This window comes from Ursus arctos, unplaced genomic scaffold, assembly GCF_023065955.2.
Source record: "Ursus arctos isolate Adak ecotype North America unplaced genomic scaffold, UrsArc2.0 scaffold_30, whole genome shotgun sequence".
NCBI lineage: Eukaryota > Metazoa > Chordata > Mammalia > Carnivora > Ursidae > Ursus > Ursus arctos.
Genome location: NW_026622986.1, coordinates 4,499,765 through 4,643,943, shown reverse-complemented (window position 1 = coordinate 4,643,943; position 144,179 = coordinate 4,499,765). Strand labels below are relative to the sequence as shown.

General features: G+C 36.7%; 1 protein-coding gene across 6 annotated transcripts; it reads right to left on the bottom strand.

The window, feature by feature from the left end:
• Positions 1–40,603: 40,603 nt before the first annotated feature.
• On the bottom strand, positions 40,604–137,278 carry CUL2 (cullin 2). Of its 6 annotated transcripts, none has more exons than XM_044378568.3 (22): positions 136,828–137,022; positions 118,623–118,690; positions 114,462–114,602; positions 104,963–105,065; positions 101,617–101,711; positions 96,234–96,339; positions 91,000–91,082; positions 67,941–68,037; positions 67,741–67,851; positions 64,722–64,884; positions 61,751–61,875; positions 60,230–60,337; positions 59,470–59,529; positions 58,642–58,770; positions 58,446–58,532; positions 57,275–57,427; positions 56,907–56,984; positions 52,311–52,377; positions 45,873–46,075; positions 43,657–43,758; positions 42,372–42,488; positions 40,604–41,177 (listed from the first exon to the last, which is right to left on the bottom strand). In XM_044378568.3, exons 3-22 carry the CDS (start codon positions 114,578–114,580, stop codon positions 41,046–41,048), a joined length of 2,238 nt encoding a protein of 745 aa, XP_044234503.1. In that variant the 5' UTR covers positions 114,581–114,602; positions 118,623–118,690; positions 136,828–137,022; the 3' UTR covers positions 40,604–41,045. The 6 variants fall into 6 exon arrangements, with proteins under 6 accessions (XP_044234503.1, XP_044234504.1, XP_026339229.1 ...); XM_044378569.3 differs by lacking the exons at positions 118,623–118,690; positions 136,828–137,022 and adding exons at positions 115,772–115,814; positions 117,189–117,389; XM_026483444.4 differs by lacking the exons at positions 118,623–118,690; positions 136,828–137,022 and adding an exon at positions 137,075–137,278.
• Between the last annotated feature and the right edge of the window lie 6,901 nt (positions 137,279–144,179).

Sequence of the window (144,179 nt, the reverse complement as noted above, 5' to 3'; positions counted from 1 at the left end):
TAGAACTGTGAGACAATAAATTTGTGGTACTTTGTTACAAACCAACATAGATTCTGGTATTTTGTGTCCTCTGAGGAACAACGTTAGATAGACATCACTAAGACCCAGGGGGCATCTTGCACACCATGTTGGTGACCACCAGCTGGTAGGATGGGCCTAGTCACATGGCCTCTTATTGAAAGGGAGGGAGTACTGGGCCATGTCAAAGCAAATTGCTTTCTAAGTTGGATCCAGGCAGATTCATCTTCAAAGGACAGGACAAATCTGGTCAGAGCCCGAGTCAAAGGGCCCGGAGCCAGAGTGGGTTCTCAGGGCTGCCCTGAATCAGGCCGGACTACTCCTCAGTGTGGACACAGAAGACATTCGTGGGGAAATGTGGATCTGTTGCTGCAGAGGGAGTAAGGCCACCCAGAGGAGTTGTATGGGATGGTGACAAGGTCCAGGCAGAGAAGGAGCCTACAGGAGAATGGGGGCTAAGGCAGGAACCAGGAGAGCAGATAGTATCTGAAAATGGGATGCAGGATGGGGCGCTCAAGAGAGAAGGTGTGCTGGGTTCTTGTCCCTTTTGGGTTCTGATCTTGTGGCCCGGGGTGGAGGGCTGGTGTAAAGAATGAGGACCAGGCCAGACGGCAAGAGAAACGGGCCTCTTGTCTCCTCTGTAGAGCTAAAGAGGATTCTCCCTGTGTCCTTCACAGGCAAGGATGCCAGATAAAATACAAAACACTCAGTTAAAGCTGAACTTTAGATCCACGCTGAATGATTTTCAGTGTAAGTATGCAAATATTGCATAGGATATACTTAGGCTAATAATGTATTCATTGTTTATCTGGAATTTTGATTTAACTGGTGTCTTGTATTTTTATTTGCCAAGTCTGGTAACCCTATCCCAGGAAACAAAGAAAAGTACTTCCTGTGGCATCACGCGTCTCATCAATACTCAATAAATACCCACATCCAGGAGAAAAAAATCCACAGGGCTGCAGAGAAAAGCAGGGCTATTTGAACAGGCAGAAACATGGTAAATTAAGCTCCTCTTCCTGCCTCCAATAGCTTGAAGGTCATGGTGATGACAGCCCTTTAGAAACTCAACCCAAACAGTCCTTCTTTTTTCCAGACCAATTCCTAGTAAGTTGCAGGAGATTTCAACGTCTTTTATGATTACTCACCGAAGACACCATCTTGAACGTAGCTTGCAATGCCAGGAACGTGGTTTGGGTCCCGGCCCAGTGCAGTTTTTCCCAGAGCTATTATAAGGAAGTAGTCATGAAACAAAATGAATCTATGGTTGAAAACTGCAGTGCTGACCCAAAATATTTCTAATGTGTGGAACTAGCTGGCAGGCTGAAAGCCTGAGAAAACAAAAAGAGCTGTTGGCTGCTTTGAAATGCCCAGATCCTCAGAGTGTGGCTTTGCCTTCATGCTATTAGCTGGGTTCCAACGGGCAGAGGGCCAAGTTAGGCACTTCCAGCGGGGGATGTGTTGGCAGACACAGGGCTTGGCCTTGACAGCTTCATCTGGAGGACGAGAAGGGGTGAGCTGGCAGAAGGACGCGCGGAATGAGAAGGCCACAGCCTGTCCTTGCCTGGGTGTGGCACCTCGCAGCTTCACCGCCTCGTCCACACTCCTCGTCTTCCACCCCTTGCAGCAACCCTGTGAGGCTGCCATGTTTTCTCCATTTTCCAGATGGGGAAAATGAGGTTTCCTAAGGTATCTGGAGGGGTAGAAGTTAAGCTCAGCTGCTTTCAATTTACACTTCATTTCCTTCTTTGCATAGATAACACATTCACGGGTTCAAAATCCAAAATGTGCTTAGGGATGGAGTGAAAATCTGTCTCTCCAGGTCCCAGGCTCCCAGCTCCCCTCCAAGGAGGTGACTGGTACTGTCTATTTCTTATATGGCCTCTTCTTAGAGAGCTTTTATAAATATGCCTCTTGCTTTTCTTTTTTTAGACAGATGGTAGTTTACTATATACACTATTTTGCTATTCTGACTGAAACCAAGCTCTTTCAGTCCCCATGTAGTGATCTTTCTTGCTTAAAAAAAATCCCATTATAAAATATACTAAATTTAATAAACTAAAGATAAATGGAAAGAATACAATAGCAACTCTTGTCCTACTTCCCAGGGGCCACTGCTGCTCATGGTTTGGTACCTTACCCCGGGCTTGCACATAGCTGTTGGACCACAGCAGTCACACTTTGGACAGAATTAGGGACAGGAAGACAATGGGAAGAAGAGAAGAAGAAACAGGAGCACGTAACTCATCGAGGTGTATGGGGGCCGTGGGGGCCAGAAGAATTCAGTCCAGAGAGGAAGTGAACATTTATTCATCCCTTTGAGGAAACTTTTTCCTTTTCGAGTTCCAGGTACGTGCTCTGTGGGAACACAGATCCTATAATAAAACAGAGAGTGAGGGGAAAACAAATCAACAGACCATTTCAACACCGTGTGATAAGTGTTAGAACAACAGGAAGCCTGGGGAGCTGAAGAAGCCAGAGGATAGGATGGGTGTTAGAGCTGGCTCCCCGGGAGGGTGACACCTGAGCTGGACCTTGACCCACCCCTGTAGGGTCAGACCAGGTGACGAGCGAAGGAGGCATTCTCACGGAGAAAGGGGTTGCAGAATTAGAGATTGCAACAGGAACGGCAAGAGACAGGAAGGACAGGTGTGGAATATGAAAGGAATTTTGGCTTCGCCTTGAGGGTAACATGAAGCTCTCGAAAGTCTCAAAGCAGGAAACTGACAAAATTGGATTTGCACTCTGACAGAGGCGAAGTCTGGCTGCTGGTGTGGAATCCATCAGCGGCAGCCGTGGCAGCGGGGAGTCTGGGGACTGGAAAACTAGGGCACCGCAGCACACACCCAGGTGAGGGAAGATGGTGCCAAGAACAAAGACTGTGGTGACCCCAAGGATGGAGAGACTCGGGTGGATTCTAAAGAGGTTATGGACGTAGATTTGGTGACTGGGGATTAAATGGCTCCCAGACTGAGACTTGGGTCTTTTTTTTCTTTCTTTCTTTTTTCTTTTTCTTTCTTTCTTTCTTTCTTTCTTTCTTTCTTTCTTTCTTTCTTTCTTTCTTTCTTTCAGATTTTATTTATTTATTTGAGAGAGAAAGAGAGCGAGAGATAGAGGGAGGACCAGTGGGGGAAGGGAGAGGAAGAAGCAGACTCCACAGCTGAGCAGAGAGCCGGATGTGGGGCCCAATCCCAGGACAGGGATCATGATCTGAGCTGAAGGCAGATGCCTAACTGACTGAGCCACCCGGGTGCCCGAGACTTGGGCATTTCTTGGCTCAAAATTCTGCTCTGGCTCAACAGTTTTCTACAAAAATATTAGGCTTCTAGGCTTGGCATCCAGACCCTCAATGACATCGTTTCAACCTTCCTTTGTAATTCTCTCTCTGTCGCTCTCTCAACTTGTACTTGAGCCATAGTGGAGTGCTGTTTATCCCCCCAGCATGCCCTCCCTTTGCCGAACAGGTGGGTCCTTCTCTACCCATCTGGACTTACTGAAACCCATCTCATCCTTCAAGCCCAGCTCAATGCCACCTCCTCCAAAAACCCTTCCTAGGCCTGCCCTTCCCTTCTTCCCTCTACTCCTTTGGAACTAATCTAGGCTCCAGTGGCACTTTGCTTCTCCATCTGCTGAAACACCACATTCTACATTTCAGTTTTTGCAGAAGTATCTTCTTTGCACTGCAAAATTAAAGCCCTCTTCTTTTTTTTATTTAAAGATTTTATTTATTTGAGAGAGAGAGCACAAGCAGTGGAGGGGCAGAGAGAGATGGAGAAGCAGGCTCCCCACTGAGCAGACAGCTGGACACAGAGCCCGATCCCAGAACCCTGAAATCATGACCTGAGCTGAAGGCAGACACTTAACTGACTGAGCCACCCAAACGCGCCCAAAGTTAAAAGCTTCTTGAAGTCAGGGACCACAACCCTCTTGGAAGCTCAAGGAATGTGTGTTCAATTGAAATGAACACTCACTGGGAAAGTTCAGAGTCAAGACTTGTGAAGCAAAGGAGAATCAGTCAGGCACAGGGGATCCATTTGGATAAATAGAGTCGAACCTATAAGAAGGCCCCAGACACAGGTAGGATAGGCAAGAGCATAGCTTATGTGAAGGCCTTGATCTCGGGGCCAGAACAGAGGCTGATGCCCTGGTTTTAGGTTCCCGCTTCCATCAAGAAGCAGAGACTCACAAACATTACTAGACCCTGAATAGAGCAGGACCAGGGGACAAGGTCTTTGGGAGGTGCTTGGAGTCAGACCCGGCCCCATGTTTCCATGAAATGCTCTGTGTTCATTCAATACCCTGCCAGCCCTATCCTTATAAATGTTCTTTATATCTTTATATCTTTATAAGATATCTATAAAATATCTTATAAAATAAGAACATGCTTTCTCTTACTCTCCTTGAAACCTTACTGTTAACTTCTATGACTTATAGGAGCCTGCAGTGACCACAGTCCAGCCCCATGGCCAGGGGCTCCCGTAACTCAGCCTCAAAGCAACTCTTTCTAGTTCATCATTTCTTTTTGAAAATCAGGTTGGAGGGTGGGGGAGAGGAAGTGTCTTGAGGACATTCCTGGCTTGAGCAAGGTGCAATGCTTTGGATGCCACCTATGTGCAGGTCCTCAGAGACCAAGGTATATTGCACCTTCTGATTGAAACAATGAAGGACCAAACAGGAGAAAAAAGAAGTTCCACAAGATTGTCTCAAGACAAGAGGAGAAGGCAGGTTTGGAAGCCCCATTCTTAACAGTAAATGCGTTCTAGAAAAGAAGTCTCAACCAGTTCCAGGAACTCCACCTCTGGAGGTCTAAGGAACTATAGACCAGCTGGAGAATTTTGGAAATTTCCATGCATATTACTTGGTCATCTCTAGAGTATCCCTGGCTGGAGCCCCTCACTCTGTGTGTGGTGTGCTGGGCTGTGAGAAGAATAGGAGAAGAAAGGAGGGGAGTGATTAGTAGAAAACTTGAGAGAAAGAAGCAAAGTGCAAGAAGGAGCTTCAATGTAGTTTAAAGTTGCTCAGTAGTGGAGGAGGAAGAAAGAACGACCAATTCTTTAGTCTTTCATTTACTCACCCTCTCAAGCGCTTAGTGAGGGACAGGTATCAGAGGTGACATAGACAACACCTTCAAGGAGTTTCCTGTCAGCTGTGTGGGAAAGGAGAAACCCACAGAGCTGTAATACAAACGCCATAAGAAAGGTGGGAAAGACCATTGCAGGATTTCCAGTCAAGAGCTTCTAACTCGGGTAGAAGAGATCAGAGAAAATGGCATCGTGGTTGAGGTTTAAAGAATGAACTTTTGATGTGAAGAGGCTGGGAGGAGAGTATGAAGAGATCAGAAGGAAGGAGACTGTTAAGGAGGCCATAGCAATTATCTGTGAAGGAGGTTACAGCATTAACCCAGACTAGAAACGAGGGGACAGAGACCTTGTTTGGGAAAACTTCAGCCTTTTCTAAACCAAAACATCTGAGCAAGAGTCAAGAGATGGATGCTGTCTAAGGTAGAACTTGAGGAGATGGTGGAAATGGGCCCCAAGCATCAGAGGAGGGGGATTTTGTAGTGTCCGATACACTGTAGGGGTGTCCTGTAAGCAGCAAATCACACCTGTCCAGTGGAGGTGGCCCAAGTTGGGAAACTCCACCTCAGACCCCTGGACTCTCTTCTTCACTCCTGGAGTTTTCAGTGCAGGTGAGGTGGGTCCTCCCTCATAAACTAGCTGCTTCTGAGGCATCCAATGTTCTGATCCCTCTCAGACTCCGAGACAGGACAGGGCAGAGACTGAAACACACCTGAACCCCCAGCCCTGTGAAACCTGCCCCTGGGCTTAGTCTGCAGCCCCACCTCCCCCACACTGTGTTAATACCAGCCAGGTTGGCCCAGAGATTTTAGGTTAGCTGCTCAAGGCCTCACAGCTTGTAGGAAGTAGCAGTTAGTTTCAAACTCAGGCTAGAGTCTGATGACGTTGTTGATAGGGTTTCCACATATCCTGCACCTTTTGACCAGAGCAGGGGAGGCAAACGGGAGCGGAAGGGCAGCAACACTGCAGCCGGTCAGTTCTCAGGTCTGCCACACGCCCCGGTGACCTTGTGCAAATGACTCACTTGTCCTAAACCCCAGTTCAAGCACTTGCGAAAAAGGGATAATGACAACCACTTCAAAAGGTTGTTTTGAGATTTACATTATTTTTTAAGTCCAGAGAAAAAACACAGGTAGCCTACCACAGATCCTGGCACGTGGTAGACACCCAGTTAAATTTAGCTTACTCCCTCTTGCTTTTCTGCTTCAGATATTCTCAGGACCTCCTTTGAGAAAGAGCGTGGAGGAAGAAGGATAGGAAGAAAATCCGTGCCTTAGCATTCTGGGTAGTATGCACAGGGGCCAGTCCCAGAGACCAGAGAATCCTGGAATTCCGGGAGAGAGCTCCATCACAGGTGAAGAGATGGGAACCCGGGAAAGAGTAAGATTGTTGCTAAGTGCCACATTCCCAGTCGAGGCAGAGTGGGACCATGCATCACTCAAATGACTGCGGTCACCGAGCCTCTTCCATGTGCCGAGACCCTCTGAAACCCTGGCCATATAGGATGGTCCCGACAGATGGGGTATCAGCCCTGAAGGAGCCAACGCTTTGGCAGGGAGACTAACTGCAAACAAATAACTGCTGAGATAGGGACCCTGGGAGAGAAGGGGGCTCCCATCAAGAAGGTGGGTTGACTCCAAAATGAGAAGGGATCCAGAGCATAGGACAGATGAGAAAAGGAACACTCTCTTCACTGCAAGAAAGAGAAGCAGTAGCAGACGTGGCAGCACCTAGGACTGCAGGTTTGGGGCCCGGGGACTGAGGGCGCCTCCATCTGACAGCTTCTCTGTGTGCAGTGGTCACTTTTCTCTAGCTCAAGGGAAGTTCGTCTTTGTTCATTTGGTTGCTGCTTGAGCCCATTCATCCATGTTGCCACACACGACTGTAGTTGAGCATTGATTGCTTTCAATGAACACAACTTTCGCTGCATTTCTTCCATGAATATACTACTCACCCATTCTGTTGTCGATGGACATTTGGGTTCTTTCTAGTCTTGGGCAATTTCAAATAATGCCATGTACATTCACATATATCTTTTTTATTTCTATGAGCATTTTTCAGGGCAGGGTATATATCTGGGAGTAGAATTGCGGAGTCACAGGGTATGAGGATTTTCAATTTTAGGAGACTGTACCACAGTTTCCCAAAGTGCTCGTTGCAATTTATTCCCACCCAGTGCTATCCCACTGGAATAGCAGTTTCGTCCTGGAATGTCAGTTTCTAAAATTTTAGCCATTCTGGTGAGTATATCATTGTGATTTTAGTTTTTATTTTCCTATTTACTAATGAGGTTGAGCATCATCTCAAATGTTTATTGACCATCTGGATTTCTGCTTTTGTAAAGTTCAGTCTCTTGCCAATTTTTCTGTTGGGCTATCTGTCCTTTTCTTATTGATTCACAGTACTTCTTTCAATGCTCTAGATTTGAGCTCCTTTGTCAGATGCAAGGGTAGTTCTCCTGGTCTGTGGCTAGCCTTTTGTACTCTCCTTATAGTGTCTTTTTATGAACAGAGGTTCTGCGTTTTAAGGTACACAGATGTATCGATGTTTTAAAAGAATTTTAGTGTTAATGCAAGGTCATGAAGATATTCTGCTATGTTTTATTCTAAAAGTTTCATTGCTATGCCTTTCACATTTAGTTGACAACCTGAATGGGATTGATTTTTATGTACAGTATGAGGTAAGAGTTGAGTTCTATTTTTTCTTTATGGATGACCAGTTGTTCTGGGATCATTGATTTATAAGTGAATCTTTTCCCACTGCTTTGCAGTGACACTTTTGTCAAAACCTGTGTTTGTGTATATTCCAGGATCTGTTTCTGGGATCTCTAGTCTATTCTACTACTAAAAACCTATACAACACTGACTTAATGTATAGTTTTATAATAAGCCTTAATACTTGGAAGGGCAAACCTTCCCATCATGCTTTTCTTCAAGGTAGAGTGTTGATTATTGCTGGTCCTTTGTATTTCCATTTCAATTTTAAGACCTGACTGTCAAAAACGTATCTTGAGAGGGAATCACACTGAATCTACACATCAGTTTAGGGAGATGTGATAGCTTTATGGTAACTGCGTTTTCTGATTCATTAACATGGCATATCTCCCCATTTATTTAGCTCTTTTTACTTTCTTGTAATGCAATTTTATAGTTTCCATATACAGATCTTACATATCTTTTGTAAGATTTGTTTTTAGGTAGTTTATCTTTTTTATGTCATAAGTGGTACCCTTTAAATTTTATTTTTCAATTTTTGAACACTGACTTTACATTCACCAACTTACCAATTCTAATAAATTCTCTTTGATTTTCTAAGTACATAATAATGTGGCCTTCAAAAGTGACAACTTGGCCTTCTTTCTAGTTCTTATAGTTCTGATTTCCTCTTTCTGATTTACTGCTCTAGCCAAGAAATGTCACATAGAAGTGTTAAGAACAGTCATCCTTGTCTTGTTCCTAACATCAAAGGGAAAGCTTTCAACTCTTCACCATTAAGTCTTTGGTTTTCCTAAAGATTTTCTGGGTCTGAGTAAGGGGTTTCTTTTTTACTTATTCTGTTTATAATTTGTTTTTTTGTTTTGTTTTGTTTTTTAATGATTTTTTATTATGTTAGTCACCATACAGTACATCCTCGGTTTCCGATGTAAGGCTCGATGATTCATTAGTTGCGTATAACACCCAGTGCACCATGCAATACGTGCCCTCCTTACTACCCATCACCGGTCGTGACCATTCCCCCACCCTCTGTTTATAATTTGTTGGCCTTCTAAAACCTGTGGCTTGATGTCTTTCATTAGTTTTGGAAATTATTCAGCCAACCCTCCTCAAATATTGTTTCTGCTCCATTTTTCTCCTGTATGAGATTCCAATTAAGCCAATATTTAATCTAGCACTAATAAAACCTGCTGCAATAATGGAACTTTTCTGTATCTGTGCTGGAGCTAGTGGGCATTTGAAATGTAGCTAGTGTGATAGAGGAACCGAATTTTAGATTTTCATTTACTTGTAATCCATTTAAATTTAAACAGCCATGTTTGTCTAGTGGCTGTCACATTGGACAGCATATATTTAGAACCCTTCAATTCTATCATAAATATCTCTTACCCTCTGTATATTCCATCCTTCTGATCTGTCTTCCAGTTCCCTAATTCTGTCTTCAGTTGTGCTTAATGCACTATTACACACATCTATTTTCTCAACTTTGGATACTTTTTCAGTTATAAAATTTCTTCTTGTTTCTTGCTTTGGTTATTGATTTATTATTGCTCAACTCCAAATTTACCCTTTTGGACTGCTCTGTGAAAATAGATCTTGTCCTTTTAAGTATTTTTTTCTCATGCCAATTGGCACTGAGGCTTTCTTAGTAGAGTGCTGGAGAGACACTGCAGGGAAAGGGTTTTGCTTCCTGGCTCCAGAGTACTAGGCTAATAAGCAGGCTCTGGGAGAGCACATGGCTTTTCCAGTGCTAGGATTCTGCTGTGACTGTAGCTTCCCTAGCACTTGGCTCCAGCAGTGTGTCCAGTTCTCCCCATCCTGGCAGTTTTGTAGTAGAGCATCTGTAGTGGGACCCTTCCCTGCGGACAGCTTTCCCCAGCACCCTAAAGGGCAGATTTCTGGCAAGTTTCAGAGGGCATAATTCCAACAAGTTCCACCAGTGCAGCACCCCAGGGATTTCTGCTATCCACTGAGACACAGTTAGCCATGGCCTCTCACAAGGTCAGAATCTCAGCCCTGGAAGTGGGAGAAAACTCTTCCTTGGGTGCTCAATCTCAGCCTTAGTGTTAGTGATCACTCCTTCCATCTGCTATTTCAATATTATTAGAGTTCTTATTATTTATTAGCTAATCTCTCATTACTCTGATCCTTTGTTATAGTACATAATTCTTCATATTGACCTCTTCCCTGATTAAATTATCATGTGGTTTCTTTCTCCTATTTGGATCCTGACAGATACAATTATTTTTCAAACATGCAATGTCACTTTTTATAGTTATAGTTTCTTGTTGAAGTTTTTTTTCCCTTGCTGAAAATTTTAAGTTTGCCCTTTATCTCCATGAACATAACAGTCATGGGTATTTCACAGTTTGCATCTAATAACCACCTCTGGAGTATCTGTGAGTCTATTCCTAGCGTCTGTTGTTTGTGCTGAGTCTTGTTTATTTGCTTCATCCCCTCGTTATACTTGATTTTGTGTTGACAATTAAATTTTACAACTATTTATAGAAATAAGTTGTGACAAAGCATAGAGGCTACTTTCCTCCAAACATGTTTTACTTAAGTTTCTGCCAGGGTCTTAAACATAAAACAGTACTAAATTACCTCAATATAGTATCAATTGACATTTTCTAGACAATCCAGAGGACTTAAGAGCAGGCTGCAGGTAGTATCATGGTTACTATAGATTTTCCTTTACTCTCAAAATGCAGCCCTTGAAGGCCCAGTACTAAGCACAGGGAGTTACGTGAAGTCTTCACTGTTGACTATCCCTTAAGTCCAGTGTTTGTCCTTCTAGCCCTGAAAGGCTGTTGAAATGCTGTTCAGCTACCCAGCCACCTCTTCCGGGCCAGCAAATGTCTTCTCAGCAAAAACAGTCCCAAATGCTAGACTTAATTCTCTGGATCCTATCTCATCTCAGATCTTATCCTTGTAACTCTCCACTATCTTTTTAGATCCTTGATGTTTTTAGAAAGATTTTTTTGGGCACCTGGGTGGCTCAGTCAGTTAAGCATCTGTCTTCAGCTCAGGTCATGATCCCAGGGTCCTGGGATGCAGCCCCATGTTGAACTCCCTGCTCAGTGGAGAGTCTACTCCTCCCTTTTCCTCTGTGTGCTCTCTCTTTCTCTCTCTCTCAAATAAAGAAATAAATAAAATCTTAAAATTTTTTTTTTTTAAATATGTTGTCTAACTGTTTTGCCGGCTTCAACAAGAATGGGGTATTAGGTATCAGCTCAGATCTAGTAGTAGAAGAGAGCCATTATTTGTTCTTTACTGAAAACGAATTCTTGGACCATGAACCATCTATAGGCTTAGTTCATACTCCAAAGCATCATTTTCCCCAGGAAGCTGACTTTGAACACCCACCTTCACCTTCCATAATAACCTGTGCATTTTTAATTATCTATTTAATCCTATCAGACTATGAGTTACTTGAAGGCAAGAATGTTTTCATATTTATTCTTCATACCCTTGGTGTCTACCATGGTGCCTTGCACATGGGAGGTGCTCAATAACTGTTACAGGAGTGAAGGAATGATTAACAATGGCTTTGTTCTGATTTCTTCAATTTTTGACATTTCCTCCAAAATGCTGATCTTATCCTTGGGAGCAAGAGTTCAATCTGTTCTTCAACAACTGAATATTAAAGAACAGCTAAGAAACTTGCTCAGGCTTGCTATAGACTTCTGTCTTTCTTCCTCTTTCTCATAGAGCTAATCTCTGCTCCACTGAGAGCTTTTCTTTCCAGGTAGTCATGTTTCAGCAAGTCAGAAGGCAAATGATTAGACATTAACTTGGCATCAAAAAGAAAGCAGCCTGGGATCACAAAGTGGATTTTTAAAAAATCCACATACAGAGAATTAATTTACTTTAAAATGCTATAATTTTCTTTAAAGTATTTTGGCAAGGACAATATGTAAATGTGTGAGTGTGTGTGTTGGGGGGTGTTTAAGATGCACTGAAGCAGAAGTCAGTTTCTTTAATCAGGAAACTTGCTCTTCAAAAGTGGTCAGCTAACATTTAACCTCCTAACCACACAGCAGAGTCAACTACTACAAAAACTTCACTACACATATATGCTTTTTTCCCCTGGATTGTTTTTTATCTCTGTCTCTCTGTGTGTAGATAGATAGACAGATAGATAGATAGATAGATATCTCAATAGGAGAGTCTTTTTTTACTAGAAAAATTAATGTCATAAATAGGTTTTCATTTGTAAAATTAGTGGCTCTAAACAGTTTGATGGGGGTGCCTGGCTGGCTCAGTCAGTAGACCATGTGACTTGATCTTGGGGTCATGAGTTCAAGCCTCATGTTGGCGTAGAGCTTACTTAAAAAAATAATAATAAATAAAATAAAATTAACAGTAAGATGCATGTCAGAAGTGGGCTCTTTCCCCACAAAGAAAACTTCAAGCCCAGTTTGTTTTACAGTCAAGTCTACCTATTAGAAGAATAGATCATTCTAATTTATAAAGACTTTTTTAGAGAACGAAGAAGAAAGATTACTCTTTAACTCATTTCATGAGACAAGTATAGCTTTGAAATTAAAAAAAAAAAAATAGTAGGAATAGTATCTTTAAGTCAGAAAGGAGACAAAGATGCCCACGATCACCAGGTCCATTCAACATGCCCCAGCCAGCACAATAAAGAAATTCAAGTCATAAGCACTAAAAGGGAGGAAAGAAAATTAGAATATCTTACGATGATAGAGTATTGTCTTCATAGAAAAGCGAAAGGAATTAACAAATTACTAGATATAAACAGAAGAAATTTTGGCAAGCTGATAGATATCAGCATATAAACAGTAGATCCATTTTATTCACTGGCAACGATCAATTAGAAAATTGCACTTTCAAGAAAACATCATTTCAGAGGCGTCTGGGTAGCTCAGATGGTTAATCATCTGCCTTCAGCTCAGGTCATGATCTCCAGGTCTTGGGATCAAGCCCCATGTTGGTCTCCCAGCTCAGCAGGGAGTCTACTTCTCCTTCTCCCTCTGCCTCTCCCCCTGCTTGTGCTCTCTCTGGCTCTCTCTCTCAAATAAATAAATAAAATCTTTAAAAAAAGAGAGAGAAAACACTGTTTCATAGTAACAAAAACATAGAAATAAATCTAATGAAAGATATGCAAACCCTGTACAAAGTAAATTGTACAACTTTATTGAAAAACTTTCAAAAAGATCCAAATAAAGAGAATGATAGTATGTTTATGGGCAGGAAAGTTTATCCTGAAAGAGTCATAATTCACACATTGATCTATGGATTTAATACAACTCCCATCAAAATCCACAGTAGAGTTTACTTTTTTTTTTTTTTTGTAAAACATGACAAATGTGTGAGGAAGAGCAAACATATATTCCAAAATGTATACAGAAGAGCACAGAATATCTACTACACTTCTGAAAAGAAGAGGAAGGAGAAGAGCTTAGCTCTGCCAAATATAAAGACTTATGAGAAAGCTACAGTAATTAAGACCTGGATGTCATTGGCACACAGACAAAGTGACCAACAGAATGAAATAGAGAGCCCAGAAACAGATCTGTACATATGAAGGACATTAATATATGATCAGGGGGTCATGGCAAATCCTCAGGAGAAAGGAAAGTACTCAATGACAGAAAACAGGTTATCCATCTGGAAAAAAAAGGAACATGGATCCCTACCATAAAAATAAATCCTGAATAGATTAAGAACTTGAAAATCAATAGAAAAAAAAATGCAACGTTTAGAAGAAGCCATCAGTGACTTCTTCTAACCTCAGAGGAAAGGATAATTTTAAAGTAAGCCCCACTCTACAAAATACTTGACCAGTACTCCTCACAACTGTCAGGGTTCGAAAAGTAAAGAAAGACTGAAAAAACTGTCCTGTATCAGAGACGAGGGAGACATAACAACTAAATGCATTGTGGTTTCCTGTATAAGATCCTGGAAGAGGAAAAGGGCATTAATGGGAAAACTGGAAAAATCTATGTAAAGTCTGGAGCTTAGTTAATAGTAGGAACATTCCAGTGTTGGTTTCTCCATGTTAACATGGTATTGTGATAACGTATGGTAACGATAGGGAAAATGGCCACTGGTGAGGGGTATACAGGAAATCGCTACTCATCATCCCTGAAACTCCTCTGTAAATCTAAAATTATCCCAAAAGAAAAATTCTATTTTAAAAATAAATAAGACCAAAGTATCTCTAATGATAAAACAAAATATTGACAAACTTGACATCAATAAACTTAACTTTTTTTATCCAAAATACTTCAAATCACTCATTGATAACTATTAACAAGTGGTGTATTATTAAACACTGGGTATCTGGGGATTCATTATATTATACTTTAGACTTTCATGTGTTTAAAATTTTCCATAATAAAAGATAAAAACACACAATTTAAAAAAACAAACAAAAAAGATCTCCTAAAGAAAGTGAAAAGACAAATTACTAACTGGAGGAAGGTATTTGCAGTACACACCACTGACAAAAGATTACTACCAAATATACATAAAGATCTCTTAAAAATCAATGAGTAAGAAAACACTACCCAATAGAAAATAGGCAAAGGGTAAGAACAGGCATTCCAGAGAGAAGGAAACACATGGGTGCCAGTTATGAACGAGGAACTGCCATTCCTAGTGCAGGTCCGGGAAAACATTCTAAACTCTCAGGAGGAAGAGCTTCCTTGTCAAAACGAATTCCCTAGCCCCAATTTCTAAAGCAGATCTCTGAACTAGAACATTTCCCAGCCATATTAAAATAGAAAAATCTGTTTGAGATGGGAAGTTTGAGTATAGCTTCCAGGGCCAGGCTTTCTGGAAGGGGGTGGATCTGTCAGCAGAGGCTGTGCTCTCACAGGAATCACTGACCTATGACCAAGGAGACAGTCCTGAGGGCAGCAACTTCTGCTGAGCTAGTCTTCGTTCCTGTGGCTTCCAGGATGCTGCAGCTTGATGCCTGAGAGTGCTCTGGGACAGTGTCTGCTACTGTCCCCTGCCCAGAAGCCTGTCTCCTTGGGGCCAGATTATACCAGATTTCTCAATAGAAGGATGGTCCAAGGATGACCAAACTGACTCTAAGGTCCCTCTAGCCCACAATTTGGGCCCAGGAGAGTTCTTAGATCACAGTTAAGGGAGGTATATTCAACTGGTCATTGAAAAGCCACCCCAAGCCAAATTATTTTCTAAATTTAAATCAAAGCATCCTAAATCTGCCAGCTTGTATATTCCACACATTAGGAAGGTGCCTGCATGATAATTCTGAGTCATTTATGGATCTGTTGACTCAGTTCTTTCTCTACAGCTGTGTCTAACAGTAACTCCATTTGGGCATATCAGACTTGGCTTTACCCTTGACTTTCTCTTTGTTCTTTTCAAATATAATTGGAAACCTCTAAGCCAACATGAGAATTTGAGTCCCAGTGCAATGATTAGGAAAAAAAGGTCAGATCTTCTCTCTGTATAAGTGGCTGGTCTTAGGGTTGAACTCAGAAAGTACATATGAGATTGAAACATCTTTTTGTCCCAGAGAATAAAGAAGTGCTCTAAAAACAATGGGAACATGTCAAAAAGACAGAGAGACCAGTTTGGAGGAATTCACCCTGGCCAAATCTGGAAAAATCTGAGCATCCAAATAAATGCTAATAATGAGTTATAATCCTTTGAATAGAGTAGGGAACCACAAGTCCATGCTGATATAAGTAAGGGAATAAATAAAAGTTTGGTGAGAAACAGGATATTTACATAGCTTCAAAATACCTCCCCATAGCATGCTTTTTAATTCCAAAGGGAAAGGAGTCACCTTACAGTCTGGGAGGTACCACCTGCCTCTGTCAGCTCAGGCTGCTACAACAACACAACCATAAGGTGTTTAGGTGGCTTATAAACAACAGAAATTCGTTTGTTACAGTTCGTAGGCTGGAGGCCCAAGATGGAGATGCCCACGCAGTCAGGTTCCGATGAGAACCCTCTTCTGGGTTGCAGACTGTCGACTTCTCATTGTATCCTCACCTAGTGGAGAGCAAAGAGATGAAGTCAAGTCTCTTGTGACTCTCATGAAGGCACCAATCCCATTCATGAGGGCTCCACCCTCATGACCTCATTTAACCCTAATTACCTCCCAAAGGCCCCAACTCCTAATATTATCACATTGGAGGCGGGGTTCAACATAAACCTGGAGAGCAGGGGGCAGGGGGAACACAAACATTCAATCCATAACACCCTATTAACATAGTGATTAAAAGCAACATCACCCGTTAAGGGACAAATCAGAATCTCGGGCCACCTGATGGGATGCCATGAAGAAAACATGGCATCGCTTGTGCAGTATTCCTGCCAAAGGTCCATAGTAACCAAAGATACATCATATGAGAAGGAAACATCAGGCACACCCAGACTGAAGAACATTCGGTAACTGAATAACTGGCCTAATAATCTTCAAAAGTGTCAAGGTCTTAAAAGTCAAGGAAAAACTGAGAAACTATTTCAAATTGAAAGAGACTATAAAGACATGGCAACTAAATGCCCCAGGTGATCCTGACCTGGATCTTTTTGTTCTAAAGGACATAAGTGGAACAATGGGTCATTCTTATGGAGTTTGAGGATTGGGTGGCAGTAACATGTAATGTTAATTTCCTAATTTCCAGGGGTTTATTGAGGTTGTATAGGGAAATATCCTCATTCATAGGAAATACTTGCTAACGTATTTAGAGGTAACAGAGCATCAGGTCAGCAACACACTTTCAAGTTATTGAGGGAAAAAAAAAGGTTTTTGTACTGTATTTAGCTTTCCTGTAAATTTGAGATTGCTTCAAACAAATGAAAAAGAAAAAAAGAAAGGAAGGAAGAAAGCAAGCAGATCACCATGCTCCACCACTGTGAAGGGAACAAGGGACAAAAAGGAAACAAATGTCCACATGTCATGCATGCTTAGCATATAATTTGTATTCACCAAGTTTTGCCTCACATTTTAAGCCAAGTTGTGTCATTAACTAAAGGGATCATTGAGGGCCATTCCCCTATTTATCCTGTTCACCTTCCAGTAGTTACCACAGGAGTAAAAGCAAAGTTAATAGCTCCAGAGGACTGACAGATGAGAATGGAGGAAGAAAAATTCCTAATTCCTGGGACTTCACCTGGGAAGTGATGGGACTTACAGCAAGGAGTGACAAGTCCTCCCAGTGGCAGCGTCAGGAGTCCTTGGGCTTGGACTAAGGCAGCTGGGGGTGAGGGAGGGTTCCTAAGCCTGCACTGGTGGGGGCTGCTGGCTCTGCCCAGGCCCAGCTGTCCCCTGGAATGGCTCTTCCCTGCACATTCCAGCGGTTCCTGGCTGTCGGCTTTGCGGGGGGCCTAGCAGTTCCTGACTAGCAGGAAAGAGGGGGAACAAAAGAATCGCCAGCTGAGATCTGCACCATCACCCCTCTTTCATTAGCTGCCTTTGCAAACAAGGGCTGGAGGGCTGAGTGAAGCAACAGGCTGACCAGCCCTGATGCTGGGCCTGGGGAGCCCTCTGCTTCGGTCCCCCGCCAAGTGATATCCCATCCTGGTGAAAATAATTTCTTGAAACTTCCCCTTACTCAGGGTGGGGCACTGGGTGGTTCTCAGTGCCCAGCTGTCTAGGAACTTTACCTGGCCAGTGCTCACTGTTTTCTTCCCCCTCCATAGGGAAGAAGATTCGAGAATTGGCGTTTTCAGACTCTCGAGTCCCTGAAAACACAGACTACACCAAATATTGTTTTTAAGGTCAGTTTCATCCTGATTGGAAACTGCACAAACAAGTCTGGTGTTACGGGGCCTAAGACCACAGTCCCTTTCAGAAGTCAGGCCTTAACACCTTTTCGTGAATCCAAAATTTGAATCAATCACAGCATTGGGGACAGCATTATTGCTGCAACAGTGAAACTGAGCAGATAGGCTATGCATTAGGCGGAGTCTGCATCCAGAGTCATTATTGCAAGGAATCAAGCCTTCCCCTGGATGACAGTTTAATGAGTAACAGGGTATTTGACACAGTCTTAGAGTATATCCCCACAAATTGCTTCTTAATTACAAGGGGAAAAATAATGACTACAGTGGAGAAGCCTGGCAGACCCCACCTTAACCTGAATCTAATGGTGAGGAAACATCAGACAAGCCCCAGCTGAGGGGGTCAATGCCCTGCGTCAAAGACTGACAGGAGCACGTCTGTGATTGAATGAGCTGGCTTGCGTCGCGGTCTGGGTGAGGGAGAGCGCACACCCTATGATGTGGGGATCTCAGTCAGAGGGGTGTTAGAGAGGACTTCCCGGATTTGGAGGAGGGCTTGAGGAAGCAGGGCTTTGCTTTGGATGGGAGGCTGTCGAGAAGCAGCAGTGAGCTACGGCTGGGCGTCGTCCTCATCTTCTCTATCAGGAGGGCAGGCTAGAGCTGTGGTTGGTAAGGCAGCAGTCATTCCTACTGGCCGAGGGGGAGGTACCGGGTGTTTGGTGGTTTTGGCAATGGTCATGTTTTGTCTGTGTTCAGACATGATTATAGGCTGGTTTTGTTTTTGTCATAATCCAGCACAGTCACAAAGTGGCCTTGGTGCTGTGGGGGTTCCGTGAGGTTGTTGGCGTTCAACAGGACACCGAGACCTTTTTGTGACTGCCCGGCCGGCTCAGGACAACACTGTGGCCCAACTGATAGTCGCCAGCCAGCACCTGGTTATCAGGGGCTCCTTTTCTCCTTCTCAGAAACACCCACCAAACTGCCTCCTACTCTTCAAGAATCTGGTCAAGAAAGACAAAGAACTATTGAGACATGTTTCCAGATGAAAACAGACTAAACAGACATGATAGTATATGATCTGGACTTTGATTCTGGATGAGAAGAGTATGAAATCTGAGTATGGAGTTATTAGACTTAGCAGTATGTAAATGTTAAATTTCCATCTTCTGATTGTTGTTCCACGAGAGAGAATACACTGAAATATGTAGGGAGGGGGGATAATGTCGGCAACTTGTTCTCAATCTGTTCAGGAGGAAAATGTTTACACAGAGTAAATAATAAAGTAAATTGGGCTAAATGTAAATAATTGCTGTACCTGAGAGAGGGGAATCACAGGGTTCCCTGTACTATGCTCACAACATGTTTGAAATTATAAGAAAATGAAAATTCACCAAAAAAAGGTAAACCTTGAACAAATGATCATTTTTCTTATTTCTTCCCTCAAAGGGAGCTAGATCACAACAAAAATATAACTCAGCAGTTAAGAGCCCCAGAGTCTTTTCTTCCCTGGAATGTGGAGGATTCAGGGTGATGGTTTCTCTACTGGGTTCAGGGAAGAGAACAGAGCTGGAATTTTGGACCAAGTTTCTGTGTTTCTCTGCTGCTTGCCAGCTTGGTAATTCAACCAGAAGTGGGACTTTAATCACTATGTGTGTCTGCAGGGATCACATAGACCACGTTCTTTTTTTTTTTTTTTTTTACAAACATGAAAAATGAGAAGCAACATAGATGAAGTTTGTTCTTTAACTGACTTCACAGAGATGTGAGAACAGAGATGCTGTTTCTGAAAGAGTTTTGAAAAGACTGTAGAACCATGAAAGTATAAGATATCAATAATAGACACAGACTTTTTTGTTAGTTTTTGTTTCGATTTTTGTTTTTAGCTCAGATAAATTTGGTATAATTACATTCAAGTACAGTTTTCTTTCATTCTATTCCTATTTTATTTAGAGTTTTTAAAACAGTAAATACTGATTATTACCAAATGACTTTCAGCAACTATTGACATGATTATAGAGATTTTTATTCTTTACTTGTGATTGGATTATATCAATAGATTTCCTGATATTGAATGAACCTTGCATTACTAGTCAGAATTTATTATTTTTGTTACGCTTTTTGATTGAATTTGCTAATATTTTTATTCAGTAGTTTTTGCATCTGTATCATAAAGGAGACTGATCTGTAATTTCGTTGTCTATCAGACTTTGATGTAAATTATGCAAGATTCATAAATGAATGAATGAATTCGTTTTTATGGCCTGGAATAGTTTAAATAACATTGGAATGAACTCTAAAGATCAGATAGACCTCAACTGTGAAATCATGTGTGACTGGCAGATTGTCAACTGACTCTCCAATTTTTTGTATAGTAATTGTTCCATTATTCTTGTATCAATTTTGACAATTGTATTTTTCCTAAGAAAACATCCATTACCTCTAAGTTTTCAGTTCTTGTCAAAGAATTGCAAGCAATAGTCTCTTCAAATTATTTTAATATCTGTGTATATGTGGTTATGTCTTTTTCCTTTCTCAACTTTCAAATAGCACTAGGATTTATTTGTCCTTGTAAAAAAAAATGGTTTTCTATTTTATTGATTTCAGCTTTAATGTTTTTAATTACTTTTTTGCACATTCTTTTAATTTTATTGTTCTTATTTAACTTATAAGAATGAGTGCTGTTATTTTTTGTTTTTATTTTTTATTCTTCAATAATTGAAGGCATTTAAAGTTATAATTTTTCTTTGGGATATAGTTTTAACTGTGTCCTATATATTTTGGCACAAAGTGTTCTAGAATCTGTAATTTCGATTATTACTTTTTTGATCCAACTGTTATTTTGGAGGATGTTTCCTTTTATTTTTTAATTTACCTAGTAAAATTCACTCTTTTTCATATACAACTCTTTTTCTACGCATTTTGACAAATGTCATCTAACAACCACCACAATGGAGATACAGAACAATTCATCACACTACCCCCTCGCCCCAGGTAATTCTTTTGTGCTACCACTTTGTAGTCAACTCCCCCCACCGAGACTTAAACCCTAGTAATCACTGATCTGTTCTCCATCCCCGTAGTTTTGCCGTTTCCAGAATGTCATTTAAATGGGATCATATGGTATGTGGCCTTTGAGTCTGGCTTCTTTCACTTACCATAATACATTCAAGATTCATGCACGTCATTGCTTGTATCAATAGTTCATTTATTTTTATTGCCAGGTGGTATTCCGTTGCATAGACGTACCACAGTTTGTTTATCCACTCAGCAGTTAATGGACATTTGGGTTGTTTCCAGGTTTTGGCAATTACTTTTTTTTCAGGTTTTGGCAATTATTAATAAAGCAGCTAGCAATAATCCCATAGAGGTTTCTATGTGAACACAGGTTTTCATTTCACTTAGGTAAATACCCAGGAGTGGGTTATATGGTAAGTGTGTGTTCAACTTTACAAGAAAGTGCCAAAAGGTTTTCCATAATATCGGTAGTCGATATTCCCAACAGCAATGTATGAGCGTTCCAGTAGCTCTGCATCCTCACCAGCATTTAGTGTTATTAGATCACTGTGCTGGAAAGTGCTCCTTAATTTCCACGTTTTTAAGATGACTTTAGACATCTTTGTATTATCTATTTTTATTATCTAATTGAATTGCTATGGTTAGATAACATAGCCAGTACACTTTCCATTAAAAAATTATTTTATTTGAATATAGTTCACACACTATGTTACATTAGTTTCAGATGTACAACGTAATGATTCGACAAGGTTATGTTATGCTATGCTCATGGCAAGTGCAGCTATGATCTGTCACCATACAATGCTATTAAATGTTCCATAGTTATAAGCTTTTCTCTATTATTGATCTTTCTCATATATATATATATATTTAACTTCTTATTGAGATATATTTCAAATACCATAAAATTATTGGAATATATTTCACATACCATAAAGTATATAATTAAATGGTTTTTAATATATTCACAATGTTGTGCAACTATCACCCTTACCTATGAAGATTCTTTATCTCTCAAAAAAAATACCTCCAAACCCATTAGCAGTTGCCCCACGTTCCCCCTTCACCTAGCCCATGATAACTACTAATCTACTTTTTGTCACAATGCATGTGCTTATTCTGGACATTTCACATAAACAGAATCATGACGTGTTTTTTTGGTAACTGTCTTCTTTCCCTTAGCATAATGTTTTCAAGGTTTATCCATGTGGTAGCATATGTTAGAGTTTCATTCCTTTGTGTGGCTGAATAATATTCTATTGTATGGATAGACTACATTTTATTTATCCGTTTTTCAGTTATTGCCCCTCTTTTTTGCAGTATTAATTCATAATACTGTTGCTGTGAACATTTGTGTACAAGTTATTGTATGAATATAAGTTTTCAGTTCTCTTGGGTATATGCCCAGGAGGGAATTGCTGGATCACATGGTAATTCAATCTTTAAATTGCTGTGGAACCAATGAATTTTCCAGAGCAGCTGCACCATTTTACATTTCTACAAGCAAAGGGTTCCTCTCTCTCCACATCTTCACTAACTTTCGTTATCATAGTCATCCTAGTGGGTAGAGGTGGTGTCTCATCTCCCTGATTTGCCGTTACCTACTAATGATATTGAGCATCTTTTCATGTACTTATTGGCCATTGTATATTTTCTTTGGAGAAATGTCTGTTCAGATATAATGCCCTTTTAAAATTGGGCTAGTAGTCTTTTTATTATTGAATCATAAGAGTTCTTTATATATATATACTATATATCTTTTTTTAATAATAGGCCCTTATCTGATATATGAGTCACAAGTATTTTCTCTATTTCTGTGATGTAACCCTACACTTTTAAATTCAGTTTTTTAATTTTAATTCCAATGTTGTTAACATACAGTGTTATAGTAATATCAGGTGTACAAGGTAGTGATTCAACAATTCTATACGTTACTCAGTGTTCATCACAGTAAGTGTACTCTTAATCTCCTTCATGCATTTCACCCATATCCCCACCCAGCTCCCCTCGGAAACCATCAGTTTGTTCTCTATATTTAAGAGTCTGTTTCTTGGTTTGTCTCTCTCGTTTTCCTTTGCTCATTTGTTTTGTTTCTTAAATTCCATGTATGAGTGAAATCATACGGTAGTTGTCTTTCTCTGACTTATTTTGATTACCATTATACTCTTTAGTTCCATTCCTGTTGTTGCAAATGGCAAGATTTTATTCTTTTTTATGACTGAATAACATTTTGTGTGTGTGTGTGTATATATCTATATATCTATATATCTATATATGTATATATCTTCTTTTTTTATACACCACTGCTTTATCTATTCATCTATCCATGGACACTCTGGCTGCTTCCATAATTTGGCTATTGTAAATAATGCTACAATGAACGTAGGGGTTCATGTACCCATTTGAATTAATGTTTTTGTATTTTGGGGGTGAATACCCAGTAGTGCAATTACTGGATCATATGGTAGCTCTATTTTTAACTTTTTGAGGAACCTCCATACTGTTTTCCACAGAGGCTACACCAGTTTGCATTCCCACCAACCATGCATGAAGGTTCCCATTTTCTCCACATCTTTGCCAACACTTGTTATGTTTTTTTTAATTTTATTTTAGCCATTCTGACAGGTGTGAGGTAATATCTCATTATAGTTTTGATTTGCATTTCTGTGATGATGAATGTTGTGTCTGTTTCATGTGTCTGTTGGCCATCTGAATGTCTTCTTTGGAGAAATGTCTTGCATGTCTTCTACCCATTTTTAATTATATTAATTGTTTTTTGGGTGTTGTGCAAGTTCTTTATATATTTTGGATACTAACTCTTTATTGGATGTGTCATTTGTAAATATCATTTCCCGTTCAGTAGGCTGCCTTTTAATTTTGTTGATTGTTTCCATCACTGTGCAGAAACTTTTTATTTTGATGTAGTCCCAATAGTTTATTTTTGCTTTTATTTCCCTTGCCTCAGGAAACATATCTAGAAAAATGTTGCTACGGCCAATGTCAGAGAAATTATTGCCTGTGCTGTCTTCTAGGATTTTTATGGTTTTCAGAACTTACATTTAGGTCTTTAATCCATTTTGAATATATTTTTGGGTATGGTGGAAGAAAGTGGTTCAGTTTCATTCTTTTACATGTAGCTGTCCAGTTTTCCCAACACCAATTGTTGAAGAGACTTTTTCCCATTGTATATTCCTTCCACTTTTGTTGAAGATTAATTGACCATATAATTGTGAGTTTATTTCTGGAGTTTCTATTCTGTTCAATTGATCTATGTGTCTGTTTTTAATGCCAGTACCATATCGTTTTGATTACTACTACAGCTTTGTGATATGACTTAAGTCTGGAACTGTGATAACTCCAATTTTGTTCTTGCTTTTCAAGGTTGCTTTGGTTATTTGGGGTCTTGTCTGGTTCCAAACAAATTTTAGGATTGTTTGTTCTAGTTCTGTGAAAAATGCTATTGGTATTTTGATAGGGATTGCATTAAATCTGTAGATAGCTTTGTGAGATACAGACTTTTAAAATATATTTGTTCTTCCAATCCATGAGCATGGAATGTCTTTCTATTTCTTGGTGTCATCTTCAATTTCTTTCATCAGTGCTTTATAGTGTTCAGAGTACAGGTCTTTCACCTCTTTGGTTAAGTTTATTCCTAGTTGGTTTTTTTTTTTTTGGTGCGATTGTAAATGGGATTGTTTTCTTAACTTCACTTTCTGCTGCTTCATTATTTGTGTATAGGAATGCAACAGATTTCTGTACATTGAATTTGTATCCTGTGACTTTACTGAATTGATTTATCAGTTCTAGTAGTTTTTGGTGGAGTGTTCAGGGTTTTCTATGTAAAATATCATGTTATCTGCGAACAGTGAAAATTTTACTTCTTCCTTACCAATTTGGATGCCTTTTATTTCTTTTCGTTGTCTAATTGCTGTGGCTAGGACTTCCAGTATTATGTTGAATAAAAGTAGTGAGAGTGGACATCCTTATCTTGTTCCTGACCTTAGGGGAAAACTCTCCGTTTTCCCCATTGAGTATGATGTTCACTTTGGGTTTTTCATATAAGGCCTTTATTTGTGTTGAGGTACATTCCCTCTAACACTACTTTGTCGAGGGTTTTTATCATGAATAGATGTACTTTGTGAAATGCTTTTTCTGCATCCATTGAAATGATCATATGGTTTTATCTTTTCTCTTCTTAATGAGATGTATCATGTTGATTGATTTGTGAATGATGATTTATTTCTGCATCCCAGAAATAAATCTCAGTTCATTGTGGTCGACGATTTTTCAATGTATTTTTTTTTATTCAATTTGCCAGTATTTTGTTGAGGATTTTTGCATCCATATTCAGCAGAGCTACTGTCCTGTAGTTCTCTTTTTTTGTGTGTCTTTTCTGGTTTTGGTGTCAGGGTGATACTGGCTTCATAGAATGAATTTGGAATTTTTCTTTCTCTTCTATTTTTTTTTTGAATACTTTGAAAAGAATGGGTATTAATGCTTCTTTAAATGTTTGGTAGAATTCACCTGTGAATCCATCTGGTCCTGGACTTTTGTTTTTTGGGAGTTTTTTGATTACTGATTCAATTTCTTTGCTGGTTATTGGTCCGTTCAAATTTTCTATTTCTTCCTGCTTCAGTTTTGGTAGTTCATATGTTTCTAGGAATGTATCCATTTCTTCTAGGTTGTCCAACTTGTTGGCATATAATTTTTCATTATAGTTTCTTACAATTGTTTATATTTCTGTGATGTTGGTTGTTAGTTCTCCTCTTTCATTAGTGATTTTGTTTATTTGGGTTCTCTTTTTTTCATGAGTCTGGCTAGAAGTTGATCTTTTGAAAGAAACAGCTCCTGGTTTCATTGATTTGTTCTATTGTTTTTTCAGTTTTTGTATTATTTACTTCTGTTCTAATCTATTATTTCCTTCCTTCTGCTGATTTAGGGATTTGTTTGTTGTTTTTTTCTACTTCCTTTAGGTGTAAGTTTCAGTTGTTTATTGGAGAGTTTTCTTGCTTCTTGAGGTAGGCCTGTATTGCTATAAAATTCCCCCTTAACCATTTCTGTTGCATCTCTGAGATCTTGGGCCATTGTGTTTTTATTTTCATTTGTCTCCATGTAATTTTTTATTTCTTCTTTGATTTCTTGGTTGACCCATTCATTGCTTAGTAGCATGTTATTTAAGCTCCACGTATTTGTGCTCTTTCCTGATTTTTTTCTTGCAGTTGATTTCTAGTTTCATACTGGTCAGAAAAGATGCATGGTAAGACTTCAATCTTCTTGAATTTGTTGAGGCTTGTTTTGTGGCCTAATATGTGATCTATTCAAGAATGTTCTATATGCATTGAAAAGAATGTGTATTCTGCTGTTTTGGGATGAAATGTTCTTATTTTATTTATTTTATTTTATTAAGTAATCTCTAAACCCAACATGGGGTTCAAACTCACAACTCCAAGATCAAGAGTTGCTCGCTCCACCGACTGAGCCAGCCGGGTGCCCCCTAGGATGGAATGTTCTGAATATATCTGTTAAATCCACCTGAGCCCATGTGTCATTCAAAGCCACTGTTTCCTTGTTGATTTTCTGTTCGGATCATCTGTCCATTGATGTAAGTGGGGTGTTAAAGTCCCCTACTGTAATCATATTATTATCAATTAGTTCCTTTATGTTTGTTATTAACTGTTTTATGTATTTGGGTGCTCCCATGTTGGGTGCATAAATATTTACCATTGTTATATCTTTTTGTTGGATCATCCCTTGTTATCATTATATAGTGTCCTTCTTTGTCTCTTACATAGTCTTTGTTTTAAAGTTTATTTTGTCTGATAGGGCGCCTGGATGACTCAGTCAGTTAAGCGCCCAACTCTTGATTTTGGCTCAGGTCATAAACTCAGGGTTGTGAGATTGAGCCTGGAGTTGGGCTCCATGATATGTGCTGGGTGTGGAGTCTGCTTAAGATTCTCTCTCTCCCTGTCCCTCTGCCCCTACCTCCTCCCTCTCTAAAAAATTAAAATAAATAAAGTCTATTTTGTCCAATGTTAAGTATTGCTACTCTGGCTTTCTTTTGATATCCATTTGCATGGATATCAAGAAATATTAAAGACATGGAGAAAGAAACATGTAGTTTCTCCATCCCCTCACTTTCAATCTGCAGGTGTCTTCAGGTCTGAAATGAGTCTCTTGTAGGCAGCATATAGATGGGTCTTGTTTTTGTATCTGTCACCTTATGTACTTTGGGATTTTTTTGTTTGTTTTTTAAGATTTTATTTATTTATTTATTTGTCAGAGAGCGCACACAAGTAGGGAGAGCAGCAGGCAGAGGGAGAAGCAGGCTCCCTTCTGAGCAAGAAGCCCAATGTGGGACTTGATCCCAGGCCCTTGGGATCATGACCTGAGCTGAAGGCAAACACTTAACCCACTGAGCCACCCAGGCATCTCCTTTATGTCTTTTGATTGAAACGTTTAGTCCATTTACATTCAAAGTAATTATTGATATATATTTATTGACATTTTGTTACTTGGTTTGTGGTTGTTTTCATAGTTTTTCTCTGATCCTTTCTTCTCGCTCTCTTTCATGGTTTGCCAGCTTTTTTAGTGATATGCTTGGATTCCTTTCTCTTTATCCTTTATGTATCTATTACTGGTTTTTGATTTGTGGTTACCATTCAGTTTGTATATAATGTCTTCTGCATAGAGCAGTCCATATTAAGCTAATGGTCACTTAAGTTTGAACCCATTCTTTACTCCCCACCCCAATGTTTTAGGTATATGGTGTCATATTTTACATCTTTTATTTTATTTATCCCTTGACTTTTTTTAAACAGAAATACTATTACTGCTTTTGTGTTTTTTACTTTTCATACTCTCACTTATGGTCTTTCCTTTCCATTCAGAGTCCCCTTTAATATTTCTTAAAGGATGATTTAGTGATCATGAACTCCTTTAGCTTTTGTTTGGGAAACTCTTTATCTTTCCCTCTATTCTGAATGATAGCCTTGCTGGATAGCTTTTTTTTGGCTGCAGATTTTTCTCTTTCAGCACTTTGAATATACCATGCCACTCTCTTCTGGCCCGCAAAGTTTCTGCTGAAAAATTGCTGATAGGCTTATGGAATTTCCCTTGTATGTAACTATCTTCTTTTGCTGCTATTATTTTTTTCTTTATCACTGCTTTTTGCCATTTTAATTAATATGTGTTTTGGTGTGGACTCCCTTGGGTTGATTTTTTGGGGGATCTCTGTGCCTCCTAGATCTGGATATCTGTTTCCTTCTCCAGATTAGGAAAATTTTCAACTATTAATTCTTCAAATAATTTTTCTCCTCCCTTTTCTCTTCTTATTCTGAGCTCTCTACCATGCAAATGATTTTATGCTTGATGGAGTCACTGAGTTCCCTAAACCTATTCTTATTTTCCATAATTCTTTCTCCCATTAGCTCAGCTTGATTAATTTCCATTACTCTGTCTTCCAGGTTATTAATTCATTCCTTACTTCCTCTAGCCTGCTATTTATTCCTTCAAGTGTATTTTTAATTTCATTTGTGTTCTTAATTTCTAATTGGTTTCTTTTTATCTCTTTGTTAAGGATCTCACTGAGGCCCTCTACTCTTTTCTCAAGTCCAATGTCTTTATGATCGTTACTTTGAATTTCTATCATGTGTATTACTTATATTCATTTCACTTAGATCTCTTGCTGTGGTGTGGTCCTGTTCTTTCATTTGGAACATATTCCTCTGTCTCCTCATTTTGTCTAACTCTCTGTGTCCATTCCTGTGTGTTAGAAATGTCAGCTAAGTCTCCTACTCTTGAGTATCCTTATGAAGATGTCCTGTAGTGAGTGCCTTGCAGTGCGGTGTCCCATTCCCTAGGACCTGGCACTTCAGGAAGTGTCTCCTATGTGTGTTGTATGTGCCCTGCTATTGAGTCCTGGCTGATTTTTCCTTCAGTCCATTTATCCGAAGAGGCTCTTTTTGTCTGTTTTGGGTAGTGTTTGGTACCCGGCTGGGTGGGACAAATTTTAACAAGGTGTGCACTGGTCTGTTTGCTAAATGAGACTTGGTGCCACCATCACTGGAACAGAGGCCCCACAAAAATCATGGGCCAGGAAACCCATTGCTGGTGAAGTTTGCACCAGTCTTCTATGAGAGGGGCCCCACAGTGCTGGGACAGAGGCGAGCCCATGTGACCCAGACATTTCTCAAACTGCTGCTTCTAGACTGTGTCTCTGCTGACTCTGTATCATGCTGTCTCTTTAAGGGCAGGACTCCACTTTTTAATGTCCTCTGGACTCTCCTAGATTGAACACACCAATTTTTTAAAATTCCAGGCTTTAAGTCCTACTGGTTGTAAGAACTCACAAAATTCAGCCTTTCTCACTATCAAAGCCAAATGTTATGGGGATTCATCTTCCCCATGTGGGCTTCCCAGTGTGACAGTCTGTTTCTCGGCCTTTACTGTGACCCTAGTTCCCTCCGGCCACAGATGGCCATGACTCATTTTGCTCCCATACAGCATCTCTGCCCTTCCTACCTTCTTCTATGTGGCCTCTTCCTACCTCTAGTTCTGGAGATTGTTCTGCCAGTCTTTAAGTCAGTTTGGGGGTTATTTGCACTGATGTGAGTGCTATCTAGTTGTACCCATGGGACAAGGAAAGCTTAGGGTCCTCCTACTCCACCATTTCCCTTAATTACATCTTTTATCAACTCTATACTTTTTTAAAAAAAGATTTTATTTATTTGAGAGAGAGAATGAGAGAGAAAGTATGAGCAGGGGGGAGGGGCAGAGGGAGAAATAGACTCCCCACTGAGCAGAGACCCTGATGCAGGACTTGATTTGACCTGAGCAGAGGGCAGATGCTTAACCGACGGAGCCACCCACTTTCTTGATAGTGTTGTTTGACAGAGAAAAGTTTTAAATTTTGATGAAATCCAAATTATTTTTGTTTGTTGCTTATGCTTTTGGTGTCCTATCTAAAAAAAAACCCTGTTGCTTAATCCAAGGTCATAAAGATTTACCCAGATTTTTTTTTCTAAGAGTTTTATACTTTAAGTTCATACATTTACATCTTTGATCCATTTGGAGTTAATTTTCTATATGATACGAGGTAGGGGTCCAAATTCATTCATTTGCATATGGATATCCAGTTCTCCTAACACCATTTGCTTGGAAGACTATTATTTCCCCATTGAATAATCTTGGTATCCTTGTCGAAAGTCAATTGACCATAAAATGTAAGAGCTTCTCTCTGGACTGTCAAGTCTATTCTATTAATCTGTATGTCAGCAACACACTGTCTTAATTACTGTAACTTTGTAATAAGGTTTAAATTTGGGAAATATGAGTTCCTCAACTTTGTTCTTTTAAAAGATTGTTTTGATTATTCTGGATCCATATGAATTTGGGTTGGCTTATCCATTTCTGAAAAAAAAAAAGGCTGTTGAAATCTTGATAGAGATTGTGTTAACTCTGCATATTACTTTGGGGAGTACTGCCATCTTAAAAATACTGTCTTCCAATCCATGAACATAGGATGCTTTTCCACTTATTTAGGTCTTTTTTACTTTTTTTTCAGCAATGTTTTGTAGTTTCCAGTGTTCATGTCTTTCACCTCCTTGATTAAATTTATTCCTAAGTATTTTATTATTTTTGATGCTATTGTAAATTGAATTATTTTCTTAATTTCATTTTGTAATTGATCTTTGTTAAACTACAGGCATACTCTTATCCCAAAACACACACACAATTTGTTGAATGCAAAGTTCTCCGTATATGAAACTGCATATCTATTAAACTGTATTAATTATCTTGTTCAATTTCTCTGTTTTTACTTGCCATTTTATCTAACAGGCCATTCTGAGAAAGATACATTAAAATCTCTTATAATTTAATAATCTTTGAAGCTGAGTGATGAACCAGCTTCCAGAACTATGATGACAACATAGTCATTACAGTGGTCTTTCCTCTTTTATATATGTTTAGAAATTTCCATACAGAGTTTGTTCCTTAGATTTCCAATACAATCACATTTTTACTTCATTCTCTCTGTATTTCAAATTATTTTTTGGCTCTATACATTTAACTACTGTTGTTTGGTGGATACAGGTTTATAACAGTTATATCTTTTACATAAAGTCTGTCTTTATTATAAGGCCACTTTCTATTTTATTTTGTATTTTTAACCTTAAATACTACTTTGTCTAAGGTTAAGTGGCAACTTTGCACAAGCCCTCCTGCATTTGCCAGGATCATTTTGCTTATTCCTTTATTTTCATCTTATATTGACTACTTTAAGTGTGTGTGTGTGTGTGTGTGTGTGTGTGTGTGTTGTGTGTGTGTGTGTTTTAGGAGAATGCACATTTTTTTATTTTTATTTTTTTAAAGATTTACTTATTTGAGGGTGGGACAGAAGAAGAGAATCTTCAAATAGACTCCCTGTTGAGCATGGAGCCTAATGTGGGGCTCAATCTCACCACCCACAAGTTCATGACCTAACCCAAAACCAAGAGCCAGATGCTTAAGTGACTGAGCCACCCAGGTGCCCCTTAAGTGTGTTTCTTATAAACAACATAAGTTATAATGTCTGTCTTCTAATATAATAAGGAATTCAATCTTTTCACATTTAGTGTAACGAAGATTATAGAGTACTTGATTTTAATCCATTCATACTGCTTTGTTTACTATTTATTTTATATTTTTGTTTCCTTTCCTTGAATTTGGTGATGTGATCACATTCTCCTTTCTCATCTCCCTTTTTCTTCTTGCTAATTTGGAGATTTGCAGGCAAGTTGTTTTCCAGCTGGAAAGAATGCTGGGGGTGGGGGGCTATTGGGGATACCTGGGCACGGACTCTGATCCCAAGGCAAGGCTTTTGGCTCTGAATTTGGTTCAAAAACCAGTAGAACTTCACTTGTATTCATTCATGAAATGGAAGTATTAGGGTTACTTGTATAAATTATTCCTGAACAGGATTTCGAGTCCTAAAAATAAAGGTGTAAGGCATCATAGAATTGAGCCTCTCAGATAAGCAAGATTTTAGCTGCACTGAAATGCATAACTTCTCTGGTTCTGTGAGGTCTCTTCACTATGTTAAGTTTCTGTATTCTTGGTCAAGGAAATGGAGAGCTTCCAGTGTGTGAATATGGCACTTAGTCAGACACAGGTGTGTCTTTCTAACATTCCTTAGCTACCTGAGAGATGCCAAGTTTTACTTTAATGTTCCATTCCACTAGGGTAACCATCTACACTTGGTACACATAAACAAATATTTACTATTATATGTAAAACAAAAAACAAAAAAAACAAAAACACAGTACAAACTATTTCCCTACACCAAGGTACTCCTTTCCCTCACTAATAAGATGAAATCTTGAGAATACTATAAGTACACTATTGCCCCTGTGACCCAAATGGGACACATAGGTGGGCCATGGCTCTAATCAGATAGTTTAGTACTTCAAGTTTCCAGCTATTATTGGGGTTTTGCTTATAGAATCATTCTGTTTCAAGATCCTTATTTAGCACTCTGTGCCCCATTCCTAGTCACTCTATCATCATACCATCTATTACACCACACACTCACACACACATCAGTTGCCATGAAAACATGACAAAATGCTGCCACTCTAGTTGGAGGGACAAAACTTCATGTCCAAAAATAGTAAAAACTCATCCCAGTAACTGAATGTCTAAGTTTCTTACAACGAATGCCTCTATTTGCCAGAACTCAAACCACCAAAGGGAGATAAAGATCTCCAGCAGAGACCCATGGGAAACATTTGTTTCCTAACTCCTGCTTCCTCCCAATGTCCCTGCCTTTTTCTGACAGTCTCTTGGGCTGATCCTCCCACCTCCAGAGCTCTTCAGATGGTCTCCTTCCAACCAGAGCTCGAGATTTGTGACCAGACTCCTTTAGGCAGACAGAAATGTAGCTTGCTAGGTTTATCTGGTGGAAAAGTAGGGGCATTCTGAAACACATGAGCCCTTCCAGAAAACCAATTCGCAAAATAACCAGGAATTTTGACTCAACTCCAAAGGAATCTTGAATAGAGAAATTTTAGACACTGAGGTGAGGGTGATGTTTGGAAGGTGTTTTTGGTCAGAGATTTTTCCAGACCCTTCAATTCAGTGGCATAGAAACTTGTTAACACTTCTTCAATTCTAGAAAAGCAGATTTTTGGTTGTCCAAGCAATTTCAGCCTGGTGTCAAGAAAAGGATGCCCTCAGTCTTTTTCCTTCTAGAAAAACAAACAAACAAACAAACCAGGCAGCATTTGGTGTCTCTCATTACCAATTATTCTAGAGATTCTGGAGTTTCCTTTCATTTGGCTCACAAAGGGAACATCTAGAATGTTTACACTCTAACCTGGAGAACTAGAGGCATCTCCTTGGGTATTTTTGCTGCACATGAAAGACAAAGCTATTTCATTTAAGCCAAAAACATATGGAAGGGGATTTTTCAGTATGAGGTTTAGCTATTTGACTGTTAAGGCCAATCTACTCTGCATTAATCCTATTGGGACCCATAAGATACAAGCCTGGGAACTACCATTTCTAGGTCCTCAGTACATACACTCAACTGTCTATCCTTCTTGTTTGGAATCAGAGTATATCAGAAACAAATTTCCTTGGTAATCTTATTAGAATGTGGTAGGGCAGTTTTACTATCACCCCAGTATCTCACAGTCTCTCCAAGTGGGGCCTCTTGACCTCCTTTGCAGGTGTAGCCCCATTCCACCCTCCAGACCAAATCCCTGCCGTAGAAGAGATACATAGTCCAGCACTGCTAGTTCAGGCTTGTCTGGTGTCCATTTCTGTTGAGTGAACTTCTTCCTATTTCTAAGACCTTCAGGCTGGCTCCACTTGGGTTAATTGAGGTTTTGTCTTGCTTCTTGTACATGATCTCTGTTATAAAAATGCTGGGCTTTGGCTTGCACATTCCAGACTCCATAGCTGGGCCCTGATATCTGCTGACCACTTTGCTGATGCAGGTTCTGCTTGTCCATACTGCTGACTGTCCCTTGCCTCCAGTCATGCTGATATGCTTATCTGCAGCCTACTCCTTGATGCATACACTTGCTGCTCTGCCAGAATACTGTCATTGTTTCTGGTGCAACCCATCTGCCAGACTCTGAATATGCTCTGAACATAGAGCCAACAAATGGATGTAAGAGAAAGAGTAAAGAAAACTCCAAGGTTTGGCCTGGGAAACTAGAAGGAAGGAGTTGCCATCAATGGAGATGGGAAAGGCTATAAGTAGAACACGTATGGGGTTGCAGGAAGAAGACCAGAAGTTTAGTTTTGGATATGCTAACATAGAGATGTTCATTTAGTCATCCAACTATGGAGACTGAGTTGGTCATTAGACACACACTCCTGGAATGTGGGAGAGAGGCCTCAACTGGAGGTTATTATTTTGGATGTTACTAGTATGTAGAGAGCATTTACGCCATTGTACTGAGATCACCAAAAAAGTTTAATGTAGATAGAAAAAGTCCAAGGACTGAACCAAGAGACACTCCTACATTAGAGATTGAGAAGAAGAGGAAGAATCAACAAAGACTGCTTCATGGAAAACTGGTTGCCCTTTTTCAACAAATAATTAGTACTTTTTTATTAGTATTAGTTTTTCCTCTGTTTCTTCACAGTATGTGCCTCACTTTACACGCAAATAGGATGCTATATACCATTGGCTGAGGCCTTTTTAATATAATTCTTACCATGGACTTGGGTTTGCTCCAAGTCTTCCTCATTTTCTCCTGGTACGTGTGGGATCAGTCATATGATTTCCATGAAGATGCAGCAGAGGCAGAAGTGAAGACTCTGTCCAGAGAGCAGTACAGTTTACAGGCTCACATCAGATTGAATACAAGGTTTAAGAACAACCTTCTACCCAAACATGCTAACCAATCATACCTGCAGGTGAGCACTTGGCTTTTTGTGTATATATTCGTCAGCTGGTAAATGGTGATTCTTTGGGAACTATTTTCTCTATGTCTTTTTAAGGAAAAACTGGAAAATTTTGTGTTTAGTTGGCTTTTATAAGAAAGTGTAATCTCCTAGCTAGAATGTAAACTATTTAAAATATTAAAAGGCCAGAAAAAAATTTTAAACAAACCCATTTAAAAAATATATAAAGGGAACTGTTTTAGTTTTCTAGGGCTGCCATAGAAAAGCACCATAAACTTGGTGGCTTAAAACAGCAAAATTTATTCACTCACAATTCTGGAGGCTAGATGTCCAAAACCAAGGTGTTGGTGCTGTCTTCCTTGTCTCTTCTTTTTCTGGTGGTTCCCAGCAATCCCTGGTGTTCTTGGTTTGTTGCTTCACATTCCAATCTCTGCCCCTGTCTTCATATGGCCTTCTTTCCTGTGTGTCTGTGTCCAAATTTCCATTTACTTAGAAGGACACTAGTTAAACAATTAGGCCCACACTAATCCAGGATGGCCTCATCTTGATTACGACCGCCAAGACTCTATAGCCAAACAAGGCCCATTCAGAGATTCTGGAGGGATATGAATTTGGGGGGCGAGTAGGGGGACACTATCCAACCCAGTAGAGTAAAAGTGAACTTACTCAATATGTAGCTAAATATATTATATCATTCTTATAAAAATGAACATACACACTCACAGCAAAACAGTTAACAAAGTAAACGCTTTGAGAAGAGGACTTACCTTAATTTCCAGTTCATATCACGCTTCACTGTATTTCTCTAGAGTATTTTCAGAAACCATAGCACTCTACTACTGTGCTCCACTGTGTTCCATGAGATTCCTTAGTTAGCCACTTGCTTGCCCTATTATGAGTCATCCCTGATGGTCTGATAGTCTATACTAGGGACAAAAAGGAATCGGGTCGCTCTCTGGTTCTTACTTTCTCTCTGCTTCACAGAGAATCCCAGATTAGTTGCCTCAAGCTCTTCCCCCTGGTCTCCAGACTTTTGGATCTAATCAGATTGGATCTAAATTACTGGGCCAGCAGTGAGCCTAACTTCTTCAGAGCTAGGGTTGGCCTCCTAAAGGGCCAATCTCCTATGGAATGCAAACTGCCTCCCTCCCTTCAGACATGGGGCAATGCAAGTGAAAGCACAAAAGAGAAAGCACAAAGAAGTTGGGGTGTTAGGCTATGGACACCTCTTCCTTACTCTGAGTGTCACTCTTCCCTGTTTCGTGGAGCAGTGGACAGGGTGGCCCCAACAAGGATCAAGCACATAGTTTACAAGTGGGGAGAGCATGCACCTTTCTGATTTCTTCTTATATCATACATTTCCAATTTACCAAGTGGCTGGAGATCTTCATCTTGGCTGTCAACATATAGAGATGGTTATTTTAAAATATACAATCTAAACAAGGAATCTCAGATATTTACCTCATAGCAGATTTAAATTTTGTTGCTTCAGCACTATATAAACTAAAACACTAAAACAGCCTTTTTTTTCTATTCAGCATTCAACTTTTCCTTTAATGTCAGAATATTTCTGCTGCATCAGTGGCCTCCTTGAGCCAAATATTAGGTACAATTTATGCTAAGCCAGTTTATTTCTACTAAAAGTAGATCTTTGCTTATCATGCCTGTCCTTTCTTCCCTAAGAGACAAACTAATAGGTAAAACCCACCCACTTTAAGAAGTTGAGGCTCTCAGCGGATGATTGAGTGCAGTGCTAGGGGCAGTCTCATGAGCTAGTTGATTACACCAGAAATTTTTCATCTTTTCCCTACACCACCAAAGTTCTTCCAAGAAAAATATCTGGTCAACCCACTAACTTTACCTGCTCCCAGGACTGCTAACTTCAACACAAGCTGTAATTCTTCAACTACTGTAACTATAAATAGTAAGCTACTAACAATGGAGAAAAAGAAAATAATAAACAAAAATGGAAAAACCCTTCCTTTCATGCTCAAGTTCTTTTCCACAAGTTGGTTCCCAAAGGTTCCTTCTTTTTGCTGAAAAATGGTATCGTTAAGCTTGTCAGGAGAATGCAAAACATGGATATATTTCTCCCTCAAGGGCAGTGTGTAACCAGTAGCTGACAAAGATTTGTGAATATAAGAAGTAATCATACGGCAGATTAACTTTTGGCTCAATTACCCCACTTCCATAAATGTGTCCTTGCTTCAAAGTGGGGTAACAAAGACCACCCACCGAAGTACAGAAAGACAAATCCTAGAACGGGTATAAACTACTAAATATTCTCATCCCTTTTCATTCTTGTTTTTATGATTCAAAATGTATGTAATACATTTGTGTGGTAATAAATGTTTATCACATTTAACCTGGCCATTGTTAATTTATGGCAAAAGAGTCAAGGAGATGAGAATGGATCAAAAAGCCTCCAGGGAATGGTTTCTAAGATTCAGGGCAGGAGCCTCTACGAAGCTGTTTCAGACTGTATGACCAACTGCCTGTTCCATTTGGTTATCTCAAAAGCACATCGGATGCAAGGTGTTATAACTGAGCTCAGCTCCTCCTCCACCCTCGTCCTGTTCCAGGCTTCCTCCAACACACTAAACGGCATTAGTTGTGAAAGCCAAAAATCTACAAGGCATCTTCGACTCATCCCTTCCCTCATTCACCCTAGCCCAACCCATTATTAAGTCATGTCAGCTTTATCTACTTTATCACTCTGGAGATGGCCACTAACACCACCACCTTAACTGCTCACCTCACCACCATTTCCTAAGTATTAACACTATCACTACCCATCATCAGCCCTGTAGAGTCTGTTCTTCACCGTAGTGCACGTTATCCATTTTCCACTGAAATTTGCGAACAGTACTTTGAAATAGTTTGCAAACACCAAAGAAAAAATATAAATATGTACACTCTAAAGCATAGTAAAATACTTTTTTTCCTTTGGCAAATATAACTCCCCTGCATAAAATCCACATAATTCAGCCGTAGAGGTATTTTGGTTCTCAGGCTCTGGCTCCCGCTCCTTACATACACCTCAGGATCTTTGCTGTTATTATTTAGAATATGCTCTCCTGCTTTCATTTTCTGCCCTTCTAACCTCTTATGCAACTCTCTTCAAGGTACCCAGGGTTTTCCTTCATAAGCACTTACATTAGAAATAGCATATTTATGACTGATTGTTACGAGTCTAAAAGCTCCATGTTGGCAGAGACCATATCTTTTGCTTGTCATTACAACGGGAATGGTACCCATGTAATACCCTGGCCCCAATACATGTTTGTTAGATGATAAAAGGTGAATTGGCTGAACTATGGATGGAGAGCAGGGGAAGGACAACTCCTTAGAATTTCCTGAGTAGTACAGTCTCTACATATGAAAGGGGCTTCTCCCCATCAATGAATCCTACCTTTAATGAATTCTAGCCCATGGGGTAGTAGGTCTCACATAAGAATTGCCTAATTTAATTGCTTCAGCTTTGGACATGCTTCATGAACTTTAACCAGTGGGCCTCTCCATATTATTTCTACTCATTTAGCTACAGTCTATGTACAATTGCCCTTAGGACTAGTACTTTAAAAGTTCACATCTTTACTTTGACCTTGCTCAACCAAGAATGTGTACTGGGAACCAAAATGAAGAGCTCAATAAATTATCTACTGCTACTATAGAGCTGGAGAAATTTTAACTGAACACAGGTTTGCATTAAGTATATATACTTGAAATAAATGTTCTATAGCTGTACATGTGAATGTAAAGTATTAAATTTACAAGTACCCTTTGCCAAGAACTAGCTATAAGCCAAGTTGTTTAACAGTGTATATATACTTCTTAAATAAGTATCTTAAGAAACAAAAATATGAAGCATTGATTCTCACAAATCGCCTAGAAACAAATTTTTATTCTTTAAAGTCAGGAAAAACTATTCTTTATGTAAAAACTGAAGTTATTTCTATCTTATAGGCTATTATATATATATATAGAGAGAGAGACTGTATTAAGTCCACAATTTTGACTGGGATTTAAATTCAGGTTCGGCAGCTTCTGCCAATGACTCCTGGAAAATGCCTCACTTAGTTTCCTCATCTAGGAGAGAGAAGCACTGCCTGGTAAACAGGATTATCTGAGGTTCGAACAAAATAACCATATGAGGAAGCACCAGTCATAGTCTGTACTCAGTAAAGGTTAAAAAAATTAACAGAAACTTTATAGCATTGTAGCATATACACAGGTTATAAAATCCTGTAAAGGTAGTAAGTTATAAATAAAGCAAAACACAAACCCCAGAGTATCTCCTTTTGTTTACATTAAAGCAAACTGTCATAAAATCTTGGACTAAACCCCTAGAATAAACCCAAAGCAGCAATTAAAATAATCCAGTTTCAAAGAGGATAGAGTGTGAACAAAAGCTGCATGCTGTCTGGCTGAAAAAGGTTATCACTGACTCACACGTGTTAACTATCTCAGTATTAATAATAATTTCTTAAAAGCTCCCGAAAGTTTCACTCACATTATTTTTGTTTTCCAAGATCAAGCACAGAGAACCCTTTCCTCTCCTTCCTCCTCTTCCCCTTCTGTAGCTCCGACCCCCTCTGCCCATAGAGCACTGGGTACTGTACACAGGGCCTGCCAGGTTAGTGCTCTGGGCTGTACGCTAGGATCTTCTGCAGTCAGGACTTCAAATGCTTGACCTAACTTGACCAGACTGCAACCTTCCCTTCATTCTCCTCAGCGGAAGGTGTGTGCCAGAATTCATTTGAACTTGGTCAAATGTGTCTGGCCTCTTCATCCTCACGCGCAAGCATATCTTTAATGTTTCTTTTCAGGTAAAATGAGACAAAGGTGTGAAGAAAACTGTTGTCAGTCATTTCTCTAGACCTCAGTACAAGTATTTTGTCCATTTTTCAATATAATGTATTTTCTTGACAATTTAGATACCAAGATTAAGACTTAATTTAACATTTATAAATATTTAAGAAAAAAAGGAATCAATTTGGAAACTTTATCAAGTTATCAAAACAAAGGTTTGTTTTTTGACAGTGAATGTACAATATTATATGGTTTGCCATTACTTCCTCTCTAGGAAGAAAGGTAAAATGAGAAATACAGTATATAAGTAAGTCATTGGAAGTAGATTTTTTTCAACATTTAAAGAGACATGAGTCAGAAAAAGTGCAATCAAACAAACCAACTGTAGAAGCATTTTGCAATAAATTTGAATATGGACAACCTATTAGATGATATTAAGTAATTATTGTTTGTTAGGTGTAATAATGCCATTATAGTTGTGTTTTTGTTGTTTTAAAAAAGATCTTATTGGTCAGAAGTATTGTAAGTAAAATGATTCACGTGGGGTATGTAGTAAAATATTCCAGCTTAAAAAAATTACATTATGTGTGTCATAGTGGTAGTGGGGTCGATAGATAATAAATACAATAACCAGAGTATTCTAATACTGCTGTTAATATATATATAATAAACAAAATAGCGGAATTTCATGTCTTTATATAAGTGGCACCTGGTGTAATGCACCATACAGACAAAAAAAAAAAAAAAAAAGAAGGTGCTTAGGATATGTTGCTAAGCACACCTGTGACTTATGAGAGTGAATCTAGTGTCAAAATGTTAGGGGGTGGAAGGGTAATATGTAGGTAGGAGAATGGAAAGAATACAGTGGTATCACAGGATCGTCTATAACTCAGAGAAAGGCAGAGAGGAGGTAAGAGAGCTGGGGTATTTGTCTACATTAGAATTAATGTATTATGAAAACCGAAGACAACTTTTGAATGAGAAACTCTTTCTATGCCAGACTTGAGGCCACCACATACTCTTCTCATCCTTTATTTCTGTGGTGTAAGCACATCACCAGAAACTCTTGATAGAATTAAATCTTCAACATTCAAAACGCTCATATCCAACGCAGTTCCAATCCATAAAAATAAAACATTCTTTATGTTGATGCATTTTTATGCATTCAAGAACAATAATCTAGACATTTTTCATGTAGGACTTAAGTAGGAGTAAAAGTGAATTAAACCACTCGGATAAAAATGCAACTAAAGCTGCATTAGCTGCTCTGATGACTCATGAACATTTATATATATACTATTACGTGTGATACTCCATCCACATAAAAAAGGCATTCTATTTCTTTATTTTTTTTTATTTGACAAGCAGCAATATCATGTTTGTCATTTTAATGTAGATACAATTATTAGGTTATCTGTCATATTACAATATTTAAGTTTTTTATTTTATGTCCTTTAAGATACATTAAAAAAAAAACACATCAACTGCAAACGTGAAGGGGAGAAAAAGCATGGTACCCAACCAAATTTCCATATTTCAGCAATACTTCACTCATTCTTTTAATAAAGTTTTAAGAAATGTCATACTGACATGAGCTTGAAATATCTCTAGGCATCTTCTCTGACGCTCATGACGTGGCACTGGTGATGTTGTAAACAGCAGAAAAACAGGGGCTGCCAAATGACCAAATTATGGAGGCACAGGCCTGCTTTTTCCCACAGGAACACACCAAATGGTGACGGCAATGATCTTCTCACACCCACACTAGAGGAGAGCGACATCACGCTACGTAACTGTATTCATCTGCTGACGCCTGGCTGCGTTCGATGTACTGTTTGTCTATCAGAACTTCAATACACTTCTTAATCATGCTGATACTAGGATTAAACCTAGCTCTTGACTGGCTAATCACCTGTGTGAGAGAGACACGGATGTCAAACTACTGCTAATTAGTCAGCTCTAAATAACTTCTTTTAACCAATCAGCTGTGAAGTGCCTCAAATGCACCGAGGTTCCATGAAACAGACCTAATCCATACGGGAAAAATATACTTAAAGTAGTTATTAAATCATATTAGCTAAAATGAATAAAATCAACCAAAGGGATGGATGTGATACATCAGGCAAGTGAATGCCATGAACAGTATTACATTTTTTAGGCTCAGACAGCAGTGCACAAGGAACGATGAAACAAGTAGATCACCGTTGATGACAAAGAAAAATTTAATGCAAAATAAGGAAAAAGCCTAATGTTTCTGTTGTGAAGGAATTACAAAGCAGAACACAGATAGAGCCAAATCCAATAATACGCATACATAACTAAATTCCACTATAAACGAATCCATCTATCTAAATACGCAGCCACGCGCTCCAGCTTCTATCTAACCTTCACTCACCCTCCAGCTCTTAGCTGAACTAACTTTCTCAAGAAAGCTTTTCCCCAACATCCCCTAAGTCAGTACTTTCGTGTACATTCTCATACCACTGTAGCTCTTTTTCAGTGCGTGTTAATGTAATTCTATTTTGCTCGAATACTATTTCAATAATGTATTTCTTCCCTATTAGAAGGTGAACCCCAAAAGGGCAGGAACCACATCACATGCAGACACTCATATATTTATGAATAAATATTTGAAATTGGCTATTTCCTTCAGTAACTGGACAGAAGGTTCAAAATACTGGTGAACTTTAGACCTCTAAATCTAAGTCAAAGCAAACCTGAATTTAATACTGAAATTATAAGTGAGTACTGTTTTCATTAAGTAATGAGGCATTTCTTTATGCTATTTGGGAGTCCTATTATTTATGTATCATTTTGACAAAGAAACATTCCTAAACCATTCATTGATAATACCCATTACCCCAAAAAGCCTTGAGGGGGGTGCCTGGTGGCTCAGTCGTTAAGCGTCTGCCTTTGGCTCAGGGCGTGATCCCAGCGTTCTGGGATCGAGTCCCACATCAGGCTCCTCCGCTGGGAGCCTGCTTCTTCCTCTCCCACTCCCCCTGCTTATGTTCCCTCTCTCGCTGGCTGTCTCTCTCTGTCAAATTAATAAATAAAATCTTTAGGAAAAAAAAAAAAAAGCCTTCAGGGTTTCCCCCCCTTTTACCTCTTGAATAAGGGCATTATGCCGAAGCACTTTTCGTGCTTTCATGATACGAACTATAGCAGCCTGGAGATACATTTTCCGGTCCTCATCTACAGCACTTCTAGTCTGCTCCATTTCCTGTTTCACGGGGGGGGGGGGGGGGTGTGGAAGCAAATGAGATATTAAGTCACTGAACCTTTCATAATCCATTTTATCAGTGAGTTTACATAAATTTCCAATCAATACCAAGCATCAAAATTATACAGTTATCATGTGCCCATTATCATATAACCATTACCAAACAAATACCTATAGTGAGTTATTTATAATTTCTTGGGTTAAAATTGGAAGGTTATTAAAAAAAATAAACACTATTGTAAAATGTATTTAATGTAAACAGGCAATAAAATAGAACTTAAAGGACACAGAATAATTTTCAAGATTTCTGTTTGAGATTCTCTCTCGCTCTCCCTCTGCCCCTCTCCCCTCAAATAAACAAATAAAATCTTTTTAAAAATAAAAGATAAAATACAATCCCCATATTACAAATTATTCATTAGTCTAGAGAAAAATGGGATTGCAAACATTTTAGGGTTCAAATTCAATTAACAGTTAACTAACATTGGTCTCCCCAAGGGGGAGTAAGTTCCTGGAGAGGGCCTGACAGCTTATATAACTTTACACCCTGCCCCATGCGCAAGGATGGTGAGGAACACAGAAGGCAATCAAGGAACTTAGGTGACATTACCGAGCTACCCCATAACAAAGCAATATACGTTGCTGAGTTAAAAGAATCAACAGCAGATGTTCACCTTGCAAACCGGCTCATCGGTAGTCTGAACACTCCTGGACCTACTAGGTCACACTTTGAGTATCAACAAGATCCCAAGTGGTTCATTTGCACATGAAATTTTGAGAAACATTTCCAACAACTTTTCTTTGAAAGAAATGTTACAAACAAACCTTTCCCTTATTTTACAAATGAAAAATATGAGAGATTATATTACTATTCAAGGTAGGAATTTTTGTGAAGAATGCAAGTAACGCTCCACATTTTAATACAGTCTAAAAACAAGTATGACTATACTGCAACACCTTTTTCCTTAGATACCCATTATATTACTATTTTTATAATATAAAATACTGGCAGTGGTTTTGTTTGCAAGATTAGTAAATTCAGAGAATAAACCAGAAAAAAATGCATCACATTAATTCAGATGTGCAAAGTTTTGCATTATCTCAGTTACCACTTGTGAAGTCCAAGGCTTAAATATTTCCGAAAGAAATGAGACTAAGAATCACTTACCTGTGGTGTGTCTTTCTGCATTGATGTAGTGATTTTAAATTTTGTTCTTTTACTGCTAAAATTCATATTTAATGAAAATGAAGATTCTGCATCAATGTCTTCCTATAATTAAAAATAATTCATTTATATTTATAAAAATTAAAATCATTAAATAAGAGTTGCTGCAAGTAATATGCCATAAAATTAAATGACCAAAGACGACTAAACTCTCATTTTACATTATAAAGATTATTTAAGAGAGAAGTAAAGTCTTCCGTCAAAGAAAGAAGCAAAAAACAATTCTTTTCTAATTTTACACTTGAATTTTAATCTGTTTAAGATTTAGAAATAAGCTATTTCCTGGCCCAACTATTATATATATAACCACTGGCTAAACAGTCAAAGCTCACTGGCTTAAACAGAATTTAACATTTTAATTCTTATGGACTACTAGGTTCATAGTTTTTCTATCATCCCATTTTGAAAAAGTGAACAACCAAATGTCTTTTAAAGTGCTGCCATAACAAAATATAGATTGTACGTACTGGACAACAGAGCAGGTAGTTTCCAGCGGCACACATGACCCTGGTGCTGTTCTCATGGTTTACCCATGAACTCATGTTTTCTTAAGTGGCCTTTTCTCAAGCGAAAGTTGTTAAGCCAATTTTTATAATCACAACTTCTCTATCAGGCTTAAAAAAGCCACTCTGATCATACAGTGAGTTTTCTCATCAGCAGGATCAAGAAGCACTTGGCAAATAACTCATTCTCAATAATAAGCTAAGAAGTTCTGCTAAGGAATGGCAGATTCATAATTAAAATTTAATGTACAAACAAGCAATCTGTATTTTGTACATTCCTGGGCAGCAAAAGTAATATATTTTAGAAAACTATACAACTTCTTAAGCACTTAATTTAGCTTACAAATTTAAACTTAAACTTTAGGTTTTAAAAAATTCATGCTTAACTTATAATTAATTAATTGACTTAATTAAAATCTTAATATTAAGAATTTAATATTTTGTTAGGATTCTGAAGTCAGAAAAATTAATCATTTCTCAGTATTAAGAAAAGCTTGATTTGAATTTCAGAATATATGCCATTTTGGGGCGCCTGGGTGGCACAGTTGTTAGGCGTCTGCCGTCAGCTCAGGGCGTGATCCTGGTGTTCTGGGATCGAGCCCTACATCAGGCTCTTCCGCTGGGAGCCTGTTTTTTTCTCTCCCACTCCCCCTGCCTGTGGTCCCTCTCTCGCTGGCTGTCTCTCTCTCTGTCAAATAAATAAAATCTTTAAAAAAATAAATAAAGCTGTTCAATTATAGGCTACAAAATATCATCAATTAGGGGCGCAACGATGGCACAGTTAAGCGTCTGACTCTTGGTTTCAGCTCAGCTCATGTGAGATCCAGCCATGTTGGGCTCTGCACCCAGTGAGGAGTCCGCTTAGGCTTCTCTTCTTCCTCTGCCCCTCCCACCCCCCCAAATAAATAAATACATCTTAAAAAAATATATCAATTAAATGAATTGATGACAGAAACAGGAGGCTACTAACTTCACCAAAATAAAAATAACACCTCATTTATAAGAATTTTTTTCTTACAGGCACAATTTGAATTAGGAGATTTAACTCACATCTGTTGCTTTTGAACCACTTAAATATCCACGATATACTATAACAATAACAAAAGCTTGTTACTAGGAAAAAAAGCTAAAAAGAAAAGAAGTATATTATTGGCTTGCTATTCTTGTGACAGATAGTACAAATATACGGTGGTTATTAGTTGAATCCTGGAATGAAGGGACAGGAGAGTGAGAGAATTTAGGACGGTCACACAAGCTAAATACACATACAAATAATATCAATAGGTGGTCATTTCCTATTACAGAACCATGTAATTAAATAAATAGCAATTAAACACATGAAAAAAAATGATACGCTACAGTTTCTAACCTCAATTAACCAGAATCCACCTGATGGCAATTCTTTCACAATTTTCAGTGCACTGTCACAGTACAGGACAAATTAAATCAAACTATAAAGGGCATACAGACACCAACTTCTCTGTGATTCCAGAAGCTCATAGCTGTAAGGAGCCAGCAGTACTGTTCGCTGACTCAAGTGCTTTCCAAAGTACAAACGGCATTACCAATTATAACCTTACTTTAAAAACTGCAGACATCTCTTGAAAAAGATAAAATGTTCATAATGCTTAAATTCCTTGAAATACTAGCCCATACCTTTTCTGAATCATGGTTAATCATTTTCACATCAAGTAATGATTTGATTGTTTTTGTCAGTTCCTTTTCATTCATCTGAGTGCTGTCCTGAAGCTCTTTATAGCTGACAGTTTCACTGTTGTTAAAGGCAAGAAGAACTGCCATTTGGTATGTGGTAACCATGGCTACATACGGTTTGCCCAAATAGTTCATTTTAACTTCACCTACAATTAAAACAAAATTGTGACAATAAACTGATCATTCAAAGAAACATTTCAAAATGACTTGAGTAATAGCTGTTTATTTCAGGTTCGTTCTCCTGAAAGAATGAACCAAGGACTTATTAAATTGTTATGAAGCCATTCTTGCTAGCAGTGTAATCAGTTTGTTTGTCTGGGGGGTTGGAGAGAAGGCTATTAGTTTTGAGTATGCAGTATAAATCACAATTAAGCTATCTACCTCTACCAGTAGGTAACAATGTTTTTAAATACAACTAGAAAAGCTATGACTTGGGCAAGAAAATGCAGTTAAGAGGAGGTGATGGTAGGAGGAGAAATGGACAGATAGACAATGGATGAGAATAACAGCTTGCAACCAATAACCGCCTCATGTGCTGTCTCTATCTGGCAAGGTTCAAGCACTCAGGGAGGTCTACAAGCATACAGGAGATGCTTCTCCAATGGCGCCGTCTAACCCACAGTTTCTGCTAAAATTTAACAATGCTATTTTGTCTCATAAACAAACATTACTCTCCCCAGTAACTTCCTAGAGGCAAACAAATGGAAGGAGAAACAAAAAAGATAGACCCATTATTTTGTTCAAATAGTTGATAGAATAAAAAAGTTCTAGCTTCTACACTACCCTGAAAGCTAGAAAGGATACAGCAGGTTTAGGCACACTATGGTTCTGCAACATCTCAGGGAGATAGCACACTGAAAAGTTTATAACAAACAGTATGACCAACATGTATGTACTATGTAACATGTAAAATAAAAAGCTCAATGAACTGTTTCCTAAAGCATAAAGCTGTGGTTTAGTGATGGTACTTATCTGTGTGTCTCTCTCTCTCATACACACACAGCCTGCATTATTCGATTGTTAATGGATTATAAAATAAACCACCACAAGATCTAGCTTTAGAGCTCTACATCTCAAGGAAGCTGTATTTCACATGAACTTACCGTAGAGGCTATGCATTCTCCCTGTTAGTGGTAATTAGTAACTCTGATGAAGATTTTGTGCTTTTTAAATTTATATATATATAATTAAAATTTTTTAAAGGATATTAAGTCAATTCTCCAACTTATAATCACAGAGATGCCTATTCTAACTGTCATCATGCCCCAACCTATTTCAGAAACAACAGTTATTCAGATAATTATTTGGAAACACCTAAAGAAAAAATTCCTTGTCTCTGAATTTTGATGAAAGGAGGTTTAATACATTAATTAGAATAATCAATTCACACACCGAGCTTAAGTAAAAAGTTAACACTAGGAGTATCCTGACAATAGTACAAAGAATACTTTAAGGACTCTCATCTCAACATGTAAGTTTGGGAAATGTGGTGAAAGCAAAAATACCACATAAACTGGACCATTTGTACAAGGACTGCTTAATCACATGTCAGAAACAAGTATGAAACAACGCATCAAGCGCCTAGACGATGAAGCAGACCATCAGGCCACACATCACTGATGCTATGATATACTGTAATGGGTTGGGACCCAGAACGAGCTCCTTGCCACACCAAACAGTCTTTTATCACCAACAGAACCCAAGGAGCATTAGGAGACAATGCAAGTAAAGGGTCAAAGTATCATTTACTTATTATTAAGTTCATTCTGCAACACTAGGAAAACTAGTTAGTATTGTATTAAGGCTCTTTTTTTTTCCTATTTTTTAATTGTTGGCATTAGGGGTACATGGGCCTCTTGCTCCCCTTTTCAGCACCATTCTATTAGCTCACAGTTGAACAGACTGGTAAAAGAGTAGAGGGCACATGTGGGGCAGGGAAGGACATCCCTAATTTGATGATTCATTTAATTACTGCCATGTAAGCAGAAAAGGAAAATGATAATACAGGTCATTTAACCCACAGAATAGGTTGGCAAACTTGATGTAACTCCAAACTAGAATAAGGCATTCTGATACACACATACTTTTAAAAATACACCAAACATAACTAAAGAGGTATTTACAACTACAGGAAGTAACAAGTGGGCAGAACTCACAACAGTTTCACCCAAGTTACTCTCTTATTACCAACAGCTCTTCATTCTCTAAGGCAAAGCCTTTCTTTACAGAAGAATGTCAGTTACTAAATGCTGAATGAGTGACAGAGTATCGCAAATTTGCAGCCAGTAGTGGAATAACTGATTCAAGCCATGATCATCAGTGGGTGCCAAAGCCATCAGGTAAGGTTGTTCCTGAAAAAGGGTATTCACATGGGACCTACGTATCACCCCTCGGATCCCCTGTTCATTGAAAAGGGAAGAGTATCTTTACAATGAAGAGATCTGGTGGTCACCACCTTAACCAAGTGACTAACTTTAGTGTCTCTAATAGTGGGACGATTTGACATTACATGCCTCCGGATGTATGCACTACGAAGTATACAGGACTGCTTAAAAAGTATTCTTGCTGAGGGGCACCTGGGTGGCACAGCGGTTAAGCGTCTGCCTTTGGCTCAGGGCGTGATCCCGGCGTTATGGGATCGAGCCCCACATCAGGCTCCTCCCCTGGGAGCCTGCTTCTTCCTCTCCCACTGCCCCTACTTGTGCTCCCTCTCTCACTGGCTGTCTCTATCTCTGTCAAATAAATAAATAAAATCTTAAAAAAAAAAAAGTATTCTTGCTGACAATATGTAATTTGAATAGAACCAAACTTTTGGACCTAATTTAGAAATACTAATTTAGAGAAGGATAAGGAATAGAAAATAAATAAAATACATCACAAGTAAATAATGTGACAAATCCAAAACACTGTCTCATCTTTTCAAAAAAGTATGTCAAGAGGGCTAAAGGGGGTTAGGGAAGAAGTGGTGGGGGAAAGGAAGTGGGAAAGCACTATAACCAAATGCAATTAGGGATCTCAGATTACATTAAAACAGGCAATAAAGTCTCTCTGGGGACAGTCAGGGAAATCTACATATGGACTGGACATTACATAATGTTAAAATCCTTCATAATTTTAGCTGTTAAAGTACTTGAAATCAATAATGACAAGAATTCAGTCAAGGAAAGAATCACTACCTTTTAAGCTACGTGCAACAATATGGTGTGACTTTCATTTTGGCAAATAACCAACACTTATAGGACACACAGTTCACTAATTGCTACTGTGATCTAATTATATGTATTATTTATATATTATCTACATATTTATGTATTAACCAAGGAAGTGTTATCTTCCTTGAACTCACTTCTCAACTTATCTCTCAGCAGCTGACTCGGGATTCCTACAAAATCTTGATGTGCCATAAATAAAACTTATTTATATCCAGACAGTATAAGTTTCTGGGTTCCGTATTTGTTATTTCTTCATCCAGTTGTTCTCTCAGAATAATTCTATCCCATATCCTAGTCATAAATCCAATGGAGTTTTCATCGTTCTCTCATTCAGTAGCTCTGTCACATCTCATAGCATAGTTGCTTACTACTAAAAATTCTTACCTCTGTTGGTAATATGCTCTCAACACTCTTCTTTGCCTATCTTAGCTAAGTCCTATTCACCCTTGAAAACCAAGTTTAGATGTTATTTACTCAGAAGCTTTCCTTTACCAGTGGCTGTATGCTATCACCAATCTATGGGAAACTAATACCCTGGGCTTGCCTCTCTATTATAACATTCAAAACATTTACCATAATTATTTACTTGTCTGTCCTCCCATTAGATGTGAGCTTTTTGAGGGCTGTACTTTATCTGTACTTGGCATACAGAAGTACTAGGAACAAAGAAGATGATTCTCTGAATTGATAAATGAATTTTACAAAGAGAAAGATGAAGAAATAGGCTCAGAGAAGTTAAGTAATTTGTTCAAGGTTACAGACTTAATAGGCTAATAACCCTATATCTTCTGGTTCTAACTTCCTCCAAATACCACTCGATACACCATCTCCAATCAATTGTAAAGACTCTTGGATTACAATACAAAAAATACCAGGAAATGTGGAAATGAACTAGGAAAGAGTAATTTTGATTATATGTGTAAGTATGAATGATAGGGGTTCTCAAGAAACAGAACTCTGAGTGATCAGTCCAGAATCAGAGCCAATGTTTTAAAGGAGCCCTGGAGCCTTATGACAACTGTGGGGACATGAGAACACGCATCTTAAAGGTGGATGGTGTTTGAGAACCTTTTGTTAATGAGTAAATGAATAAATGAGAAATAAAACCAAAATAAAACCTTAGCCAATGGCTTCACTGATAGATCACAGGTATTTTCATTGCTTTCAAAACAAGAAATGAATTTACAAGGCTAACATCTTTTTTCCAAAGGAATAAACTATTTGGCTTTAATTAAGACACATATACACAACACTAAAGTAAGACCAAAAAAAAAAAAGAAAAAAAACTGGTTATTATGGACCAGCTTGGGAATTTAGTATAGTTCAAAAACAGGAAAAGAACGTTGTTCTTTTTCCTATTTAGGTGTTATTGGTAACACTTTTCAGGTCAAATTCCAATCGCGAAAACTATATACATAGTTTTTTCTTTATTTCTATATACAATTAGTTGCTGAACACCAAAAAAGTGAGACCCTCATTAAAATACTTTAGGAGACAGGCTGATTATTGCTGAGGTAATCAGAAAAACAAAGAGAGTTTAAACTCCGCAAGACATTCAGGGAAAGTAAAAATAAATTAAATTCAAGTACATTAAGATATATTAGAAATTCTTTTAGTTATCTAAAACACTGGTTGAATGGGGCACCTGGGTGGTGCAGTCAGTGAAGCATTCAAATCTTGGTTTCGGCTCAGATCATGACCTCAGGGTTGTGAGATTGAGCCCCATGTCAGGATCCCTACTTAGCGGGGAGTCTGCTTGAGATTCTCTCTCCCTCTGCCCCTCCTACTTGTGTACACTCTCTCTCCTCTAAAATAAATAAATAAATAATTAAAAAAATAAACAAATAAAACACTGGTTGAGCAATGTTTTTCTTAAAACCAATTATATTTACTAAATAAGAATAGAAAAAATTCATAACAGATGTACAATTAAAGGTCAAGTACAAACTGACCACTTATTAAAAATATCATATCTCTTTATTTTCACAAACTGCTGAAAAGATGTAAATGCCCAACTTGTTTAATAAAGATGAACTTGTATAAGTATTACCATGTACTAATTATGTACTAATATGTATTGCTAACATAATGAGATATATTACAAATATAAATTAGTCAAATAAATGGCACTTAAAAGAAATTACTTAGATGAAGTTTCTCTTAATGAAATTTCTCTCATGTGAGTGAACAGAAATTTCCTAATAAGTGTTATGGCACCTGATTGATCAAATTTTCTTACACCATTTCTAAGAGATACATACCCTTTCCTTATACAAAGGGAAAGTTGATTCAATGTACTTCAAAGCATAGCTTTAACGGAAGTAGAGAGAATTTGTTTACTTTGGCTAACATCTTCACGCAACTCAGAGCAACTGTACACAGTCTTCAATCGTTCAGGTATTAATCCTACTATCAAACAAATGGACCCCACTGTTCCAAAAAGAAGAAAGGACTGGATTCTGACTAAAATTTTCTAAAAATAGAAACCACTTGGAAAAAGCATTTACTATTGCAGTTCACTATAGCACCACAAATAAAAATCAAATGGTTAGATCACCCTATGATGCTATAATGGTTGAAGAAATTTCTGAGGATTTCGGACATACTTAGAGAAAACAGTTTTTTTAAGAGTATCTGACTCAAGTCTTGGTTTCTAGGTAACATTTCTAATGTCTAGTAAACTGGTGTATTACAGAAATGTAATAAACTATTATAAAATTCAGAAACTTTTTTAATATGCAGTAATAATATAAGCATAATTTTATAAAGCACTATTAAAAAGTGCTGTACTTGGGGCGCCTAGGTGGCTCAGTCAGTTAAACGTCTGCCTTTGGCTTGGGTCATGATCCCAGGGTCCTGGGATTGAGCCCCGCAGCAGGCTCCCCACTCTGTGGGGAGTCTGCGTCTCCCTCTCCCTCTCCCCCTCCCCCTGCTTGTGCTCTCTCTCAAATAAATAAAAAATCTTAAAAAAAAACAAGAAGTGCTGTACTTAAACTTCATCAATAGTTGCTTTAATGATAACCAGCAGGGTAGATAAAGGAAAAGATGTTAAAAGCCATCATTATGAAAAAAAAACTATCATTAGGATATAAGAAATCTTTTCTTAAATTATGAACATACTCGTATCAGGTAAATTTCACTACACTAGATAAAATTAAATGCATTTTACCTGTACAGAGATAATGTAACCATGTAAGTTTCCTTCCACTGAAATGCTGGCTGTAAAATAATTCAAACTGTAAAAAAAAAAAATTAATTAGTGTCAGCTACTATAACATAACTTACTTAACTATTACTACACACAAAAAGTTGATGTTAGGAAAGACATTATAACTCATCTGGTATACTTACTCATTTTATATGTGAGAAAACATATCCATACAAGTCTCTGACCAAGATCATACAAATATTAGCGCAGCTCTTTTCACTTACAACTTTGTCTACGGTTCTCTTCACTAAGCCCAGCACATTTGGCTTTTTGTATAAATTCAGAAATGACATAGTCAATGATTAATTATCAGTTCTGAATGATAGCAATTTGGACTTTATAAATACTAATTACTGACCAAAAACAATATCATATAAATTTCAAAATGAAAATGTAAATCATGACCTTCATTTCTATTTTCCTATTTGCCAACATATGCCCTTGCTGAAGTGACAGGTTAATATTTTTGTGATTACCTATAACGTGATATCTACAATCCAGCCAAACACCAGTACAAACAAAGCTTCAAAGTACTCATCTTTTATCTTCTTTTGTTGATATTATAAAAAATTTAACATTCTATTAATGTTGCTTTAAAATTAAAAAACCTTCCTTGAACTGAATTTGTAATTGTACGACATCAATCCAAAAAATGTCTTTTAAAGAGTCAGCATCTAATATATAGTGAGAAAATGACAATGAAATGTAAAAAAAAAAACCCAACACAACAACCAAAAAAACCGCCCCCAAAACCCAAAAACCGAAATACTCAATTTCATTACAAAACTGAAAAATGAGCAAACACATCACATCACAATTCAGAATTGTGGACATACTTTCAGCATGATGTGCCACATGTAATATTACACCTAAAGCTTTTAACTGTATATCATACCTTCTGTACCCCCAAAACAAAGTTTCAGTAAAGCTATCAGCAATGTTTGACCTTCCAGCCAAGAGAATTAGTGAATTCTTTCAGCAGTTCACTCCAAGTCTGCCTAGTCCCGGGAAGCTGAAACTTATTGAGCACGCTTTCCCTTCAATGGTGCAAATTCACCAACCCCCTGGCATGAAAAATAGGAAATGACACCTGGAATACTTAAGATTTTCTGCCTGGTTCTAATCTAGACAAATGAAAGTCAAAATAATGTCATAAAAGGATCCTAGAAGTAGGCTTTGACTAATTAATAACCTCTAAGGTTGTCAATAAAATTCAATTACTATTATATAACTCCTAATTATGAAACATTTATAATGACTTTATGGACAAAAGCAAATAAAACATTTTGAAATTGAGAAAACCAAACTTTAAAATGTTCTTTTTAAATTAAGTGCAAGGATTTATATTCCAGGGATCGAGCCCTGCATCAGGTTGTATATTCCAAGCTCCAAAGGCACATGTTTTGCCTCTTTCTACTCCTAGCAACTAGTACTATCAAGAAAGTTTTATTGATAATGATATAGATGCCAGCAGAAAACATTCCTTTATCCTTAAAATTAAAATCTGATTATAAAGATTTTCATATTTGTAACAAGAACAAAAAGACTGAGTACAAAATGGAAACATAATAAATTCATCTGATATTCAAAGACAAAAGCTATAAAGCCTTGCTTCATTATGTTATTAAACAATTATGTTACCAAAGTTTACTAGTAAAAAAATATATCTTGCCTAAACTTCTCATTTTAAAATAAAGAATCTTCAGGCTTGGACACCATCCTTTAAATACCATTTGAGGTATTAATTAGAACTCAAAGGGTCTTAAAAATAAACAATTCATATTCACTTCTAAAGACAGCTGCATTAATACACACTACTTTGTATTTCTTCGGTATTATTAGATTTGTAGACCAGGTACAAAAGAAATACAACAACGAAGATTTACTAGTCTAATGTATAAAATAAGTTACTTTTAATTTCCATAGTTTTAAGATTCATATGTGTAAAATGAAAGTAATTTTTGACCAACAGCTATATTTAAGATTAAGATGTAAAATATATAAAAATGATCACTAAGGCAAGATGAATTAATTTACAAGCGAAAATATACACCGTTAGGTACACATATGGATTTTGAGTCCTATGTAACTGAACACTTGGATTTACTAAGAAAAAAACAGAAGGACAAACTCCCTCTACTGGTAATTAGAGAAAATCCAAATGGAGAAGACAATACTCCTGGAATCATAATTTTATAGTCCGAAAAGAACCCACTTTCTGTGTGCAAATGAGGAAACTGAAACCTGATGAAGGTTATACATTAATAGAAGTTGAAGGGGTTAAAAAACTGTTACTGGAAAATTATTTCAAGGGGAGCGAGAACAACAACATAATGTTAGAAGGAAACTATTTCTGGCAGCCCCTATTCTCTGCCTTAATTGCAACTCAAAAACTCAGGCTCTTAAGAACTAAGTCTTAGTACTGTCAAAGGTGAGTACATCAAAACGCCTTACGTGGCTATCCCATCTCCAATCCCTAGCTTGCGCTTATTCTTTTTGCAAAATCCATAATAACCTGCCCACCCAAAGGAATGCTTTTCTTCATATAGTTTTTAAGACAGTTGTGCTATCATGCCTTTCTAAAGAAGATGCAGGAAGTCCTTAAGGTGGACTCCTAGTCGGAAAGTCTACCTTATGCTTGGTATCTTGAAATCTACCTGGTTGTTTATACTTCTCTACTCTGCTACTACCAGTACTGCCATAACTATTACTTCTTCTGTATCAGCTACCATTTATTGAGTACTTACTATATGCCATGCTAAGTGCTTTACATTATTTCATTTTATCTTCATATCAACACTCTTAGTCCTATCATCAGAAATATCAGAAAGTTATTTGCCCAAAGTCACAGAGCATATTAAATGGCAGAACAGACATATGAAACCAGAAATTATGATTCCAGAACCTACACTATTATTTTCTTTATAATCCTTGTTTTGAAAGAAACAAAAAACACACTTTTAAAAATGACTCAAATTACCCATTGCAAACATCTCTAGGGAATAGTGTAATGAAATACTATTTTCATTTTAAACGTCATAATGTATGCATAACTCACTGTTCTACAACCTCAACTAACTGCCCAAATATGATAATGAAGATTTCTATAGAAAAATGCTACCCAAACTTCCATCCAGTCAAGAAATAAGAAACCCCTTTTGATGAGTTAGGAAATCAAGAGAAATGAAAACATGTCCACTCAAAAACGTGTACATGAATGTTCACAGTAGCATTACTCATATACCAAAAAAGAGGAAACAACCCAAATGTCCATCAACTGATGAATGGACAAATAAAATGTGGTACATCCATACAAAGGAATAGTATTTGGCAATAAAAAGGAATTAATTAACTACTGATACATGCTACAACATGGGATGGACACTGACATTATGCTAAGTGAATGCAGTCAGTCACAAATGATATGACTCTATGTGAGATGTCCAGAGTACGCAAATCTATAGAGAAAGAAAGCAGATTGCCTAGGGCTGGCAGGAGTGGAGAAGGGAGTTGGGGGAAAATGGGGAATGACTATTAATGAGTAGAGGGTTTTGGAGGGGCAATTCTGGGGCAATAAGAATGTTCTGAAATTGTGTGGTGGTTGCACAACTGTGAATATAATAAAAACCACTGAAATTCTGTATTTTAAATGAATGAATTATATAGTGCAATGGTTTGAACATTTGTGTCCCTTCCAAATTCATATGCTAAAATCCTAATGCCCAATATGATAGTATTAGGAGATAAGGCCTTTGGGAGGTGCTCAGATGATGAGTGTTGAGCCCTCATGAATGGAATTAGTGCTTACTACAAAAGAGACTCCACAGCCCCTTCTACCATGCGAGGACACAAGAAGTCTGTGACCTGAAGAGGGCCCTCACCTGACCACGCTGGCACCCTGATCTCAGGCTTCCAGCCTCCGGAACTGTGAGAAATACATTTCTGTTGTTTATAAGCTGCCCAGTCTGTGGTATTTTGTTAGAGTAACCTGAACAGGCTAGGACATATGGTATATTAATTATATCCCAATAAAGCTGTGAAGATACAGTCTCTTTAAGAGCTTTTGGTAAGCATTGTAAGCTTTATATTCACTCACACTTTAAGGCATTTTTCTAGATTATTTCACATTCCAAATTTATTTACCTAAATTCAGCCCAGAAATAAAAATAACTATTATAAGGGATAAATGTGGAGGCATAAAAATAGCTCCAAATTCAAATGAAAAATTAGAAAATGACTGTTTTAAGTACTGGGTTCTAAACTTTCTTCTAACATAAAAATTTCTGTAATTTATAACTGCTTAAGAGCAGATAACAGATTTAATAAAAATAAGAGACACACTTTGACAAAGAATTATATGACACCCTTAGCATTTTAGTTTTAATATCAGGAACTACAATAACTTACATTCTTCCTACAGGAAGACAAATATCATTTGTGCATATACTTTTGTATCATATGAGCTCTTAAGACTTTGGAAAAATATTTAAAGTAACATAACATGAGGACAATTATTAAAGTTTCTTTGGTCTTCTAACGTATTTCCTGCAAACTTACCATCTGTACACTTTTTTCCAATTCCTGGGGAATTGCAAATGTAGATGAAGGAGCCTGAGTAAGAGGCCATGCACCAGCCTAGAAGGAAAAAAGTTGAGCAGATAAATATCTAACTTAAAAGTAAAAATTTGTAAAAATGATTTAAGTGACTAAAGCACCTTTTTTTTTTTTACCTTCCTCAAAATGTTGATAAAACCCATCAACGTTTCTATCATGACACATTTCATTCCAATTCAATATAACACGTAACTTTAGAAGCTACCATCCACTGATTGAAAAAAATGTAATCAGGCATCCACTCATTAATCCTTTGCATCAGAGTATTTGAAAAGGTTAGTAAATGCCCACAATGGAACACATACTCATACCTGTAGAACATATATTTGAAAACTAATTCCCAAATCTATTACTGTGTCTTGATTTTTGATAAAATTGTTGAACTTATTGTTGAGATCAGCACTGACACTCATATCTGTATACATCCGATGTAGCTTGCTGGTAAACTCATAACCACAGGCTTGCTGTAAAAGAAAGGTTTTAAAAATATGATTTAAAAAGAAAAATAAAAAACCATATTGATTATTAAGAATGTGTTTCTACTGATAGGTCTATGGTCAAAGGTCCTGCTTATATATTCACTCCAAAGGCCTATATCATTCATAATCCAAAGCAGCTATTCAAAACAAAACCTTTCAAACATTTTTAATTTTTCATTGCAGAATAAATGAAAACACAGATTTATGAAACAATAAATTTCCCTTTAAAACAAAAACTTCTTTACAAATCCATGTATCTTATTTCGACACTACAAAATGCTCCATTACTAGATGTAAGATACCTTATAAAGTTTACATACAGTATCAAACACACATGAAAGATGAGTAAACATATTTGAGCCAGTAGTCCGTTTAAAAAGGAGGGTACTTAGGCATATTTTTAATACCATCTACTGAATAATGAAGAAATCCACTTCCTTTAAATTATTCAAAACTCTCATCAACAGGTCAGAAAATTTCGATCTCTAATCCTGGCATATAAAGTGCTTTATGTTTACATCATTTTTTAAAATCAAAAGATGACTATTGATTGGTATATTTAAAAAGGACCACATAGTATATTCAATGTCTACTATACAGGAATTATCAACTACTAAGTAACTCAGGAAAAATATGACTCAGCTACTATTTATCTCATCAGTGTGTATGCTAAAACGATGTAAAAATGACCTGAAATTCAACTGCACTCCAAAACTTGTACTTCAAGGAATAATTTAGGTGTACTGATTAATAAGTAATACAAGTCTTTTGTAAAGTTAACACTGTTTATATCCTGTGGATGACTCTAAATCAATATATAAAGAGAGATTTTGTCTTCTCAATATAGTATTTGCATATCCCACCACACGAATATACATTCTCTATTTTTAACCAGTCACCTATTGATAAAGTATTTTGTGACTACATACGATGCTGCGATGAACATCTTTATGTGCTAATGAAATAATTTCTAGGACATTATCAGATCAAAGGCTTAAATTACCTTTAATTTATTGATCATGGCTTCTTCAGAATCCATAGACATAGATAACCCGTGAATTAAACGTTTTGCCAGCATTCTTGCGTAGAACTATATTAAAAACATTTTTTAAAGATTACTTTCTTTCTGAGAATTTACAGATCAAAACTAAATCAAAGCTGACGAAAACACAAATAAAGCTTCTCTGTTAACAACTTACCTTTTGAAAAACATCCTTATCATCGATATACTTGAAAACAGTAATGAAGCTCGTGAGTTTGTCCTCTACTTCATTTTCGGTCATCCCCTTCGCTGACTTCTTTAATAAGTTGTCACAGTACTTAGCAAGCTCAAGTAGAAATTGACAGTAAATCTTAGAAAGGGCCCTTCTATATATATCATGCCTCAAAGGAGGTGAAGTGGCAACAATACAAAGTAAGATCAATGGATTGGGTCTTTGCCATCCTGAAGATTATGTTTTGAAAATTATGAACATGCCCCAAAGAACTTAAAATATATGTCCTAAAAAAAACTAGAAATAAGTTAAAAAATCTAATCAACATGTGGAGCCCAATAAAGCACTGATATAAGTAATAAAAGTTTCAAAAGAACACCTAGATGAGTTTTGAGAGGCTCTGATATTTTTTACATTAAACAAGTACTTTTTAAAATTCTTACAACTTCGTAAGTTTCCTGTAGAGACTATCAAAAATTTACCATACGATTTCCTTTAGATTTCAGATGAAATAAAATCCCTGTGAGAAGTAATGCAAATTATTCCAAAGCACACGTACTTTAAACGCCAAATGTGAAATGGGAGTATTTTCCCTGTCACTTATCCCTTTAAAAAAGGCTTTAAGTACATGACCGACTGCATTCCTTAAATGCCAAATTATACATAATGTACATAATCGTTTTTATTTTTAATAATTTAATTTCCTCTATTTTTCTAAAGGATACTACAAAACCAAATTAATTTGACACTCTCCTCAGTTTTCTTTTTCTTGATTTTTCGTAAGTTTACTTTTAAGCAACCATCAAAACTTACCAGTTCAGGTGCTTTGCAAACAGACTTGGGTTCTCTGTAATTTACAACTGATGTAAGGGCCTAAATAAGAAAACAGACCAGTAATTAGCCCCCACTAATGGGGTAAAAGTGTAGCTGGTTCAATATAGTATGCTATAATCTGTACATCCAAGAATTACTGCCTCACACAAAACAAGGCAATCTGATGGTAGTGTGTTCCTGTTTTCATATTTAACTCAGGGTAAATTTCTAACTGTGTTCCTCATGATAATTATATTAAAATTATATATACTGTTCCTATTAAAAGATATTCTCATAATTCATTACTGGTATTTGAACATAGATAAAATAAGACTACAGTTTTAAAAATCTTACAATAACCATGTAAACAAATTTCCTTTAAAGTATACCAAAATCCAAAAGTTTGTAAAACATATTTATTTTTATTTCAAATATTATTCAGTATAGTACCTTAGTATTATATTTAAAGGAAAAGTCAGCACTAAAGAATATTAAAATTACACATGCTTTTAGAATATACTAGTTTATTAGCAATTCCCCCCTATATAGCATACTCATGGGAAATTCAATTCCCATATAATTCAAGCATTCAATTTAACCACTCAGTTATGAATCTAAAAGTTATATTTCTATTTTGACTTTGTCTAGATTAGAAATCATATACATAATCAATTAGGAGCCCTAATTCTGAAACTGCCTAAAGAATAGTCATTAAATAAGTAGAATTATATATACATATATACATGTATTAAAAAGTTACCTTATCCAATGCACTCATAAAGTGCTGATCACCATTTAAAACAGTATTGATAAGTTGAACAAATTTACCATGCACTTCCAAAACTGACTCCACAAATAGTGTTGGCATCTAAAAATATGAAATACAAAGTACAAAATCACATTTTAATAAGTTCAAGGATAAAATAAGGCTTCCTAAAAAATTGTTTAATTACAGGTAAAGTTTTCCCCAAAAATTAATGTTACACACACACACACACACACACACACACACCCTCAAAAATGTTTTTAGCTCAGATGGCCTTAAAAATCTACAACTTTAATATTGAAATTAGCTTGTTGTTCAACACTAGAAATGCAGGACTGGAGTTCTGCCAGAAGAACCCACTAAAAACACTCCTCTCTGTGTTGGAATACAGAATCTTCAGGGTAACAAGATACAGCTCTGAACTACCAAGCCTATCACTTTCATAGAGAATTATATAAACAAAAACTGCCTTCAAAGCTACTGAAGGCTAAGAGAGAAAGAAGAGTTAAAAAGCCAGAGTCTGTGAAAGCAGACTGCTGAACCAAGCAGTCCAACTCCCCCATATTTCAGAGGGAAGAAGTATCTAGCAGTGCGAAAGGGAGTTTTTGAACTTAATGGAGGGAACTAAGGCCAGATAAAATTATTCGGGTCTACCACAGATTTATACTCTTACACTTCCACCCCCTTGTCCTTGACACCACACCCTATGCGTCTTGCCCAGTATCATTCAACACCCTGAAGCTAAAAGACTAATAATATAAACTAACGGTTTTACTCAGGCATTACTGTGGCAGAACATAAAATCACTGAAGTGATCAGCATTTAATAAATGCTCCTGAATGATGATTTCCATACAGAAATTATTGCAAATGAAGAGCCAAAGCTCTACTTCAGGAAGAGAAGTAACATTTCACGTCATGTCTATCTTATTGGTTAAGCCATCACTAGTAATAACAAAGAATGTGATCCAAAAAGATTGACACATTTTGAGAGGAAAGACACCTTGCTGTAAATAGTCGTTCGATTAGAAGGGAACTCCTTAGAAAGATACGTATTAGGGACATGAGGATCACTGCTGAATATTTTGGTAGCAAGCATATATTTAGGGAAGATTGTTTTAATTTAAATTTGCTTCCAAATTCAGAGCATATATAAAGAAAGCAAATTGTAACTTGCCTACATTACCACTGATTAATACCATTACCACTACAACTATTAATGACAATTACATAGAAACACAATCATTTAGAAACAAACATATTTTTCTATGAGAATTAACAATTGCTAAATGAACACATAATACAACTAAGAAGAAGCCTATTTCATTCAATGATTTTCTAATATGATAATTCCAGAATGAGGCCAAAAAACTACAGGTTTAAAACACTTTAATAAAGTGTTTCATATGTTATCGTGGTAGAACTTTTCCATCATTGTTTAAAACAGTAAAATCATAAGAAAAACTCCATAATAATCTGATTAAGAGAATAATATCCAGTTCCTTATATAACTCACATTTTCCTGAGTAAGATTACTGGTTGCTCTAAGGCCCTCATCATGGATATGATTTTGCAGCTCCTGAATCATATGAGGTAAACCAGTGGACACAGCACGAAGTAAGACATACATATTTGCCATGTCTGAAGAGGCAAAGAAATTTGATTATTAAATTTCCAAAGAGTTCAAAAAATATTTCAATGTATTTGGCTATGTATGGTTCAAAATGCAGAATTACAAGAGAATGCAAAGAAAGTCCCCTACACCCCTCTCCCAACCATCCACAGGAAAGCAATATTGTAGTTAGTAACATTTCAAAGATGTTTCATGCACATTCAAACAAATACATATAGTCTTCCTGCTGCCTCTTTTTACACAAATAGTGTAGCATATTTTATGTATTATTTGCAACTGCAGAACACAACAATTTAACTTAGAGATCTTTTTTTGTATCATTACACAAAGGTTACTTTACAACTACATAGCACCCCCATTATATGGCTATAATTTCTTAAAAATTGATGAAAATTTGGTTGTTTCCAATCTCTTGATATTATAATATTACAATTAATAATCCTGTATATGGGCAAGAATATCTGTAGTATAAACCCTAGAAGGGGGGCTACTGTGTCAAAGTTTCATCTTATAGACAGATCCTTATAACACAGCACCCAATAGCAGAAAGTTCCCTTGCCAACAAAGTGTTATCAAATTTTTGATCCTTCCTATTGAGAACTGAAAATGATATCTCAGTGCAGTGCTTTTTATTTTAAACTTTTTATTGAAATATACCACATATACAAAAAGTGTACAAACCATAAATATACATCTTAATGAATTAACACAAGAGAACACATACATACCCATGTACATACACCCTCCAGAGTAAGAAACAGACATTCCCTACACCTAGAAGTTCCCTTCATACCTTCTCCCAATCACTATTCCTCTTGGTCTTCTGCAAAGGTAATCACTGTCATGACTACCAACCCACAGATCAGTTTTACCTGTATTGAACTATTTATAAAAATGAAATCATACAATTCCTTCATGTTTGGTTTCTTTTGTTCAACATGTTTATAAGGCTCATCCACATTTTGTATGTAGCGTAACTGTTCATTTTCACTTCTCTAATAATATTCCATTGTAGGAGTATACTGCACTTTATACCACTGTTATTGGACATTTGAGTTGTTTCTGGTTTATATTAACAAATAATACTGCTATAAACATTCTTGTACCTTTCTGTATATATTTGCATGCAGTTTGGGCAGGGGATTATATATTTGGGATTGGAATGGCTGGATCAGAAGATATGCACACATTCAGCCTTAAGAGTCAATGCCAGTTTTTCAAGGTAGTTACATCAATTTATACCCCGAGCCCAATGTATATAACAAGTGCTTGCTACTCTACGCACTTCCCAACACTTACTATATTGGGGGTCTTTTAAATTTTATATCAAAATGTGAGTACTGATATCTTAGCATGGCTTTTAATTTGCATTCCCCTATTTTAATAAGATTAAGGGCCTCTGTATATATTTACTGGCCACTTGGATATCCTCTACTCTGCAGTACCTATTCAAATTTCTTCACCATTTTGTATTTTGGACATAAACCTTTTTCAGTGATTGCAAATACATTACCCTATGATTGTCTTTTGATGCTTTTAATGGTCTTTTAATGATTCCAAGTTTTGTGGGTTTTTTTTTTTTTAAATGCAGTCCACTTGAGCAATCTTTCCTTTGTGGTTAAGTATTTTGTGTGTCTCATTTAAAATATCTTTCTCTACTTCAAGGTCATGAAGTTATTCTCCTATATTATTTTCTCAAAGTGTTACTGTTTTACATGTAGGTCAAAAGCCTATAATGTATTGATTCTGCATATGGTGTCTGAGGTAGAGATCAAATTTTACTTCTTCCCAAGTGAATATCCAATGGACCCAGCACTATGTGTTAAAAAGACTATCTTTCACCCACTGCTCTACAGTGGCCTTAAATCAAGTATCTATATGTGCATGGGTTATTTCTAACCTATTTTATTCCATTGGTCTATTTGTTTACCCTCACACCAAAGTCTCATTGTCCTACTGTGGTTTTTATCATAAGTCATGCTATCCTGCAAAGTCTTTCCATGATGGTCGGTCTTCAAGACTGTCTTGACTTAGTCTAAGAGTTTAACTTTCAGAATTAAAACAAACAAAGAAACAAAAACAAACCAAAAAACCACTTCAGTTTTGAGTAGATTCTCCTGGATCTATGTTGCTTTCAACAATGTTTCATTTTCTATGTAGGTCTGGCACATATCTTACTACGTTTATTCTCTGTTATTTGAAAATTTTTAGTGCTATTTTCTCCTTTTAAAAAAATTCCAATTTGGGACGCCTGGGTGGCTCAGCGGGTTAAGCATCTGCCTTTGACTCAGGTCATCATCCCAGGGTGCTGGGATAGAGCCCTGCATCAGGCTCCTTGCTCAGTGGGGAGCCTGCTTCTCCCTCTGCCTGGTACCCCCCTGCTTGTGCTCTCTCTCTCTCTGACAAATAAATAAAATCTTCTTAAAAAATTCCACTTTTTACTGCTTATTACTAGTATTTCTTTATATCCTTTTGTATTTTCTTCTATTTTGAACGAAACTGAGCATCTGCATATATTTAAAATCTATTTATATTTCCTTCATCTTTGCTTTTTTTCCTGTTTATTAGAAACTCTTAATGTATTAAGGAAATCAGCCCTTGTGATATGTAATAATGTGCAAACACTTTTTCCTAGTTTTTCTTTTGGCTTTGGAATACACTTTGAAAACATACCTTTCCAAAACAGTCTTTTAAAATAGATTATTAAAAATTGGTAAAAAAGGAGTATTGGTAAAAAATTGAGTATTTTAGACTATTACCAAAAATGTTTGAAATCTAAAGAAGCTTGGAGATGATGTAGAAAGTGGGTTTATAATTTAATTTCTATTCACATTTACTGTTTCATATCACTTACCATTTTTTTTCTCTTGTCGGATGATATTATGACATTCTGCATGTAAGAACTGTAAGTGGTCTGCTACCATTCGCTGCTGACATTCATGAATCACTTTAGTATATGAACTTGGATGCAAGTATTTTCGACATCGAATTTCTTCATCTTTTAATCTACCTAGAACCTTTAGAAATACATTCTTATAGTCATGACCTACTATGAGGAAAAATCTGTAATATCAGTAAGTAACTTAGGTAGCCTAATTTTAATGGCTCAATTAAAGATGGCCAGGTAACAAATAAGGATTATATAACCCGTTTAATCCCACATTCCATAAATCATTTCAAATTTTTATTTAGGCTACTATCACCTACATTTTACCAAAATCTTATGAAAACGGACTACAGTTAAGTGGTCTGCATTGTCTTCATGTACTGACCCTGAGCATCCTATTACACAGGCAACCTAACGTGCAACAGGAAAAGTGGGTAAAAATTACTAAAACCAGAACAGATGGTCACTTTCTGAATATTTAACTATCAAACTAAAAATAGTTTACATCAACTGGATCAAGTAGATTATTTTATGTTGGTCCCTCGTCTTATAAAATGTAAATGTAAACAGTATGTACATGATAATCATCAAATTAAACATTTCATTAAAATTTTAGAAGTCAATTATTATTTAATCATAGTTAAATATGTCAATCAAGAGCTTTAGTAAAGCTTATCCTATATAAGAAACACTGGGCTACAAACAATACACTGATTAATATTAACAAGAACCAGCTAATAAAGATAAAAACTAGAGAATCTGGCTAATTTCTACCTCAAAACAAAACTACATTCACAGTAAAAATCATGCTAGCATAGCACATACACATACAAATGTTTAGACTTCGAAAATGTCCTGCAATGTGAAGCTATGTAACTAGAGTTTCTGAACTTAACTGGACCCACGGAACTACGTACAGTTAAGCCTTCGGAGAATACTGCTGAGTTTGCCTGGGCATAAGAAGGTAATACTGGAAGGAAACTGATGTTGAGTGGGGAAATAACACATCATTCCTGGATACCTCTCAGATATCTTTTGATGAAAATGAGGCAAAGACTGAAAAGAGACTCATGGTTCTATCTTTCCTACTATGCTCTCCCATGGAGCCAGAAGTCTAGAGCAAAGTCACAGAAACCAAAGGTAGGCAAAAAGGTATCTGGACCAAAAGATGTTCAGTGCATATTTAATCAACTAAGAAAGTCATTTTTGTCAAAAAGTTTTTCTTTTAAAAGAAAAATATCCCTTAAAAGGATTATGCCTATTAGTCACTATAGTGTACTATAACTTTAATGTTTATGGCTTAACTAAATGCCACGGGAATTAGAGTCAGGAGGTGAGGGATGATGAGAAAAGGAAAAAAAAATTAATGATAATGGCAGGAAAGGGGTGCATATCAAAAGAAAGGCAGACAAGAGTGGAATGTCTCAATGTGGGGCTTCAAAGAGCTATAAAACCACTTACAGCTGGGGAGAAAAGGCCAAAACTACAGGTAAAAGAGAGAAAGAGAAGCAGGAAGGCTATGTTAGTCTGTTAATTAAATGAACTACTCTTGTGAATGCTACTTCCCAAACATAATTTCCAATGGCCCTCATTTTAACAGTTTGAGATATAATTTACTTATCGTATGACTTACCCACTTAAAAATATAATTCAATGCTTTGGGCTATATTACATTATTAGTGTTTTCAAAATTGTGGTAAAATACGTGTAACATAAAATATGTCATTGTAACCATTTTTGAGTGTGCGATCCAGTGGCATTAATTACACTCACAATGTTGCGCAACTGTCTGTTTCTGAAACTTACTCATCACACCCAACAAAAACTCTGTAACCATTACACAATAACTCACTCTCTCCTCCCGATAACTTCTCATCTACTTTCTGTCTCTATGAATTTACCTATTCTAGACAGTGTATGGTTCTATGTAAGTGGAACATACAATATTTTTGTCACAGACCTCTTTTTGATAGCCAAATATAACAAAGGGTGTATGTATTACTGATAATCCGTGTGCACTTTTCAGGATTGGATCTAGAACCTTTAACGACAGTCTAGGAAGCAAAAAGGGCTTAAAACTAAGAACCACCGACTTGGTGTAACCTGCAGTTAATAGATGGAGAAAGATGTCCTAGAAGACTAACTTGAGGTTCTAGAGCTAATCAGTGATGATAGCAGGAAGAGAATTAAACAACTCAGACTTCTAGACCTGGGGTTTGTGAAATATATAACAATATATCAGTAAGTACTGATATTTCTTGACCTGTGCTCTATGGAGGCCACTCTATAGCTATTCCACTTGCAACAAATTATCTTCTTGGCTAAACAAACTAACAAAAATCATGGTATAATAAAATGCTTGGAATTCAATACTACAAATGAAAAAACCCGGCTAAAAATTTAACATCTTATATGATGACTGACTTTATAACACGACTATTCCTTTACTAAAAAAAGTATACATGGAATTTTAATACTAATCCATATGTGTTAGTTTAAGGATTAATTAAAATTTCTTGTGGAGGTTTTTCTCAGTCTTCCAAAACCTGAACAGACCAAAAGAGTAACCTATCCAAGTATTTAGAATTATTATATTTTTCCTTCCATTTTGAAGAAGGAAAGATAAAAACCCAAACACCTACCTTCTATGCTTATCCTATTCTTTAAACATCTACTAAACACAAATATAATTTATCTTTTGCCAAGAATGTGAATACTAATTTTAAAGACAAGCAAATCAAGCAATGCGGATTTATCAAGAAGCATCAACCATGATGAAAATTGGATAGAACTTTTTCTCATGGAGAATGCCACAGTAAGAACAATGATTTATTAATAGGTATTATATATTAACTACAATTCAGAGTAATGATAAAAAAAAAAACACCTTTTTCCACCAAAAAAATATATTAACTAAGAAAACAAATTTAAATAAACCATGCCCAATAAAGAGGTGATGCATTTAACATAATATGTTCTTTCCTACCTTTTCCATATACTGTGAGCAGTTTGATTCTTGTAATAAATTTGAAGCTTCTTGTTTGTAATACTCTCCTGTTTCAGTCAGAAAGGGAGACTCAAAGATTTCCTGATAAAACTAAATAAATAAAAACCATATTTAAAAAATTAGAACAAGTAGTTTAAGAAATTAAAGGTCTGATTATGTTTTTAAAGGATGCTTTTTACCTTTAAGGGGAATTTTTTCTTATACTGTTCAACATGAACAAAGGAGTTAATAACCCCATGGATTACTTTCTGGTTTGGGTCTTCTCCACCACGATCACTAAAAACAAGATATAACAAAAAAATATTGAGAATACAAATTATCTATGGAAAAATACCAAAGTATGCCAAAATATGGCTGCTTGGTCTACTGGTCTAATCAAATTATAAAGTATTTTAAAGGTCAATGCATGCTTGATGCTTAAAAATAATTTTTTTCATATCACAGATGAATTAATATTTATGATAGTTAATAGTACTCATTGGATGTCATTTCAATAAATAAGAGAAAAGCTTTGATTGTGACATTGATACATTTGATTACACTGACACTGAAATGACACTTCTTTCATTTTAGAGCAGACATGAGCCCATTAAGACTTTAATACTGCTGGTAAAGAATATTTGAATTCACTTACCACAAACTCTCCTATCAAGATGATTTGGTCTCAAACTCAGTCTGAGCCATTACAGCTATGGTGACAGTAGTCTCACAGTCACATTCCTCAAAGGTACATTTTATATGTTATCACTCACTGAAGGGACTAACAGCTGTTGTTCTTTAAGAGATCTGCTGGAGCCACTGAGTTGCTTTCCATTCAAACACAAAGGTATTTTTCTTTTTAGAAATTTAGTGAGATATGTTTTTATATTTTTACATTCCTTCACAGTTGCAAAGGAATCTAAACTCATCTCAACTATTCACGTGACATTTGGTAAGCTCCTACTTAGCCAATGCACTACGTGTAATGCAAGTTTTAACCACGATAAGAAATGTACCTGAGTATCAGCCTTTGTAATCACAGAAAGAGGAAAATGAAACTGAAAAGAATAGTTTGCCTAAAGCCACAAACAGTCTGGCACCAAGTTGGAAATTTCTGACTCCAGTACTAATGTTCTCATCAAACCATTATGCAGTCGAACATTTACCTTCCTACTGGCAATCTTTCACCTCACTTTAAAATGTTTTTTTCTCTGAACCAATGATTATTTTACAAAGAGAGCAACAGGAAGTATATTCTATCATAAAAGCTTCTTGTTCTTTATAGTAGGATATAGACCTGACATTGTCCCTCCCTGCCTCTGTATCATCCTTCTAATCCCTCTTTCATTCTTCACTTATCTGGATAGTCTGGGAAAAGTTTTTTGTACATGAATTAATATGAGTACAGTAATTCTGTCAGTCAAAGAATCTCAGATACAAAGTCTACATTTTGATATTACTAATAAAAACAATGAGTTTCTCTAAGATCACATAGAGTGAGCTCATTTCCTCTACTCACATTCCATTAGTTCCTTCCTAAACCCAAATTAAATCTGGTGAAATAATAATCTACCTGATCTCATCTATTTGAAACACATTTTTTTCCTTTTAATTTTGCCTCGGATCAAATAAAAATCAGTCAAGAATGAGAAACACCTGAATATCTGGAAAATCAGGTCACCTAGAACTGTTTTCATGACCAAAACCTATTCTCCTTGCTCAGCACCAGGAAAACTTCTACTCCTGATATTCTCAACACTCCTGCCATTTGTTTCTGATCCCAAAAGGCCCAGATAAGCTGGAATCAGGCAACATACTGTCTAGAAGAAACACTGATATTCCCAGTGCTTAATAACTAAGTTGTCCTCCCTAAAAAAGTAACGACCGAACGCAGAAATTCTGAGGCATAATTATTCAATCTTTAAGATCACCACATATTTTTATAACTGCACAAGAACATTATAAATATACAGCATTTCGATTAGGCTGACAAATAAAGGAAATAAACTGTGAAATGATGCTGTCAGGAATATACAAAAGCACTGACTAAATTGGTCATATGAATAAAACTCTAGTTTCATCTAATAACAGTGGTTCCCAAGAGATAACCTTGAGAAAAGAATATGAAGAATTTTTAGAAATGTGGCTTATTATTTGATCTTAACAGGACTGTGTGGAAAATATCTACAGCAATCATAATGAAACTGCCAATATAATGAAACCACTCAGATGGGATGATGGGGACTAATAGAACATTTAGCATAGACCTTAAGGCCAGGATTTTGGAGTCAGACTGCCTGAGTTTGAGTTCTGGCTGCATTAATATGTCGCCTTGGGCAAGCATTTCTTAAGCTCTTAGTATCCAGATTTCCTCTTCTGTAAAGTGGGGATAATAAAAGGACTTCATGGAGATGCAAGGATGTGGTAAAGATTAAGCAAATTCAAGAAAGCATGTAACACAGTACCTGGTACCTGAGAAACAATAAACATCACCTATTATTTTAAGTACTGATAGGAGCAAAATAGAACCATTTTTAATAGGGAGGAGAATAAAGCAGGAGACCAAAGAAGCCCTGATTGTGCTTTTAAAATCAAGGCTTTTAAAGAAAACTCTTTATGAGCTTTTAACTCTAAACTCTAAATGAGCTTTTAACTCAAATAGCAGACCAGATTTGTGTCATCAAAAGTTAGGCAGGAACTCTGAAAAGTCCTGATGCTGATATATGACAATGGGCAACTTCATCTGTTAGTGAAATCTTCCTTTACCCTTATGTTTAAAATGAGATTAGGGTTCCAGCAAACTAAATGCAGTCTCCTGCTCCCACTCTAAATCTGAGAAATGACAGGAAGGATACTTTTTAACACCCCATTGTTGGCAGTAGTCCTTGGACTTACAGAAATTGAAAAAAGACGGAGAGAAGACTGAGTAACGTAGGAAAATAAAACTACATACCAAAATGCACAAGAGAATGCTACAAAGAGAGGAGGGAAGAGAGTGGAGGAAGACAGGCAGAGACAGGGGACAGCCTGAAAGCTGGATGGCTCACAAAGGATGATAAAACCAGCTCGGTTATCAGGAGCATCAGCCAGGCTGTGAAGCGAGGCACCGAGCAGCAGCTGTGTCTGCGTCCCCGCTGGAGAAGTAAGTGGTGCGTGAGAGGCAGTGGAGCCCAAAAGAAGGGAAACCTCTGCAACCAGACCACTTGCTGCAGCCCTCACCAGAGAACACCTCCTACTCTCCCTGTTTCCACCTCAGGAAGGCACTGGGAAATCAAGGGAATGTTTTTCCTTCAGACTGGCAAGATTTCAAAAGAGCAAGACTGCTGAGTGGTAAAGAAACAGGCATTCTCAGACTCCGCTTGTGGAAGAACAAGCACTTCAGAGGGCAAACTGGCAAAATTCTAAATGCACATATGCTATGACTCCAACAAACACCTGCACTTTTGTGCACAGAAAAAGCAAGAGTTCTATTAGTGGAAAAACTGGAAACCTAATACACTCATGAGACGAGTTTAATAATATCAAATATTAAGTAGCAGTTAAAAAAAATGTACTACGTACTAACAGAAAAACTATCAAGATATATAATTGACAAAAAAAAGAAGCTAGTAAGTATAAGTATCATTTATGATTGTCAAAAGTTAGGGGAAAAATCACATAAAAAAAGAAAACAATCTCTGTATTGTACTTATGTAAACATAAAAATTCACAGAAAAGGGTTTGTAAAGACAGTTAACACAATAGTAAGAGGGATTACCTCTGGGTAGAAGAAGACTGAGTGAGAAAGAATCTGGTTCATTCACAGTTTTTCAAGAATGCATTTATGTGTCACTTGTGTATTTAAAACTAAGTTTTTCATTGAGTAGCTACTTACAAGGTCCGGGGAAGAAAATTTACAAGATAGGACTGGAACATCCTGACACACTAGATAGCAAGGAAGATATAGCAAGGATGACCAGGGTCATATCAAAAAAGACCACGGCACAAACTAACCAAAGAGAGGCAATTTAAACTTTAATAAGACAGACAATGAATAGAAATGAATCAAATGTTTTTAGGTCTATAAGTTCATCACAATATAATGAAAAAAAAAAAGCTAACTGGTCACTTTCTGAGGATAACAGCAAACCAACTCATTACCTTAACAAATGAGTAAAGGAAAGAAGCAAGCAGTTATTTTATCCTTCCTATATGACCTTTACCATTGGGTAACCAAGAGGGAAGCATGTCTTTATAAGATTATTCCAGGTAAAAATGAAAACAAAATGATAGAATTAAAGTGACAGTTTTACAAACCTCAATAAACAAAAAGATGTTGGTATTCAACATCGGTGGCTGCTTACATCCAAAAAAGTGAAAAAACAGACAACTATGGAAGAATAACTATAGTTTTGCCAGAGGGAACCAGTGAGTAAGCCTCTGGTCTGCCAATCTGGAGGAAATACAGAAGACAAAAGAACATATTTAAATGTCCCTCATGCAATCAGCAAAATCCAGACAATGGGAAAGTCTAAAAGATCAAACAGTCAGGGTTCATCAACAAAGTACAACAGGGAAAAAGGGTGAAAAGCAACCTGTTGATTAAAAGACTTAAAAGACATGTAAAATTCTTTTGGATGGACAAGACTAAACTCTTACAGAGTCTGGCAATATACACGTGGGTGATAAAACCATAAGAAAAAGAAGAAAGGAATTACCTTAAAAGTCAGGATAGTGGTAAACTTTTGGAGAAAGGGAAGGGATACGACACATGCAAAGGCTTCAGGGGTGGCTGGCATGGTTCTATTACTTGACGTGGGTGATAGTAACAAGAATATTCATCTTATAATAATTCATTAGGCTGTAAAAGTGTGTTGTAAAATTATGTTGCATACTTTTCTGTATCACTAAAAAAGTTAACACACACACATACACACACACCAAAATCCCCAAAAGTACAAAGAAAACTGATGTAACAATATTAATATGTGCCACAATGAAGAAAAAGAGTACAAGATGCACAAAAATACTACATAACAATAAAAATAACTATGAAGATGACAATCCTGATACTTACTCAAGAACAGAGGTATGAAACAAAAACCAACAACTGCAAGGAAAAAAGTTAATAAATCTAAAAATGAGCTGGGAAGTTTTAAAACATCTCTCAGGAATTGAGATATACAAAAGAATAAAGACTACTAAGTTAGATTTTATCTTAGTATCTAAGACTGTATTCTCCTCAATGAAATCTCCAACCTCTACACAATTTAGAAATAGAATAACAAACACATGGATATATCAGAGAAAACACAAATAAGCCATAGCAGCCTATGTTACAGAGTGTTTCAAATTCAAAGTGAAGAAAGAATTTCATTTTAATTTTTACTTTTGTTCAGAGTACTCAACACTAGAAAGTTAACTACAGAATTACTGGAGAAAAGAAATGCAATTTTGAATCCCTTTAACATTAAAAACTCAGTGTTTTCAATAATATCCTTAAGAATCTAAGGAATTCCTTTTACCAGCATTTAAAAATATATCTATTTTGTCCGTTTTTATAATTTCATACCCAGTTTTAATTTTAAAGATTTATTTATTATTTGAGAGAGGGAGGGGGAGCATGTGCGGGGGAGGGTGGGGACAGGGGGAGAGACTCTCAAGCAGACTTCATGCTGAGCATGGAGCCCCACACAAGGTTCGATGCCGCAACCCTGAGATCATAACCTGAGCCGAAATCAAGGGCTGGAAGCTTAACAGAGTCTCCCAGGCACCCTTCCAATTTTAATTTTAAAGTAAAACTAAAGTTCTTGCAGAAAATTTATACCACAATATTTATGTTTCCAATTATTTGGTTATGCGTGCCTTTTTATATATCACTGAAAATATTCAAATCTTACACTGAAATTTAAACATATGAAGTTACAATTTTTATTTATTAAAGTTATAAAGAACTTTAGATTGTTACTGCACTGAAAGTCCCAGTGGGCAATTCTACTATATTAATATAAAAGATAAGTTAACATATGAATAAAATTACTTTTATCTTTCCAAGTGAAGTAAACACTGAAAAATAAGCAGATATACAATCTATGGTTACATCAGATGTTTTCTTCCTTACGCAAGAGGAACACATTTACTTAAGGATTTTCAATTACATTTTGTGTGTACAGATTTAATGTTACCATGAAAAAATTTTTTAACCATTGAATCTCTTAACAACAACAACAACAACAAAAAATTACAACCTACATTTCACTTGCAAATCTAGTATTTCTCTAAAACACTTTTTTTCAAAATGCATGAAACTGGGATTACTCCTATAGTGTTTACATATCTCAAGAGAAGCAATCTTTTACAAGAACACAATTAAGCAAAAAGAGACCAGTCCTAGTTTTTTTCTTAAAAGCAGATGATGGGGCGCCTGGGTGGCACAGCGGTTAAAGCGTCTGCCTTCGGCTCAGGGCGTGATCCCGGCGTTACGGGATCGAGCCCCACGTCAGGCTCCTCCGCTATGAGCCTGCTTCTTCCTCTCCCACTCCCCCTGCTTGTGTTCCCTCTCTCGCTGGCTGTCTCTATCTCTGTCGAATAAAATAAATAAAATCTTAAAAAAAAAAAAAAAAAAAAAAAAAGCAGATGATGCATGATCTTTAAGCCATGAGCTCCTCCTTTCCTCCCTTTACATCATTATACATTGCTGTCTTTTCTGTCTGTGTTCTTTTAGACCTTCTTCTTGTCTTTCCTGCAGAAATACCACTGCACCTGATTACAACTTTTCTCCAAAGTCATGAAATCCTAACTACAGTTTATACTGTATACAGTTTATACTAAGTTTTTCAGCATTCATTCTCCATAAGAATTTTCACTTAGTGGAAGATACTGATTTCACAAGGAAAAATCCACCATTAGCTTGACAGATAACTTTACCTCTTTAAAGGCTGAAATAGCCCTCAATTTTCTGAAATCTTCCAACAAGGTACCTTGGGATTGGGGAATCTTTATGATCTATATATTTCTCTTATAATAAGGAAATGTAAGATAGTTCTGTGTAGATCATATACAAAAATTCCTAGAGCTATGGGAGGTGGTAGAGTATAAAATACACCTAACACACCTTCACATAACCAAACTTACATTAGGAAGTAATCTTTTTTTTTTTTTTTTTTAAAGATTTTATTTATTCGACAGAGATAGAGACAGCCAGCGAGAGAGGGAACACAAGCAGGGGGAGTGGGAGAGGAAGAAGCAGGCTCATAGCAGAGGAGCCTGATGTGGGGCTCGATCCCATAACGCCGGGATCACGCCCTGAGCCGAAGGCAGACGCTCAACCGCTGTGCCACCCAGGCGCCCCAGGAAGTAATCTTTTTTTTAATGGTACCAACCAAATTAATTCATCTACTGATGAGCTTAAGACTACACAACTGAGAGAGAAAGTACATTACTTGGGTTACAAAAAATTATAATCATTATAAAATTAACTGAGGTATCGATTATCTAACCCCATTTGTAGGAAAAGAGCTATCCCATTAGTATCAGCTAACTACCTATGCGGTAGAAGTAATAAGCATTTTAGCAAAAGGACAGTGCTTACGAATCATAGGGCTAAAATGAAATGTAGACAGCTGCTGGAGCACAGTTTTAAAGTACCAGTTACTTAATAAATGTTGAATATCTAAGTGCAAACAATATGCTAATTACTTAAGAATTAAGAAAGCCACATGTTCTTTTCTTTTAGCAACTCTTGGCCATTTTGATAAAAACAACCTTTCAGACTACATTAAATAATTTTAGCACTAAGTGAGAGCCATCTAAGCAGGAAGAAAACCAGTTCTATCAGTCAAGGATTGCTTGCTCGTTATTACTCTCTACTCTGAAGTCTTTTCACTGTATAATCTTCTCTTCAATTCCACTCATTTCTTTCAAACTATGTTTCCTTGCTCTTGGCAATTTACCAGTCTCATGTCACAGAATATTTATTATCACACTTTCTCATCATCCTATTTATGACAGTTGAAACCTAATTAGACCTCATATAAAACCATATATTGGAAAACAGAAAGGGGCCTCCAAAGTCAGCTGATCCAATCTTCCCTATTTTATAAGTAAGGAATCCAATGAAGTAATTTACTCAGGAAACAGAGTATGTGAAGGAAATTAGAATGCCCTGATTACCGATCTGTCTGTTGTTCATACAAATGATTCAGAGAGGGATGCTTAAAATTTAAAAGAAGGTTGGGGCGGGGGGGCAAAAAATCAAGAAAGAGCAAGACCACGAAGGTTGAGAATCATTTTTCTGAATACATCAATGAATACTTTGTAGAGAATTTAGGAAGTAAAACAGCATAACCCCCAAGGGTGAGGAAAAAAATTGATCCAAAAGGCATTTCAACCTGATAATTACATTACAGATTTGGGTGGCTCATTCGGTTAACATCTGCCTTCAGCTCAGGTCATGATCCCAGGTTCCTGGGAATGAGCTCTGCATCAGGCTCCCTGCTCAGCGGGGAGTCTGCTTCTCCCTCTTCCTCTGCTGCTCCCCCTGCTTGTGCTCTCTTGCCACCACGCACCCCCCAACTCTATCAAATAAATAAAATATTAAAAAATGTTACAGATTTGAAGAATAACAGACATAAGTTATCTGCATCCATTACCAAGTATTAAAAGGTTAAACTGTCTTGACAAGCTTTACATAAGAACCTGTTTAAAGACGAATACCTACACAAGTTGGATTGCTTTAGGGAGTTATTATAAAAAGTTGTCACTTGGACACTAATATTACTGACACTTTTGTATCTTATGTCTCAGGCACTGTACTAAATACTTCATACAACGCATCTCATTTCATCTTAACAACAGCAATATAAAATGGGTACTGTTAACACTCTCTTTTAGTAACTTGATTTAAACAAAATTCTTTTGGCATCAAAGGAAAAATAGTTGGCAGCTAAAATGCAGCGAAATCACAGAAGTGTATAAAGATATCCCCTGGGGAATAAATTACTCCACTCTGGTATTGGGTAAACGTGTAATTTTCAATCAATTTTCCCTTTATTTCTTACTCCTAATTGCTCTTTTTAAAAAATAAATTTCATTACTTGCAGTAGGAAATATGGGCAGTTATTAAATTAATATTTCTTACTGTTATTCTTAAATATTTTTAAAAATTATTAACAGAGCTCTAAGTAACTACAATAAACTACAACAAACTAAACTATTAATGTCTTCATTTCCTTTAACTGAGATTACCACATAAAAAACAATTTTTAATATCAGGAATTCTACATATTGTCTCACATTAGGAACCCTTCCTCAAGCTCCACACTATATATTCGTATCTCAACTGAACGAATACCACAGATTACAGTAAAAAGATACTTTGGATAAAGATTTTGAACTCTCCCCCTCACCAAAGATTCTATGTCCACTTCAGCTAATCTAAAAACATTTTTGTCGCCCAGAAGAAGGAAAGAAAAGAAAAAGAAGAATGGAATAATAAAAGAGAAAGAAAGATACAATAGGGAAGATCAATAAGACACAATTGATTCTCTGAAAAAAATTGCAACAAAATATAAAAACCTCTCACAAAAGTCATTAAGAAAAGATGCACATAAGCAACAGTATGAAAAAAAATATTCCACATGGGGATTAGAAAGAAAATAATACATTAACCATGTGATCAAAGTTTATCACAAGTAAAAAAAAGTACTGTTGAAATTCTTTACTCTTTGATATTATATGGTGAGAAGGGTGTCAATATCACCATGTGCAATTCCTCCCCCAAACTCATAATCTCAGTCTAATCATGACAAAATACCAAAGAAATCAAAGTTGACAGAAATACTACAAAATACCTGACCACTAATTTTTTTTTAAAAAGTGTCAACTCGTGAGAGACAATGAAAGACTAAAAAATTCTCCACCAGAAGAGACAAGGGAGCTAAATGCAATACTGTGGTTTAGACTGGATCTTGGGACAGTATGAACACATCAGTGAAAAAACTGGGGAAATGCAAATACAATCTGTAGTTTAGTTAACAGTTTTGTACTAATGTTCATAAATACACCATGGGTTGTGAGATGATAATATAAGGAAAACAGGAGTATACAGGAACTTTCTGCACTAGCTTTGCAACTCTTCCGTAAATTTAAAGTTCTTTCAAATAAAAAGTTTTTTAAACAAAATACTGTCAACAGCTACTTCCAATAATTCTGAAAAAATAATTCACAACTGATGTAGAAGAAATAAATATCATACTGAAAAAACTAACTATAGGCAGTGTAAAAATCTTATTTCAAAAAGTCCGAGACAACTGCTTTGGAATACAGCACTCTAAGATTCGGCAAAACGCTAGAGACTGGAAAGATGGCAGAGCAGCAGGGTCATGAGCTCACCTCGTCCCATGGAGAGACACACCAAGGCAACAACTACATCTACACAGCTAACTCTGAAAATAATCTGAACACTGGCAGAGCAAATCTTCCACAGCTAGTTGTAGGAAGCCACATCAAAAAGGGTGGGAGGGGCGGAGATGCAATCTGGAACCAAACCCAAGCAACTAAACTACAACGTGGGAGGGACATGGCAAGTGAGGAGGAGTGAGGGGATCAGACCCTCCCTACAGAGGGCACTCCCAGCCCCGGGGATCCACCCTAATGAGTCCCCATAATGTATGGCTTCAAAAATTATCCAGCTTAACTTCAGGAGCATTAAAAATCGGCAGAGCTCTTAACCCCTGGAGAGCTGGAGGGCAACAGGAAACTGAGTCCCTGCCTTTAAAGAACCAGCACACTAAATAACTTGGCAGAGACATAGCAGAGAAGCAGGAGTTTGAAAAGTGCTTTGGGTGTATGTGAAGATTTACTGACTGATCTTAGAACGTGTGCTGGAGCGGCAGGGCTCTGCAGAAGATTTCTCAAGGAACTACGCTGATGGTGGGCACCATTTCTCTTCTACTCCCTGGTCTAGATAACCGGACACAATTCTAACATTCTCCCATCTACACTGCTACCACAGTAGGTCCTCCCCGCCCCAGTGTTCCCCTACAGACCTGCTCCACCCAATAAATGCACCTCAGCAGACATCCCTCCAGAGTGGCTCTTGCCCCTGCCAAGACCGGTGCCACTCCAAAGTGACTCCTGCCCTGACAAGCTGGGGAGACACCCACCATAACCAGCCCACCCACGGTTCCTACAGCCAGGCCTCTTAGCTGGCTGTACATGGAGTAAGCCCTTGCCCTTCAGTACACTTGCAGTGGTGGCAGAGACTAACTGTAGACAACTAGGCTGAGTGCTAGCCCCAACCACCACTTGCAGCTGCGCCTCTCACCAGTGTGGGGAGCAAATTCTGCCCACTGTCCCAACAGCAGGCAAAGTGGGTTATTGCAGCCAGTTGGGCTGAAGGCCAGCTTCACCCACCAGCATGCCCATAGCAACTGTGGCTCAGCCACAATAGGAAGGCACATGCAGCTCACACAGGGAACACCAACAGAGCACCAAGACTGGGGGTGGGGACTGTGCTACAGGGCAACACAGGACTTCTTCTACACAAGGCTACTACTTTCAAGACCACAACACAGCTAACCTAATACACAGAAACAAACAGAGAGAGTTAAACAAAATGAGAAGGAAGAGGAATACATCCCAAATGAAAGAACAAGATAAAGTAACAGAAAAAGAGCCAAGTAAAAATGGAGATCAACAATATTTCTCATAAAGAGCTCAAAGTAATGGTCATAAAGATACTCACCTGACTTGAGAGAAGAGTGGATGAACTCAGTGAAAACTTCAACAAAGAGATACAAAATATTAAAAAAAGAGTTGAAGAACACAGTAACTGAAATGAAAAATATACTAGAGGGAATCAACAGCAGATTAGAAAATGGAGAAAAATGGATCAGTGATCTGGAAGACAGGGTAATGGAAAGCAACCAAGCTGAAAAGCAACAACAACAACAAAAGAACAAAAAGAAAAATAAAAAATAATAGGTTAAGAGAACTCTGCAACAGCATCAATAGTAATAACATTCATATGCTAGGGAGCCCTGAAAAAGGAGAGAAAGGGCTGGAAAATTTATTTGAAGAAACAATTGGAAAACAGCTGAAAAAAGGTATCTGAGAAAGCAAGCAGACATCCAGGTCCAAGAAGCATAGACAACCCTTAACAAGACGAACCTAAGGAGGCCCACACCGAGACCCATAATTAAAATGGCAAAAGTAATAATAAAGAGAGAATTTTAAAAGCAGCAAGAGTAAGGGCACCTGGGTGGCTCAGTCGGTTAAGTGTTCAACTCTTGGTTTCGGCTCAGGTCATGATCTCATCAGTCATGAGATCAAGTCCTGGGTTAGGCTCTGCACTCAGCGGAGAGTCTGCTTAAATATTCTCTCCCTCTGCCCCTCCCCCCAACTCGCATGCTCTCTAATAAAAAAATCTTAAAAAATAAATAAATAAGCGGCAAGAGAAAATACTTACGTACAAGGGAAATACTTTAAGACTATCAGCTGATTTTTCAGCAGAAACTTTGCAAGCCAGAAGAAAGTGGCATGATATGTTTGAAGTACTGACAGGAAAAAACTACAACCAAGAATACCCTACCTGACAAGGTTATCATTCAGAATTGAAGGAGAGATAAAGAGACTCCTAGACAAACAAAAGTTAAAGGAGTTTATCACCACTAATCCAGCCTTATAAGAAACGTTAAAGGGAATTCATTAAGTGGAAAGAAAGGGCATAACTAGAAGAAAATAATAAAACGTATTTAATTAGACAAATTAAAACAAACATATAGTAAATATAGATTAATTACTTATAAAACCACTATGGAGGTTAAAACACAAAAGTAATAAAATCAATTACATCTACCAAAATCAGTCAAGAGATAAACAAATTAAAAAGACGTAACATATGACATCATATACATAAAACATGGAGGGAGGGAGTAGAAATTTAATGCTTTCAGAACGTATTCGAATTTGAGCAACCATCGACTTAACATACCCTGCTATACATACAGGATGCTATATAAGAACCCAATGGTAACCACAAATCAAACACCTATACCAGATACACCAAATATAAAGAGAAAAGAATCTAAGCATAACACACTAAAGAAAGCCGTCAAACCACAAGGGAAGAGAACAAAGAAGAACAGAACTACAAAACAACCAGAAAACAATGAACAAAATAATAAGCAGGAAGTACGTACTTATCAGTAATTACTTTAAATATTCAAGGATTAGATGCTCCAATCAAAAGACAGAGGGTGATGTGGATAAAAAACAACAAGACCCATCCATATGTTGCTTACAAGAGACTCATTTCAGACCTAAAGACAGACACAAACTAGAAGTGAAGGGATGGAAAAAAATATTCCATGCAAATGGGAGTGAAAATAAAAGGTGGAGTAGAAACACATACATCAGACAAAACAGACCAAGAGACAAAAATCATCACATAAAGGGATCAATCCAAAAGGAGAATAGAACAATTTTAAGTGTCTATGTACCCAACACAGGAGCACCTAAATATATAAAGCAAAAAATAATAGACATAAAGGGAGATATTGACAGTAATACATTAGTAGTAAGGAATTTTAACACCCCACTTGTATTAGTGGATAGACAGATCATCCAAAGGAAACAACAGCTTTGAAAAACATATTAGACCAGATGACTCTAACAGATATATCAGATCATTCCATCCACAAATAGTAGAACACATTCTTTTCACGTGCACATGGAACATTTTCTCAAACAAATCACATGTTAGGCTGCAAAACAAGTCTCAATAAATTTAAGAAGATTGAAATCATATCAAGCATCTTTTCTAATCTCAATAGTAATAAACCAGAACAGAAAAAAAAAATAGAAAAAAACACAGACACATGGAGGCTAAAAAACATGCTACTAAACAACCGATGCATGAACAAAGAAATCAAAGAGGAACTCAAAAAATAAATGGAGACAAATGAAAATGAAAATATAATAGTTCAAAATCTTTAGGACACAGAAAAGCAGTTCGAAGAGAGAAGTATACATTGATACAGACCATCTCAAAAAACAAGAAAAATCGCAAATAATCAAACCCTACACTGAAAGGAACTACAAAATTATGAAGCCTAGTATTAGCAGAAGGAAGAAAACATAAAGATTACAGCAGAAACAAATGAATTAGAGACTAAAATTTTTTAAAAAGGAAGAAAACACCAATGAAACCAAGAGCTGGTTCTTTGTAAGATAAAATTGATAAACATTTAGACAGACTCTACCAAAACAAAAAAAGAGACTCAAATAAATAAAATCAGAAATGAAGGAGGAGAAGTAACAAACCACATCACAGAAACACAAAGAATAAGAAACTACTACTAATAATTATATGCCAACGAATTGGACAACCTAGAAGAAATGAATAATTTCCAGAAACATATATTCTTCTAAAATTGAATCAGGAAGAAATAGAAAATTTGCACAGATCAATTACTAGTAATGAAAATGAACTCGTAATCAAAAAACTCCCAATAAAAAAAAGTCCAGGACCGGATGGCTTCCCAGGTGAATTCTATCAAACATTTAAAGACTTAATACTGACCCTTCTCTCTTTTTTTTTTTAATTTTTTTTAAGATTTTATTTATTTATTTAACAGAGAGAGAGACAGCCACAGAGAGAGGGAACACAGGCAGGGGGAGTGGGAGAGGAAGAAGCAGGCTCCCAGTGGAGGAGCCTGATGTGGGGCTCGATCCCAGGACCCCGGGATCACGCCCTGAGCCGAAGGCAGACGTTGCTTAATGACTGAGCCACCCAGGCGCCCCTATACTGACCTTTCTCAAACTATTCCAAGAAACTCAGAAGAGGAGGGAAAACTTCCACATTCATTCTACAAAGCCAGCATTACTCTGATATCAAACCAAGACAAAGACACACACACACAAAAGAAAAAACAAACAAAACTACAGGCCAATATCCCTGATGAACACAGATGCAAATTTCCTCAACAAAAATATTAGCAAGCCACATTCAACAATGCATTAAAAGGATCATTCACCATGATCACCATAATCACCACAATCAAGTGGGATTTACTCCAGGGATGCAAGAGCAGTTCAATATTCACATACCAATGTAATACCTTGCATTAACAACAGAAAGGACAAGGATCATCTCAATAGATGCAGAAAAAGCATCTGACAAAATACAACTATTCTTGATAAAAATTCCCAACAAACTGGATTTAGAGAAACATACCTCAGTATAATAAAAGCCATATATGAAAACCCAACAGCTAACATCATATTCAGGGATGAAAAACTGAAAGCTTTTCCTCTAAGATCAGGAACAAGACAAAAATGTCCACTCTCACAGCTTTCATTCAACATAGTACTAGAAGTCCTAGCTGCAGCAATCAAATACAAAAAAGAAAGAAAAGGCATGCAAATTGGTAAGAAAGAAGTAAAACTATCACTATTTGCAGATGACATGATACTATATATAGAAAACCCTAAAGATTCCACCAAAAAACTATTAGAATATATGAATTCAGTAAGCTTTCTGGATACAAAATTAATATACAGAAATGTTGTGTTTCTATACAGTAATCATAAAGGAGCAGAAAGAGAAATTTTTAAAAATCGCACTTACAACTGCACCAAAAATAATAAAATGCCTAGGAATAAATTAACCAAGGAGGTGAAAGATCTACACTCTGAAAGCTATAAAATATTGATGAAAGGAACTGCAAATGACACAAACAATGCTTGTGGATTGGAAAAAGCACTACCGTTAAAATGCCCACACTACCCATAGGAATCTACCACTTCAATGCAATCACTACCAAAATACCAATAGCATTTTTGTCACAAAACTAGAACAAATAATCCTAAAATTTGTATGGAACCACAAAGACCTTGAACAGCCAAAGCAATTGTGAGAAAGAACAAAGCTGAAGGTATCACAATCCCAGATTTCAAGATATACTACAAAGCTGTCGTAATCAGGGTGCCTGGGAGGCTCCGTCAGTTAAGCATCCAACTCTTCATTTCAGCTCAGGTCATGATCTCAGGGTCCTGGGATTGAGACCCACATCAGGCTCCCCACTCAGCAGGGAGTCTGCTTATCTCCCTTTCCCTCTACCCTTTCCCCACTTGTGCTCTCTCTCTAAAATAAATAAATAAATCTTAAAAAAAAAAAAAGGCAGCAGAAATCAAAACAGTATGGTACTGGCACAAAAACAGACACATAGATCTACAGAACACAATAGAGAGCCCACACTGCTATGGTCAATTAATCTATGTCAAAGGAAGTTACAATATACAATGGGGAAAAGACAGCGTTGGGAAAACTTGACAGCTCTATGCACATTAATGAAACTGGGCCAATTTCTTACACCATACACACAAATAAACTCAGAATGGATTAAAGATCTAAATGTGAGACCTGAAACCATAAAATGCCTAAAGGAAAACATAATAGTATCAGCCTTAGCAACAGATTTATGGATATGTCCTCAGGCAAGGGAAACAAAAGCAATAATAAACTATTGGGACTACACTAAAATAAAAAGCTTTTGCACAGCAAAGGAGACCATTAATAAAACAAAAAGGCAACCCAGTGAATGAAAGAAGTATTGCAAAAGATATATCCAATAAGGGGTTAATGCCCAGAATACATAAAAAACTTACACAATCAACATCATAAAAACCAAACAATTCAATTAAGAAATCAGCCAAGGACCTGAACAGACATTTTTCCAAAGAGATACAAATGGCCAAAGGACACATGAAGAGATGCTCAAATCATTAATCATCAGGGAAATGCAAATCAAAACCACGATGAGATATCACCTCACATTAGTCAGAATGGCTAGTATCAAAAAGACAAGAAATAGCAAGTGTTGGTGAGGATGTGGAAGGAAACCACCATGCGCTGTTGGTGGGAATGTACATTGATGGAGCCACCACGGAAAACAGAACAGATGTTCCTCAAAAAATGAAAAATAGAAATATCCTCTAATTCAGTAATTCCGCTACTGGGTACTTTTCCAGAGAAAATGAAAACACGAATTCACAAAGATACATGCACCCCTGCATTTATGGTAGCATTATTTACTACAGCCAAAAGAGGGAAGCAACCAAAGTATCTACTGATAAAATGAATCGATAAAGACGCAGTACACATATACAATGGACTATTACTCAGACATAAGAAATGAGATCTTGCCATCTGCAACGACATGGATGGACCTAGAGGGTATTATGCTAAGTGAAATAAGTCAGACAGAAAAAGACAAACACCACATGACTTCACTTACATGTACAATCTATAAAACAAAGCAAATAACAACAACAAAAAACCAGACTCTTAAATACAGAACAGACTGGTGGCTGCTGGAGGGGATGTGGGCAGGGGGGATAGGCAAAATAGGTGAAGGGGATTAAGAGGTATAAACTTCCAGTTGTAAAGTAAGTCAGTCATAGAGATGAAAAGTACAGCAGGGGAAATATAGTCAATAATATTAATAATCTATGGTTACAGATGGTGACTACACTTAATTGTGGTGAGCACTGAGCAATGTATAAAATTGTCAAATCACTATGTTGTATACCAGAAACTAATATAACACAGTATGTCAGCTATACTTCAAAAATAGAAAATAAAGGCAAAGGTTAATTTGTAAATGTGAAAAAAAAATTCTTCTTACAAAGAAACCCTACACCCAGATGGTTCTGCAGGGAGTTTTACTAAACACTCCAAAAAATGATCACCCCATGGACATTAAAGAGGGCACATGACGTAATGAGCACTGGGTGTTATATGAGACTGATGAATCCCTGAACTCTACCTCTGAAACTGATAATACACTATAGGTTAATTAACTGAGTTTACATAAATTAAAAAAAAAATGATCATCCCAGGTTTATACACTCTTTTACTCAAAAGAAAAAGAGGGAATAGCCTCTAATCCATCCTACAAGAATGAATCTGATACCAAACCCAAGACATTATGAGAAAAAATAATTATAGGCCCATTCCATTCATGGATATAGATTCAAAATTCTAAATAAAATATTATGTAGCAAATCAAATGCAAAAATGTTATAGAAATTATTATAAACAACCAACCTGGGTTTTTTTCTAGTTATACAAGGATAGTTTAATATTAAAAAATCTATAAATGTAACCTACTACACTAATAGACTAATAGAAAAAAACCATGATCACTCAATCCAAATACAAGTCATTTTATAAAATTCAATACCAAATTCAAATTAATTTCATCATTCCGAGAAAGAGTATCTAATAAAAAAAAAACTGGAGGAAGCATCATTTTAAAAGAAGAAATGTTACATGTGTAACCTTTACAACTAGGAATGAGACCAAGATGCTCACTACCCATCACTCCTCTTCAACACTGCTGTGGAGGTCCTGATCACTGAGGTGTGTGTGGGCACGGCAAGTGTGTGTGCATGCACACACACACACAAAGGAAACATAACTATCTTTTACAGATTATGATACCTTACATAGAAAGCACACACACAAGAAGCACAAATTATTAGAAATAACACTTTTTTTCCCTTGGAGAAGCAGCTAGAAATGATGGAATTTAACAAGGTAGCTGAATATAAGATTTACATATTAAGAGTATTGTATTTCAATTCACTAGCAGAAAACAAATAGAATGGATAATTATACAATTTTTTGGTAACAGTATCAGCAAATATGAAGTATCTTTTTTTTTTCCTTTTTAAGATTTTATTTATTTATCTGACAGAGATAGAGACAGCCAGTGAGAGAGGGAACACAAGCAGGGGGAGTGGGAGAGGGAGAAGCAGGCTTCCAGCGGAGGAGCCTGATGTGGGGCTCGATCCCACAATGCCAGGATCACGCCCTGAGCCAAAGGCAGATGCTTAACCACTGTGCCACCCAGGCGCCCCGAATATGAAGTATCTTGAAATAAAACGAATGAAGAACCTTTACAAATAAATTTATAAAAACATATTAGGAGATATTAAAGAAGGCATTAAAAACAGCAGATATGTTTACAGAAGATTTAATGAAGATATAAATTCCCTCCAAACTAACTTATATATTCGACTCAATTTCAATCCCACAGAAAATTTTTTCTATGGAACTTATAATCACCTTTAAAAAAAAGATCATTATGACCTGTATATGAAAGAGTAAAGGGCCAAATAACAGCAAGAACACTTCTGGCTTATGGAAGGCAAATCTGTCTTACCAGATAACAAGACTGATTATGCTATAATAATAAACACAGTGAGGTATGCGCTCGAGGACGGACAAACAAACAGAACAGAAAAGAGCCCTGACAGGGAACCACACTTGTAGGAAATTTTGGTATCTAACAGGGGTATGATGTTACAATAGTGGTGAAAGTAGGAAGAGTTAAAAACAAAAACAAGAACAAAAAACCCAGGAGCTGTTAAGTTAAAATTTTTTTTTCCATTTGTCACTTAATTCTTGCCTTTATGATTACACGACAGAGAGAGGATATTAAAGTCATGACTGCTTTGCTGCTGAGTTTCGATTTCAGAATAAAAACTTTCCAATTCAACAAATATTAAGTATAGAATCTTTTTTTCAGATTACAATTTGCCAAATGATTCTCTTGGGGATAAAGAAGTCCACCACGTAAATGCTAAGGCAGCAATTCTGATCCTAGGAATCCACAAACCTTCTAAAAAGTACGTAAAGTTTTGTGTGCATGTGCATATTGAATATTTTTATGTGGGGAGGCTCCAGAGCTTACAACATCTTCCTAAAGGAATATAAAGATTACACACACACATACACAAATAGAAACCACTGTACTTAAGTAAACAATTATTTAAGTACAACCAACTATCCGTAGTAGTTAGTTGGGAAGAGAAGAAAGGTGCAGCTAAAAGGAAGAAAACAGGGATATTCACATTTTATGTGCCAATTAAACTTAAAAAACATATTTTTAAATTTTGAAATAATTACAGCTTCACTGGAAGTTGCAAACATAATACAGGGTGGTCCTGAGAATGTTCATTTGGTTTTCTCCAGTGGTAACATCTTACATAATTATGATACAACATCAATCACAGGAAATCAACACTGATACAACCTATAGACCTTATTCATATTTTTGACCTTATTCATTTTTTATACACAATCATTTGTGTTTGTATACATGTAATTTTATGCAATTTTATCACATATCTAGATTCATGTTACTGCCACTATATTCAAGTTTTACAACTACTTTATCACCATAAAGCAACTCCCTCATACTACCACTTTATAGTCTCACACCAACCACTAGTCTGTTCTAAGAAAAATGTTAAGTATTAATACTTACGTAAACTCCGTGAGTGCAAGTACATACGTATGTGTGTCTATTATATGTAATATATGTGTGTAGATATATACATACGCACATCCATATAAATGTATGTACACACACATATATGCACGTGTATTCGATCTTAAACGCATAGAGAATTTCTATTAGAAAATACTTTAAATCCTTAATAGTGGTTTGCTTCAAATAACAGAACTGAAGGCATCAGGGGAAAAGTGAAAGTCTTTTAATTTCTCTTTTTAACCTTCTACACATTTTTAATTGTGTACAATCAACATATTTTACTTTTATAATTTTTTTGTAGAAAGATAATGCTTTTAAACACCCTTTGTGTAAGCTTGATTTTCAGAGGTCAGATTTGAGAAACCACAAGTTCACAGTAATGCCCTTCAGACACTTGTAAAGAATATCTAGGAACCTAGGGATGATTACAGGGAAAGGAAATTGTGAATAAGTTGACAGGAAATCAAATTTGTAATATGCTCTGCTAGATCTGAAAAGATTTTATTCCATAAGTTTGGTGGAGCTCTTTCCACAAAAAAGTCGTAGGTACACACGATAAAATACTTCTCTGTTAGCAGCAATGGCAATGAGAAGCAACTTCAGCAAACTACTGCTAAGAATATGTAATACATGGGTAAGACCACAGACACAAGGGCCAGAATGACCTAACTTCCGATTCTCACTAAGCCATATACTAGATACATGACCTGAGTAAGTTAACTATCCTCTCAAGCCTCATTTTCCCCATTTGTAAAATGAGCCTATGATAATATTCACCACACATCCCATTATAAGGCTCAGACAAGTTACCACAGCCACTTGTCCATGTAATGGAAGTTATGGTATCTGGCCATATTATCTCAAATGACAATGGGTAAATAGATATTAAAACAATGTAGTGGAAATACCCAAACTGGAAGTTTGCAGGCATGAAGTCTCTTTCCTTAGGTATTTCAAATTCGGTAAGTCATTTCTACTAACTGAAGGTCAATTTGCTTACTTATAAATAAAACTTGCCCTGCCTCCTTAAGATCAAATAAAGAATTATGTGTGAAATTACTAGAATACAAAGCATTATAAAACTAAAATGTATATAAAAGCTAAAGCACTAGAACCAGGAATGGAAGAAATAGTCTTTGGATTTAAAAGACAGGCATAATGGATTTAGAGTTAGCAGAAGCCATATTTGAATCCCTGGAATTAAGAAGATAGGGGCTGGAGTCAAATTAGCCTTGTTAGAGTACTACCACTGACATCTTCATTTGTAAAATGGTAATGGAAGTAGTACCAACATCCCAGGGTTGTGAGGATTAAATGGGATAATGCAGGTAAAGCTTTTAGGACACTTTCTGGCACATAGCTCCCATATTTTGTTGTTGTTGTTGTTGTTATTGTTGTTATACCTTAGTTTCCTTAGCTGTAAAATGTGGGATAACACCTACTTAATGGAGTACACATGAAAAATGAGACATTAGAGCATGTCGAATAATATTTTCATGGAAGCTGATTATAACAACAAAATTAAGACAAGTTGGCCTAATAATATCTCTAACCAAATAATCTCTGTCTTTTCCAGAATATCCTGTATAGTATTATTTTTTAATTTTTATTTTATTATTGTTTTATTACTATTGTATTATTTTTCATATACAGTTAGATTTTCTTTAGTTTTTCATCAATTCATTTTTAACAAGCTAACAATCACACTTAAGAAAATTTACTAGGTTGGGACAAGCCTATTAAAAGAGACGTTTCAAAAAACTACATTTAGAAAATTTTAACAGTATTTTCAATAAACTTAATGTAAATAGCTGAATTCCAAGTCGAGAAACAAGTTAATATTTCATAGCAAAATAAATACATTAGAACCTACAAATATTGTTTGGAGTGTTCTTTTAGTTAATTACGGTTTAGTAAACAAAAGAGAAAGAAAAAAATTGTCCCACCCTACTGCTTCACTATCCTTTTCTCTCCATCTCCCTCATTAAAAGGGTGACAGTTTTTTAAAACCATTACTAATTGCTACCATCTACTTTCTACTATTTAGTATTTACATTAAATTTTAAAATATTCCCTATCCTCTTTGGTGGCTTGTTTTTTGTTTCTGTTTATTTATTTGGTTTTTTTAAAGTCCTATTAGGAGCCCATAGAAAGAACAATGCTTTCCTTTTTTTCCCTCACATAAAAAACCCATATTTGGGTATTCTTAAAGAAAGCATTTTCAGATGGAGTGGCCATTATCACACTGCAATTCACTGGTCTAGATAATTCCTACAACATCAGTTCCAGTAAAATGAAATTTATTATACACACATCTGTATGACTGACTTTTAGTGCTTCTGATTCCCCAAAGCTGAAGTCTAGTAATTTTTTAGGCCAGAGCTGACCCAAGGATGTTCTATTCTGGACTCCACAGGAAAACTTGTAATCTTAAATTCTATTCACACAGCAATTAGGTAAACAGTCCACCACTCCGGGCCATGAGTAGAGTGAGAAGCCATTTTCCCACGAACTAATCTCACACATAGACAAGTTACTAATTTAACACTGGGGCTAAGAGGTAACCAACTACCTAGAAAAATCTGTTTTCTAGAATAGGTAGGTTATCCTTATCAAGATTTAAACTGAGAGAATATGTTCAAACAATTCAGCTATGCCCTGGAAGGTGCAAGGGGTATCAGGCTTGCAACAAAAAGGGGCAGGTCACTTCCTTCAGGGACTTATTTATTTACTAAGCATATTGGGCTAAAGACCAAAGACCTGTCAAAAAAAGATTATAAAACAATTTTAAAATATTGGCATTAGATGGAAAATGAGGCTCGTTTAAGTAAACCAAGGCCTATGTCTAGTTAACAGCCATGCAACTGTACACTATTTGAAACCATTTCAAACAGCAAATTAGAATTGACTCAAGAAGACGAATGTCAGTACTCACTTTTTTATTTCTCGGAGCAACATTCGGATAAGAATGGTCTGAAGTGGTTCAACCATCAATTTCCTCCACATATCCAATGCTAGCTGCCAGGAAAAATAAAAATTATCAAGGATGAATTACCTAGTATTTGTTTTTAACATTTGTTAAAATGTTAAAAATAACTTTTTAAAGTAAAAATACACATCAAGTATTTACAATTAATATTTCAAAAGTCAAACGAAAATTAAATATACATAAAAAATGAATTTCTAATTTAAATTGAAAATGACTATCAGACATGCACAAAGAACAGAATTAAGGTTTGAATTATTTGAAACTGAACTGAATTCAACTGAACTGAAAACTCAAATAATTGATTTGATTTTTATAAACTATAATTTATTGATTGTTAAATGCTTGGTATTATGGAAAGACCTTATAAATGCCAAGACTAAGAGAAACAAAGGAATTATGTTCAAAGTGATTTGGCTGTTGGCTGATTTTTAAAATTATGAAACCTCTCATACAAACATAAAGGGTAAGTCAATTAAAAGAATAATAAAATAGAACATCCCTGTATTCACCACCCAGTTTAAGAAACACAACTTCCCAATTACTGTTGCTCCAAATGCCCTCCTACTTCCCCCTCAGAGGCTACCACAAACCTGAATTTTGTGTTAAATCATTCCCTTGCCTATAGTTCTACCAAATGTGTACATATTCTCATATTTTTTAAACATATAAGTCCAATATAGTTAACATACAGTGTTATATTAGTTTCAGGTGTATAATATAGTGATTCAACATTTCTCTGTACTACTCATTGCTCATCAAGATAAATGTACTCTTAATCCCCTTCACCTATTTCACTTATCCCCTCACCCACCCCTCCACTGGTAATCATCAGTTCACTCTCTATAGTTAAGTCTGTTTTTTTGTTTTTGTTTTTTCTATGACTGACTTATTTCACTTGGGATTATACTCTCTAGATCCAACCATGTTGTTGCAAATGACAAGATTTCATTCTTTTTTATGGCTGAGTAATATTCCTTTGTACATATAGATCACATCTTTTTTATCCATACATCTATTAATGGACACCTGGGCTACTTCCATAATTTGGCTATTGTAAATAATGGTAAAATATACACAGAGGTGCATATGTCTTTTCAAATTTGTGCTTTCATTTTCTTTGGGTAAAATACCCAGGAGTGGAATTACTGGATTATAGGGTATTTCTATTTTTCATTTTTTGAGGCACATCCATTCTGTTTTCCATGATGGCTCCATCAATATACATTCCCACCAGCAGCGCACGGTGGTTTCCTTCCACATCCTCACCAACACTTGCTATTTCTTGTCTTTTTGATACTAGCCATTCTGACTAATGTGAGGTGATATCTCATTGTGGTTTTGATTTGCATTTCCCTGATGAGTAGTGATTTGAGCATCTCTTCATGTGTCTGTTGGCCACTTGTATCTCTTCTTTGGAAAAATGTCTATTCAGGTCCTTGGCTCATTTCTTAATTAAATTGTTTGGTTTTTTTTTTTTTTTATGTTGATTGTATAAGTTCTTTATGTATTCTGGATATTAACCCCTTATTAGATGCCATTTGCAAATATCTTCTCCCATTCACTGGGTTGCCTTTTTGTTTTGTTGATTGTCTCCTTTGCTATGCAAAAAACTTTTTTATTCTGGCATAGTCCCAATAGTTTATTACTGCTTTTGTTTCCCTTGCTTGAGGAAACATACCATATGTTTCCTCAAGCAAACATAAATATGTTGCTATGGATGATGTCCAAGAGAATATTACCTATGTTTTCTTTTAGGCATTTTATGGTTGCAGGTCTCACATGTAGATCTTTAAGCCACTTTAAGTTTATTTTCATGTATGGTGTTAAGAAAGGCATTGTTCCATTCATTTGCATGTAGCTGTGCAGTTTTCCCAACACCATTTATTGAAGAGACTCTTTGCTCCATTGCATATTCTCTTTGTCATAGATTAACTGACCATAGAAGTGTGGATTTGTTTGCATGGGTCCCTTATCCTGTTCCACTGACCTAGGGTCCATTTCTGTGTTAGTACCATTCTGTTTTGATTACTACAGCTTTGTAAGATAGTTTGAAATCTGGGATTGTGATACCTTCGGTTTTGTTCTTCTTTCTCAAGACTGCTTTGGCTATTTGAGGTCTTTGGTGATTCTACACAAATTTTAGGATTATTTGTTCTAGTTCTGTGAAAAATGCTATTGGTATTTTGATAGGGATTACACCGAATTTGTAGATTGTTTTGGTAAATCCTTGTGGTTTTAACTGGCATCTTCTTGTGTGAGGCTGGGCATCTTTTTATATGTTTATTGTACATCTTAGTTTTTTTTTTTTTTATGTGAAATACCCATTCATCTCTTTTGCCCACTATTCCATAATATTTATCTTGTTCTTAATAAAAACTAGGAGTTCATTACATATTGTAGAAATTAATCCCTTGACAGATCTATGTATTTCAGTCATAGTTTGTGACTTAGCTTTTGAGTTCCTTTACAGTGTTTTTTTAGTAAAAATACATTATATTTTAATGTCTCAAAGTTATCAATCTTTTCCTTTACTGTTTATATTTTTCTCGTCTTTTAGGAACTTCCTTACCCTAATGTGAGGGATATGTGTGCTCTATATTGCCTTCCAAAAGTTTTCAAGTTTTGCCTTTCATATTTAAACTCCAATATATTTTTCCCATAAAGAGTACAAATTATTCCAGTACCAAAAATTGACTGCTCCTCTGTTGCCAACGTAACTCCATCTATACAGCCATTAGTCTCGTTTTAGCCTCTCTATTCTATTTCCCTGGGGTAACTTTATTCTCTCATCAAGTGGTAATTCCATTTCAAATAAGTAAGAGCATCAGCCTTCCCACAAGGGCCATTCTTCAAGTTTTCCCTTATTTTTTGCTTTTTACATAGCACAAACGGAAAAAAGGTGATACAAAAGAAAATGAGAGGTTATAGCTATCATAGGAGAACAAACTAAGAAGCCTTTTGAAACAAGCTGGAGGGGCTATCAAAATTCAGGGTGTGCTTGGACCCAGAAAATCCACTTTCAGGTACCCACTCTAAGAAAATTTCTGCTCATGTACAAAGAGATATATACGTAAGTGTTAACTCCCTAAGTGTAAAATTTGATTCTACTTCATTCACTACTGTATTCTTAGCATATATAAAAGTGCCTGGCACACAGAGGGGCTAAAAAAAATTTGATAAATGAATAAATGAACAATGATATTCACAGCAGTATTGTTCATAACAACAAAGAACTGAAAACTAAGAATAGTTTAATAAATGATTAATAAATTATTCCGTATTCCTATTACAGAGTACTGAGCTCTCACAAAAATAAACTTATATGCAAAGAACTAGGCACATTAACCAAAAAACAAAACAGGCAAGAAATACAAGTTGCATGATATATGGTATGCTATCATTATGGTACATATGTTATCATTAATGTTTAAAATACAAAATTAAACCATTATGTGCACAGTATATTTATATGCAAATACACAGGTAAAATTCGGGAAAGACATACTGTTTATGGTGATTTCCTCTGGGAGGAAGAGTGAGCTTGATGGTATTGGTGATAAGGGACAATTATTAAAGTATTCACTTATAATCCTACAAACTAAAGCAACTGTTACTCTACATCCTTTTTCTCCTACAGTTTTATTCCTATTAAACATATAATGTGTCCAAATTTTTTCATGAAAAATTTCCCCCTTTATTAAAGTTTCTATAAACCATTTTCTACTACTAATTTATCTCTTTGCCTTTATAACAAAATCATACTGTACATATTCATCTATGTATGGTGCTTACTGTTGAATATGAGACATTTAGATTGTCTACCCATTTGTCGCCCTTATTAACAATGATTGCAAGGAATACTTTTATTTTATTATTATTTTTTAAAGATTTTATTTATTTGACAGAGAGAGAGAGTGTGTGAGTATAAGCAGGGGGCAGCAGGCGGGGGGGCGGGGGAAGCAGGTTCCTTGTTGAGCAAGGATGCAGGGCTCTATCTGAGGACCCTGGGATCATGACCTGAGCCAAAGGCAGACACTTAACCAACTGAACCATCCAGGCGCCCTGCAAAGAATACTTTAAAATATTTAAACTTTTTCCCCATTATTTATTATTTTCACAGTACAGATTACCAGACATGGGATTTTCTAGTTAACAGATATTGCACATTTTAAAGTCTACTGAAAGACAATGACAAATTTCTTTCCAGAAGTATTATTCTAAATAAAATTTCTACTAATGCTGCATCTTGGCTGTTTATTTCTTTCATTAACACTCACCACAATTTCACATTAATTTCTGTACTTATTTGGCACTGCTTCCCCATGAGGACAGAGACCTTCTGTCTGTTCACCACTGTATCGCCAGCATTTGGCTACTCAATAAATACGTATTCCATGAATAAACAAACATTGTACTGGAGTATTTCTTTCACAATGAATATATGCTTTATGTAACTTTTCACATTTGAATTTGCACTGTACCTCAAGAATCTGGCAGAACTACTCGACCTCCACACTTCATTGTTTTACTCTGAACTTCTCTAATTACTTTTTAAAGTTAAAATAAATTTGTTACATCCATAATTCTGTATTTCTTCTCTTTCAGGATCTCTTTTAAACCTATGACCTCTGCACTTTATTTTTTAAGAGAGAGGGAGCACGCACACACATGAGGTGGGGCGAGGGGCAGAAGGAGAGGGAGAGAGAATCCTATGCAGGCTCCACACCCAGCATGGAGCCCGACACAGGGCTCAATCCCACAACCCTGAGATCATGACCTGAGCTGAAATCAAGAGTCGGACGCTCAATCAACCGAGCCACACAGGTACCTTGACCTCTGCGCTTTTTAACTACAAGAATCTCAAGATTATTTTCTAAATACTTTTAGAAAGTACTTTTCTAAAGGCTTTTTATGAGCTTTTTCACATAGTGGAACTTTAACCTGTCATTTATTCATCCATCATTAATTTAATTACCTAAATAATATTAATCATGTCTCTTCTGTTCTCATCTATGTGAAGATTCTTAGGAAATCATTGCAGTGTTTTATTAACATTCAGGATGTTTTAAATCTCGACAATTTTAAGATAGTCCTCCTTAAAAAAAAGGAGAGTGAACCAAATTCCCTCAATAGATGTAAAAACACTCTCATGTTTGCCAGTCATTTAAAGAATTTCCTACCTCTCCTATTTCCATAAGTGGTTCGTTCATATCTACACCACCATAGCCATACTGAAGGTCAGCTTCTGTCAATTTATTCTTTTTAATAAACTGGGTGTTGAGATACCTGAAAAACAAATATAGTACCAGTGGACACTATGTTAAAATCAGTAGGAAAACAAATAACTTGCAACTTGAAAATAACACTTTTAAGGGTTATAAATCAACTATAGAAGAGTGTGGTAATAGATCCAAAGAAATTATGCAGAAGTAAGAAATGTAATTTAAAAGGATCAAAAGTATCAGCCAAACGCTTTAACAGCAAAAGAATAACCTCTAGAATAGGGGGAAAAAGCCCTATTACCTCAACCTCACTTTAAAAAACTCAAGGGTTTGTTTCTCAGAGTCCATAGTCTCTTATGCTTCATTCCCCCTTCTGATTACCCCCTTTTTCTTTGAGAAACAAACTGAGGGCTGCAGAGGGGAGAGGGGTGGGAGAATGGGATAGGCTGGTGATGGGTAGTAAGGAGGGCACGTATTGCATGGTGTACTGGGTGTTATATGCAACTAATGAGTAATCGAACTTTACATAAAAAACCAGGGGTGCACTGTATGATGATAAACATAATATAATAAAAAATATGATTATAATAAAAAAATTAAAAAAAAACTCAAGGGTTTTGCTCTAAAAATTTCCAGTACTCATATAGCCCAACAGCTCCTACCCAAGGAGCTTCTACAATCTAATTTGCTCATTTCCAGATTCTTCTTGGAAGTCAGGATAAGTTCACTTTGCAAAGAATTAAAAAAATAGAAGATAAAACTCAAGTCAGTCCTTCAATTTATGTCTATCACCAGGAAAAGATGTAACTTTTCATTTTTAAACAACAACAAAGAGATCACAATCAGTAGGTAAGAAAATGAAATAGACGGTTATAGACAGTAAGACGTATGAGCAAAACTGACAAATGTAAGATCACTTTGTCTACCAGAGGAAAGCAGCTTTATAATGTTTCAACATATTCTAAGGCTAATAACTATAATGAACTTTACAAATTACTGAGATGAATACAGAGTTCTTTAAAGTAAATAAAATGTGTAGAAAGGGCTCAAAATAGTCTAGCACTCACTTTTCACAATCTTAGATCTCACTATAATGGCTATAATGCTCACCACCTAAAAGTACTGATTTGAAAGGTTCTGCCATGTGTAAATAGCTATAGACAACACAAATAGGCAATAACCACGAAATCTCTACAGTAAAAAACATACTTTCTAAGTGTTCACTGCATCAAAATGAAAAGTCCACTTCACGTCTGCAGACAAATGAAACTGAAAACAAAGATAATAAAAATTTGAACAGCATAACTCTACCAACAACTCTAGGAGATGATGAAAAACACAATTCCTGGAATTAAGTCCAAAGCTGTATAGATAGAACCATTTACACAAGCTGCACTCCCACAAGGACTTACTACAAGCCTCTAGACGCCAAGGCTTAAAACCTTGGTACTCTCTTTGACATTTCAGTCTCCTCTACCCATTTGTTACAAAGTCCTATTATATTTTTCCTTCAAAATGCCATTTCACCCTTCCTTCCATTCTCTCTAGGAGTATATCCTCCTAATTTCATGCTGGGTTTTCAACCATGCCTCCCAATTGAAGAAAAGGGAATAGGCCTGAGAGAGACAGAAGTAAAAGCTAGAGAGAGAGCATCTAGGATATCCGGCCTGAAATAGGGATATATAAACTGGAGAGATATTTTAACCTCCGGCCTTTGTCATTCAGGTCTCCGCTCAAACACACTTCTCTCAGGCCTGATCTGATATCAATCCAAATGAACTTTAACTTCCCACTCCCATTAAAGTAATTCACACAACTGTTTTATATTCTTCACGGTACTTACTACTTTGTGAAATAATCCAATTCTTTTATTTGCTTATTTGCTCTGTACATCTGTTACCACTCTAGAATATAAGAACTACAAGGCAAGGACCTTGATAACACAGCATCCAGAACCAGTGTCAGGTAAACAGGAAGTCCTCAAAAAATACTTCCTTGATGAATTACTGAATACATAAATGGATAGCATTCCAGACAGCAGGGATAGCAAAAGCTAATATTAGAATACAAACTGGGAAAAGCAGTCTGGAGACAGATCATAAAAGCCACAAATGCCAGGAAATAAAAGTAAACACTAACCTTTACTGAGCTCGTGTCATGTGTCAGGCATACCTGACATGAGCATTTTGTAAGGCTGACTACTATGAAGCAGGTATGTGTGGTACTATTATAGTCCTCCTTTTATATGTAAGAAAACTGCAGCTTAGAGAGCTTAAAGAACTTGCCAGGGGTCAATCTGCTAAGTGGCAGAGCTCGCACAGAAATTCAGGAGTTCTCCCTCTCTCATCCAACAAGTACTGACCAAGCATGAACTCTAAATCAGGTAGTATTCCAGGCCCCAGGTACAGAAAGATGAAAAACAAAAATGTGGGCTTCTTGCACAGAGTTTACACATCTGGTAGAATATATAAACATAAACAAATACAATATTTCAACAGTGACACGTGTTCCCTGAGTAGCAGGAATTTGTCATATCTTTACCATTTATATGTGCCTTCCTATATGGATCCTTAGCACCAAACCAGTTTCTTTTTTGGTCTGTGGTACCATGGCCATCCCAGTAATCCCACTAAAAGATTAGAAACATTTATCTCTCATCCTTCCATTTCACTCCTTTAATCAGCTGCTCTTTGTGTCCTCCTGAACTACTCATCATCCTCTCCCATTACTTTCCTTCTCTCTTCCAATGCCTTTTGTTTACTCTCTGCTTCGATCCTGTGCAACACTCCCATGGTTGGTCTCTATTTCCTGTTTCTGCCATCTCCAGTTCATCTAAAAATTACTTACCTATTCAGAATCCTAAGCAGCTCCTTCATACCTACAGATAAGCATAAACTTCTCAGGAGAGTGGTTTGTTAATGCTGAAGAACCAGCTACTAGACCTGCAGAGGTCTAGAATCACTGTATGTATATTCTTGAGCCGGCATTATTACCTTAGTGGGGCTTTATGGTTTATATCTGATAGGACAAGTCACTATTCTCTTTACCTCATGGAATAAAACTTGAGCTTACATTAACTGTATCTTTCTCATTCCAGAGTTCTACTCTTGATGTTAAGTTTAAGCTTGATAGACAAGCTTTTAAAATAATTTAAAGATATAGCTTAAAATGTAAACAGTGCAATTTTTCATTTTGATGTGGATACAATTCTTAATTTCTAAGTCACTGGAGTATTTTACAGTCAATTTTATTCATCACACATTTGTTTTTAAATAAAGACATATGTTCTAGGAAATCATAAAAGAAATCACGTTCCAATAATTTCTTTAAAATATTTTATACTCTACCACACAGGCAATAAATACCTGGCTGTTCTGCTCACATACAATGCAATAGTTTCTATAATTTTTATAATGTTTTTATAATTTATTTCATCAACAAAGTACTTAATAAGCATCCTTTGTTTTCCTCAAATATTAGCACTGACACAATTAAAAATAGTACCTGACAATAATGAATAGCCAAAAGTAACTTTGAAGCCTCAGAGAAACCAAGCATTTCAATCTGTCTTAGGAAATTCCATTACAAAAACTGTTCTCATGAATACAGAGTTCTTTAAAGTAAATAAAATGTGTAGAAAGGGCTCAAAATATTCTAGCACTCACTACCAACTGGATTTCAAGAGCTCTTAGTTCTCCAGCTAATATCTTACGTATTCCACTTCAAGAGCCAGCAGTGTCTAAAGAGATATGGAGTACTGGGAAACATGAGGCAGAAATATCATTATTTTCTTTAAAGCCAGAATCCTTAAATTACCTATGCTAATGCATATCCATCTTATACATCAATCAGAATAAAGAAGAGGCTAGAAATTACTTCATAAAAACATTTAAAAATACTCTAAAAATTCCTCTAATTCTCCTCCACAATTTAGCTAGGGAATTCTTAGAAGTTCTATTTATGACTATCTCACTTTGGTGGATGAGGGAAAATAAAACATGAAATGTCAGGATGTTTAATGTATGGCAAACACTGTTTTATAAAAGCCAAAGCCACAGTAAACCTTGTGCTTGTCAGCGACTGCTGGCTTCTGATTTTATTCCATTTGGCTCTTCTAAGAAGAAATAAAAGCTAATGGCTGTTGAAAGAAGCTCCAGTTTCTAACAGAGGCAACTTACAGTAAGTAAATCCAATGTTGTTATAAAAACCTACAGGAACATGAACCAGTGACAAAGAACAAACATGCCAAGAGAACCAAGCCCTGGCCTCAGTGTGGTATGGTACTCCAGCAATGCATGAAGAACTGTACAGATAATGCTCTGACACCCGGCTTCACTCCTCAGTTACTCACTGGGGAGAACTGAGGAGTTTCTCCCCAATGAGAAACTGAGACAGGGGTCTATCTCTGCCCATGTCACAATGCATAGGCCAAAATGATCACTGCCTCCATCATAGGCCACAACCATTTCAAGAGCAGATACTGTCATTCCAAGGGTGAAAGGCCCACGTGGCTTAATGACACTATTCCTTATTAATCCACTATTCTTTAATAAAAAGGTATCTGCCTTATGCACCCAGGAATTTATTTCCACTGTCTATGTGAACGAGTTAGAGAGTATCAGCGCAGAGTACCACAGGAACATGCCGGAGCAACAGGTAACACAAAAGATCTAAGTAGGAGACAAGGAAGAGGGAAGTTCAGAGACAGGAATGATGGAAAAACACATCAGAATTAGTCATTCAGAGAAAGGAAGACAAGCAATCCAGACAGATATGACAGCACAAGGAGAGAGAGGAAAATGTGAGAGATCACAGGGCATTATGACACTGTAGGTAATTAATATAATGCCTGAAGGATAAGGTAGAACTTTAAGAGAACAACTGCTGAGTGCCTGAACTAATAGTGTTTCCATAAACATGAAATACTGGATCTTAGAGTCAAATAAGAGCATACTGGAGGGAAACATGAGCTTGGGTTTACTCCACCAAGTTTCATCCAAGCTGAAGCTGCACTTTGGAACTCTGTCAAGATTTAACATGTGCTATATATATAGGGAGAGAGAGTCCCAGACAATATGAAAAAAAAAATAGAAGTATGAAATTAAATACAGTCTTAATTTTCAGAGAATAACTTTCCATACACTGCCTGGCTCCCAAAGACCCACAGGACCCAGACTACAGACCTTTCCCCATAGCAAACAAAGTCCATTGAGCAGAAAATGCTTTAGTTTTGTTCATTTATTTAAAAATTTAAAAACAAAAAGCCAAAACCCAAAACTCCTTCAATTACTGACTACAGGCAACACTGTTGAGGTTGTCAAGAGTTTAAAGGCATACTTACCTATACAAGCAGTCCATGTAGTCTGCACCTTTGCTATATTCCTCCCAATACCTATGATACATAACAAGTACTTGCTCTTCAGACTCCAGAACTCTCTATATAAAGAAGAAATATATTTTTACTTGGAAAGCGCTAATCATTTTCATTTCTAAGCTATGAAAATTATCAAAAATTAATGTTCTAAAAAGTATTCTAAATTACAATTACAAATTACATTCTAATTTAACTACTTTTAGTAATACTAAACTGAAACGACCAGAAAAAAATGAGTCTTAGGTATGAAAATAAAGCATCCATACTAGAGAGTAAACAGTTTCATTCTCTAAAAGGTAAAATGTAATGGTGTGAGATTGTCTTTGGGCTAGAATATTATATTAAGATCAGTTTAAAAGAGGATGTAATTCTACTGCCACATATCTGTGCTTCCTCAAATCCCTCGCTTTTGATCATCCTGCTAATTATATAAATATATCATGACTCTGAATTATTCACTTATGTGAATAAGACTATTTATGAAAATTGACACCTTTCCTATAATCCCCAAATAAGTTGTTTTATATTTACTTCACAGAAATTTATTACTTTTTGAAAAATAAAAATCAAACTTAAATCTGAGATCTAATTTTTTAAAGTTATTTTTGAAGGAAATCTAGTCTAACAGCAAAAATACACTAAACTGATATTTAAAAGATCTTAGGTTCTTTTATTCAGTTCTTTCATTAACTGTCCATATAACTTTAAGTCGTGACCTCAATTTCCATCTAATTAATTCTCTGCTGAAATGCTATGCTTTTAAACTTGGAATTTTAATAATTAAGGCTCAAGAGACAGAAATAACCTATAAATAGTATTTTTTGCCTATCATATTAATAAATTAAAAATAGCAACTACTACTAATAATGTTGGGGGAAAAGCACCCTTAGAAACTGCTCTGCTCGGTGAATAAATACAAGAACAATTTGTTACTGTACGTCAAAACAATAAAAAATGTTCATGACCTATGACTTAATAATTCTATGTCTAGGAATTTATCCTATAAAAAACTTGGCTACGCAAAAATAATTTAGCTACCAGGATATTCACAGAAGCATTGCTTATTATAAAAACAAATTATATATATTGCAAATAAGCCATATGCCCAGCAGTATGAGAATATTAAACAAACTGTATCATCTCCACACAATGAAAAACTTTACAATCATTGCCAGAATTATAAAAGTCCATTTAATGACAGAGACTTACAATATTATTAAAATCATAAAGATTATAAAGTATATAATACGATTCCATTTTCTAATAAAAATGGAAGTCTACACAAAGCAAAAATATGCAAAAGACAAGGATCAAATTATATATATATTTACATATGCCAAAATGGATGTACTTAAGTACAGATCATAAAAAATATTCACAGTAGTTAATTCTGGAAGTTTGTTATGAGTGTTGTTTTGGTGATCATTTTCTTCCTTTTGCTTATCTGTATGTTCTAAATTATCTAAAATGGCAATGCAATACTTTAGTAATTAAAAAAGTTCCCTCCCCCAATCAAATAAAATTTTCTTCTCACAGGAGAAACTGCTTCAAATCTGTTGGCTATGTTAATAATTTACTTTGTCATCAACATATTAGCCAACTTCTTTTTTGTCACAGGATCTAAGAAAACATATGGTATACAATCATATAAGTATTCTAAACTTTCATAAAACGATTTCACATCATTTTAAAATGCAACTATACCAATGTTAATTTCCCAGTGTTAATAATTGTACCACTGTTATACAAGATGTTAACCTTAAGAAGCTGGTAAAGGGATAGAGGAATTCTGTATTATTTTTGCAACTTTTCTGTAAGTCTGAAAGTATTTCAAAATAAAACATTTAAAGAAACACAAACCATGCTAAAATATAAAACTGCAAAATTTGTAAGTGCCTTACACAGGTAACAGTTATGGTATAACCAAAGTTCACAAGATGATCATAGAAGAACTTTAACTTGTAAACTAAATTATTAAACATTACAAGAACAATTTAAAGTACCTGTTATCAAAACTGCTTTCATGAGCTGACAAATGTACATATTAGAACACTAAAATGTATCTGCCATGTATAATAAAAAGAAGAGTATTTCCTTCAAAAGTTTTAAAAGAGAAACATCACATGACCAATTGTGCTCTGGGGTTATCACCACTTTAAAACTTATCTGCACCTAGCCACATCCAAAGTTAGACACAGTATTATATAATGTTATTGTATCTCCATTCTATTTTATTTTATTTAAATCCAATTAATTAACATATAGTGTATTATCAGTTTCAGAGGTAGAGTTCAGGGATTCATCATTTGCATGTAACACCCAGCACTCATTACGTTAAGCGCCTTCCTTAATGATCACCCAGTTACCCTATCCCCCCACCCTTCTCCCCGCCAGCAACCCTCAGTTAGTTTCCTGGAGTTAAAACAGTTTCTTACGGTCTATCTCCCTCTCTGATGTCATCTTTTTTTATTTTTCCCTCCCTTCCCCTAGGATCCTCTATTTTCTTAAATTGCACATATGAGTGAAGCCATATGATAACTGTCTTTCTGACTGACTTACTTTGCTTAGCATAATATCCTCTAGTCTATTTCCATTTTAAAGATAAACTTAAATTTCAATCCATAAGGGAGAGTAAGTGAGTTGCCCATGGTCACACAGCTAATGAAAGGTAGAGTCAAGTTTCTAGCCCAGACAATAAGTGATCTCTTCCAGGTCCTGATCAGATCGGTAGTCCAAAATAAGAACTACAGCCCATAGCCAAATCCCACAAGTCCTTTGTTCATACACAAATTAAGTCTGGGTGTTGCCCTGGTACATATGGCATACTAACTAAAATAAGTGGTCACAGGGACAGTTTCTATCATGCTTTTTAATTTACCATTTTCCTTTTTCATTTTAAGTTTTTGTAAGACTTTATGTAGGACATGAAGAAGCAGCTAAACAGTTGAAAATAATAAAGACAGAGATTTACCAAGAGGTGGGATGCAAGAGTAAGAGAGAACTAGGTTCTAATAAACACCATCCAGAGGATGTAGAAGGAAAACTTTAAAGTTGAACAAACCTTGATTTGAAACCCCACAATTTTAGCTACTAGTTATATGATCCCGAATAACTAAACATTTCCCTGGGACAATCTAACAACATAATGCACAACTCATAAACCTTAAACATGTATAATCAGAAAAATGCTATTTAGGTAACAAAGCAAATAACCTTAATCTGATGTAAGTTCTGCACTGGAAAACAGTAAACTAGTCTAATAATAACTACCCAGCTACAGACATATTTATATCATGTATGCACCAAGCCTTACCTTGTGCAAATGCCGTACGTGATTTTCCAAAAAAATCTTAGTTTCTGTATAAAGTCTTTCTCCAAGGGGTTCGGGATAGGCCACACACAAAGCATAGATATCTCTAGTTAAATTGTTAAGGTTTTCATATTCATTGGAGATATTACTTTGAAACAAGAGATTTAACTCAAGTTCGCCATTAAAAAATGAAAAATCCTTTCAGGCAATTTAAGATTATACAGGTATAGAAAAAGTAAAACGTATAGCCATGCTTACTTTAAAAAGCACCATGTTATTCATTTATTCATTCAACAAACATTTCTTGAGAATTATTAGAGAGCATTGTAAGGAAAATGGTTCTTCTCAAAGAGCTTAAAATTCAGAGCAGCATTCTGGTAAATCAAGTTACCCAGAAACCTACAAAATAAGGTTTATGTAAGAATGGACATAAGCATAATATCAACAAAGGGCTATGGAATATCACAGCAAATATGTCTATGCAATTCTGAGAAACAAAGTTACAAAAATTACTCATTTGACACATTTTCCCACATCATACTACTCGTCAGAACATCAACCTACACACTATCCTTCAGTATTTGCTCTGTTAGAAGAATTACAGTATGAATAGTAATGTCAATTAATCAATTAAGTTTTTGAATACCAACTTTGCTAAGTATCACAAGTGGTACATCTGCTGTGGCAGACAGTTCTTAATCAGGAGACAGACGAAACGGGGTGTGACTAAGACTTTAGTTTTACTAGCCAGTGATCTTGACCAAGTCTCTTAACCTTTCTGCGTTGCCATTTCCTCATCTCTAAGCTAAGGGTGATAAACCCCCTCTTGATAGCTCTACAGAATCCTTTTAAGGCCCAAGTAAGTTCCTGAATGTTAAAGTGCTTCATAAACTATGCATCACTGACCAGATGTTGAAGATAAAGCATATATGAAGCAATCTGAGAACAGCCTAATTAGAGATGCAGATCAAAACTGAAAATAAGGTTGATTATTTGGGATGGAGTCACGAATTTAATATACTTATATAGTTTTATTTATATTATAAATATATTCAATATACTTAATATAAGGATCAGGAAATATTTCAAAATAAAAATTTTGCTTAAAAATATGGAGGTAGGGGGGTGCCAGGTTGGCTCAGTTGGAAGAGCATGTGACTCTTAATCTCAGAGTTGTGACTTCAAGCCCCACCTTGAGTATAGAGATTACTAAAAAAAATAGTAATAATAATAATAAACTCAAAAAATTTTAAGAAACGATCTTTCATTATAAAAAAATATAGAAAGGTAGGGATGAAGATCGTTCCTCTTCTATATCTCCATAACATTTTACATATTCTTCTTCTGTAGGACTTACTTTTATACAATAGAAATTATTTATACCTTTGTCATCCACAGAGGCCTATTCTTAATCATCTCTAGATTCCCACCTCCAAGGCACAATTCCTGGCTCATAAAAGGCACTTATTAAACACTTGGTGATGGAAGGGAGGTAGGTAATTAGTACCACATGCTCTATTTACCTAGTATCCTTACTCCAGAAACAACAAGCAGCCCCCTCCATATGAGGTCATGATGGGTAGATTTTGGTCAGACTTTCCCAGGTTCCTTCTAAATCCTTTTATTTGTTTTTAATTACATATATTTAGTAAATAATAAAATATCTTCATGTATATATGTATACATTCTTCAATATACTATTGTGCTAAATATAAACAAATATTTACAGTAAAAAAAAACCCAAAGAAGCAAAAATATCCATACAATGTAATATTGCTGTGCCAGTTTTTTGTTTTTTGAAGATATTATTTATTTATTTGAGAGACAAAGAGCCGGGGGGGGGGGAGGGGTGCAGAGGGAGAGGGAGCAGCAGACTCCCTGTTGAACAGGGAGCCTGACTTGGGGCTCAAACCCAATGCCGTGAGATCATGACCTGAGCTGAAGGCAGACACTTGACAAACTAAGCCACCCAGGCACTCCTGTGCCAGGATTTTTTGTAGAAAAAAAATACACAGTAGGAAACAAACTATTACGGTTACTTTAAATCAATCGAGATATAATGAACCTTTATAAAATAGAAGATTAAGTAAAATATAAGAACTATTTACCAACAACATACAAATATTAACTTATATTACAAAGAAAATCAAAATTTTAACATACATCACCTAAGAAGGAATTTAGAAATTTATCTGGACACAAATTCTATAGAGAACTGATAATAGTTGGGGGAGAGGAGAAGGAACTAGGTATGAATACAGAAGAAAGGTGCCCCCAAATAATGTATTAGATGAGCTCCTGGATCCAGCTTGGAGGTTTCAGCTATAAATTCCTCAGGGGAAAAAAAAAAGTCCTGGTTCACCACATAAGAGTTTTGTTATAAATATACATTTATATTTAATCTCGATTACTCATCACAATCTTACTATAGTAAAAACAGATATAAAAGTGTTGTCAGAATTAAATGTACTAGAAGTGAAGAGAGTAGTTACCCCTACTGACTGAGAGGAAATGTTTCTGGGATACTAGGAGTCCTATTTACTGGGTACATGGGTATGTTCATGTTATGAAAATTCACCTGTATGTTCCTGTGTCAGTGTGTACACTACACTTAAATTTCAGTTTTTTAAAAAATAAAGACTAAATTTAGCCAGGATCTACATCAACAATTCTTTTGGCAAAGGTGTGATGCATTTAAGATCTTTAAGTTCTGAATACCTACTTCAAGAATTTTCATCTATCATATTTGCTCTACCTTTTTTTTCCTGAAGCCATAATACACTTATTTCTAGAATACACTTGATACTGAAAAATTAACATGATTCAATACCGTAATTTCAGCATGATATGCTAATTATGTGCCCAAATGTTCTGTATCACCAAAATTAGGGTCTCGATATATCCACTGCATATACATGTAAACAAAATTGGCTAAAAGGAGTCACACTACAGGACTTACCCTCTTTCCACTTAGGGAAAAAGGATCTGTGTGCGGCAGGGAATACAGACTTTCCCATTTCAATCCATATACAGATTTATATACTGTTTGACACCCTCAGTGAGGATGTAGTTGTATGTTTCTTTTTAATAGAGTCTACCTTAATAAATCTTTTAATTTTTTAACTCACCATGTTTGTGGTCTCAGTTAACCACTGTATAATGTCACTTAACCACCTAAAAGATATTCCTAAATATGCTCTTTTTCTCTTACCTATTCAAATATCTAACCACCCTGGAAATATTTAGGCATTAGGAAGAGCACCCAACCCTCTACGATTCAATTATGATTTGCTTTTAGGCAAGGCACTTTAAAAAACAAAATATGGGAAATAACTGGAGATGGCCAGTTTTAGACGTAAACACTCTCTTCTTCAAAGTCATCTGTTTCCTTAAGTTACTCTTTAGGGAGTCAGGATATAAAAATTCCTCTATTATGAACTTTCCAGTTATAAAAATTCTCAGTCAAAAACTGTTCCAGGGCACAAGTTCTGAACTCTGTTACAACCAAAAGACAGCGTTGGACAGCAGCAAAATCATTTATTTTGGTTCATTTTCTCTATTAAAGGTGCTACCTAGGCTTGGGTTTAATTTTGATTTTAACATTATTAATTCTATTGTGTAGTGGGTCCAAAACAATGAGTTCTACAATGGGGATGTAAAGATTATCCACAGCAGCAGGAAACACACCATCAACCATTTTCTAAGAAAGAAAATTCCCCATTTGGAAAGGAGGAGTAACACTGTATTATTATTATTTCAGGGGTCTTGACACTGGGCTGCAAAATCCAACTTCCTTTCTTCTGTCTCTGCTCCCCCTCAACTCTTGCTGCTAGTCTTTTTCTGTCTGGGCTCTCACCTCCCCCTCCGCCACCCTAGACCCTTATCCTGTGTGCCCTGGTCCTGCTGAGGGCCACTACAGATGACTCTCATTGGAAACGAGAAAAAGAAGGGCACCTGGCTGGCTCAGTCAGTGAAACACGAGACTCCTGATCTCAGGGTTGTGAGTTCAAGCCCCATGTTGGGCGTAGAAACTACTTAAAAATAAAATCTTTAAGACAAACAAACAGGAAAAAAGGGGGGGGGGAAGCAAGGACAGAAAAGAAGCCATGGGAAAAGCAGCACACATTGTATGTTTATGGGTTCTCATATGAAGGTATAGCTTGTAAGAGATTTATATGGATGTGCTTTTAAGTTATGTGTATTACATATAACAGGAAACAAATTTTAAACAGTGCTGGTAAGTTTAAAAAAAAAAAAAAGGAAAGCTTATCTTAAAATTGAAAATGGTACAATGACCCATTAAAGTATTGAGAATAAAAAGCAAAGATCTTTATTGACATTTCTGAAGAAAAAGAATAAACATGCAACATGTAAAAGATGCAATATCTATGAAATCATCAACTAGCAAGCAAGGATATAAAATCACTGGTTAAATGGAAAAACCTTAAAGTGTATAATACAGAATCACAATAATCAAATATTCATCTGATTTAATTTGGAATAGAGTGAAAATGTTACTGATGCTTCAAGCAGAGAAAACTACAGATAAAACCTTTACCAATCTGTACAATCTAAGAAAAAGGTTAATAAGAAGTTCTCCTAAAATTTGTGAGGATCGTCAGAGACGGAGATGACCTACTTCAATATTTTTCAATGTAGTCAAAGCTGGTCTATGTTTGAAAAGATGCCTGACAAAATACATATGAGAAATGAGGACAATGGTACACCTGGTTTTAAAACCTGGTCTTCCTATCTGGGAGAAATACATTCATGAAGGCATTTTAGATTTCTCCTCACTTAATCACTTTAGACTTACCTAAAACCATTTAGAATCTAACTTGCCCTTAAGTAGGAGAGATTCTATATTATACTGCAGGGTTTGGGAATTGTCCTAAAAGGCAGCTTCCAAAAGGCAGAAAACCAGGAATAAAAGTAAACCAAAACAGCCAAAGAACTCCAACCCAGAAAACAATAATGGTAAATCTAGATCTACACCTAGCCTTACTATAGAAAAGCACTTGATAGAAATCCTTAGCAAAGGGTAAATCCCAAACCACCCTAAGCTGTCATAAAGCTTTTTTTAGGAAGTATTACTACTTGTGTTAGGCAGAATTCTAAAAATGCCCTCCTAAGATATCCCACCCTAATACCTGGAACTGCTACTTTACATGGCAAAAGGGACTCGGAGCAAAAATTCAGAATTATGATTACTAATCAGCTGACCCCAATAGGGAGAGTATCCTGGACTCTGCAGGTGGACCTAATCCAATCAAATGAGCCTCTTAAAAGCAGATCCCCATCTGCTTCCAGCCCTCTGTGGCTAACTGCAGAAGGGGAAGTCTGAGAGAGCAAAGGGAGATCTGCCATGCCACTGCTGGCATCGAAGATGGAAGGGAGTCAAATGCAAAAACTGAGATGTAACAAGTCACTGAGAGCAGTTCACAGCCAAGAGACAACAAGAAAATGGAGACCTCAGACCTGTAACTGCAATGAACTGAATTCTCCCAATTAATAGCAATGGGCTCTGAAGAGGACCCTGAGCTCTAGATGAGAGTTAGCCAGCCAACTCCTTCATTTCAGCTTTGTGAGACCCTGAACAGAGAACCCAGTCACACCATGGACCTCTGATCCACAGAACTGTGAGGTAATAAAAGGATGTTTCTCAAAGCCACTAAATTTGTGGTAATTTGTTATGTATTTAAAAACTGATGTATTTTATTGACATTACCTATCAACCAGAATGCCTTGCATTATACCTGGATGCAGTACATTTATGAAGGATGAGTGTTAAGAAACCTGCTTATCAACACAATAAGAGAAGTAGCTAAATATTAATGTTATTTATTTCATCTGTACAGTATGCTTAATAACATTTAGCTGATAGTAGTTATTCACTCACCAAATATTTGCTGAATACCTACATGTGCCAGATGCTGGGAATATAGCAGTGAACAAAATGGATGAGAATCCCTGACCTTATGGAGTTTGTATTTAGTAAAAAATGTTGTGGACAGGGTTCCATAAATTCCGTACTTCCACAAGTTAAACACTTCAACTGACAGACCAAGCTTCCTTAATGCCCACTTCAAGAGTATAAGGAGACAAGCATTTTACTTCAGCATTCTATCCCACAATACGAGTAAGTCATATCCCATCACTAAACCTCGACATCCTCAGCTATAAAATGGGGCTAGTAATACAACTTTTACAATGTCACTGGTAACAAATTAATCACATACATATACATGTTGAAAGAAAAAATTGTGACCCAGAAATATATACACAGCATGATTCAATTTATATAAAGTTCCAAACACAGAAATAACCAATAATTGTTAGGGCTGTATACATAAGCAGTTAAACTATTTAAAAAAAAAAAAAACAAGGAAACAATAGGTGCAAAAGTCACAAGAGTAATTCCCTCCAAGATAAGCAGCGGGCTTGTGAACTGAGACGGACATGTTCCTGCACCTGTGCAGTGATTACACAGGTGTTTGCACTGTAATTATCTGCTCAACCCCACATTTACATCCTATGAACTTTTCCACACATGTACCAGCTAACCCTTGAACAACGAAGGAGGGGTGCCAAACCCCCAACAGAAGGAAATCCACATATAACTTTTGACTTTCCCAAAACTGCACTACTAATAGCCTACTGTTGACTTGACCTTATCTGAAACACAGTTGTTTAACACATATTTTGTATATTATATGTATTTGATACTGTATTCTTACAATAAAGTAAGCTAGAAAAAAGACAATCTTATTTAAATCGTCAGGAAAAGAAAATACATTTTCAATACTGTATTTATTTTTTAAAAAGGGGGAGGAGGGGCGCCTGGATGGACCAGCTGGTCAGACAGCTGGCTCTTCACTTCCACTCAGGTCATGATCTCATGGGTCCTGAGACTGAGCCCCACATCAGGTACGACGCTCAGAAGGGAGTCTGCTTGAGATTCTCTCTCTACTCTCCCTCTGCCTCTGCCCCTTCCCTCCCTAGTTCTCTCTCTCTAAAGCCTCTAAAATATTTTTTTAAAAAATGCACATAAGTGGATACACACACTTCAAACCTGTGTTCAAGGGTCAACCACATTACACTTCACACACCCCAAAAATGCTTTATAAAAGATCAATTACTATCACATATGGTGATACACAATTTGGGGGAGGCTTCCTTTCATTTTCAAAAGATTAAAGTTTTATAGCCTTTTAAATTTCTACCTAAGATATCTAAGGGTCAGAAGTCAAACTTATATTCTTGGGCAAATTAACAGGGAAAAGGATTTTACTTCAGAACAATTAGTAACACAGTCCTTTATTTTCCAAAATAAAATTTAAAGAAATTCCATTCTTAATTTTATTGTTTTTGCAGATATTCTTTATTTTAAAGGGAGGAGAAGAAAATTCATGAACGGTTAACTGGACCATCTTAGATGAATCAAACAGTAAACATCTTAGAAATAACAGTGACCGAAGCGACACTTTCCAGGGAAGTCAGATATTTCCATGACCAACTCCTTCTTTCTCTGTTTATTTTAGTTGAAATAGCCTTAAAACTACCTACGTACTTGTCTAGTGAAGTCTCATTAGCACACAAGTAGCTTTAAAATTTTCCATTTTATTGAAATTCCTATGCGAAAAAGAAAAAGATTCCTATGCAAAAACAATCCATGATGTTCCATTAAAAAATCAGAATAATTCAATAATGAGCTCTTCAAAGGCAGAATCCATATCAATTATCCTCTAGATATACTGGCAAGTATAGGGAATTAGATGTTAGAAATCTCATATTCAAGTCTGTGCTCCTTCAATTACTACCTGCATGACTGAGTATCAATTTCCTCCTTGTTAAATAAAGACAATTATATCTGCCCCACCAATCTGATAGGCTTGTCTGAGGTACCAAATAATATAAAAAATATAAAACACCCTTGCAAACTATGAAGGCTTCCAGAAACATTACCATTATTTTATTTATTTTTAGTGCCTAGAACATAGATAGCCTAACATTCTTAGTAATGACTGCAAATGTAATGAATGAGATGGTTTGCTGTTGGTCTAAAAGAACCTCACCGTTTTTGCATCAACACTCAGCTTAATATAAAAACTGAATTAGGCATTAAGAACAAGTTGAGTCACTGTTATAAAACCCAAGCTTTTCTAAAGAGCATACGCCCAAATAATGAGGGTAGCCGTCCCTTAGACATAGAAGACTGCCAAAGGGCAGCACAGACTTGGAAAAAACTGAATCTCCGCACACATTTTGGTTAATACCTTCACATCCTAATTTCCCTTTCTGGAGAAAGAATCTCTGGTTCCTACAGTATGCATCCAATCCTCCAGGCCTCTAGCCAGGCCCTTGCCATTTGGACCCAGAGACACCCAGACCTCAACCCTACCCCTTCTTTACCCTGAGACAGGACACGTGTGATGTTTCCTGTGGTAAGAGACTGAGACAGTTCAGAAGTCTGCCAGTAAACATGTTCCAATGTACCTATGTTGTCCCCATGCCCACCCAGCCTTGGTCCCTGGTAGACACTGGCAGAGCTGGTGAGCTGGTGAGACTGCCATCCATGGCTTTGCCCCAGGTACCTGTAGCCAAGAGTTCCCAGAGTCCACTTTAACCTCCCAAATACTAAAAAGCTTAAGTATTTCAATATTTGGGGGGGCTTTTTTGGTGCCAGAGTCTATACCCTGAATGCCGGGGTGACAGTGTTTTTTATATGTAAGTAATATATACAGAATGTATATATTAAAAAAAAAGGGGGGGTTGCTGTCATGTAGGAATGCAGTACACTGGAATTCAGACTGTTCCAGAGAAACCACAAATTCGTATTCTCATATAAAATTGCTAATTCACAAATACAGACAACCCAATTAAAAAAATATATTTCTAGCTGTCAAGTCATTAAACTTGCCATTCACTCTCTACCTGAAACATTCTTCCCCCAGGTATCTGTATGACTTGCTCCCTCGCTTTGGTCCAGTCTCTGTTCAAATCACCATCTTCCTCAGAGAGGCCTTCCACAACCATCCCACCTAAGAGAGCCGCATACATACGTACTCCAACCATTCTCCATGCCCTTACCCTGCTTTATTTGTCCCTACAGAGTCTATCACTACCTGCTAGTAGAAGCACTGGCACCAGATTTTTTTAAAATGTCTGTTTCCCTTAGTAGAATGAAGGGAAAGTGGTTTTTTTGTGTACAATTGTATTCCCAAAGCCTCGGGTAGCACCTGACATATACATGAGTGTTCAATAAGTACTGTTAAGTGAAAGGTTCAGATTGTTGACGGACACATACAGGTGAACTTGGAAATGTAAACAATATATGTGAAAGTAGTCACACTAGCATTTCTTCCATTTATATAAGCATAAGCCTATTCTCCCTTTCAACAAGTTTATCAATTTAGGACATTTACCAATGTTCACTGATACAGTTACTGATACAATATCACTATCAATACAAGAACATTTATCAATGCCACTAAAAGGATACGAGAAGCGATCGTTCCATGTTGCTCTTTCAACGTATTCCAACATAACAACTGCTTTGATTGTCGTTAAAAGTTTGTTCCATGTTTCATCAAAATCTACTACTCTTGGTTTCAAAGACATTGTGCAAGTTTAGTGTTGAAATCTGTTAATTAAAAACAATAGTAATGTTAGCATGAATTCTACAAACAAGTTACTTGTTTTTAAAGCATCACATAATTCAACAGCACAATAGACAAAAGGGGTGAGAACAGAACCTGGCACATAGTAAAAACACAATAAACACTGGACACTATCTTTTCATGACGATCCAGACAAGGAATTACATAGAATATTTACATTCATTACAAACTCTAGGAAATGGAAAGCTTTTATTACAAGTTATTTATGATCAAGAGTCGTCGTTTCAAGGATTTAGAAGACTCAATATGTTGAGGGAAAAAAGCTGGAGCCCCATTACCCAAAAAGCTAACTCCCATCATGAGAAATATGCAAAGACACTCAATAAAAAGGTTTTGGCTCCAAATCCTTGTATGTACTCTTTAAACTGGGGAATCAGGTAGTATGTGGGGGAATAGAAGAAGACACAAGGAAGTAAAAGGGTTTATCTTCCCAGAGCATTAGTTTAGGTAAAAGATTAGGGAGGAAATTTACATTTCTATCAAAACAATGAACTGTAGAGTAGAATGCAAAATCCACATGAATCTAAACAGATAAAAAAATTTGTAGATTTCAAAGACTATCAGGGTTGCAGCAGAGAAATGAGGCTCCATCTTAGATTCTCAGAGTATCCAGTCCCACTCCCCTAATGAAAGCATGCCTCTAGCATGAAACCTCTGGTTCTGGAGACCTTGACCAGCCTAGAAGTGAGCTAAAAGATTTCTTTTGCCTAGCAGACAAGCTATATTCTCAAAGTTAGCCGCTGTCTGAAACGAAAGGTTCCTAAGGGTAGAGAAACTTGGCTCAAGTGCTAGATTCCAAATGCTTCTCAATATCACATCAGAAACACAGATTAAAAGAGAATTCTTTTAAAGTTAAATTTAATTGCAGAAGGGAATACTTTTCTGACACGTGTTTTAACATCCTCCCCAAAGTTTTCCAGAATTAGTGGAACTGTGAACACCAACCTAGACTGTAGGCAAGGCCAAATAAGGAGGAAATCCTTTCTCTTGTCTTCTAGTGTGTAGGAAAATTGGGGGTAGGAAAACAATGGGGAGAAGGGGAAGAAGCATAAAGAAAAAAAGGAGACAAGGGGAGGAAAGTGGCCACATACCCCCAGCCCACCAACTGGAGATGGCTCTAAGCCCTTCTTACTTTTCTGTCCTGAGAAGAAAAGAACTCAAGGAGTCCAAGGAGACTTTAAGAAAGAGAAACAAAAGGAATCAGAGAGAAACCAAACAAAATCCAAGAGGGTGTGCCACACTGAATCAACAGTCTTTCCTCAACATACCAGAGACTAACCACCAGGCTTTATTTAAACTTCCAGTACTATCTAGAATGGATGAGCAGTAATCTGTGAGAGTAAGAGTGAGTGAGTGTAGTGTATATGTGTGTGTGTCGTGTATGTGTGCTGTTGAATAGGGATAGGGGAGAAACAGGAAGGGAGGGAGGACCTAAAGCTTTAGCTCTACAAAGGGAAGTAACTTTAACTCCTTCTTATCCTTATTTACCACATCCTATCCAACTGTGTTCCTCAGTATTTCTTAAATTCATCCATTCCTATAATATTTATATAGTACTTACTATGAGCCAAGCACTATTCTAAGTGCTTTATATAAACTCATTTAATTCTCAGAACTATCTGATTAGGTAGGTCCAATTATTCTCTCCATTTTCCAGATAAGAAAACTGAGTCATTGGGTGAGTAAGGAACCTGCTTAAGGTCACAGCACTATTTAATTGTGGTCTCAGAAGGATTCAGACCTGCGCTGCATCCCATGCTCTTAATTGCTATATGCAACTATACTGCCTTACTAACATCTCTGGTGAATCTTAAATACTTGCCAGGCACCATCCTAGCCTCTGAGGGTACAGTGGTCAATAAACAAAATTCATGACCTTCAAGGTTAGAATCTCAGAACTGGCACTCAAAGACAAAAATAACCTACCTAAACCAAAAAATTGACCGAGTCCCTCTTGTACTTAAAGCTGTTTGATATTTTCCACTACAGATAGCACCAAGTTTAAGCTCACTTACAATCGGGCATACTAAGCTTCTATGATTTGACCTTATTAGTATAAGCATCTCTCCAGCTTCCTCTTCTCATGGGACCCCTTCCTTGACATCATAATCCAGTAACTTCTCTCTGCTGAGAGGTCATCAAACTCAACAGGCTGATTCATACACCCAGCCTTTACTCTTTTTGTTTTCTTTACCTAAAATTCTTCTCTTTTTCTTCCTCCCTCTTTCTACTCATTCACCTAACTCTTACTGATATTATAGCCTTGGTCTAGTATATCTGTCTTTAAAAAACTTTCCTGGACCCAGTTAAACCAGGTTAGGTGCTCTATTTTATGTAGCACATGAGAAAATTCTGTACCTACCACCGTTAGAGCACTAACCAACCTGAACTGTAATTATCTGAGTGTTTCTTGAAGATAAGGCCTATTTTGTTACTGTATACCAAAAAGTTGTCAATGTTCCCTTCACAATAGTTTTTTCCCCTTATAAAAATGGTATTATGCCCACTGCTTGTAAATTATTTTAATGGCTACATAGATTGACTTTTACCTTTATTCAAGTTTTGACAGAATTAGAGTGACACTGACTTCTTTGCTGAGACCAACAGGGTTATGGTAGAGTGGGCACATATGCATTGATACTCCATTTTTAGATGGATGGAAAATATGAAAGTCAAGGTGAGAAAAACACTAGGTTAGTGAGACATACTAGAAATTAATGAACCAATAGCTGAAAGTGTGCTGAAATTGTCTCCTAAATTCTCTGCTTCACAACAGAAAACTCATTTAACTAAAAATCTAAGTTCCTTTATCTTATTTAAATTGTTTACATGGTAATTTATTTATGACGAATTTATATTAGAATGATACAGAGCAAATAAAGAAACAGGACCGTGATTACTGCACTATTCTTCTACATCTCCCAAGCTGTCTGGTAACTCGTAAAAATAAATGAGTCTTCTTTATCCCTGTGCTTTACTAAAGACTACATCATGGTCCTATGACTGACATGCTGCCAAGACCATTTCCATCCCCACTTAGATTATGTCCCATTGAGTATTCACAAAGTTCTCACATTACCACCTTAGTTTTTTCTGAGTTCCACCCACGCAATGTTAGGGTTTTGGTTTTGTTTTGTTTTGTTTTTAAGATTTTGGAGAGAGACAGAGAATACAAGCAGGGTGAGCAGCAGGCACAGGGAGAAGCGGGCTCCCCGCTGAGCAAGGAGCCTGATGTGGGACTTGATCCCAGGACCCCGGGATCATGACCTGAGCCAAAGGCAGACGCTTAACCAACTGAGCCACCCAGGTGCCCCAATATTAGGGTTTTTAACACTTAGGCAGTACACAGGTACTATGCCCAAGGCCTGTGAGTGTTATGAACCCTAAAAATAAATCACAGGCTCTAAAAAAAGAAAAAAAAGAAAAAAATTGCAAAGAAATTCATGTGTCATTACATTTCATTTCCAAATAAATTCATTTCCATTTCATTACATTTCCAAATAAATTATGTCAAATTATTTAATTATAATATCTATAAAATTTTCATTACATTTGAAAAGAATTTATAGGCTAGATTTTCTCAGAGAACCATTTCTAAATATGTATGATTATGAACAGTAAATTAAATAATTACAAAAGTAGTTTACATAAACAGTTATCATATGACCCAGAAATTCCACTCCTACATATATACCCAAGAGAAAACATGGCCACACAAAAACTTGCACACAAATGTTCACAGCAACATTATTCGTAAAGGCCAAAAAGCAGAAATTAACTCAAATGTCTATCAACAGATAAATGGATAAATAAAATGCAGTATATCCATACAATGATTATTCCACAACGTAAGAGAATGAAGTACTGAAAGATGTTAAAAATGGATGGACCTCAAAAACATACTAAGTGAATGAAGTTGCTCAAAAAGAGGTCGTCTGAATGCAGTCTATGCTACATATATTATATATTCAAGCATTACTAACCTTCAACCTACAAGTCAGCAAAATCCAGACTGTAGGAAACTACTGGATAATCAGATTTCTTCAATAAACTATGTACACATGTAAGAGAGAAGAGAAAAAGGGAGAGAGAGATATAGAGGGGGAAGTGAAATTAGACAGACTAAAAAGCACATTAATCAATTACAGTATGAACGACCTTGTTTGGATGTAGATTTAAGGTCTTTTGCATTAAATTATGATACCCCTGGAAAAAAAAAATAAAAATAAATAAATAAATAAATTATGATACCCCTGGAAACTTGGACAATGATGGGATATTTGATGACCTTAAATAATTTTTTACTTTTTATAATGATAATTATAAAATAAGAAGTTTTTTTTAAAAAATGAGAGTCCTTATCTATTAGGGTCATATTCCAAAATATTTATGAAGGTAATGAAATGCTAGTTGAGATATGCTTCAAAATTAACAGCTTGCAGGACCCCTGGGTGGCTCAGTTGGTTAAGCGTCTGCCTTTGGCTCAGGTCATGATCCTAGGGTCCTAGGACCAAGTCCTGCAACAAGCTCCTTGCTCAGCAGGGAGCCTGCTTCCCAGTCCTGCTTGCGTGTGTGCGCTCTAACAATAAATAAAATCTTTTAAGCAAAAAAATATTTAAAAATAAAAAAATTTAACAGCTTTCTTATGAACTAATACTTAGAATGAGTGACAAGTACATGTGGGTTTATTACACTACTCATTTGTTTGTATCTATTTGTAATTTTCCAAAAGAAAGGGGTAAAAATCCTTCTTCTCATCATCAACAGTTTCATAAACATGCGTTGAGGGGAGCACATAAAAGAAATAAAAAAACCTAAAAAAGAAAAGAGATAGTAATCTAAGAGGTCTGACATGCTATCAATATGTACCCTAAGAAAATCAGAATGAGAGGTAATTATCAAAGAAAAAAATATCCTAGAACTGAAGAACATGAGTTTTCCAATTAAAAAGGGTCTACACAATACCCAGAATATTTGATTTTAAAAATAAATAACAGGCATCTCTTTTTGCCATATTAAAACACTGAGGATAAAGAAAAGATTCCAAAAGTTTTCAGAAAAGAAGAACACGTTACAGCAAACCCTAAGCTGGAAAGTCTAGATTTATCAAGAGCAACACTGGAAGCTGGAAGGTAATATAAAGCAATGCCTTCAAAATTCTCAGGAAAAATGACTAACCACCTAGAATTCTCTATCAAGAGTGATATCAATGTACTTTCCATGCAGCCTTTTTTCACAGGAAAACAGAAGATATTATCTATCAGGAGGAGATGAAACAAACCAAGAAAGACTTGGGATCCCAGAAACAGAGGGATCTAACAAAGGAGGAACAGGAATTTTTCAGAATAGCAACTATACAGGGGCGCCTGGGTGGCACAGCGGTTAGGCATCTGCCTTCGGCTCAGGGCGTGATCCCGGCGATCTGGGATCGAGCCCCACATCAGGCTCTTCTGCTATGAGCCTGCTTCCTCTCCCACTTCCCCTGCTTGTGTTCCCTCTCTCGCTGGCTGTCTCTATCTCTGTCGAATAAATAAATAAAATCTTTAAAAAAAAAAAAAAAAAAGAATAGCAACTATACAGAGTTTAAAAACAACCTGTCCAGAGAGACACATAAGAATAAAGGGCTCCAGGAGAATTATCCCCAAGAAAAGGGGAAGGAGAAACTAACAGATTGTCTCAGGCGTCAACAAACTTTTCTTGTAAAGGAGTAGATAATAAATACTTTAGGCTTTGAGAGCCATCCAGTCTCTTACAACTAATTCAATTCTGCCAGGCAATAAGCAAATGAATGAGCATGGTTGTGTTCCAATAAAGCTTTACTTATGAGAGACAGGGAGAGGGAAGGATTTGGCCCCTGAGCCATATTTTGCCTAACCCTTTCCTTCCTCACCCACCCCCTCCCACCCCACCCTCATTGCATAACCTGTTTGGACACTGCAAGGAGTGAGCAGCTCTGGTGGAGAATTGGGGGATAATTTATGTAGATTACCTTAAAAACTAAGCAAAAGATTAAGCGAATATTTCCTAGTTATGACACAGAAAGCCTGAATCATTAAAGAAAAAAACTGATAAAAAATTAGACTTCATCAAAATTAACAACTTCTAGTCTTGGAATAATGCTGGCAAGAAAATGATAAATATATAGTAAAGATAGTGGATTACTGCTTATAAAGCTAGTTATAAAGGTTAAAAAACAAAAGTAGTAAAAATAACTATAACCGTAATAATTAGTTAAGCAATACACAAAAGGATGTAAAACATAAAATGTGGGGGAGAGTAAAAATGTAGAGCTTTTAGAATGCATTCAATCTTAAATTGTTATCAATTTAAACAGTTACAAATATAAGTTGTTATATGTAAGCCTCATGGTAACCACAAAGCAAAACAAAAGAGACACAAAAGATAAAGATACACAAAGATAAAGAAAAAGGAATTTAAGCACACCAATAAATAAAGTCATCAAACCACAAAGGGAGAGAGCAAGGAAAGAAAGGTATAAAGAGGAGCTACAAAACAGCCAGAATACAATTGACAAAAAAAATGGCAGTAGGTGCATACCTATCAATTACTTTAAATGTAAATGGACACAACTCTCCAACCAAAAGACAAAGAATGACAAAATGGATTTAAAAACAAGACCCATCTATATGCCACCTACAAGAGACTCACTTCAGATTTAAGGATACATACAAACCGAAGGTGAAGGGATGGAAGATACTCCTTGCAAATGGAAACAAAAAGAAAGCTGGGATAGTTAAACTTATATTAGACAAAATCAAGAAGGAAACATCAACGTTAAACATCTTAGAACAGATGGACTGAATAGATATATATAGAACATTCCATCCAAAAGCAACAGAATACATTCTTCTCAAGTGCACATGGAACATTCTCCAGGATAGGTCATATATTAGGCCAAAAAATAAATCTTAATAAATTTAAGAAGACTGAAATCCTATCAAGCATTATCTCTAACCACAATGGCATAAAACTAGAAATCAATAACAAGAAGAAAACTGGAAAATTCACAAATAAATGGAGATTAAACAACATGCTACTGAACAACCAAAGAGTCAAAGAAATCAAAAGAGAAATAAAAAAAGACCAAAAGGGATGGAAAATGAAAAATACAACATACCAAAACTTGTGGGAATCAGCAAAAGCAATTCTAAGACGGACGTCTGTAGCAATAAATGCCTATACCAAGAGACAACAAAAATCTCAAATAAATACTAGCTCCACACCTCAAGCAACTAGGAAAAAAAGAGCAAAGGAAGCCCAAAGTTAATGGAAGGAAGGAAATAGCAAAGATCAGTGGAAATAAGTGAAATAAAGAGTGAGAAGATAATAGAAAAGATCAACGAAACTAAGAGCTGGTTCTTGGAAAAAATAAACGGAACTGACAAACCTTCAGCTAGACTCACCAAGAAGAAAATGAGAACTCAAAATCAGAAATAAAAGAGAAAACATTACAACTGACACCACAGAAAAAATAAAGGATCGCTAAGAAATGACTATGAACGAATAATATGCAAACAAATTTGACAATGTATTGAAAAAAATGGGTAAATTCCTAGAAACATACAACTTACCAAAACTGAATTATGAAGAAATAGAAAATCTAACCAGACTGATTACTAGTAAGGAGGTTGCATCAGTAATCAAAAACCTCCCAGCAAACAAATGTCCAGGACCAAATGGATTCACTGGTAAATTCTACTAAACATTCACATCATTAATACCAATTGTTCTCAAACTCTTTCAAAAAACAGAAGAGGATGGAACCCTTCCAAACTCATTTTACATGGCCAGTATTACCCTGATACCAAAATGAGACAAGGACGCCAAGAACAGAAAATTATAGGCTGATATCCCTGATGAACATAGATGCAAAAATCCTCAACAAAATACTAGCAAACCAAATTCAACAATACATGAAAAGGATCATACACCAAGATCAAGTGGGATTTATTCAACATCCTCAACTCAATCAATGTGATATGCCACATTAACAAAATCAAGTATTAAAACCATATGATCATCTAAATAGATGCAGAAAAAGCAATTTAACAAAATTTAACATCCATTTATGATAAAAACTTGCAACAAAGTGGGTTTAAAGGGAATGTACTTCAACATAACAAAAGCCATATATTAGAAGCCCATGGCTAACATTGTAATCAAGAGTGAAAAGCTAAAAGCCTTAAGACAAGTATATCTACTTTCACTACTTTTATTCAACATACTATAGAAAATCCTAACCACAGCAATTAGACAAGAAAAATAAGTAAAAAGCATCCAAATTAGAGAAGAAGTAAAACTGTCACTATTTGCAGATAACAATATTATATATAGAAAATCCTAAAGGCTCCACCAAAAAACTGTTAAAATAAACTAATTTAGTAGTGTTGTAGGACACAAAATCAGTACACAAAAATCTGTTGTACTTCTATACACTAAGAACTAACTACCAGAAATAGAAATTAAGATAACAATCCCATTTACAACTGCATCAAAAAGAATACCTAGGAACCACAGAGGTGGAAGACCCACACGCTTAAAACTGTAAGACACTGATTGACAAAAAATTGAAGAAAACACAAAGGAAAAGATATTCCATGCTAAAGCTATTCTGTGTTAAAATGTCCATACTACCTAACGCAAATTACTGAATCAATGCAATCCCTATCAAAATTCCAGTAGCATTTTTTTCCCCACAGAAATAGGAAAAACAATGCTAAAATCTGTACGGAACAAAATAACACAAACTCATAGATAGAACAGACTGGTGGCTGGTAGAAGTGGGGAGTAAAGGGTGAGCAAATGGGTGAAGAGGGTCAAAAGGTATAATCTTCCAGTTATAAAATACGTAAGTCCTGGGGATGTGATGTACAGCATGATGACCAGTTAATAATACCATATAGTATATACTTGAAAGTTGCTAAGAGAGTAAATCCTAAAAGTTCTTATCAACAGAAAAAAAATTTCTAACTATGTAACAGATGTTAACTATACATACTGTGGTAATCATTTAGCAATACATACAAATACTGAAATCATTATGTTGTAAACCTGAAACTAATACGTTATATGGCAATTATACCTCAAGAGAAAAAAAATGAACGAAAAGAAAATGAAAAGCTGCAGCCTGGGAGAAAATATTTGTGAGATATAGATCTGATATAGGACAGATACACAACACACACACATAGGATTAGTACCCAGAACTCTCAAAGAGCTCTCTGTAAAGAACCCTCAAAGCTCAGTAATAAGAAAACACACAATCCAATTAAAAACTAGCCAAAAGACCCAAAGAGTTCAGAAATATTGACAGCAACTGAGTACATAAAAGATGTTCAACATCATCAGTCATTAGAAAAATGCATATTAAAACCTCAATAAGATACCACTACACACCTATTGGAATGGGTCAAAAATCTGACAGAATCAAGGGCCGATGAGGATGTGGAGCAACAAAAACTCATTTGTGCAAGTGGAAATTCAAAATGAAATAACAACTTAGGCAGTTTCTCTTAAATACACACCTTTCATTTGACCCAGCAATACCCTTCCTGAGTATTTATACGTTAGAAATGAAGATACAGATTTCCAAAAAAAAACCTAAACACAAATTTTACAACACCTTAATTCGTAACTGCCCAAAACTGGAGACAACCCAAATGTCCATCAACTGATGAATGGAAAAACAAAACATGGTGCATCCACGCTGTGGTATAATATTCAGTAACAAAATGGAATGAATACTGATATAGGGACAACAACAGATGATTCTCAAAAGCATTAGCTAAGTGAAAGGAGAGACTCATTCGACTAAATATCATATGATTCGATTTACATTACATTCTGGAAAAGGCAAAAATACATGGACATACATCAGATCACTGGTTGTCAGAGGCTCAAGAAAGACTACAAAAGAGTAATAGGAAACTTTTGGGGTGATAGTAATTGCAATGGTTCTTACATGACCATATAAATTTGTCAAAATTCAAAGAACATTCTATGTCTAAGTTATACTTCCATAAACCGGACCCCTCAAACTCCAGATGTCCATCCTTCTGCAGTATTCCAGATCTCAGTAAATGATATCATCACCCAGAGTTCCTCAAGCCAGAAATTTTATTAGTCATTCTTGATTTCTCTTACCCTCCTCTACAAATCAATCCAATCAATAAGTCCTGTCAACTCTATCTTCTAACCATTTCTTGAATTCATCCCCTTCTTCCCATTCCCAATGACATCCTAACCAAAACCACCACCTCTTACCTGATCACTGCCACAGCTTCCTAAGTGACGTGCCTGTATCCTCTTTTGACCCCCCGACACGTCACAAACTATGACCAATGTAAGCTTTCCAAAATGCATACCTGATTATTTCACACACTCTGATTAAAATTCTTCAAAGACTAACTTACAAACTTTAATATCCATCATATATTTTATTGTTTAACAAAAAAAAATTCGGTCTAATTTACCACTCTGACATCTTTCCAAAAGTTGGTAAATATTTTAATAATATTCTGATAACAAAGATTTTAAAACAAGTTATCCGTTCTAAGAGAATAGCTAAGTAACCTACAGTAAAGATGAGAATAAAAAAGTAATCAGGAAAATCAAATAGATGAGCTAGCTAGATTTCCGACAGAAATGTTCTAAAATCTCTTCTAAGTTTTTCTCCTCACTACACATACTTCGTTCCTCAGAATACTAAAAGCTGACCGGTCACTAAGAATTTTCACTTTCCAGTGAGTTTTAGGTTTCTGAGGTTGAAAGAGAGCTCCAAAAGAACACGTTACTACCTCAAGTATGATGTGTTAACAGAGCCTGACAAAACGGTTTTAAAAACAAATTTACAATAATAGACATAAAAAACATATCGCTTTGCCAAGATCAGATGGATCTTAATTTGAAACAATAATATTCTTCATTTAGACATTTTTCCTTTTTTTTTTTTAAGATTTTATTTATTTGACAGAGAGAGAGCGCGAGAGCGAGCGCACAAGCAGGCAGAGTGGCAGGCAGAGCGAGAGGGAGAAGCAGGCCCCCCACTCAGCAAAAAGCTCAGGAAGGACTTGATGCAAGGACCCTGGCATCAGGACCTGAGCGGAACAGATGCTTAACCAACTGAGCTATCCAGGCACCCATGAACATTTTTCATATAAAGAACTGATCTGGATAATTACATTTCAGCAGGTAAAGCAATAAAAGAATCTCAAAACATTCCATTTTAGGTACAGAACTGACACACACAGTTGGATAAATATTTTATTTCAAGTATAAACTATTTTAGTAAAATGTACAACCATGTTTAACATCTTGATGAGGGTGACTACAGCTTAACTACTGATAAATGCTTTAGTACGCCACATTTCAGTTGACTTCCAAAAGTATGATTTATGAATAATCTAAAAGGCTAAACACTTAATATTGTGATTATCTCTTTTTTAAAGATGTATTTGAGAGAGAGAGAGTCCACACACGCACGTGCATACACACGTGGGGGGGAAGGGGCAAAGGCAGAGGTAGAGTCTCAAGCAGACTGCACTGAGAGCAGAGCCCCATGCAGGGCTTGATCTCACGACCCTGAGATCACGACCTGAGTGAAAAGCAAGTGTCAGATGCTTAACCAACTGTGCCACCCAGGGGCCCCGTGATTCTCCTCTTAGTAAAAAAACAAAACAAAACAACCAAATGATGACTCTTTATTTCAGTTTGATCACTACTGACAAAAATTTGGCCGTTCCAAAAATTACCAATAATATAATACTGGGGCCTAAATTGCAGATAGTCAATAGACCGTAATTAGTTTTTCAAATGACATTTAGTGAGCTTAGAGCAGGTTAAATTCTAATTAATATCATTATAATTAATATAATTTGAAAGAAAATACTTAAGGCCCAATACAGAACATTATTAACTTTGCAGTATTTTCATTTCCATAGGAAATGCTACCTCTACTACACACTGACTAAAAATGCTACTGTCATTTCATATAAAAATAAGCTCCAAGATTGCATCTAAACAATTTCATCTTACGGTATTCAAATGAGTGAGCCAATAAAGAGCCAAAAGATATCTTTGTTATTTGATGAGGCATGGGGTACAATGCTTTTTGTTGCAGTAAGATTTGCTCCATGGAACTCTAAGTGCTCCGCAAGTGTCACTTCCATCATATGTAAAAAAAAAAAAAAAAAAAAAGACGAAGTAGGGGAAAAACAGTAAAGAGAAATACAGTAGTCTCTCATCAATCTCAGTTGGAAGAAAACCCTTAAATCTCAAAAAAAGAGAGTGGGGAGTAAGGAATGTATTTACACTACAAGTAAGTTACAGAAGTCAAGTGCTTCCAAAATAAACCCACTTGACTGGAATTAAAGACCCTTCTCTCCTCAGTGAACTTGAGATTCTCCCCCAAGTCTCTACAGAGATTTTTTTTTTCTCAAGTTTTCACATCACTCTTATCAACATGAAGTTTAATGTTCCTTTTACTTGCTTTCTCACTGTTTTTCTTAACAATTTAGGCAAGGAATTTAAGACACCAACCAGCCTTAAAAAATAAGAATAAGAAAAAGAAAACCATTCTCATATAAATATCTCAAATGAGTTAGAGAACTTGAATTTGTCTAACTCCCTCAAAGGCAGGCAAGCTCACCCTGGCATGCATGCTGAACAAAGCTGTGACCAACCGGCCTTTCCACAAATAATTACAAGATCCAGAGCACTATTTTTCCTAGGCCTGATCTACCCAAACATTAAAAAGGGTTACCCTAATCATCCTGTCTTTGCACTACCCAAAGAACTGCAATATTTGTCATCCTATTCTTTTGAAAGCTAAATTAAATCACAAATATTTAAAAATCTTGAATTTAAGCCTTTTCTCACAAATATAGGCTAAGATGCTAAGACTAATATTTTAATATTTTATAATTTGCTTTATCTGCATTGTTATGGGTTACACAGCTTTTATATGGAGGAGGGAATCACACACTAATCAGTTTCTACTTGTTTATTATTGGCTGTAATAAAATTTAGAGTCCTTGCTTCATCTTCCGATTCTATCAACTTTATCACTATTTCTCAACTGGTCCTTTTTTCCATTCAAATTAATATACTTGTGAGCTGCTATGTGTTAATTCCCACTTAAATCCTGGCACAGCTGTAGAAGACACAGACATGGGAGAATAAGAAAAGGTGCTACAGCTATGGCGGATACACATCAACTTTGCTCACCACTTCCTGCTTAAAATTCCAGAAGACAGCAGGGACAACACAACCTCTTACAATCCCATACTTTCACTTGAGTGTCCCTTAAGGTAAAGAATAAAGACAATCCAGGGGCGCCTGGGTGGCACAGCGGTTAAGCGTTTGCCTTCGGCTCAGGGCGTGATCCTGGCGTTATGGGATCGAGTCCCACATCAGGCTCTTCTGCTATGAGCCTGCTTCTTCCTCTCCCACTCCCCCTGCTTGTGTTCCCTCTCTCGCTGGCTGTCTCTCTCTGTCGAATAAATAAATAAAATCTTAAAAAAAAAAAAAGAATAAAGACAATCCAGGGGTACCCGGGTGGCTCAGTCAGTTGAGCATACAACTCCTGATTTGGGCTCAGGTTGTGATTTCAGGGTCCTGGGACTGAGTCCCATGTCAGGCTCCCTACTCAGCAGGGAGTCTGCTTCTCTCTCTCTCCCACTCCCTCTGCCCCTCCCCCTGCTTGTGCTCTCTCTCTCTTAAAAAAATAAATATTAAAAAAAAAAATAAAGACAATCCAACACAGCAAGTTATAAAAAGAAATGCAAAATAATGACACCAATTTTCCTACAGGAAGGACCTGGAGCAGGATGTACCCTGCCCATTCCTTACGATCATCATAAAAGCATCTAATTACAGAGTTGTTAATAACAATAACAGTAATAATAATAATAGCAAATCTTTATTGGCTTCATATACTCCAGAAACCATGCTAAATACATTTCATACATTATCTCATCAATTCCTCAGAATAACCCTAAAATGGCTATTATCATTTTCCCTGTTTTAAAGATGAAGAGACTGACATTTAGAAAATTTGGGTAAAATACATATATAACTAATAACTAGCAATCCCTGAATCTGAATCCAGATCCATTTGGCTTCAAGATGAAGCTCTCATCCACTGTCCTGTACTGCATTTATTATTTGCCACTGTAGAAACTAGAGTTGGCTCAGAGGAAGTGGATGCCTTCTAAAAGAAGGCAAGTCCCACCTAAAAAGCTGAATGTCAGGATGGTGGAGAAGTTTCTGCCAGATGTCAAAACATAAGAAAGAGGGGCACCTGCGTGGCTCAGTCAGTAGAGCCTGTGACTCTTGATCTGAGGGTCAACTCTTGATCTCAGGTTGAGAGTTCAAGTCCCACACTGGGGTAGAGTTTACTTAAAAAACAAAATAAAACAAACAAGCCATGAGAAAGAAAGAGAAGAAGGAAGGAAGGAAAATACTGGTTTCAAAAACGAAAAGGTGTAAATCAGGAAGCTAATATTCTAAACTGACTCTGTCGATGACAGTGTGATCCTAGGCTAGTTGCTATTTCATTTTCTCCATCTGCACAACATAAAAACAGTATAAAAAGACAATATTTATAAATACATTTCAAGTTTGCTGGACAATGTTAAGTTTAGGTAGTATTATTTTCTATTCTTTTCTGTAATTTAAGTTTTCCATCCATGTTTTTGAATCTAATGAAGACCAAAACTGTACCACTGCTGAAATCTATATGCTTTTACTCCCTCATACTTTATTCCCATATATCAATTTAAAAGGCTTTAATTCTGTTTTTCTCATAAGCAGTTCATTTTAATGTTCACCTGTTTCAGATAGGAAAAAAATACAATTCCTTTCATCATAATGCCAATTTCCTTAATCCTCGATTACCTTCTTTATAACTGATTTTTAGCCTTCTAAAATTTAACTGCCACGCTAGTCAAAGTTTGGAGATAACTAAGTGCCAATATAAAGCCATCTATAGATAATCCACACAAAATACACTGTCCTTACTTATATTATATGCAAAACTTAACTCAAAATGGAAGAAAGACCTATACTTAAGATCTAAACATACAAAATTTAAAAACTCATAGAAGAAAACACAGGGGAAAAGCTTTGACATCGGATTTAGGAATGATTTATTGGGTACAATACCAAAACGCAAACAAAAGAAAACACAGATAATTGGTCTTCATCAAAATTTAACTTTCATGCATCAGAGGACACTATCAAGAATGAGACAATCCACAGAATGAGAGAAAACATTTACATCTCATATGTCTAAAAAGAGATTAATATCCGAGTATATAAAGAACATTCTAACAACAACAAATTTTTAAATGGGCAAATATCCTGAACAGACATCTCCCCCAAAGATACACGAATGGCCAACAAGCACATGAAAAGATGGTCAACATCACAAGTCATTAGGGAAATGTAAATCCAAAATACAATGAGATACTACTTCACACCTAGTAAGATGTCTATTATCACAACAAGCAAACAAGCCAAAAATGGAAAATAACTAATGTTGGTGAGGATGTGGAGAAATTGGAATCCTTATGTAATGCTGGTGGGAAATGTAAAATAGTGCAGCCACCATGGAAAACATTTCAGCAGGCCCTCAAAAAACTAAATATAGAATTACCATATGAGAGCACCAATTGCTCTTCCAGGTATATACCCAAAGAAAATGAAAAGCAAAGAACGGAAAAGATATTTGTGTTACAACATTCACCGCAGCATTATTCACAATAGCCAAAAGGTGGACAGAACTCATGTGCCCATTAACAAAAGAATGGATAAGCAAAATGCAATACACACAAAAGGAATGCTGCTCAATGGCTGCAGTTTCTATTTGAGATAATGAAAAAGTTTTGAAAATAGATAGTGGTGATGGTTGTGAAAACGATGTGAGTACAATTACTGCTACTGAACTGTACACTTAAAAATGGTTAAAATGGGAAGTTTTGTTATGTACATTTTACCACAATAAAAAAAAAAAAAACAAAAAAAGGTACAGTCGTCCTAAGTGTTTAAAATCCAGATCATACGGACAACAAAGTTCTGATGCAAAAGAAAGTATCTAAATCTCAGTGCAAAGTGATCTCTAAAAAAATTTTAAATGTAATTACAACAATACTTAGAACTATGAAGACAAAATGTGATTACTTTTGGTTTATATAGACCTTTACCAAATAAAAGAAATATTTTGAAAGATAGCTTAACATGTTTCTTAAGGTCAGGACTATTTGGGGATCTTCTTGTTACATTCATTATTCTGGTCATTTCGTACCAAAGTATACTCTATTTCTCACTGTCAGAAAACAGTAATTATAAACAAAGGGGGACAGCTAGCATAAACTCTACAGTGTTTGACTGAAATCAGAGTTATCACTATGAACTCATGGTTTTTAATAAATACACACATAGATAAAAAGATACAGAAATAAATATGGATGTTTGTATATGTGTGGATTAATGTGTATACATACATATATTTCTAGCTCTGTCTGCTGAGAGGGCCTAATAGGAGCAATGACACCTCAGCAGCAATAAGCACACATTGCATCCAGATCTTGGTTTCTAAATATTATCTCCAATAGAAGGAACCGGAGCTCTTGGACAAGTGACTGATTCCAGGGTCTCAGCAGAGAAACACATGATAAACCTAGAAAATGTTATCATGCCAGAAAAGAAGTGTTTCCCTAAAGAAAAGAGAAGGGGGCATGTTGAAAAGACAAAGAGCCAACCTGAAGACCATACCTGGAACAATCTGAGCAACAAAATAATGACAGTATTAGATTATAAACCATAGAAAAAAACAAATATCTATGACTCAATACTAATACAAACAAATTACTAAATAAGTAAGGGGCAGTTCTTCCCTACAGAAAAATTCTAATTAATAAATGTAGAAGGAAATGAGAAAAAATCACATCAGACGAACACCACTATAATAACTGTTACAGGCAAGATCTGTACAAGTGGGCAAAAGTTTGAGAACAGGGATATCTGCACAGTTTCAAAGAATCTCCCCAAGATATCTTGTAATAACAAAGAGAAAAATGGTGACTTTACAAGTAGAGAAATTTGACAGACATCACGTCCACCAGATGAGAATTAATATCATCTCAAACAGGATATACTGACATCCTGTACTCAACATTAGTAGTTGAAGGCAGGACTCAACATTACACTCAACATTACTTCTAGAGTATTTTTGCCCAAAATGCAAAACTTCAATAAATCAAGAAAACATCAAACCCAAAATGAGAGACATTCTACAAAATAAATGACCACACACTCATCACAAGAGTGAAGGTCATGAGAGAAGAGAAAAGACTATCACAGATCAGATAAGACTAGGGAGACACAACAACTAAATGCAATGTAGGATTCTGGCTTGAATCATGAAACAGAAAAAGGACATTATTGGAAAAACTGGTGAAATTCAAATAAGGGCTGTAGTTCAGTTAACAGTATTGTACCAATGTTAGTTTCCGGTTTTGATCACTGTGCCCTGGTTGCATAAGTTATTAACATTAGGGAAAGCTGGGTGAAAGGTACCTGGGTGAAGGTATATGTTTCGAAATTTAAAAAAAAAATTTTTTAAGTATCCTATACTTTCTCTCCCTCAAGTGAGTTAAAATAAAGTTGAGAAATTCATAAGTATTTACACAGGGTAGGCAAATCCAACATTTCAATATTTGAAAAGCAACCTACACTGAAACAAGACTTAAGTCATTGAGATACTTATGTAGTTGCAGGTGCTAGAGATGCTGCCTTCAAGAAACTTACCGCTGGTAAGAGAAACAAAAACGATAAATTGTCAACTTTGTTGATAAAAAAAAATTCTGACACACACAATCAGGCTAATGATTAAATTACAAGAGCAACATCATTTATGATGTTAAAGTACATAAATGAAAATCATTTAGATAACTAAAATCTTCAAATAGAACATTAACACCTGTACATTTACAGAATTTAAGTTAGCTTAACACACTCACTACACATATTTCAAATGGTAGTCTTATACATAATCAGTGTCTAATGCTTCAAAAAGTACTATTTTTTTAAACATTTTTTTAAAAGATTTTATTTATTTATTTGACAGAGAGAGAGACAGTCACAAGCAGGGGGAACACAAGCAGGGGGAGTGGGAGAGGAAGAAGCAGGCTCCCAGCGGAGGAGCCTGATGTGGGGCTTGATCCCATAACACCAGGATCACGCTCTGAGCCTAAGGCAGACGCTTAACGACTGAGCCACCCAGGCGCCCCCAAAAAGTACTATTAAATATTTTCCATCAAAGATTATATTTCTCCAACCTAAAAACTAGTAGCTTACTTTAATCTCCAGCAAAAAAGAATACAAGAGAAGTAAAGATAAAAATAATGACCACAAAAATCAAACCAAACAAAACAATTCTTAAATCAAGAACAATCTCGGGGTGCCTGGGTGGCTTAGTCAGTTAAGCATCTGCCTTCAGCTCAGGTCATGATCCCAGGGTCCTGGGATGCAGTCCTGGATTGGGGTCCCTGCTCAGGGGAGTCTGCTTCTCCCTCTCCCTCTGTGCTCTCCTTCTCTCTCTTTCAAGTAAATAAATAAAATCTTAAAAAAAAAAGAAAAGAAAAGAAAAGAAAAAGAACAATCTCAGGAAAAAACAGGTAGATAAATTTGCATAGCAAGTCACTGGCTAAAGACAGCTAACTGAAAATCAAAATGTCAATCAATATATAAAGCATTATAAGTTCATTAAAAAATATTCCATCTCCCCTCCTCCAGGTTGGTCAATCAACAGGGTTCAACAGCAGCCCAACAGTTGTAGCAAATGCTAATGATCTTAACACTACTCACTGTCTCAAAACTTTTAAGGATCAAAAGACCTACACTGTTCTAGTAGTATCTCCAATAAGCCTTCCCAAACACAAAATAGTAACATAGGATGACTCTAAATATTCTTAAAGATAATAATACAAGGATTATACTAACATCTGCAATATAATAGAAACATTACTGTTAAGATTCAAACCCAGGCAAAGAGCCAGATCACTCTGAACAGATATTTTGATTAACTGATTACTGAGCAAGGATTCAGTCATACATCTCAAGTATCAATAACTTGTTATAAATCTAACATTCCAAATCTCTGCCTGTTTTTCCTAGACTTAAAAATAATCAGTCAAAAGTCTTCATAATATTAAGATTCCAGGGCTGATCCTATCAACAATTTTCTTGAATTTAATTGACAGTATATACACGAAAACACTGCCTTCAATTATAATCAGGCATTTTCCAGCTTATAAAGAGAACAGGCAGATAAGAAAGGTGGAACACAAAAGAAACAGTGCAAACTTCTGTAAAAAGTCTCACAAAAAGTAACAGCTCTTTGAACAACTCCACATCTGCAGGTCCAAAACTCAGAGAGCAGGGATCAACTAGAAAATGTTGCAGTATTCCAGGGCTTTCTCCACTTCTCTCTGCGTTCTTTCCTTAGGGGGTCTCAATCTGTTTCATAACTTAAACACCATTCCATACTCTATAAAATACAAGGCGTCAAGGCAGGTGAAGTATGCTACCATTTTGGCAAAGTGGGGAGAACAGTATATACATATTTGTTTATATGTGCATAAAATATATCTTTGCAAAGGTATGTAAGAAAACATGAACTCTGTTTAGCACCACAAAAACTGGGCGTAACAGGAGACAAAAAATAGGGGAGATTTTCACTCTGTACCCCATCAAACATTTTAAATTTTGAATTATGTGAATGTAGTTTTTATTCAAAACATAAATAAACCAACAGATAAGAGCTGATGACGCCCCATCTCTTTCTCTCCTCACTAGAATTTAAGTCCCATGAAGACGCAGATTTTTGTCACTACTATATCCCCACTGCCAGGTCCACTGCAGGTGCTTGAAAAACATTTGTTGAATCAATGACTTCTTAAGCTCTTCACTAAACTCCAGCTTGTATATCCAACTGCCTACTTCTCACTTCCACCTGAACATCTAACAGGTCCTATTTAACATGTCCTATGCAAGCTTATCCCCATGTAGCATGCTTCCCTCACCACCTTCTCATCTCAATACATGGCATCACCATCCTCCAGCTGAAATCCAAAACCCAGGAGGCACCCCTGTCCCAACCAACCGCACTTTCATGCAAGCCACAAGTTCAATCAATACCTTTAGCTCCAAAATATACCTCAAAAATCTTTAACTTGTCTCTAACACGCCAGTCCCTAATCTACCACAGCCTTCTAACTGGTCTGCTTCTTTTCTCTTCTTATCCAATCTCCCCTGCAGTCAGACTGTAAATCAGACCAGATCACTTCCAGTTTCCAAAAATTCCGATAGCTTTTCAATGTACTTTAAGAATAAAAGCCAAACTCTTTGGACAATGAGACCTCACGAGATCTGGCCCTTGGCTATGACCTAACTTCTGATCCCCCACTAGGGTCCACAGGCACTGAGCTTCTTTCAGTTTACTGACCCCAAGCTTTACACCACCTCTTTGAACTTCCCTGTGCTGTTCCTTAGATAGGAATACTCCTCCCTCAGACTCCAAAGGCAAAACCCTTCTGACTTTTCAGGTATCAGGTCAAAGGTCACTTCAGACAGGTCTTTCCCAACCAGGGCACTTGAAGTAGTCTTTTCTCAGTCACCACCACAACTTTCCATTTTTTTTCTTTCACTGCACTTAATGAGTCCCTGAAATTATTTTTATTTATGTCTTATCCATTTTCCCGACCCCCACCGGAATTGAAGCTCCAGAAGGGCAGAAACTTCACATGCTCTGCTTACTGCTGTATCCCTAATGCCTGCAATAATACTTGACATACGAACCAGGTACTAATATTTAACTGACAGATAAGGCAAAACTGACTTTAAAGAAGGTCCACAACACTTAATTTTAAAAAATGACAAACTGGTGAGGATAAAAGACATGGATAAACCATCTTAACTTTCATCAAACACTGAAAATCACCAGAGGATGGAGAGTGAGATTATTTCAGATGCACCTGAACATTCAAATACATAGAATAGGCATTTTGCACACACTATGTGCATGCACACTGCAGAAATATTCCCCCAAATTATAAACAGCATCTGAAAAGAAAAAAAGGATAACTCAAAACACTGTGTACATCTGTAATTTCACCTAGGACTCTTTTGGAAGGGTCTTCCAAACACTGTATTTGGGTAAAAGAGGCAAAGTATAACCAATTTGTCTGCCTTGGAAAGGAATGTGAGACTCTAAAGGGTAGGGAATAGCCTTCTGAGTGCTTTTAAGTATCTACTTGGTAGTCAGTAATCAATGACAACAAAGTGAATATTTCCCACAGTTTACTTTGAATGTACATTTGGGACAGATATAGTTTGAAGATTTTTATATTGTCAAGTCAAAACGCCTACAGTGAACGTTAATATCTTCAAATCTTATCTATTCTAGTTATCTAATCTAATTATGTTCAAAATTTAAACTTACACGGTACCGCCCATCAACTGGTAATAGTAATCCCTGAGGGAAAGGAGATGATTTAACAATAACAGTGTGCAATTCACAGATGTTTTATTTACATGCACGTATCTGTGGGGTTGTAGGGAATGGTCCAGACTCCCTAGTGTGTAAGTGCTCTGAGGAGTCTAAGGATCTTATTTCACCAGACCCTAAGTGTAGAGACAGGTCTGGAGTGCACGTAGGTTACTCCTCCCCATAGCTATCAATCTTCACTGTCTGCGGAAACAAAAGTGAAAATACTCGTGGCAAGGATGAAAGAAATTGATGCCCCCACACACGCCCCCAAACACAGAGTTGTGTATCCGTGTGAGCTCGTAAACAAGCAGAAGAGTACACGCACTCTCACCTTCCCTCCTTCGGAAGAAAATGGGGCCGAGGGAGGGGCGGCCAAGGCCGGGTAGGGGAGGCCCGGGATCCAGTCCAGGGGATGGCCGGGCTTAGGGGTCAGCGCTCCGGGGAGCCGGGGTCACTTACAGGACACCATCTTCCCTCGCCGCCCCCCTTCCATCCCTTTCCCCTCCCCCCTTCTCGCCCCCAACTCCTTTCCTCCGCCCCATCCCCGCCACCCATTAACCGGGAAGGGAAGTTTCCCGGCGCCTGCAGCCCGGCTCCCCGACCCTCAGCGGGGTTACCTTCTGCAGAAGCGGGACAAGGGACAGGGGACAAGGGGAGGGGGAGGCAGCCCGAAGGAGTGAAGGACGAAGCCCCCGGCGAGGAAGGTGGGCGGCGGCGGCGGCGGCTGTCAGCTCGCGTTTCCCTGCTCACAGCGCTGCCATTACTGTGCGCCGAGGCCGCCTCCCCGGCCGGCCGCCGCCACCGGCCCAGAAGATACGGGGGGTGGGGAGCGAAGCCCGGGGAGCCCGCGCGCCGGACGCTCACCTGCCACCGCGGGAACACAGCAAAGCTCAAGGCCGCCGCCGCTCCCGGACGGGACAGGGGCGGCGGGGAGAGGGGAAAGGGGAGTAGGAGGGGCTGGTTACGGGATCCGTAAAACAACCGTCCTCCGGAGCGCCCGGCTTTTCCCCCCCCCACACACCCTTCGGGCTCCTTCTTCCGCTACCTCCAAATCCCCCCTCGGAAAACAATGGTAGAGTCCGCGTTACGGCAAGCGCAGAGAGCCCGATTTAGTGCAATTGCGAAAGGCCACGGAAATCAGTATTCCAAGTGACTCCTTGCGGTATTCCCTGTTAATGAGACAATCACGGTTCGCAGAGATCGAGAGACTCAGTACCCACCAAGTTTTGGCACTACTAGTAACAATATGTCAGAAAGGTATTTTCAACAAAAGTACTTTCCCTTTGAGTTGTTTCACACCTATGTGAATATTCTGACATTTACAGTCTCCTTGCCAACACTTCCATAGGCTTTTCAAATTGTCAAAAATATATTAGCAAAATTATGTTCCCCTCTGACATACTCCTTTTCTAGTGGATTTTTGTCTCTAGATAAATTCTGAGACATAAATGTATTTTAAATAAAGGAACTTCTGTTCACGGTCTTCACCACTGTGTCCCCACCTTCCCAAAGCCCCCACCACATCAGTCTAAAAGGTGTTAATTCCTTAATTTTAACCGATAATGCTGACAAAAATGTAGGTTCACCCATCACCTCCTCATATACACAGAACCACAGGGAACAAAAGCCTGGCTTTATTCCTTATTTGCCTTTGGTATCCACAAGATCTTAGAGTCTAGTTCTTCAAATCCTTTCCCTTCCAACCCTCTTTCTTAAAACTATTTGTACCAATCCTTCAAAGCCCATTAAAAATCCTGTTTGCTTGCTTGTCCACAATTGCAACTCTCTGATATTCTCAAATAAACCCATCTTTTGCTGGTAAAATAACTGGCAGTTTGATTTGTAAGATTACCAACAGCTTAGGGGCACCTGGGTGGCTGAGGTGTCAATTAAGTATCTGCCTTCAGTTCAGGTCAGGATCTCTAGCTCCTCCGATCAGCCTCACCTCAGGCACCCTGCTCAGCAGGGAGTCCGCTTCTCCCTCTCCCTCTGCCTCTCCCCCTGCTTGTGCTCTCGCTCTCTCTCAAATGAATAAATAAACAATCTTAATGATCTGGAGCTCTTTAAAAAAGAATAGCTTACAGACTTTAGTGATATTAATAAACGGGACTGTTTGATATTGTCTGATGAGGTATGTCAACATATGAAAGATCTACACGCCACAGTGAACCAGTATGTTCCACATGACCAATGCAGGCCATTAAAAAAATCTTTCATGGATAAAAGATCCATGCAAAGTGTCAGCTAGACCAATGGATAGGTCAATACATGCATGTGTGTATGTGTGCTTGTGTTTCACGCACATAAAAACAAAGTACAAAAGATTCCTTGATATGGTTTCAGATTCTTCACTGCAAATAACCTTTAAGAAATTACCACTTACCAAATTTTCTGTAACATCAGAGAAAAATATCCACACCTAACCGAAAAGACTATTAAATTCTCCTAAGGCCTCCTATTTCCTTCACATACTTGAATCATAGAGAATGCTTTTATTAAGTCAGATATTAAAGAGATATGCAAAAAATGTAAAGCCAAGTCAAGATAAGTAGAATATCTCAAAATGGTTATTTTTCATACAAACATGTGATGTATGTTAAACTGTGTTAGCACTTATTACTTTTTAAGTTAATAATTAGGGTTTTAAAATTTCTTCTTAATTCTAACATGGTAACTATTGGTAGGTATAAACCACATAAATATAAGCCCTTTGAGTCCCTCAATAATTTTTAAGAGTGTAACAAGGTCCAGAGACCAAAAATATTGAGAACAGATGCCTTAAGTCAAGAACTTCCCCGGGTCTTGCCACTTTCCTTTTAAACTCTAGCTGGAGATATGAATTAGCATGAAAGGTGCCAAACATGAATCACTATAACACCCCCTATTTCTTTTTTTTTTTTATTTTATTTATTTATTTGACAGAGAGAGAGAGAGCACAAGCAGAGCGAGCAGCAGAGGGAGAGGGAGAAGCCTCCCTGTGAGGCTCGATCCCAGGACCCCAGGATCATGACCTGAGCTGAAGGCAGACACCTAACTGATTGAGCCACACGGGCACCTCTAACACACCCTATTTCTCAATTCCAGAGATTTCTCATCCCCTTAGAGCTTATCCAACCTATAAATAGGGAAATACATTTTGAAAAAACTTAAAGTATCCAAGCCTTTTAATATTAAATTGATATTAGTTCTTCCTTCCAGAAAAAAAGATATTGCTTCTGGCCAACCCTTCAACTCACTACTTTAAGCAATGGCCAGTCTTCACCTTCAAACCTAACTCAAGCCCTAGTTGATCTATGAATCCTTTCTTTAATTTTCAGCAGAAATTACATATATTACTAAAAAATGTGTTTTGGCTTTGTGAAATGTTTATTGAATTCATTTATTTTTTTTCTTTATTTCTAAAGTGTGTTTTAAAAGAGAGAGGAAAAAACCCTACCAATATTGCAGAAATAGATGACCATATTTAAGTTGATAAATATTCCTCAAAATTTTTTCCATGAATATAATTATGTTTATGCAAATCAGATCATATGATAGATATGTTATTTTGCAGGCAATGATTTCGCTTCAAAATCTTTCTGATTTTGGTCTAAGAACATCAGATAATTCTTAGGCAAAGTAATTTATAAATTAGTATTTAAAGAGGAAAATTAATGAAAAATATTTTAGGTTGACTATCTTAAAATGTCATTACATAAATCAGTAAAAAAAATGTCTATTTCATTTCCTACTTGAGAGTGTACATAATTTTCTCTTTCAAAATTTTTCCAAGTTCTGGGGAGCTGGGTGCCTCAGTTGGTTAAGTGTCTGCCTTCAGCTCAGGTCATGATCCCAGGGTCCTGGGATCGAGCCCCACATTGGGCTCCCTGCTCAGTGGAGAGCCTGCTTCTCCCTCTCCCTCTGCCTGCTGCTCCCCCTGCTTGTGGTCTCTCTCTTTAATAAATAAATAAAATCTCTAAAAAAAAAATGTTTTTTCCAAGTTCATTTCCTAATCCCTCTGTACCTACTATTTGAGGAGCCCAACCACAATCATCTTCTATCTTTATAAGCTTCCTTTATACACATGAAACCCAAAGAGCCCTTATTATTCCTGGACAGTTATTATTTCAAACAATTTGTCTCACTTTTATGTTCTATTTACTAAATCTGAATCATCTCTCCTTAAATCTTCACTGGGAATTTGTATTTCCTGGTTATATCATTTATTAAACATTTTCCCACCTTTTGTTTTTAGTAAACAAGAAAAAATGAGATATTGGAGAGTAGTTTTCATGTTTGGAGTAGCTGATTAAGGAGCTACTTTGTGCTTACAAAAGTGCAAGACTCCTCTTTGGAGAATTATCTGACCATAAGACTGGGGCAGAAAACACACAAGATGGGGGCGCCTGGGTGGCACAGCGGTTAAGCGTCTGCCTTTGGCTCAGGGCGTGATCCCGGCGTTCTGGGATCGAGCCCCACATCAGGCTCCTCTGCTATGAGCCTGCTTCTTCCTCTCCCACTCCCCCTGCTTGAGTTCCCTCTCTCGCTGGCTGTCTCTATCTCTGTCGAATAAATAAAATCTTAAAAAAAAAAAAAAGAAAAGAAAACACACAAGATGAGCCGGGAGCATCTGTAGTGTAAGAAAGTAAGGGAATACTCAAAAATAAAAACATCCACATTGATTGGAGTATGTCATAGGGCACAAGGTGAAAGAATTTCCAATGGCCAAAGCCAGAACAATTTGACTAAGAAAATAAAGTTTTAGTGGATTATAATACAAAGTATAAAACAAATAACCATGGATTCATACTAATATAAAAAATGATCAAATAAAGTAATAAATGGGGGAGAAAAAACAATCTTACCTCATGCAGGAGAATTCCAAATAAATTATGCATATAGTCCACCTAAAGGAAGGGGAACGTGACTCCCCACTTGTTGGCTGTGCACCATTAAAGTGACTTCCTCCCCCAAAATAAAGAGTAACTTTACAGTAGAGAAGCCTGACAAATGTCACATAGCCAGATGATTAAAGTCAACATTAACAAGACAACTCATTGTGCACAGTATGTTGCCTTGCAGTGATGTGATGAGAATGGCAGTATACTTCTGTGATCTTCCTCCACAAAATGCACAATTCTAGTCTAATCATGAGAAAATCATCAGACAAATTTCGTTGAGGGGCATTCTGCAAGATACCTGACCAGTACTCCTCAAAACTGTTAAGGTTATCAAAAACAAGTTAAGGCTGAGAAATTGTTGGCCAAGAATTGATAGGACCACTGAATGTAATGTGGTATCCTGGATAGGATCCTCCAACAGGAGAATACATTAGGGTAAATATAAGGAAATCAGAATCATACGGATTTTAGTTAATTACAGTCTATCAGAATAGATCCATTAATTGGCACAAACATACCATACTAATGTAAGATATTAACAGGGCACATCGGGGTTGTAGGGAAAAGGGTATATAGGAATTCTCTATTATCTGCTCTGTTTCTCTGTAAATCTAAAATTATTCTAAAAACAAAAAGCCTATCAATTAAAAAAAAAAACACACAACTGTACACTTTAAAAAAAAAAAAAAGTGGGGCGCCTGGGTAGCGCAGTCGTTAAAGCGTCTGCCTTTGGCTCAGGGCGTGATCCCGGCGTACTGGGATCGAGTCCCACATCGGGCTCTTCCGCTATGAGCCTGCTTCTTCCTCTCCCACTCCCCCTGCTGTGTTCCCTCTCTCGCTGGCTGTCTCTCTGTCACATAAATAAATAAAATCTTTAAAAAAAAAAAAAAAAAAAGTACAAGGCTTCTAATCAGGAAAGCTAGGAGCCTATAAGATTTTCCATATGGGAAGTGGAACCAGACGAACAGGTTATATCTTTGCCTCTCGTCGACCATTCTGGTTGAAAGCTATTTAAAGAGCAAAGAAAAAGCATTCTTTATTAAATTTTAAAAAATGCCTGTAAATCCTTCATATTTTCTTTGCAGTCACATTCAGATAAGTAATTTAACAGGAACAATCCTATGTTAAAAGAGAGCTCGTTTTAAAGAAATACTCGTAAATTGCATGATTTGAGATAGTACATTTAGGAAGGTGATTTCTCAGAAATGGAAAGAGATTGAATCTGAGTAACAGATTACAATAAATAATATGTGATATGTGAAAGAAGGAGAGGTGACATTTTCCTCAACTGTTAGATCATATTAAAAATACATGTGTCACTAAGAGCAGAACATGAATCATGATCCACCCAAAAAAGTGTGATGCAGAAGACGGGAGAACTTGTAAGGTAATAAAAATCAGTGATGTAGGCCATCCCATTTGAGGACAAAGGGACAAAGAAAGCAGAGCCAATCAAATGTAGCAAGTCTGGAAGCAAGCTAATTTAGAGAAAGGGTAGATGCTAAAAGACAGTCTTCAGGCAAAGGAAAGTGGTCAATCCGTAGTGTTAACTTGGGCCAAGTGGGTCCTAAATGCTTAAACGTGCTCAATATCAATATTGTAAATAGGAACTATACAAGATTATGCAACCAGGTTTCTTTTTTTTTTTTTTAAAGATTTTATTTATTTATGTGACAGAGAGACAGCCAGCGAGAGAGGGAACACAGCAGGGGAGTGGGAGAGGAAAAAGCAGGCTCCCAGCGGAGAAGCCCGATGTGGGACTCGATCCCGCAACGCCGGGATCACGCCCTGAGCCGAAGACAGACACTTAACGACTGCACCACCCAGGCGTCCCTGCAACCAGATTTCTAAAATAGAGTATTTAGGTATGGCAAGGTTAAGAGCCTTAGCTTGGCGTCAATACCTTTTCCATAGCTTACATGAGTCAAGTAGGCAAAGCAACAAAAAATACCCTTATCAACCTATGGTTTACTTGGCTAGATCTCTGTGGGAACCAGATAAGACTAACAATATACTAAGAATTGCACAATAGTTTACTATTTAATAAAGCATGCTGTAAAAACGATTCATGTATCACACCAACCTAAAAAGTTACCAACCTCTCACCTCCAAAAAGGTGTACTTTGCTCATAACAAAAGAAAAAACAAAATGAAACATTCACAATATTAGTCTTGGAAATCAGCGTGTGTGTAAATTTGGTAGGTCTTTTAACCTACACTGTTTATAACAAGTTACTCCCATATAGCCTAGATCCTCATCACATTTCATTTATGACTATTTAGGAAGATGGGAAAGACTGAAGGCATGGTGTCCTTGCACTGTTTGACACTTTCTTTTCTTTTCTTTTTTGTTTTTAGAGAGAGAGAGAGCTGGGTAGGGGCAGAGGGAGAAAGAGAATCTTAAGCAGGCTCCATCTCATGAACCTGAGATCATGGCCTGAGCTGAAATCAAGAGTCCCATGCTTAACTGACCGAGCCACACAGGTGCCCCAACACTTTGTTTTCTGATTTTATTTATTTTTATCTAAAATTATCATGCAGTAAAATTGGGGGAGAGGTGTACAGTTCTAATAATTTTAGCACCTGTAGAGACCCGTGCAGCCACCACACGACTGGAACTCAGAAGAGTTCCATCACCCCCAACAAGCTCTCTCATGCTACTCCTTTATATCACTTTGTTTTCTTTCCATGTCATCCTGGGTTCTCATCCAAGTCCTTTCTCATTTAAGTTTCCTCGCATCTCTGATTTCTGACCAGTTGACCCTAGCAAATATATGGTAAAGGATGACTCCTGTATCTGTGGACGTGTGTCTGGCAGTAAAAAGAAAGAGGAAGAGGGAATAAGGAGAGAAAGCCCTCTGGGTAGTGGGAAAGAAGGAAACGTATTCAGAACACAGTTTACAGGCTTCCATCTGGACGAGTCTCATAACCAAGGAAGTCTCAGCTTCCTCACCTGTGAAAGTAAGAAGTTGGAGAGCTTAAACTTACGTGAGAGACCCAGCACCTGGAAGTCAAGATGTTCCTACAGGAACACCATAGAAGAATTCTTTTATAATTTGAACAGTTAATATGTAATTTTATTCTAATTC

Bases quoted from the DNA above. Each gene is read 5' to 3' on its own strand.
- CUL2 (XM_026483444.4), bottom strand. From the start codon at position 114,580: ATGTCTTTGAAACCAAGAGTAGTAGATTTTGATGAAACATGGAACAAA. The intron at 57,428-58,445 runs GTAATTTAAGCC...TTTCTTTTACAG, and splicing joins CCATGATCAATAAATTAAAG to CAAGCCTGTGGTTATGAGTT. The intron at 52,378-56,906 runs GTAAGTTTGCAG...TTTTTTTTACAG, and splicing joins TGGAAAAAAGTGTACAGATG to TTTGAATTATTTTACAGCCA.